The 144,179-nt window shown below is 35.6% G+C and overlaps 2 pseudogenes across 2 annotated transcripts; one reads left to right on the plus strand and one right to left on the minus strand.

Annotated features, from left to right (window-relative positions):
* The first annotated feature begins 316 nt into the window (after positions 1–316).
* LOC309866580 (dCTP pyrophosphatase 1 pseudogene) lies at positions 317–3,319 on the plus strand (annotated as a pseudogene). The gene is made up of 2 exons: positions 317–321; positions 2,625–3,319. The product of its transcript is annotated as a dCTP pyrophosphatase 1 pseudogene (transcript).
* A 1,207-nt stretch (positions 3,320–4,526) lies between these two features.
* On the minus strand, positions 4,527–87,987 carry LOC309866581 (glyceraldehyde-3-phosphate dehydrogenase pseudogene; annotated as a pseudogene). The gene is made up of 3 exons: positions 87,982–87,987; positions 86,586–86,796; positions 4,527–5,459 (listed from the first exon to the last, which is right to left on the minus strand). The product of its transcript is annotated as a glyceraldehyde-3-phosphate dehydrogenase pseudogene (transcript).
* Positions 87,988–144,179: the final 56,192 nt, after the last annotated feature.

Consider the following 144,179-nt stretch of genomic DNA (forward strand, 5'->3'; position numbering starts at 1 on the left):
AGTTAGATATAGCATCCTTTTCTCTCTATACCATTTATTTTCATCCATGATATTCATATTAAGTCCCTGAACAAACTTAAGTCTAATATCTTATTATACTATGCCTAGCAATGTACTCTGGAAGAAATGATTAATGCACTCTGTTTCTTCACATTTTACTTATATTTTGGTGATAACATTAGGAATTTTTACTGGTGTACAAGGGACTCCAAAGGCATGAGGCTGGAGGAATTGCTGTTTCCTGAGAAGGTAAGTTGAGGTTCTGTAGGTAAATTGATTATTTGATGAATAGAGTTTTACCAGCTGGATAAGGAAGATGAGGTAACAAAGGCAGGGCATGATGTATCAGCAACAACCAGAGTATGAACATGCTAAAGCTTGGTGTCCTGTATCCTTCGCCTCTCACATTCCCACAGACCACTGCGCACACATATGCATAATCCTTCCTACAGCCACTTCATCCAGCTTCATTTGTAGTTTTACTACCTTATTTTTCATGGCCCTACCCTCTGTTTAATAAGTACAGGGACTTTCTTTTTAAGAAAAAAATGCCTTCTTTTATTTTAATCAACTCTGTGATTTAATTCTTTTTTTTTTTTTTTTCTCCTCTTAAAAGGGAAAGGGAAAGCTGTTCAGTTATCAAAAAAATTCAAATTCCTTTTCTTGGGTGGACTACCATCAGTGTGCTTTCATGCAGCAAATCTCCCAGGTCCTAGGAACCACTTCCAGACACTGAAGCTCTTTTTGGGTCAAAAGACTTCTCTGCCTCCAGGAACTCCAAATGCTTCTGTCTTCTTCGGAGGACTTCTGGAATAGGTCATAGATCTTTTGCTGCTCTGAATCCCTGTAGAAGTAGTCAGTGGCTTCTGTCATTTCTGAAAAATTGATCTCAGAAAGCCCAGATTCACTTAGAACTTTAATCTCTTGAATCAAGGGGCAAAGGTAGCATCAGTCTTGCCTCTCCCCACAAGGTAAAGGGTGCTCCCAGAGCTCCACTGTCCACAACAGTGTAGTCACTCCTCAGCCTGGGTCAGCTCTCTTGGCTTCCAAAGCAGTTCAGTGAATACCAGAAGGTCAGCTAGGGTAAGAGGAGGCCCACGTTGGTGGCAGTGATGGACAGCACAGCCATAGCGTGCCTCTCAGACAGCTGCAATTGCCAGCACAGATCTGTCAGGCTTCCTGTGGTTGCTTTGTTGTGATTATTTTTTTTTCTATTTGGTTCAGTTTCAGAAACACATTTAAAACTATGCATTACCCTTGGGGTGCCTGGGTGGCTCAGTGGGTTAAAGCCTCTGCCTTCGGCTCAGGTTGCGATCCCAGGGTCCTGGGATCGAGCCCTGCATTGGGCTCTCTGCTCAGCAGGGAGCCTGCTTCACCCCCCCCTCTCTCTCTGCCTGCCTCTCTGCCTACTTGTGATCTCTGTCAAAAAAATAAATAAAATCTTTAAAAAAACAAACAAACAAACAAACTATGCATTGCCCAAGCACATTGAATATAAGGAATTATAATTTAAACTATTTCTTTAAATAAAGCATTGAATCTTAAAAAAATACTTAAGCATCGCTTAAGGAGCCAAATCATAAGCTGGTTATTTTAAATACTATTTATGGTGGTATTTGAGTTCTCACTTTTGTTCAAGAAAGAAATGGGCATTGTACATGGCTACATGGTTTGATTGCAAAGATTAATTAATATTTGTTATCTGTGGTGATTCATAGTTTTCACAGAAGTCTTTTTCAAATCGTGACTCCAGCAAAAATTGTTATCTAATAATAAGGATATTAATTGGCATGCTGTTTAATAAATGAATTAATGCATAACATGTAGATAAATAAGGATAAAGAATTCTCATATTTTATCATCTATTTTTTATCATATACACTGCTGGTTTGTTCATTAAAGCCTCTGAAAAATACCCAAGACTATTGATTTGGTTCAACTCAATAGTTCCTAACCTCATATGATCATGGAAATCTTTTTGACTTTCCAAAGTCCTTTTTGACTTCAAAAAAAATGAAATTAGGAAACACAACTCTACTACTTTTTATTATCCATATTCCACAGTCTGTGGCTTTTAAGAAAAGTTTCTATTTTCTCTTACCTATTAAATGTATTTTTCCTGTTTCTACAATTCTTAAACCTTTAAGTTATTTTTCTTTTTAAAGATTTTATTTATTCATCTGAGAGAGAGAGAGCATGAGGAGGGTAAGGGCAGGGAGAGGGAGAAGCAGGCTCCTTGCTGAGGCTTAATCCCAGGACCCTGGGATCATGACCTGAGCTGAAAGCAGACATTTAACCAACTGGGCCACCCACATGCCCCCAAATTATTTCTTTCCATGCACTATTATTTTGTAAAACACCTGCTTGTTACATATTTATCAAAAGTAACTATAATTTTTGGAATTATATAGAATAAGATATAATTGCTTTCAATTTTTGTGTTTAACAAATTTTAGTGCATTATTTCATTATCCTCTTGCCAATTATAGTTATATAAATAACTTTATTTGCATGAGGCACATAGCAGTTTATTGGCTTAACTCCAGTTTTTGATTTGTTAGTTTTTTTTGTAAATAATCTTATTTAGGCAAGGGAAGCAGTCGTGAACCCGTGTGATTGGCCAGGAGCGTCGGAGGCGGGGCTCGTGCTCGGCGCGGTGGTGCTCGCGGTGCATCCCGAGCGCAGCGTCGTGGGCGCCGCCGCCTCCATGCTGAGTTTGCTGCTGAACGAGCCTGGGGCCAGTTCCACCAGCCTCAGAACCTCCTCCTGGCCTTGGTGGGGGAAGTGGGGGAGCTGGCAGAACTCTTTCAGTGGAAGCCCGATGAAGAGCCTGGCCCCCAAGCCTGGCCCCCCAGGGAACGGGCAGCCCTTCAGGAGGAGCTTAGTGACGTCCTCATCTACCTGGTAGCGTTAGCAGCCCGCTGCCATGTGGATCTGCCCCGAGCGGTGCTCTCCAAGATGGAACTCAACCGCCGGCGCTACCCAGCACATCTGTCCCGCGGCTCTGCCCTCAAGTATACAGACTTGCCCCATGGGGCCACCTCTGAAGACCAAGCTGTGGGGGCTGGAGACCGTGACCGTGAGTCCACAGGCCAGGCCTCAACCTAGAAACATGGGCACAGGACTTTGCAACCCAGCATGGCATCTGAGAAGCAGAGTATGGCCTGGCCATGGAAATTTGTTCTAGTCCTTTCCTAATGGATCGGGGACCTGCGGACTTCCTAAGGCCTGCGGCCCAAACACCTCCAGACAGCCTTCTGTTATTTTTTTCGCTCATTAAAAGTTTTGGTTAGCAAAAATTAAAAAAAAAAAAAATAATAATCTTATTTAGGCAAAAGGTATGTAGTAACATGTTAACAAAGAGAACTAGAAATATCGGAATATAGTATTTGATCAATAACGTTTAGTTAAATAACTACAGATTTTTCTCAATTTAAAATAATGGGTTGTTTTCTGTTTAGCCTTGTGTGGTACTCTTTAAGCAAGTTAGACAGATTAAAGTGATCCCCTTTTCATATTTTTAACCTAAGAAATTTTAATATCAATTCATGAACTCAATGAAATGCCTCAGTGAGCTCCTTGCTTCTCTGTTTCTCGTAATTCTCTAATGGACAATGGAGGCTCGAAGCTGATGGAAAGCAGCAGGTTTGGGACCAATTCCAAATTCCTGCCACTTCCTTTAGTTGTGTCTTTTCTCAGAACTTGGCCTTCTCTCTTAAGAGCTGTTTTCCTTTCAGAGCCAGTTTCATTTTCTCTTAATCCATTACTTTCTTCCCTCTCAGAGGCCTACCTATACTATTCTCTGATGAGTATCCAATTCCAAAGACTAGTGTCTGCTTAATAGGACTTACTCACTCCTATAAGTAAGGAAGACTTACTTACTCCTCAGGTCTTTTCTGTTCCCCTTAACTCCTTCCTAAATCCCTGCTGTCTTTTCTTTCTAAATTTTTACTTTCCTGGAATCTGAGTGGCAAGTTTCACTTACGAAGTGTCACAGAAATACAAACTTGTATTCATCCCTGGGTCACTTCTTTGCAGGTACAGTGGAATGTTCTGACTTCAGAAACAATCTGCCTTTTTAGAGGCCAGACATGATTCAGTCCTGTAATTCTTTAATTGTGTGGCTATTAGAGTTCACTTCTAACAGCTATGTGTACCCTTTCCTCCTTCTCCTCCTCTTCCTTCTTCCTCTTATTCCTCCTCTTCCTCTTCTTCTCCTTCTCATTCTACTTCTCCCTCTCTCTCCCTCTCCTCCTCCTTTTTCTTCTTCTTCTTTTTTTTTTTTTTTTTTTTTTTGGCTGAGTACAGTGTACAGTACTTTGTACATGACAAAGTAGGGCCACCCAAGCCCTTCCTTCTTCAAAAAACTGTGTAGAGGGGAATGATGACTTGGGGCAAGGACTCCCCAGCAGCTCTTCCTCTTCCTCTCCTTCCTCTCTTGCTCTCACTGTTCCTGGTAGTCCAGGGATCTCTCTCCTTGGAGGCATGTGGACCTTACAGTCCACCACCCAGGTGCTATAGCAAAATTAATTGTCATACCACGAAATGAGCCTGACAAAGTAGTTATTGAGGGCAATGCAGTCCCAGCATCAAGGGTGGAAGAGTGGATGTCATTGTTGAAGGTGCATGAAACAACCTGGTCCTCAATTAGCCCAGGATGCCCTTGAGAGGACTCTCTGATGCCTGCTTCACCATTTGGTGAATTTGGAAGCTTTTTCCAGGTGGCAAGTTGATCCAAGACTGACGCCTTGGGGATGGGCATATGGGGGCACTGAAGGCCATGGCGGTGAACTTCTCATTTAGCTCAGGAATGACCTTGCCTGTAGCCTTGGCAGTGTCAGTAGAAGCAGGGATGATGTTCTGGACAGCCCCTCAACCATCGTGGCATGGTTTCAGAGGGGCTGTCCAAAGTTGTATGGGTGACAGTGATGGCATGGACTGTGGTCATGAGTCCCTCCGCAATGCTGGAGTTGTTATGGATAGCCTTGGTCAGAGGGACCAAGCATTTGGTGGTGCAGGAGGCATTGTGACAATCTTGAGGGAGTTGTCATACTTTTCATGGTTCACACCCATTACAAACATGGGGGCATCAGCAGGAGCAGAGATAATGACTCTCTTGGCTCCACCCTTCAACTGAGCCCCAGCCTTCTCCAAAGTGATGGAGACTCCACTGGACTCCTCAACATACTGAGCAACAGCATCACCCCATTTGATATTGGCAAGTTCTCACTCTGTGAAGATATAGATGGATTTTCCATTGATGACCCATTTCCTATTTTCATCCTTGACTATGACATGGAATTTGCTGTGGGTGCAATCACACTGCAATATGTAGAACATGTAGTTGAGGTCAATGAAGGATGGCTGATGACAAAAATTTCCACTTTGTCAGAGCTAAAATCAGCCAGCCCTACTGACCAGGTGTTGAATCTGGCCAAATTTGTTTATTCCAACCTTCACTATTGTGTCTCAGGGATGCAACTTGTATTTCACCAGAAGATATAGCTGTCTGTTGAAGGGGAAGCAGAGAGCCTGGTCCTTTTCCTCTTATGTGAGTGTTTATTTCCTTTCATTTTTCTTTGTAGTTACCAAAATGATGCAGACTTGCCTTCCACAGTTTGCATTTTCATGCTGTTGATTGTTTCTTTTTCTGTGCAGAAATTTGTTAGTTTGCTATAGTTCTATTTCTTTATTTATGTTTTTATTGACTATAGTTTTGAAGTTATATCCCTGAAATCATTATGGAGACCAATGTCATGAAACTTTTACCCAAAGTTTTATTCTAGGAGTTTTAGAGATTTCTATCTTAAATTTAAATTTTCAATCCATGTTGAGTTGACTTTTGTGTATGTGTAATAATGGGTCTAATTTCATTATTTTGGGTGTGGATATCTAGTTTTCTCAACACAATTTGTTGAAGAGATGATATTTTCCTCATTTTGTATTTCTGGCACTGTCAAAAATCAGTTGGCCATATAAATGTGAGTTGAATAAATCATAATGTTGAAAATTGGAAATGCCCCATGGACAGTTCACCATCCTTTGACATAATATGTAAAATAGCACAGATTATCTCTTCCTTATCAATGTTCATTCTATCATCTTCCAGAAGTGTTCATAAATTGTATTTTATTCCTTATTTTATACATTAATAATATGCTTTTGAATGTATGATTTTTTTTATTTAATAGTATATTTTCCTATTTTACTGGACCATTCATCCATGTTTGTGTATCAGTAGGTGTCTAAAAATTTCTTTTCTATAGCCATCACTATATTTAGCAGGAGAAAATAAAAGGAAGTTTCATTCTAACCTTTACCTCTATAAAATTTTTAAATACTAATCTTTGAAAAAATGAATTAAGGCATTAATGAATAGAAATTTCTATTATGCTGAGTGAAATAAGTCAAGCTGAAAGAGTCAATTAGCATATGGTTTCACTTATTTGTGGAGCATAACAAATAACATGGAGGACAAGGGGAGATGGAAAGGAGAAGGGAGTTGAGGGAAATTGGAAGGGGAGGTGAACCATGAGAGACTATGGACTCTGAAAAACAATCTGAGGGTTTTGAAGGGGCAGGGGGTGGAGGTTGGGAGAACCAGGTAGTGGGTATTAGAGAGGGCACGAATTGCATGGAGCACTGGGTGTGGTGCAAAAACAATCAATACTGTTACGCTGAAAAGAAATAAAAAATTAAAAAAAAAAGAAATTTCTATCTGTGCAGACTAACAACTTACTAATAGCATATAAATATTGCTAGGTCACAGAGTTAGATTTCTATATCTTAGTGATTGTTTTTACTGTGCCTCCTCTGCTCCTCAATATTATTGTTGCTTTACTGTAGAAAACTTCAGAGACTTTTTCATGCCTCAGTACTTGATAAGTATGAGGATAGGTTATAAAATGGCCCTTTGAAACCTTAAAGCATTACATTTTAAAACTCATCTGTTGTATAATATATTGAGAGGAGCAAAATTATCCATGAAGGGGAAATGTTAAATTAAAGATATATATCACAAATTATCCATAAATTTGTTATGCTTTACTCAAAATAAAATATACCTCTTTCTTTTGTCCACATTCCAGAATATCCAAGATGTGATTAAAACTGGTGGATGTGTTTGCACCACATTCTGATTTTACCTGAATGAAAGTATATTTTGATGTCTTTTGCTATATAACATTGATTATAACTTAGAACTAAATAAACGTATTTTAAGCAACAACAAAATATCAATAAAGCTTTAAAGCAGAACCTTTTATTAGTTGGCTAAATAAAGTATAGGCAAATGGAAATTTTACTTGTACTTGTGGTAAACATATAATGTGCCATATATACTATGCACATAAACATACGTAGTAAGTCTGAATCACACTGTGAGCCCATTTAATAAGTTAATTACTAAGCCTTATTTTATACTTAGTAGAAACCAAATATATTGGTGGGGGCTGAAGTGTATCTACTGTCCATTTGCTGTCTTCAAGGAGCAGCCATTTTATTTGAGAGGTTAAGAAAGCAATAGAGAGAAGAACCCACTTCAATATTCATAACTGTAGTCCTGCTCCAGAAGATGATTATTCATCCTGACTGTGTTTAACTCAGGTGTGAAAAAATAATGTGTTTTCATGAAATATGAATAGAAGTGATATGTGTCACTTCTTGTCAGAAATTTTAAGAAATAAAAACTGATTTTCTATTATTCCTTTGTCCTCTGCTTAGAAAACTGTATATTCTGCAGCCCCAAATTATTCCATCATCCTGAACAATGTGTAGCAGACATACATTATAGGAAAGAAACGCACTTGGTTTTGAAGAACATAGAGATTTAAAAAAAAAAAATTAAAGATTTATTCATTTGAGAAAGAGAGGGAGAGAGCAAGCAGAGGGAGGGGCAGAGAGAGTGGGAGAGAGAATCTTAAGCAGATTCTACACGGAGGGCAGAGTCCACTTAGGGCTTGATCTCATGACCTTGAGATCTTGACCTGAGATAAAATCCAGAGTGTGATGTTTAACCAACTGAGCCACTCAGGCAGCCCAATAAGTATACCACTGAGATTTTAGAATTCTTAATACAGAATAACCAGGAACACCATAACAAATGAGATCAATGTGAAATACATAATCATTTTGAGTTCTTTATAATATTTTATATCTTTTTTCAAGTATCAAAAGAAACATGTTTATAGCAATAGATTTAAGTAACACATAGGTCTATGTTTTACCCTAAGATAAATATGATTATTTCTTTCCTTTATCCCAAGTTTACTCAAAAGCAAAACACAATGACTTAAAACTTATCTTTTTACTTAGATGCTATATTTATACAACTAGGTGCAAATACATAGGGTGTTTATTTATCCAATATTGCATCATATTCTTTATATTGATCTGCAACTTTTCCCTATTTCTCTCTTTTAAGGGATTTATGTGATTCTCCACATGAGATATTCAGTTACATGTCTTAGCATTGGTTCTTCCTATCAAGTATATAAGCCACTTTCTATAATATATTTTTATAGAAATTTATAATATTTAATAGAAATCTATAAAAATATTTCTCTGGGTAATCATGTATACATAATTCATATTTAAAATTCATATTTAGGGGCGCCTGGGTGGCTTAGTGGGTTAACCGCTGCCTTCGGCTCAGGTCATGATCTCGAGGTCCTGAGATTGAGTCCCACATCGGGCTCTCTGCTCAGCGTGGAGCCTGCTTCCCTCTCTCTCTCTCTCTGCCTGCCTCTCCATCTACTTGTGATTTCTCTCTGTCAAATAAATAAATAAAATCTTAAAAAAAAAATTTTAAATTCATATTTAAATATATAGGAATACATAGAGACTTTCCAATAAAATTGCACATATTTTATGATCTTCAAAGTTTAGAATGTCATCTGGGACGCCTGGGTGGCTCAGTTGGTTAAGCAGCTGCCTTCGGCTCAGGTCATGATCCCAGCATCCTGGGATCGAGTCCCACATCGGGCTCCTTACTCGGCAGGGAGCCTGCTTCTCCCTCTGCCTCTGCCTGCCATTCTGTCTGCCTGTGCTCACTCTCTCTTCCTCTCTCTCTGATGAATAAATTAAAAATCTTAAAAAAAAAAAAGTTTAGAATGTCATCATATAATTATTAAAATGACAGAATAGTTTTCTTATAGAGGCACCTGGGTGGCTCAGTCAGTTGATGATCTGACTCTTGATTTTGGCTCAGGTCATAATCTCAGAGTCATGGAGTTGAACCCCACATTGGGCTCTGCTCTCAGCTCAGACTCTGTCATTCTCCCTCTGCTCCTCCCCCCTGCTTGATCTTTCTTGCTTTCTTTAAAATAAATAAATAAGATATTTTTTAAAAAGAATAGTTTTCTTATCACCTTTGGGTGACATTTTCTTCTTGAATTATAATTTGATTCTTTCTGTAAAATTATGAGCAAGGCCTAAAGAAAATATGAATAACATGCTCTTTCCTACCATTGTTTAGCAAAAGTGTTAAAAAGTCTTGAAATTTGAAATAAGTTGTATTTTAAGAGATGAATAAAGGGTCGAGTGGAAAGCAAAAGGTAATTTTAATACTGTCTACAAATTATATCCTTTTACAGAAAACATTTCAGTTGAAACCATCATGTAGAGAAAAATTCACCAATAATACAAAGAAAAGTAGAAAGATCTGGATTAAAAATAACTTCTATTCATTTATATTAGAGAAGGTAAGAGTATTGAAAGAATGGACTGAGTTATTGAGAGCACCAATTAAGAAGCTAGAGTCAAATCCAGAAACTGGATTACAGAGTGCCTCATAAAGCAAGAGATAGAGGAAGGGCTTTAAAAATAAACAGGAACCATGAAAATAAAGATGAAATTCTAAAATTACATCAATAAAACACTTTAAAAACATGAAATACAGAAGATGGCAGAGGAGTAGCAGGCTGAGATGACATCAGGTAGCAGGAGTTCAGCTAGATAATAATCAAACCATTCCAAACACCTACAAATCCAATAGGAGATTGAAGAGAAGAGCAGCAATTCTACAAACAGAAAACTGACCACTTTCTGAAAGGTAGTATCTGCAGAGAAGTGAATCTGAAGCTACAGAAGATAGAACATGGGTGGCAGCGGGGGGGCGGGGGAGGGAGGACACGTCTGGGTGGCTCAGTGGGCTAAAGCCTCTGCTTTCAGCTCAGGTCATGATCTAGGGTCCTGGGATCAAGCCCCACATCAGGCCCTATGCTCAGAAGAGAGCCTGCTTCCTCCTCTCTCTCTCGGCCTGCCTCTCTGCCTACTTGTGATCTCTATTTGTCAAATAAATAAATAAAATCTTAAAAAAAAAAAAAAAAAAGAACATGAAATGGGGGAGGGGTTGGATCCCGGCAAGCAGCAGAGCAAGGGAGAACAAAATCAGAACTTTTAGAAGTCTGCTCCACTAAGGGCCTTCACTCCAGAGGCTAAGCAGGGGTGGAGCCCTGGGGGGGACAGTGTGGTGTCAGGTCCCACGGGGGCACAGAAGGATAAGGGGTGTCTGAGTATAGCACAGCTTGCAGGTATTAGAGCAGTTAAGCGGGCTACAGAGACAGAGCAGAGGAGTGAGTTCTCAGTTTGGGTTACCATAAACTGTGATCTGTGGCACAATTAGACCACTGCTCCTTGAGCAGGGTCCCCAAAATGGCAGATCCAGGGAGATGCCCCTGGAAGAGTGGCAGGGATCTGTTGGGTTTGGAGACTCCAAATGGGGCTGTGTGCCAGAGACAGAAATGCTCGGTCACAGGGCGGGTGAGATCGGAACATGGCTGGAGACCAGGGAGATGAGAGGATTGAGTACTTTTCTCCAAGGGTGCACTGAGGAGAGGGGCCCCAAGTTCTCAGCAACTCTGAGCCAGAGATTGGGAGGCCACCCTTTCAATTCTGTCCTCCAGAGCTCTATATAAAGTGTTCAGGGAACAAAAGCTCCCAAGAGAGAATCAGGAGCAGATTACTTAACACGGCCCCTGGCAAGGGTGGTGCAATTCCACCCTGGGCAAAGACACTTGAGAATCATTACAACAGACCCCTCCCCCAGAAGATCAGCAAGAAATCCATCTAAAACCAAGCTCATGGATCAAGGAGAACAGTGGAATTCCAGAGGAGGGGAAAGCAAAGCATGGAATTCATGGTTTTTTCCCCATGATTCTTTAGTCTTGCAAAGTTAATTAAATTTCTTTAATTTTATTTTTTATTCTAATTTTTTAAACTTTTACTCTTTCCTCTTTTAATGTTTTTTAACTAGTTAATCTTAATAATACTTTTCTTAAAAAAATATTTTTGAACCTTTATTATTATAGTCATATTTTATCCTTCATTCTATCTAACTTTATCTTTTGTATACACATAGGGTATATTCTTCTAAAAAAAATTGGCAACACCTTTTTTAGAATTTTTTAAAATTTTCATCTTTACAGTCATATTCCATCCCTTCATCATGTTTACCCTTATTTGTGTGTGTATGTATGTATATATATACATGTTTATATGTCCTTATTTGTCCTTATTTCTGTGTGTATGTGTATATACACATACATGTATACATGTATATATACAAATAAGGACATATATATGTGTATATATGTTTGTATATATACATATATGTGTATATATATATTTCATACACACAAAAATAAGGACAAATAAGGACATATATACATGTATATATATATATACATACACACACAAATAAGGACATATACATAGTTTTTCTTTAAAGTTTTGGGAGGTAATTTCTTCTAAGAGATGAAAAATTCCCAAAATCAAGTGGGTGGCTCTGATCTATTCACCAGTCTAATATATATATTTTCTTTTTCTTTCTTTTTTAAAAAAAATTTTTAAACTTCTTTGTACCCCCTTTCTTCTTCCTACAATTTGGGGTCTCTTCTGGTTTGATTAATGCACATTTTTCTGGGGTCTTTGCCACCATTTTAGTATCCTATTCTCTAGTTCGTATATTCTTATCTGGATAAATGACAAGGTGGAAAAACTCACCACAAAAAAAAAAGAACAAGAGGCAGTACCAAAGGCTAGGGACCTAATCAATACAGACGTTGGTAATATGTTCAGAATGATTCTCAAGGTGCTAGCTGGGCTCAAAAAAGGCATGGAAGACATTAGAGAAACCTTGTCTGCAGTATTAAAAGCCCTTTCTGGAGAAATAAAAGAACCAAAATCTAACCAAGCTGAAATTTAAAATAGCTATTAATAAGATGCAATAAAAAGTGGAGGTTCTTACTGCTAGGATAAATGAGACAGAAGAGAGAATTAGTGATAAAGAAGACAAAATGACAGAGAATAAAAAAGCTGAGCAAAAGAGAGACAAACAACTACTGGACCACGAGGGGAGAATTTGAGAGATAAGTGATACCGTAAGAAGAAACAATATTAGAATAATAGGGATTCCAAAAGAAGAAGAAAGAGAGAGGGGTCAGAAAGTATATTGGAGTGAATCATTGTAGAGAATTTTGATAATATGGCAAAGGGAACAAACATCAAAATCCAGGAGGTGCAGAGAATCCCCCTCAAAATCAATAAGAATAGGCCCATACCCCATCATTTAATAGTCAAATTTACAAGCCTTCGTGACAAAGAGAAAATCCTCAAAGCAGCCCAGGACAAGAGGTCTGTAACATACAATCGTCAAAATATTAGCTTGGCAGCTGACTTGTACACAGAGATCTGGCAGGCCAGAGAGAACTGGCATGATATATTCAAAGCACTAAATGAGAAAAACATCCAGCCAAGAATACTATATACAGCTAGGTTATCACTGAAAATAGAAGGAGAAATAAAAAGCCAACAGAACAACAACAACAACAACAACAAAAAACCCTAAAAGAGCTTGTAAACACCAAACTAGCCTTACAGGAAATATTGAAAGCAAAGAGAGAGCCTAAAAGTAGTAGACCAGAAAGGAACAGAGACAATATACAGTAATAGTCACCTTACAGGCAATACAGTGGCACTAAATTCATATCTTTCAATAGTTACCCTGAATATAAGTGAGCTAAATGCCCCAATCAAAAAACACAGGGTATCAGAATGGATTAAAAAAAATCAATATGCTGTCTATAAGAAACTCATTTTAGACACAAACACACCTCCAAATTTAAAGTGAGGAGGTGGAAAACAATTTACCATGGTAATGGACACTAAAAGAAAGCTGGGGTAGCAATCCATATATCAGGTAAATTAGATTTTAAGCCAAAGACTATAACAAGAGATGAGGAAGGACATTATATCATACTCAAAGGATCTGTCCAACAAAAGATTGAACAATTTTAAATATCTACATCCCTAACATGGGAGCAGCCAACTATATAAACCGATTAGTAACAAAATCAAAGAAACACATTGACACTAATACAATAATAATAGGGGACTTTAATATTCCCCTCACTGAAATGGACAGATCATCCAAGCAAAAGACCAAGAAGGAAATAAAGGCCTTAAATGATATACTGGACCAGATGGAAATCATAGATATATTCAGAACATTCCATCCCAAAACAACAGAATACATATTCTTCTCTAGTGGACATGGAACATTCTCCAGAATAGATCAAATCCTGGGTCACAAATCAGATCTCAACTGGTACCAAAAGATTAGGATCATTACCTGCCTATTTTCAGACCACAATACTCTGAAGCTAGAACTCAATCACAAGAGGAAATTTGGAAAGAACCCAAATACATGGAGGCTAAAGATCATCCTACTAAAGAATGAGTTTGTCAAACTAAAGAATGAATTTGTCAAACAGGAAATTAAAGAAGAATTGCAAAAATTCATGGAAACAAATGATATGAAAACACAACTGTTCAAAATCTTTGGGAAAGAGCAAAGGCACTCCTGAGACGAAAAGATATAGTGATAACAAGCCATTCTCAAGAAACAAGAAAGGTCTCAAATATACAACCTAACCCTACACCTGAAGGATTCTGACAAAGAACAACAAAGAAAGCTAAACCGTGTAGAAGAGAAATAAAGATCAGAGCAGAAATCAGTGAAATAGAAACACAAAAAACAATAGAACAAATCAATGAAACTAGGAGCTGGTTCTTTGAAAGAGTTAATAAGATTGATAAACCCCTGGCCAGACTTATCAAAAAGGAAAAAGACCCAAATAAATAAAATCATGATGAAAGAGGAGAGATCACAACCAACACCAAAGAAATGCAAACAATTATAAGAATATATTATGAGCAAGTATACACCAGCAAATTTGAGAATCTGGAAGAAATTGATTCATTCATAGAGACATTTAAACTACCACAACTGAACCAGGAAGAAATAGAAAACCTGAACAGACCCTTAACCAGTAAGGAGATTGAAGCAGTCATCAAAAATCTCCCAAAAAACAAGAGCCCAGAGTCCAACGGCTTCCCAGGGAAATTCTACCAACCATTTAAAGAATTATTCCTATTCTCCTGAAACTGTTCTAAAAAATAGAAATGGAAGGAAAACTTTCAAACTAATTTCATGAGGCCAGTATTACCTTGATCCCAAAACCAGACAAGTACTCCATCAAAAAGGAGAATTAGAGACCAATATCCTTGATGAACACAGACACGAAAATTCTCTTTAAAATACTAGCCAATAGGATCCAACAGTACATTAAAAGGATTATTCACCAAGACCAATTGGATTTATTCTTGGGCTTCAAGGTTGGTTCAACATCTGCAAATCAATCCATGTGATACAATACATTGATAAAAGAAAGAACAAGAACCATATGACACTTTTAATAGATGCTGAAAAAAGCATTTGACAAAGTACAGCATCCTTTCTTGATCAAAACTCTTCAAAGTGTAGGGATAGAGGGTACATACCTCAACATCATCAAAGCCATCTATGAGAAACCCACTGCGAATTTCATTCTCAATGTAGAAAAACTGAGAGCTTTTCCCCAAAGGTCAGAAATACAGCAGGGATGTCCATTATCACCACTGCTATTCAACATGGTACTAGAAGTCCTAGCCTCAGCAATCAGACAACAAAAAGAAATTAAAGGCATCCAAATCAGCAAAGAGGAACTCAAACTATCACTCTTTGCAGATTATATGATACTCTATGTGGAACACCCAAAAGACTCCACTCCAAAACTGCTAGAACGCATATAGGAATTCAATAAAGTGTCAGGATATAAAATCACAGGAATCAGTTGCAATTCTATACACCAACAACAAGACAGAAGAAAGAGAAATTAAGGAGTCAATCCCATTTATAATTGCACCCAAAACCATAAGATACCTAGGAATAAACCTAACCAAAGAGGCAAAGAATCTGTACTCAGAAAAAACTGTAAAGTACTCATGAAGGAAATTGAGGAAGACACAAAGAAATGGAAAAACATTCCATGCTCATGTATTGGAGGAGCAAATATTGAGATTCCCTTTGTGGGATCTTCTAGAATTGCTCTAAATGATAACAATTTTGTTTTAGAAATTTCAAATCACATCAGCAAATTTATGTAAATTGGTTGATAAACTACCTGCCACATAAGTATTACATAGACACTAAATGAGTGGCATTTCTTACAACTAGTTAAATTTTCAGACATTTTAGTATCATGCACAGGTGTAAAGAAGAAAGAATACTGGAAAAGGAAGAGCAAGTAACCCTTAATGGGGTTTTCATTTCAAAAGTTTGGTTTCACTACTTCTATAATAAATTTATTAGTTCAAAACACTGTCCTGTCAAACATTGTAAGTGTCAGTCTTTGTTTGTGAAGTAGTATGGTTTCAAGTACACATAAGGAAATAACACTGTGGATGCAGGCATTTATCCTAAGACAGCCAAGATACCACCACAGCATCATAAAAATGTGGTGACTCCTAAAAAATGAATGTAATAGAGTGTGGAAGTATAGAAGCTGCTGAAGTTGAAGATAATAATGATCAGGCAGGCTTCAGTCATAGGTGGGAAATTCAAAGACTCTGTTGGATCAGAGAAATCAAAGAAGTGTCTCAAAAGCAGAAGCTTCTAGAATCTAATTAGTTCATTCTACAGCAATGGAAAAGATACATTATCTATTCCATTTCACTGTCAAATCCTCAATTCCCTTCTATCCTCGCTGCTCTACAGAATTTTCACAGAACACAAGTCCTTTGGGTCTGCACTGAGATGCTCAAATTTACCCTTATGGGCCAGTGGGCCAGTGCTTTTTTAGAACCATTGGCTTGTCATGATGAGTACTCTTTCTCTAAGTCCAATACAAATTGTGAGATTGAAATGAATCCAAATATACGCTAGATTCCAAATGAGCTCTGTATAAAAATAAACTAAGCTTCTAAAAAAAATTATTGTCTCATTTACTTAAAATATGAGGGGAGTTTCTCAAATTTGGCAAATACATCCTATATTTTTTCTCTGTTGTGCTTCTTTTCTCTGGATGGCCCTTTTCCAAAATGACTATGATTAGATGCCCATTTATCCTTCAATATTGTTTTTATCCTGATTTCACCAATTAGTTGTTCTTTTTAAAATTTTGTACTTTTTGGGTGCCTGGGTGGCTAAGTGGGTTAAGCCTCTGCCTTTGGCTCAGGTCATGATCTCAGGGTCCTGGACTCAAGCCCTACACCGGGCTTTCTGCTCAGCAGGGAGCCTGCTTTCCCCCCTCTCTCTCTGCCTTTTTCTTTGCCTACTTGTGATCTCTTTCTGTCAAATAAATAAATAAAATCTTTTTTAAAAATTTCATACTTTTTTTCCCTAATTCTAATATTGCTTCTATCAAATTTCATTTTGATTATTTTGGGTTCTGTGTATATCAGTCAACTCTGAAATTCTTAATGGAAAGGCTATATCATAACTTTTCTTTTCCCATGTAATTCTTATTAAAGAATAGAAAATCATGTGGTGACTTAGTAGCTATTCAATAAATATCTCTCTGGGTGATTGGGTGGAGGGTGTGGCAACCTTACTTTTCATAAAATAAATGTTTCTGATTAATTTAGTGTCACTTTTCTCTTGGGGAGTTAGCTCTGTAATTCCGTGCCAGGCTTGAATACTGCTCTGGCTACCTTGAAATCTGAATTCTGGTCTTTGTGTCATGATATGAGCCATCTTCTCAGACTCCAGCCTGACCTTGACTAACACCTAAACCAGCTGTCTACACGGCTTGTATCTGGCCTGTCTTTAATCCACCCCCAGCTACTTACATGTCATGCCTCACAATATCTCCTTTCTACACCTGTCATCTTCTCAGGTTGTGCCAAGAATTTGCAGTATGATTTTTCAACCAGTTTCCAAAATGTGTGACGCATTATGACCTGAGATATTAATCCACTTTTCTTTTGATTAAATTGCCTCAGCTCATTTAATGTTCTCCATAGTTCACAATTTCTAATTGTGAACAGAATTTCCAATCATTTCTCTTTGTTCCTAAAAGATCTGATATAGTGATGGCTTTGTATGATCCAACTTGTCAACTTAAATTAAGTAAGATCAGAGATCATCTGGTATTCAGCAACTAGAATGCTTCATTTAACATTCTTATATATTATATTTTCCAAATCATTAATCTGGTCTAAAATTAAGTCCCTGATTCTTCCCACCTGCCTTACACAGCTTTCAGTTTCCAATCACACTCTGCCAAATATACATAGCAATTGCTCTGTTAGGGCTTTCTGAGTTGACTGAATTGACATATATATCTTTTGGAAGAAATATAAAGAGTAATGATAAAGAGTTCATGCTCTGTATGTAAACTATGTAGTTTGACCACTTTCTAGCTATTTATTTTATTATTTTTTTAACTTTTTTTCTTATTTGAGTATAGTTGACACACAGTATTACATTGGTTTCTGGTATACAACATACAACGTAGTGATGCAACATCACTATAAGTTATGCTATATTCACCACAAGTGTAGCTACTATCTGTCACCACAAAATGCTATTACGATATTGTTGACTAATCCTTATGCTGTATCTTTCATCCCTGTGACTCTTTCATTTCATAACTGGAAGCCTGTTTCTCCCACTCCCCTTTACCTATTTCGCTCATCTTCCCGGCCTCCTCTTCCCTTTGGTAGTCATCAGATTGTTCTCTGTATTTTTAAGTCTGCTTCTGCTTTTTGTTTGCTTGTTTATTCTTTTTTTTTTTTTTTTTTTTTTTTTTTGTCTCCACAGATGAATAAAATCATGGAGCATTTGTCTATTTGTCTTCCTAGTCTGATTTATTTAAACTCTGTATTTTCATGTATGACCTGCCACAAGAGGTTCATATATATATATGAACATATATGATTATATATATATATTAGAATGAATTTTTTTCACAGCTACTGGGGAGGGAGGAGGTCAAAGTTACATGTAGAGGGACGAGTTAGAGCAGATTGCTGTAATCTAGACTAGGTAGGTACTGATTGTATGTGTGAAAGTTAATGGTAGGTTAACATGAGAAGCAGGTGAACATAGGTTGTAGTTTGAAGGTAGAGCCAACAGGATTTTCTGAAGGGGCATTTGAGGGGATGTGATTAAAAACAACAACAATAACAAAAACATAAGGATGAGGATGATACAAGGTTTTGGCCTGAACATTTGAAGTATAGAGTTTTCATTTACTGAAGTAAAGAAGACTGTTGAAAGTTTAAGTAAAAGAGGAAGTGGGGATGTGCTGGTGAATAATAGTTTAGTGTTAATATATTAAATTTGAGATACATTTTGGCCAATAATCTAGTTACCTAACAGTATGGTAATGTCTCCAGAACCACAAAAACTTAAATAAATCCTAAAAACGGCATTGCTAAGTTCATACTTTCTGATGTTTAGTGTTTACATATGAGCTTCAGAGAGATATTCCAAGAATAAAGTATAGGATCAAATCCTGAATTTCATTGAAGTCTAGAAATATTAACTTTTTGCCTCTTCTTTAACTATAATGCTAATGTTTAGTAATTTTGCAATTGTGGGTAACATCACATGGTCTTACCCAATCTTCACAAAATATTTTTCTTTAATTTCATGCCCTTGTAGTTCTTATCAAATTGATCCCATGTTTATTATAACCAGTGTATAATTTTCATGATTTCCACTTTCCATTTACATCCATGTTCATGAGAGATACGGTCCGTAGTTCTCTTTTGTTAGTGTAGTCTTTGCCTGTTTAAGTATCAAGATAATGCTGGCCTCATAGAATGAATTTCAGTTTCCCGTCTTTTTATTTTTTTTGGAAGAGTTTGGGAAGAATATGTATTAACTCTTCTTTCAATGTTTGTAGAATTTGCCACCTAGTCCTGGACTTCTTTTTGGGGGGAAGTTTCTTGGTTACTGTTTCAATTTCTTTGCCAGTTATCAGTCTGCTCAAGTTTTCTATTACTCTCTGCTTCACTTTTGGTAGTTTATATGTGTCTAGGAATTAATCCATTTCTTCCAGATTGTCCAACTTTTGGCATAGTTTTGGCATAGTTTTTCATAATATTATCTTATAATTCTATTTCTGTGATCTTGGTTATTATTGCTCCTCTCTTATGTGTGATATTAGTTTTGGGGTTCTTTCTCTCTCTCTCTTTTAATAAATCTGGCTAGAGGATTATCAATTTTATTGTGTTTTTTTTTTTTTAACAAAGAACCAGCTCCTGTTTTCACTGATGCTCCATTTTTTTTAAAAGATTTTATTTATTTATTTGACAGAGAGAGAGAGAGATCACAAGTAGGCAGAGAGGCAGGCAGAGAGAGAAGGGGAAGCAGGCTCCCCGCTGAGCAGAGATCCCGATGCGGGACTCCATCCCAGGACCCTGAGATCATGACCTGAGCCGAAGGCAGAGGCTTTAACCCACTGAGCCACCCAGGTGCCCGTTCCATTTTTTGTTTGTTTGTTTTAGTTTCTATATCATTTAATTCAGCTCTAATCTTTAGTATTTTCTTTCTTTAACTGGCATTAGGCTCTGCTGTTTGTTCTTTTTCTATCTAGCTGCTTTAGGTGTAAAGTTAGTTTGTTCATATGCCTGTGTTTCTACATACTGCCCTCTTAGGACCATTTTTGCTGCATCTGAAAGGTTTTGGACCTTTGCGTTTTCATTTTCATTTGTTTCCATGTATTTTTTAAAATTTCTTCTTGAATTTTCTGGTAGCATATTGTTTAGCCTTTATGTATTCATGGTCTTTCCAAATTTTGGAAATTGTTTTGGAATTGTTTGGTAGCATATTGTTTAGCCTTTATGTATTCATGGTCTTTCCAAATTTTTTCTTAAAGTTAACTTCTAGTTTCATAGCATCATGGTCAGAAAATGTCCATGGTATAATTTCAGTCTTTTTGTATTTGTTGAGGCCTGATTTGTCACCTAATATATGATCTATTTTGAAGAATGTCACATGTGCACTTAAAAAGAAGATGTAGAGATGCCTGGGTGGCTCAATGAGGTAAGCATCTGCTCTTGGCTTAGTTCATGTTCCTAGAGTCCTGGGATCAAGCCCCACATTGGTGTTCTTGCTCAGAGGGGAGTCGGTTTCTCCCTTTCACTGCCTCTCCCTCTGCCTGTGCTTGTTCTGTCTCCCTGACAAATAAATAAACAAAATCTTAAAAAAAGGGGGGGGGGGATTAAAGAAAGTATATTCGCTATTTTAGAATGGGTTGTTCTGAATATATCTGTTAAATCCATCTGGTCCAGTGTGTCATTCAAAGCCATGGTTTCCTTGTTGATGTTCTGTTTATATGATCCAACCATTGCTGTAAGATTTTCAATTAGTTCTTATTAATTGTTTTATATATTTGGGGTCTCCCATTTTGGATGCATAAATATTTAGAATTGTAATATCTTCTTGTTGGATCATTCCCTTTATTATGAGATAGTGTCCTTTTTTGTCTTTTGTTACCAACTTTTAAAGTCTAGTTTGCTGATAAAAGTATTGTTACTCCAGCTTTGTTTTGACAACAATTTGTGTGATAAATATTACTCCATCCCCTCACTTTCAATCTGCAGGTGAGGAGTTATTTCTAGTATATAAATGGGTCTTTTTTTTTTTTTTTTATCCATTCTGACATCCCATGCCTTTTCAAAGGAGCATTTAGTCCATTTACATCAAAGTATTATTGATAGATACACAGTGCCATTTTATTACTTGTTTTATCTTTCTATTTGGAGATTTCTCTGATCCTTTCTTGGCTTTGTCACTTTTGGTCTCTCTTTTGCACTCAAAGGGTTCCCTTAATACTTCTTGCAGGGCTAGTTTAGTGGTCATGAACTTCAGTTTTTGTTTATGTATTAAGCTCTTTAAGTCTCCAATTCTGAATGATAGCCCTGCTGGATAGAGTACTCCTGGCTAGAAAAGAACAGCACTTTGAATATAACATGCTACTCCCTTCTGGCTTGGTTTTGGCCCTACATTACTATCTTATCATTTAATATCAATTTCCACTTTTTAATAAGCAGTTGGTCCCTTCAAGTAATCTTTTTCTCACTCATATATTTTGTGTTTAATTCTTCAGAAGGGAAAACAAAAACTTGTGTTGCTTCCTGACTGAGTTAATTCTATAAAGCCAATAAACTGGGTGTTTAATTATAAATTAATATACAATAAGCAGAACATAACCCATTTTCCATGGATTAAAAACATGAGTAATAAAAATAATAAAAGAGCAAATTTCTTTGTATTGGAAGAAAATTTTTGGCAAAAGCTTTATTTCTTGTGATAGATTTTTAAAAATTGATCTGTCTTGAGAGGAAGTAAAGTTCAAGTTATATAGATAGAAGTGATGGGAAGATTATCTTATTTAGGTTTCATAGACCCTAAGTCTAAGTGGTAAAGAAAAACTTAAGAAAGAAAAAATTGCTAAGGAAGTCATAATTTTAGTAATGAGAAAGCATCAGCATCAAGCTTATAGTGACAATTCCTATCAAAATATTTATTTTGTATTACCTCTGACTCAATTTAGGAGCTCACTCTCTTAGAAAAAACAAGCATATGTACAGTTCTGCAGCCAGCCACAGACACCTCAGGCAAAATAATGCAGAGATACTGGAGCAAATCCACTGAAGAGCAATTTAAATGATTAAAGACAGATGTGTTCTCATGTAGAAAGCAAAAAAAAAAAAAAAAAGAGTCTGCCCTGGCCAATAATTAAAAGAAAAAAGAAAATAGAATCACTAAACCCTAGAACTGGAAAAACTTCCTAGCTTTCTTATTCAGTCCAACCATTTGACAGACACAGAGATATTCTCACCAAAGTTATGTAATCTGCCCAAGGGCAATTAGCCAGTGAAGAGTATAAGTAGATACTTAAAAATTATGTCAGGATCCATAATTAGACATCTTGTGCGATAAACTATGTTAAGATACAGAAATAAAACTAAGGAAGAGGAGGCAGGCTTATGGAAAAAGTCTTCTGAAAAATATATTAAAGCATTACATTTTAGCCAAAAAATAGGCCCAAATTTCTGAAAAATAAAACTTAAGCCACAAAATTGAGGGGCAGAGAAGTAACCCACAGTAATAGATCTAACAATTCACATACTGAATATATATCGTAACAAACTCCTAGCCAGAACTCAGGTTATTTTAAAATAAAGCTTTGACCATTTATCAAGTAGGGTGTAAAGAAATTTACCTTGATAATGTACACTTGGAAAAGTTAAGAATGGTGATTAACTCCATTTTGTACCTATCACAGTCTTTATTTTAAAGTACGGATGGACAACCCACCTCCCTACCTGTTCCTCCCCAGCAGAATTTAAAAATCTAGCAGACTTTGTTTACCTCTATATTCACAATTAATTATGTAGTCTCCACTAATGAGTACAGTTTAATAAACATTTTTTATGGGAAAATATGAGTCTAATGTTTAAATTAGACAGTATGACTCTTATCCACATTGGCAGGAAATAAAGGTCTACATAAACACAGACCTATAACTCCAGACCTAGACCATAGAGATGGGAAATAGACCCAGCATATAGCAATCTGCTGAAGAAAAGTTGAAAAAGTTGCAGAAAAGGATATATCACCAGGGTGCTTGGGTGGCTTATTTGGTTAAGTGTCTGACTCTTCATTTTGGCTCAGGTCATGATGTCTGGGTTGTGAGACTGAGCCCAGACTAGGATTCTCCAGCTGGGTGTGGAGACTGCTTAAGAGTCTCTCCCTCTCCCTTGGTCTCCCATGGAGACCTCTGTCTCCCTCTTTAACAAAATAAATAAATAAATAAATATAAGAAAGTATCACTATTTCTAGAAGTTGCAGCTCAATCACTGGGATACATTTTGTTACTTTATTAAAAGTAAATGATGAATAAAGGTCATAAAGGAAGATAGTTAAAAACCATATGATTACTTAAAATCCAATAGTGACATTAATAAATAGAAAGGTAGGATTTTTATTAGCTCCCATTTTTAAAAATATAGATTTAAGTAAACAGTGTAGGTTTGGCTCTAACCCCTTTTGAAAAATGGCAGTCAAGGAGGTCTTTACACAAATACATGTATACATCAATTGTATGACTGAGAACACATTCAGTTTTTATTTTATTTATTTTTAAAAAGAACTTATTTATTTATTTTAAAGACAGAGAGAACAAGAGACAACATGAGCTAGGGAAGAGACAGATGGAGAGGGAGAGGTAGGGTCCCCACTGAATACCTTATGGGAGATATTTTCTTCATTCTTATCCTTGATAAACTTATAAAATGGACCTACATGGAAGAAACTTATTAATGTGGAATTTTATGGCTGAGTCTAGTTTCTTATTTTATTTTTTCAATTACTTATGGAATTATTGTTGGCAAAACGAATTCACTAAATTTATTTTTTCAAGGGTCATTCTTAGATAAAATGTATCTCCTCTTAGGTCATTCATCACACATAAGAATTGCAATTTAAATTTATAAATTAGCTTTCCATTATTAGTTTTTCTTGGTCAGGTTTTGACTATCCCATGAGGCAGATGGAAAATTCTTTCTATATGTATGTTTCTATATGTCTATGTATACATGTATAAACATGTATATTCACATAAATGGATGATAGATGATGATGATGATGATGATGATGATGATAGATAGATATAGATAGAAAGGTAGATAGATGTTAGAGAGATGATAGATACATAGATGATAGATGATAAACCTTTCTAATTATGTACACTCATAAATTTCTTTATTTCTGTGGTGGTTCATCTGAAGATATATTTGCAGGTATTCTAATGAATCCTTTCTTACACATTGTATGCTGACTTCTGCTGTAAGATGCTATGCTATCTGTCTTTCTAAGTCATGAAGCTTACCTCCATATCCATGCTGACACATTTTTTTACTTACTTCAGGTAGGTCTAATTTAGTTCTACCCATGTATCATATGATCTTGCCTTGAGGTTTGGACTTTCTGGGATATTGACTAAAATCTAGAATAGTTACCAAATTTCTGCCTGGGTCAGAACTCTAGTCACCCCAACACTGTTACTACCAAAACCTCCATCATTCTTAGCTTTCCAGAAGCTGTTCTTGTCCTGTACATGTACAGCTTAGGAATTTTCCAAGTATCCAAGGAATATTTTGATGCAATTTCTGCCCTCCTTTGCAATGTTCCTCTCTAATGTCTGTCCCCTAAATTCTAGTTGCTTGGTAGTCCTCTCTGTTTCCATTGCCCAGCAAAATTGTCATTCTTTCTTTGGGCTTTATTTTCCTGCACTGGTATGTCTGGAAAAATGTCCTAAGTGAGAAATCCAGGGTGAATCTGTTGTCTACACCCCAAAACGGCTATTTTATATATTTTGTTCAGGTCTTATTGTTATTTAACACAGGAAACTATGTATAATATCAGCAATTCTATCAAGGCCAAAACTTCTAGTAGCAAAATAAAATAGTAATAGATATTCTTTAGATATTATTTTATAAGGCATATTTTGAATGATAACTTATTAAAAATAAAAAGGATCAAACTTGGTGCCTTTGTCTGACATCTCATATTGGGTAAGTGATTCTCAACTTTGTCTATACATTAGAAGCACCTCGTCTTAGTCCATTCAAGATGCTACAATAGTACAACATAGACTGGTTAGCTTATAAATAACTCAAACTTATTTCTTACAGTTTTTAAGCTTCTAAGATCAAAGCACTAGCAGATTCAGTGTCTAGTGAGGACCTGCTTCCTGATTCACAGTTAGCTGTCTTTTTGCTGCATCTTCACATGGTGGAAAGGATGAAGGAGCTTTCTAGGGTCCCTTTTAGAAGTATAGGAGTCTCATGTATAAGGGCCCTACCTTCATGATCTAATAAACACCTCCTAAATGAGCCCACCTCCAGATATCATCACACTGAGAATTAGGTTTCAACATATGAATTTGTGTGGGTCAGGGATGGGAGGTGGGTGGGGGTACAAATTATTCCCTCTATAATACACCTGAGTAGTTTTTTTTTTTTTTTAACTGAATACTTCTTTAACATCTTAGACTAATTAAAATATATTTATAGAATAGGATCTAAACATAACTAAATTTCAAATCTCTACAGATAATATTAGTGTTTACCCAATGTTGAAACCACTCATAAATGAAGTGCATGGATTAGTTAATTCACAAAAAAAAACAAAACAAAACAAAACAAAAAAAAACAACAAAAAAAAAACCCTTTGAAATACTACCTTAGAATGTCTGAGTGGAAAAAAAACAAGAACCTGTAAGTGTAAATAATAAGAGTACTGATGAAAATAAAACAAATAACATCTTTTGAGCAGGCCCCCATTTTCAAAACACTCCAACAAAGATCCTTGGTACTAAAGGAGCAACATGAAAGCAAGATCCAACATTTGTCATTTTCTGAAGAGACAAGAAAGAGGGAGGAGTGATAAAACAGCAGCTTAGCAAAGGAGGCAGGGTGTACTGGGAGAGAGATGAATGAAGCGTCAAACAGACACGAAGTTGGGGGTTAATTCTGAGTGCAAGGTGGATGCATATGCATGAAAGAATATGCTTCCTTATTGGTGATGATATTTTAAAATTTAAAAGAATAGTACCTTGTATTTATTTATTTATTTATTTATTTATTTTTTTAAAGATTTTTATTTATTTATTTGACAGAGAGAAATCACAAGTAGATGGAGAGGCAGGCAGAGAGAGAGGGAAGCAGGCTCTCCGCTGAGCAGAGAGCCCGATGCGGGACTCGATCCCAGGACTCTGAGATCATGACCTGAGCCGAAGGCAGCGGCTCAACCCACTGAGCCACCCAGGCGCCCAAGAATAGTACCTTGTATTTAATAATATATCATCTATATAGATAAATTTTTTAAACTTACTCCTGATTTATAAATGAATTCAAATCATCTGTATAAACAGCATCTTAAAGAGGAGATCCTTTTATAGCAATGACAATAAGGTCCTTGTTACACTGCTGGAGTCACTCCAACACAATAGCTAAACTATTCCATGACTAGTATCCAAAACATCTCAAATAAATGCACAAGAGACTTTTCTTCCATATATAATTATTGTGGTCCTTGCTAGAATAAATGGTTTATAAGAGCATATGTTGATATATAGTCAATGGAAAGTAATCGTGTTCAATTTGATTCAACACATCTTCTAGCTGACTCAATAATTCAAATGCAAAATTCCCAACTCAAAAAAGGCTTGGGCATTCACTATACTCCCTGAAGGACTTTACATCTAGACCATTGAATAAAAAACATGGATTCTAGGAATCTATGCACAGTTACTTGCTTTGCTCTAAGAGAAAAAAAAAATTGAGTAATCTTTCTGTGACAAATAATACTAATATGTACACTGCAAATTGTTAGAAAATTTATTTCTGAAACCACTTTAATCAATGTAGAGAAATGGGAAACTGTTAAAAAGGCTAAGGTAATTAAGAAAAGCACAGAGAAAAATATAAAGTTTCTTTGAGTTTTAAGACTTTTTGTGCAAGTCATGCTGAACTATGATTTGAAAAAAAACTACATAAATACCTTCACTGACTTTGACGTACCAAAATTGTAATCTTCGATTTTCACTTATTTTTCAGATTAAACAAATGTTACCAATCAGAATCAACAAAGTATATTTTTTATATATGAAAACACATACTTTGAGGGAAGGACTGTATACTTTACACTTTTCAGACTTTGGAATAAAAGCCAAAACCCCTACTCTTTACTTACTAATCCTCAACTCCATAACCAAAGTAAATGCAACTCTTTGTCATTTGGTTCACTCTAAATATATTCTTGGCACATTTGCTCTGTCGCTACTGCTCTGCTACAGATTTGAATCTCTGTGTGAGCGATTAAATTAATTAGTTTAGATTAATTAATTACATTAATTAGTTAGGAATGTCTCCCCTCAAGATTCTTACTCTCTGACATGAACAAAGAGATTAGTCAATTACAGAAGGACAATGATTGCTGCATTCATTCGCAAAATGCTCTGGGAACAAATTATAGAAAAAAACACCTGAAGATCAAGGAAATTTAGAGGTTCTGAAATATATTATTGGTGTTGAAAGATACATAAAAAGTAGCCAAGTGAAAAGATTGTGGAAGTGATTGAAGAAAAAGAGTGGTATATAATCTAATTATGTAGGCATGAGATAGTATGGACCATTCATGGAATTGTATATTGTACATTAGGGTAGGGTTTAAGTGGCCCTTCATGGGTGAAAAACATTAGTCAGAAAGGTGAACAAGGTTCAAATCTTAAACAGGTACGTACTATATTAAGGACTTTATATGTACACTATACATAATGGGGAGTTTTTGAAGAATTTTAAATAGCTTCATTAAAATTATGTAATTTGTATCTAGGCATATTTGTCACAACCAATTCTGGTTTCAACTCTGACACATAAACACCTTGGAAGTCTTCACCATTATCCTTCGAACAAAAAAAAAGTGGAAATCTCTAAATCAATGACTTTCATGTACTTATCAGAAATTTGAGATTACAGTATGAAGTGGTGCTTTAAAAACGGAGAGAGAGAATACAGAAAATGCAATTGAAATATGCTTATCAGGAGCAAAAGCCATTAGACCATTAACTGCCTAAAAACTTAGATGGTAATTTTGAGAATTTCTGGAGACTTAATTTGCATTAGTGCAAGTGTGAGAAACTCCTCAGTGCCACAATCTTAGGGGACCCCAAAACTTACTTGGGTTTTACCTCCTGGAATTCCACCAGGATTTCACAAAGATGAACCAAGAGAAATTCTCCTTTGGTTCTGGGAAAAGAGAGGGCAAAAATAGTAATTTTGAAATAGACAAGGGACTTCTTAGTGATAAAGCCCTACTCTTCAAAGGAAAAGCTTTACAAGTCTCCTATGTGGAAGAAAAATTCCTCAACCCCAGCTATTTCTGGACATGCTGCCTCACCCAAGAGGGAGAGCAGAGCCTTGAGTTACTTAAGAAGTCAAAGTCCAGGGACATATGACCATTAAGAAGCTATAATTTAATCAGATTAGAGAATGCTCCTTCACCATAGCACACATATTACCACCACATCAATAGGGATCCAGGATAGTAGTTGATTTTAGATTAAAGAGCTGTAAGAATCAGACTCCATTTCAAAAAGAGTTCTTAGGTGGAGAAAAAAAAAAAAAAGAAACATGAGAGACAAAGAGAAGAGGAAATGGAAACTTCTGATACCTACAGCTACTACAAACATTAAACACAGCCAGCTTTGAGCCAAGTCTTAATACAAAAAACTCATGCAAAAGCCCTTTTACTTCAATTTCTTTTACCAAACACATTATGTCTTTGTTTCACCAAAAAAATACAGAGCATGCTAAAAAGGAAAAAAAAAAAAATAGTCTGAAGAGACAAAGCAAGCATCAGAATCAGATTCAGATGACAAATGTTTTAGAACAATAAAAGAATTTAAGATCACTATGATTAATATGTTAAAGTCTCTAACAGAAAAATTCAACAACACTCAAAAACAGGAAAGGGATGTCAAAAGAGAGATAGAAACTAAGAAATAATTAAGAGGAAAGCTAGACATAATGATTTTTTAAAACTATAAAAGAAAAAAATCCTTTAATGAGTCTATTAGTAGACTAGACATAGTGGAGGAAGGAATTAATAAAGACATTCAGGAGATGGATTCCTAGGTGGCTCAGTCACCTGAACCTCTGATTTTGGTATCAGCTTGGGTCATGACTTCATGGGTTCTGGAATCAAGCTCCTGTGGGGCTCTGTGCTCAGCGGGAAGTGCGTTTGAAGATGCTCTCCCTCTGGCCCTCTCACTACCTCCTGTGCACACAGGTGCATCTGTCTGTCTCTCAAATAAATAAATAAACATTTTTTTAAAGACATGTCAATAGAAACTTCCGAAGCTGAAGTGTAAAAGACAGGAGAAAGTAGGGGGGAAAAATTAGGGAATATATTAAAAATAAATTAGGGAATATCTGTTAGACAATTTCAAAGACTGTAATATATTCATAATTGGAATTCCAGAAGGAAACAAAAGAACAAATGGCTCAGATAAAAATATTTGAGGTAATGATAGTGAGAATATTCCAGAATTAGTTTCAGACATGAAACCCTAATTTCAGTAAGCCTAGAGACACCAAACAGGATAAATATTCAAAAATCTACAGCTAGGGACGCCTGGGTGGCTCAGTTGGTTAAGCAGCTGCCTTCGGCTCAGGTCATGATCCCAGCGTCCTGGGATCGAGTCCCACATCGGGCTACTTGCTCCGCAGAGAGCCTGCTTCTCCCTCTGACTCTGCCTTCCACTCTGTCTGCCTGTGCTCGTTCTCACTCTCTCTCTCTCTTACAAATAAATAAATAAAATCTTTAAAAAAAATCTACAGCTAGGCATATCACACTTAAATTGCACTAAGGAAAACACAAAAAGAAAATCTTAAGCAAGTCATAAAACAAAATAAAAAACAAAAAACAAAAACCTTACTTACAGAGGAAAGAGGATAACAATTATAACTCCTTGTCAGAATTACAAATTAAACAAGAGCACCGTGAAATATTTAGTGTTCAGAAACACAAAATTTTTCCCACCTAACTAGAATTCTGTATTTATATCTAGTGAAATTATTCTTTAAAATAGAAAGATAAATAACTTTCTCAAACAAAAACAGAAATTATTGTCAGCAAATCTGCTGTGAAAAAGACAAAAAAAAGCTTAAAGACTTATTTAGGACAAAAGAAAATAATATAGCTCATAAACTTGAATCTATCAAAAAAGAAAAAATGATCAGAGAAGGAATAAATAAATTTAAAGTAAAATATTTTGAGGGGGAGGAGTTGAGATGGTGGAGGAGTAGCAGACTGAGATAACATCAAGTCACAGGAGTTCAGCTAGATAGTTATCAAACCAATTCAAACACCTATAAACCCAACAAGAGATCAGAGAGAAGAAGAGCAGCAATTCTAGAAACAGAAAATTGACCACTTTCTGAAAGGTAGAATGTGCGGAGAAGTGAATCTGAAGTGAAGGGAAGATAGACTGTGGGGGGAGGGGCCAGCTCCCAACAAGCAGTGAAGCAGCAGAGCACAAAATCCGAACTTTTAGAATCTGCTCCACGGAGGGACATCACTCCAGATGCTAAGCTGGGGGTGAAGTCCTCATGGGGACAGTGTGGTTTCAGGTCCCGTAGGGTCACAGAAGGATCAGGGATGTCTGAGTGTAGCAGAGGTCGCAGGTGTCAGAGCAGGGAAGCCAACTACAGAGATGAGCAGAGGAGTGAGTTCTCAGCTCAGGGTTACCTTAAACCATGACCTGCAGCACAGTTAGGCCACTGCTCTTTGAGCAGGGACCCCACAAGTGGCAGATCCCGGGAGACCCACCTTCCTCTGCTGAAGAGCAGAGGGGTAGGATTCTGCTGGGTTTGGAGACTCCAAACTAGGCTGTGTGCCAGAGAGAGAACACTCGGTCACAGGCCAGGTGAGCTTGGAGTGTGGCCAGAGACCAGGGAGACAGGACTGATTGATTGAGCACTTTTCTCTGAGGGCACACTGAGGAGTAGGGCCCCGAGCTCTTGGCTACTCTAGGCCAGAGATTAGGAAGCCGCCATTTTAATTTCTGTCCTCCAGAGCTATATGGAAAACATTCAGGGAACAAAAGCCTCTGAGAGAGGCACCTGGATGGCTCAGTGGGTTGGGCCTCTGCCTTTGGCTCAGGTCGTGGTCTCGGGGTCCTGGGATCAAGCCCCACATTGGGCTCTCTGCTTAGTGGGGAGCTTGTTTCCTCCCTTCTCTGCCTGCCTTTCTGCCTAGGATTCCATAAAAAGAAGAAAGGGGGGGCAAAAGGTGTATTGGAGCAAATTATTATAGAGAATTTCCCTAATATGGCAAAAGGAACAAGCATCAAAATCCAGGAGGCACAGGGAACCCTGCTCAAAATCAATAAAAATAGGTCCACACCCCATCATCTAATAGTAAAACTTATAAGTTTTAGTGACAAAGAGAAAATCCTGAAAGCAGCTCAGGACAAGAAGTCTGTAACATACAATGGTAAAAATATTAGATTGGCAGCAGACTCCTCACAAAGACTTGACAGGCCAGAAAGAACTGGCATGATATATTCAGAGCACTAAATGAGAAAAACATTCAGCCAAGAATATTATATCCAGCTAAGCTATCATTGAAAATAGAAGGAGAGATTAAAAAAAAAGAGAGAGAGAGATAAAAAGCTTCCAGGACAAACAAAAATTAAAGAATTTGTAAAAACCAAGCCATCCCTATAGGAAATATTGAAAGGGGTCTTCTAAGCAAAGAGAGAGCCTAAAAGTAGTAGACCAGAAAGGAACAGAGACAACATACAGTAACAGTCACCTTACAGGCAACACAATGGCACTAAATTCATATCTCTCAATAGTTACCCTGAATGTAAGTGTGTTAAATGCCTGAATCAAAAGACACAGGGTATCAGGATGGATTAAAAAAAAACAAAACCCATCAGTATGCTGTGTACAAGAAACTCATTTTAGACCCAAAGACACCTCCAGATTTAAGCGAGGGGGTGGAAAACAATTTACCATGGTAATGGACATCAAAAGAAAGCTGGGGTGGCAATCCTTATATCAGATAAATTAGATTTTAAGCCAAAGACTACAATAAGAGATGAGGAAGAAAACTATATCATATTCAAAGGGTCTGTCCAACAAAAAGATCTAACAATTTTAAATATATATGTCCCTAACATAGAGCAGCCAACTATATAAACCAATTAATAATAAAATCAAAGAAACTCGTCAACAATAATACAATAAAATAGAAAATAGAGCTACCCTATTACCCAGCAATTGCTCTACCAAGTATTTACCCTAAAGATACAAATGTAGTGATCCGAAGGTCTCGTGCACCTGAATATTTATAGCAGCAATGTCCACAATAACCAAACTATGGAAAGAACTTAGTTGTCCATCAACAGATGAATGGATAAAGAAGATGTGGCATATAGGTATACAATGGAATACTATGCAGCCTTCAAAAGATATGAAATCTTGGGACGCCTGAGTGGCTCAGTTGGTTAAGCACCTGCCTTCGGCTCAGGTCATGATCCCAGCATCCTGGGATCAAGTCCCACATCGGGCTCCTTGCTCCACAGGGAGCCTGCTTCTCCCTCTAACTCTACCTTCCACTCTGTCTGCCTATGCTCGCTCTCACTCGCTCTCTTTCTTACAAATAAATAAATAAAATCTTTAAAAAAAAAAAAAGATATGAAATCTTGCCATTTGTGATAACGTGGATGGCATTAGAGGGTATTGTGCTGAGCGAAAAAAGTCAATCAGAGAAATACAATTATCATATGATCTCCCTAATATGAGGAATTTGAGAACCAAAGTGGGGATTTTAGGGGTAGAGAAGGAAAAAATGAAACAAGATGGGATTGGGAGGGAGACAACCATAAGAGACTCTTAATCTCACAAAGCAAACTGAGGGTTACTGGAGGAAGGGGGGTATGGAGAGGGTGGTAGGGTTATGGACCCTGGGGAGGGTATGTGCTATGGTGAGTGCTGTGAAGTGTGTAAACCTGGCGATTCACAGACCTGTACCCCTGGGGCAAATAATACATTATATGTTAATAAAAAAATTTAAAAAATATTTCATTTTTCTTATTCTTACTTGATCTAACCAGCAACTATTCAAATCAATAATAATAACAATGTATTAGATAATTGTAGGATACAGTTTTGTGAAATGAATGACATCAATGTTATAAGAGACAGGAAGGAGAACTACTGGTCTGTTAAATAGTATCAACATTACATTGGCAGTGGTATAGTGTTAACTGAAAATGCATTTAGATTAATTATATATATTATATATTCTGTAATATATTATATGTATATTATACACATATAAAATCTAAATTAAAGTCTATAGCAAAAGACATAGATACATCATAAATTTATCAAAATCTGTGGCAATTACTAAAAGCTTCTCAAAAAGCATGACTTAGAGGAGAGAAAATCTAACTATATAAAATGTTCAACTAAAATCAAAGAATGTGGAGCACCTGGGTGGCTTAGTGGCTTAAGCCTCTGTGTTCCGCTCAGGTCATGATATCAGGGTCCTGCAATTGAGCCCCATATCATATCTCTGTTCAACAGGGAGCCTGCTTCCCCTTTCTCTCTGCCTGTGGCTTTGCCAACTTGTCATCTCTCGCTTTTTGTCAAATAAACAAATAAAAATCTTTAAAAACAAAAAAAAAGCCAAAGAATGCAAAAAAGGAGGAAAAAAAGTAACAACTGTGAAGATGAGAAAAGCTTTATGAACATGGTAGATGTTGATTCACCTATACCAAAAATTATCTTAAATGTCAGTGATCTATGTATACCAGCTAAAAGATATATATCATTGCAGTAGATAAAAAACAGATATACTTTACCAACAAGAAACTCACTTTAAATATAAAGACAAAAAGAAGTTAATAGTAAAGGGGTGGAAGAAATACAGAGAACAAACTGCGATGATTGCCAGAGGGAAGGGTGGAGGATTGGACAAAATAGATGCCAAGGAATGGGAGAAAGAGGCTTCGAGTTATGGAAGAAATAATTCATGGGAATAAAAGGTACAACATAGGGAATATATTCAATGGCATTGTAATAGTATTGTATGATGACAGATGGTAACTATACTTGTGAACATAGTAGCATAACGTGTAGACTTGCAGAATCACTGGGTTGTACAACTGAAACTAATGTAAGATTGTGTCAACTATACTTTAATTAAAAAAAAACTAAAGAAACAAAATAAAAATATAGAGAATATTGTCCCAAACACTACTCTAACACTACAGAAGAGAATGAGAGTAATTATATTAATTTCAGACCATACAGACTTTAGAACAGGAAAGTTATCAAGAATAAAGAGGAGCATTATGTCATGATAAATTCTCCAAGGATAATAACAATTAGCCTGCATACACTTAAAACAGTGTGTCAAAATTTGTAAAGATAAAATGAATAGAACTAAAACCAGAAATAGCCAGATCTATAATTATAGTTGGAAACTTCAACATCCATCTTTAAGTAACTGATATAGATCACTCAGGCAGAAAATTAAGATACAATTTAATCAAACAGTACCATAACTAAATCTAATTGACATGCATAGAATATTTCATCAAATAACTGCAAAGTGCAAATTTTTCTCACTCTCACTTGGAACATTCACCATTTTGAATAAAATACATAGTTCGATTTTTTTGTTTGTTTGTTTTGTTATGTTTTGCTTTGTTCTGGGGTTGCATGCATAATGTGGATAGACTGAATATCCACTCAGGGCCAATTTTCCTATGGTTCATATTTGTTCTTTAGATGTTGTCCAGGCCCTTCCAGTCATGACTCAATATGGGGAAAGTCTCCTCTTAGATGTCCACACACATACATTTGCTAGACCCTGGGTTTTCATTCCTGTTTCTCTTATCTGGAGAAGCCATAAAAAACAAGGTTGAAATTACCTTTACTAGTAAGCAAAAATTTTAGGGCAAAATCCCTTTCTTGCTTCTCTTACTTTTCTGGGTTCCTACAATCCCTTCAGTTTTGCCCTGGTACTTCCTTAATATCTTGTCAGCTATTCAACACTTTTAATATTTTTTTAAAATAATTTATCCACACTTTTGGTTATTTTCATCAGGAAGATTGGCTCAATGTGTGGAAAGCATTGGAATTTAAAAATAAAAAAAAGAAAGAATCAAAAATGAAAATCAATGAAATAAAAAACTGATACTTTGAAAAATGAATAAAATTGATAAACCTTTAGCCAAGCTAACACAGGAAAAGAGAGAGAGAGTGAGCGAGGGGATATAAATTATCAGCATCAGGATTGAAGGAGTGGTCATCATTACTGATCACATGGATTACAGGGTTACTGAAGGAATACTATGAATGAACTCTATCCTACAAATTTGATAACTTAAATGAAATGGAACAATTCCTTAAAGTATGTATCTCTGTGGAAGAAGTATGGATGATAGATACGAGTTTAGAGACTAAATCAGGAGAAAGAAATGATATTTTGCTCAATCCATGTGAGAAATTAGGAAGACCTAATAAGGCATTTGCTGAAAGAGAAGTACAAATTAAACAAGAGAAAGGGTAGAGGAAGTTTTGAAGAAGGAACCATCTATTCCAATGACTTTGTACTTCAGCCTTTTGCATCTGCTCAATCCCTTGATTATACTATTGGCTCCAAAATCTCAAGTTTAGGGGTGTCTGGGTGTCTGTCTGTTAAGTGTCTGCCTTTGGCTCAGGTCATGGTCCCAAGATCATGGGATTGAGCCCCACATCTGGCTTTCTCTCTCTTCCTCTCTGCTGCTCCCTCTGCTTGTGCGCTTGCTCTCTCTCTCTCTCTCATTCTCTGATAAATGAATACATAAGATCTTAAAAAAAAACAATCTCAATTTTAAATAAATTTCTGACTACCAAATTCTATTTTCCTTTTTAATTTCCTCTGGAACTCGATTTTTACAATTCTTCAATTTTCTTTTTTTTTTTTTTAATTTTCCAAATTTGGCGTTATGTTAGTCACCATACAGTACATCATTGTTTCTGATGTAGTGTTCCATGATTCATTGTTTGCGTGCAATACCCAGTGCTCCATGTAATACGCGTCCTCCTTAATACTTATCATGGGGCTAACCCATCCCTCCATCCCCCACCCCTCTGAGACCCTCAGTTTGTTTCCCATAGTCTATAGTCTTTCATGGTTCCTCTCCCTTCTGATTCCCCCCCTTCATTTTTCCCTTCCTTCTCCTAATGTCCTTCATGCCCTTCCTTATGTTCTGCATATAAGTGAAACCATATGATAATTGTCTTTCTCTGCTTGACTTACTTCACTTAGCATAATCTCCTCCAGCTCCATCCATGTCGATGCAAATGGTGGGTATTCATCCCTTCTGATGGCTGAGTAATATTCTACTATATATATGGGTTTTTTTTTTGGTGGTGGCCTCCAATCTCTCCAAACTTAACCAGGGTGTGCCTTGCCTGGATTGCAGTTGATATTTTCAACTCTACATTCCCCCAACTACCCCTCGACAGAATGACAAGGATGAACTCCCAAAAAAGAAAAGAATCAGAGACAATGACCTCTCTCATAGACTAATGGTTATGGATATAAGCAAGATGTCAGAAACAGACTTCAGGGTAACAATTATGAAGACAATAGCTAGACTTGAGAAAACCATTAACAGCAACATAGATTCTCTAAGAGCAGAAATGAAAGCTAATCAGGCCAAACTTAAAAATGCTATGAATGAGATGTAATTCTTTGATATTCTAAACTAGACTAAAATCTCTAGGGGAAAACTTTTAATAACACTCATTCCAGAGTTTTGATACATTTGTCATTCATACAATTAATATGTTTTTCTTTAATGTCTATCTAAAATTACTGTTGGCATCCATGAGCAGTCCCATTTTTATCAAGGGGCTTCTGTATATTGCTTTCATTTTCTGATAATTCTACATGCAAGTGAGACTATACTACAAACTGCCATTATGTTATATATCTTAGCTTTATATCAGTATACTAATCCCTCATATTTTTGACTAATTAGTAAATAAGTGGCAAATTGAAAATTATTAATCTTATGTATTTCATTGCTTATTTTTCTATAAGCAAAAATTAAGAGAAGCTGTCAACAGTGATAACAATTAATGCTAGTAAGTTTTATCTCCAATTAATAAAAATGGAGGATAAAAATGAATACTTTTTTCCATAAAATTATTTTCAACCCAAACTAGGTATTAACGTTTTAAAAGGTTCCTTTATAAATTAAAAAATACATAATTCAACACTAATTTTAAGCTCATATTCAAATCCCTTGGAGGTAATTATTTCAGAAATAATATTTTAAGTAGGAAATACAATTATATTGTCACATTTAAAATATGATTTGAAAAAAATGACTGAGATGAAGTGGCCCACTAAATTGTAATTTAGTACTAATTATTCAATTTGTACAAATATTTTCCTTACACATCCCTCATGGCATCCTGTTCTATCCTTGACATAAAAGGATTAGAATATACATGTTTTCCTATACTATATGTCCTATATTATCGTCCTAGATTATTATGAACTAGATATTGGATAAATGGAAAGTTATCTACTAAAAATTTGATGACAGCAGATAAAAGGAATTTAAGAACAATTGACCAATTGACCTGCTCTTCATGAATGTTTTGAGGACTCTTTAAAAACACTAATCTTTATATTGGCAATATTTCTGAGGATTACCTTCTGGTGATTTATGCAGAAATAAAAGTATCTAAAAGATTTTCCTCACTTTCCCAAATTTTATGCTAATGGGAAAAATACAATTTAATATATTAAAATGGTAAGTAAGCCTTCAAATCTTTTAAAGCAACATGGTTTTATAAAATAGAAATCTAACTTTCTCTCTCATAAAACATGGCTGGATGTTATATGTTCACAATCATATTTTAATATTAATATTTGGTAGACAAAGTAATATAATTATCTTATTTTTATGTGTATACTTTTATATTAACCATTAAGGAAAAATTTTATCAGTTTCTTTTATTTCTAAATTAATAAACTACTTCTAACCCCTTATATCAAGAACAGATTTGTTAAGGTCTAATTCAAAATATTTTTTAGAGTATGCATTTATCATATTTCACTTCAAGCAGCTTTACATATAAGTTTGTGAACCTACTGATACTTTCATCCACTACAGTAATCCTTTGGCAATTCAAGATTTAATGTGTATAATCTGATTCATTCTCAAGAAATATGATTTGCTCCTACATAGCAGTCTTGCAATTTACAATTTAAATACATTCTAATATTGGAGTGTTGGTTAATATAGTCAAGTAGATGGCATTTGTGTTATCATGGTATTCACAAATACGGGGATTATCATTTTGTGGTGTATCTCTCTCAAATGTCAAAATGTTCTATCTATCCAAATGCCTGCTGGGTGGCTTGCTGTCACCTTAAAATGAAAAAATGCACTCATCTCATTCCAAATCTGTTATCTTTTATGATCTTATTTATTGTTAATAGCAACATAAATTTTGTAAATTGCAGTTTTATTCGTTCTTCTTCTTCACACTGTATTAAATCAGTCACTAAGTCCTATAGAATCCTGCTCCAAAGTATCATAGCAATTGTTTCTTCCTGAGATTTTCTGTGACTCGATTTTCTTATCCCAAGTCTTGTTTATACTGTTAACTAAAAATCTCCTTCTGTATGTATTGTTTCTCCAGCCACAGTGGAATTTACTGTATCCTGAACAGTATTCAATATGGATCGTAAAATGAAAACAGGGGCCATGTACCAAGGCAAGTGATGGATTCTAGAAGCAGAAAAAGACAAGGACACCAGATTTCCTTGAAAAGCTCCAAAATGGCAACACAGCCCTTACAACATCTTAAATTTTGCCCCACGAGACCTCTGTCAGATTCCTGACCTATAGAATTGTAAGATAACAAATTTGTATTGTCAAGGTATCCAATCTCATTAAATGTTCTGTGAAGATATTAAGGGTATAACACAAAAACTCCTCAATTAAGCCAGAAAATGTCTCAGAAACTTAAAAGCATTGTCCTTCAGTTACCTCAGCAAAAAACAAAAATTTGTTAAGGAGCTTCTTATCTAATTAGTGAACACTATTATATACACAAGAGACCCAAAAGACTCTTGAGAATTTTATACCGGCAGAGACATTGCCAGCTTGGATCAAAAGGGAAAGACAAATTTCAGACCCTGAAAATTTTACAGGCGGCAAACAAGCTGATAAAAATATTCAGCAGGAAATATGTGCTACCTTTTAAGGAACGATAACTCTGAGGACAAAGCTGAGAAAGTAGAGCAGAGCTATTAGCTGAAAGGGCAGAACAAGGAACCAAACAGTATGATTCTCAAGCCTTGAAAACTAATGGTGTTTGCCTGTCAGGATTTCAAATTGCTTAGCACTAATGATTCCTTTTTCCTTCTAATGTTCTCCCCTTTTGAACCAGAATATCTGCAAACATTTTATTATGCCTGCCCCATCATTGTATTTCGAGAACACAAAACTTGTTTTTTAGTTTCACATGTTTACAAATGGAAAGGATTTGTGTACGAATGTAGATTACACCCAGGGTCTCACCAATATCTTATTTACATAATGAGAATTGGTACTTTTGTGTTGAAGATATTTAGATGTGATTTTGGACTTTGAGTTGATCTTTTAATGGGCTGAGATTTTTAAAGACTTGGAAATAGGGTGGATATATTTTGCATTTGGGTTAGATACAAATCTTTGGGAAACCAAGGGAGGATTATGTAAGAAGAATAATGCCCCCCAAAAATGTCTGCTTCTAATCTGTGAAACCCATCAGTATGTTACCTGACATGGAAAAAATGAACTGTGCAGATGTGATTAATGATATAAACCTTGAGATGGAAGATTACCCATGTGGGCCTAATCTAATAACACAAGTCTTCAAATTGGAGAAATTTTCCTGACTGAATGAGAGAGAGAAGACAGAAGAAGAAAAAGGAAACATTCTAAGGGTGAAAAGGACTCAACATGCTGTTGTTGGCTTTGAGGGTGCCATAGATAAGGAATGCAGATGGCTTCTGGAAACTGGAATTGGACTTCAAATGACAGGCAGAAAGGAAATGGAATTTCAGTCCTACAATTGCAAAACAACCTTAATTCTGGCAACAATCTGAATGAGCAAGGAAATGGGAAACCTTTAGAGTCTGTAGAAAAAAAAGGAAAAAAAAAATGCAGCCTTGTCAGCACTTTGGTTTTAGCCTGGTAAGACCCATACAAAATTCTGATCTAATACATTCTTGTTTTAAGGCACAAAATTGGTGGCAAAATGTTACAGTAGCAATAGGAAAACTATTACACTGACAATATCAGATAATTCCAATACAACCTTGTACAATTTTTTTACATCTATTTCAGTAGCATGCTGCTAAGATCCTTCATAATATTCCAGGATGATAGATATTATATATTGTGTTGAATTTTTATTGATGCATAATGGGTTACTACAAATTTAGCTGTTTAAAGCAACATCCATTTATTAGGTCACATTCTGTAGGTCAGAAATTTGGGACAGATGAGATTAGCTTCCCTATTCAGGATTTTTGGTGCGGAGGTCAAGGTGTGAGCTGGGCAATGTTAACGAAGAATCTGCTTCTAAGCTTATTCAGATTGTTAGCAGAATCCAGTTCCTTGCAGCTTGTCGAGCTGAGATCCTCATCTTTTTGCTGGCTATGAGCCAGGTGTTGCTCTCAGTTGCTAGAGTTTACCCATCCTTCTCTGCTGTAGGGCTTCCTCCATCTTCAAAACCAGAAATGGAGTTCTTTTTCATTGATTCTCTGTCACTCAGTCTCTTCCACTAGGAAGAGCCCTAATACCTTTTAAAGTCTCAACTGATCAGTATAGGTCCACTGAAGAAATCTCCCTGTTTAAAATCATCTAAATTGGGGCAGGCACCTGGGTGGCTCAGTGAGTTGAAGCCTCTGCCTTCAGCTCAGGTCATGGTCCGAGGGTCTTGGGATCGAGCCCCGAGTCGGGCTTTCTGCTCAGCAGGGAGCCTGCTTCTCCCTCTCTCTGCCTGCTTCTCTGCCTACTTGTGATCTCTGTCAAATAAATAAATAAATTCTTTAAAAAAAATCACCTAAATTGAGAACTTAATTTTTATCTCAAATTCTTTCATAGAAACACCTAGATTAGTGAGTCATTGAAAAACTGAGAGAAGGTATATATGTATTACAGGGGATAGGAATCTTGGATCATTTTAGAATTCTGCGTACGCTGAAAAGTCTAGAAAGGTAAATTTTTAAAAATGTTTTAGTGCCTCTCATAGTAATTGCTCTTCTATTTATGTTTCCGATTTCAAAGATAAGCCTATAGCAAGGGTTCTTTATGTTTGGTGCAAAGGTCTCAAGTATCATCCATCTAAAATTATGTAAAATTTTAATATTTATGATAAGAGTGAGTATGCATTCACTATACTGACCATAAAACTTTGACATGTTATAAGTTCTAAATGTCATTTGCCCTCAACAAATAAGAAACACTTAGGTTCTGCTGATTTAAATGGCAGAAGAATCAGGCAAAAATAGCTCTGATGAATATAAATGGTACATACAGATGCACAATTATTGGTCTCTAAAATCTCATTTCTCCTGAAGACAAGTGACTCTGGACAATTTAATAAAAATTTAGGCTGGTAAAATTTTGTTCTTGGGCTGCCCTCCATGCAGATAAATGTGTGTAACCACAAAAATAAACAACCAGAGAGTCAGCGTGTTTGTCAGAGGCTCTTTGGTTCTCTAACAGATAATGCAGTCTGCGGTAATGATGTCAGCACTTTGACCTGGCACAGGAGACAATTTTCATCCACATGCGTTAGCCTGACACAACCTGGCTATCTGAAAGATTTCCCTCATGAAAGCTGTCTTGAAATGGCTCCACATAATATGCACACCCTGAAAAAATTCCTCTAGGCTAAACAGTGTTTTAATCTGTTGACAGCATTTTAATTTTCTCTTTCTGAAGAACCTCTGAAGGAGGCCCTGTGGAGAGAGAAAGCGGGTCAAGAGGAAATTAAAAGTGAAGATCCTGCTTTCTCACAACTAGGATAAATCTGTTAATTAAGCCAACCCAGTAAAATGCAGGCAATTTTTAATTTACAAACTGCTGAAAGCTTGCTATCAAATAAATTGATTAGCAGTACTCATAATCAAAAGCTCTGGATTAGTAGTTAATTTGTGGAATCAATTAATAGGAGCATTTATCAAATAATATTGCCTCCAGAGAATAACAAATTCATTGCCCTGTGTTCCTAGAGATAAGAAACCCTGGACTCTGGGATGTGCAACGATTCCTGGGGATATGACTCTTCTGTGAATTTGTTCTTTTCTTGATTTCTTTTTTCAAGAAATGTGTTATTAAATATCCAGATTTAAATTTTCCTTACTATAAGCATAATATTAATGGATATGTGAAAAATTATTTACAGTTAGAATATTTCTCATATTAATTTATGTGTTCTGTTGGACTGTTTGTCCTAGATATTTATAATTAATTCACTGATGGGTGGATAAATATTTTTCCAAATTAACAAAATTACAAGTGGCCCAAGGCTCAATTATCTGTGGTTGACTCTCAAATGAAATGGATTCTTCTAATTATAATTTGGGTTTTCTTGAGGCTTGTTTTTTTCTGGATATAAAAGTTTTATCCAAGTAGTTAAACTATGTGATATACTATCCTAGTATTTAGGACTTTCAAAATAAATATTGGGTAGGTTAATGAAGGATCTAATTCCATCTAGTACATATACTTATGAAGGTTTTTTTTAAAACATATTTTATTAATCAGTCATTTCCTTAAATCAAACTATAATGCCAACTAATCCTATATTGTGGCATTTGATTATATGTTAAGAGAGAAGATAGAGCACTATTACTAGATCTATGAGAAAAATTTAATTAAATAAATAAATATTTAACCCTTATTTTTAAATTTTCAGAATAAATTTGTCTATTCTCTCTTTTCTAAAGTGAAAATATACTACATCAGTATATTTTTTATTATTCAGTTCTTTTCTGCAAAGATAATTTCAAGCAGTGCCTGGTAGAAGGATCAGTTATACTTTATCACTCTTGGGCTAACATTTTAAAAAACTTTTTAAATGTGTTATGAAGCAACTTAAGCAATGTGGTATTTCTATTCAAAGCCAAGCTTTCCTTTCACTGGAAATATAATTTCATAGTATCATGTCTGAAAATTCCCATCACAGTTTTGGTTTTCTTTATTGTGTACATAAATATCCCACAGTGTTGCAAAATTGTGATTGTTTCATAAGCCAAAAGAGAAGAGTTTTCCAAAAAATTGACTCGTCATGTTAGAAGTTGGAGGAGGGGAAGGAAAGTAACTTCCCAACTGAGAAATCACTTTGAGACTGAAAAATGAAGTAAGCCTCCTACCTACAATTTATGTAGACATTTATTCAGGGTAATTTACCAGTGGAGGGATTGGTATTCTTGATATTGGTATTACTAGGTAGGGGCATTGTGGTGAGGTCTAAGAGTAGTTATCTAATGTGGCACCATCTGTGCACCAGAGGATCTCTACTAGTTATCTAAAGTGGCACCTTCCGTGTGCCACTGTAGGGAAGATCAGAATAAGCCTTTCTGCATTTTGTTAGTGTTAACATTAACCTCCATGAGACCTGGAACATGTAGCCCCAAGGGAGGTCATTGCATGGACATGAACAAAATGGAGGTTCAAGATGGGAGTTAGTGTTGTCAGTATTTCCATATGTTATATAGGTCATATGAGCTTTTTTAATTTAAATGAAAATATTTATTAAAAATTGAGCATTGATTTTTACTCCCAGCCAAGCTAGAGTAACAGGGACTGACTCACCCTCCCACCTGAAACAAACAAATGAACTCGCAATATAGGAATATAGTTTTTAAGCCTATGCACATCAGGGAATTAAAGATAGTGACACTTTAGAAACAGGAAGGAAGCATGAAGTGAGCTAAGGGGAACCTAAGAAGAGATATAAGTTTAGGAGCTAAAGCTGGAGGGTACTGAGAATCCAAAAAAGCTAGAGTTCACAGGATAGAATAAAAAGAGTGAGCTGCATAGATAGAGGACTCTGGAAATGTGCACAGCAGCCCCCTGGAGTCCTTGGCTGAGTACTAATACATCTATGGATTTGAGGAAACTACCACCCAAGGAAAGAATCACTCACAATCAATAAAGGGAAGAGCCTGTAGAACTAACAGAGAGCTAGAAATAACACCACTTCCCACAAGTCAAACTGGAAAGACTTATAGAGCATCGGGTCAAATACTCAGAAGAGTTGTGCCTTAGTAACAAGGAAAATTGGTAGTCAACTACCTGCTGCTCTTACTTCACCTCACAATGCTTAAAAACAAGACCTGAAATAACCAGACTGTTTCTGAGTAACTTAACTACATGCTAGAATACAGGTTAAGAGCATTTATTAGAGTAAAAATAATCCAGGATCAATAAGTTTTCTATTGCCCTGCATTCAATCAAAAATTTTGGGGAATGTACCCAGTGCTCTATCAAGTGCCCTCCTTAATGGTCACACCCCAATTACCTCATCTCCCACCTACCTCCCCTCCAGAGACCCTATTTGTTCCCTATAGCTAAGAGTCTCTTGTGGTTTGCCCCCCCACCCTCTGTTTTTATGTTGTTTTATTTTTCCTTCTCTTCCCCTATGTTCATCTGTTTTGGTTCTTAAAATCCACATATGAGTTAAATCATATGGTCTTTTCTTTCTTTGACTGACATATTTTGCTTAACATAATACTCTCTACTTCTGCACATGTCATTGCAAATGGAAAGATTGCCTTCATTTTGATGGTCAAGTAGTAATCCATGGTATCCATATACCAAATCTTCTTTACCCATTCATCTGTTGATGGACATCTGGGCTCTTTTCATATTTTAGCTATTGTGAACATTGCTGCTTTAAACACTGGGGCTCATATGTCCCTTTGAATCAGTATTTTTGTACCTTTGGGTAAATACCTAGAGTGAGATTGCTTAATCTCAGCATAGGTTTATTTTTAACTTGTTGAGGAACCTCTATTCTGTTTTCCAGAGTGGTTGCACCAGTTTGCATTCCCACCAACAGTGTAAGAGGGTGTTATATGTAACTAATGAATCACAAAATTCTACTCCTGAAACTAATAATATGCTACATGTTAACTAACTTGAATTTAGGTAAAGTAAAATTAGAAAAAGAAACCATTTTTGGTGTTCTAAAAACAAGATTCTTTAGGCAGGTAACATTATCTCTACTATTTTTTTCATTTACATTTGTTAATTTTTCATTTAAAGAGGCAATGCAGCATAATAGAAAAACATAGGGAAATCCCTCCAAAACACTTGTTCAAATCCCAAAAAATACTTGTTACAATATTTATGATCTTTAAAAAAGATTGGATAAGTTATGTTGCAGTCTCTGCATGCAAATTAGAGCTAAATATTTATCCCGCTGATTTGTTAGGATGAAAAAACACTACACCTGTTACATATCATGCACAAAATAAATTATTTATTATCATCAAAAAAAATTATTGGGAACTCCAATAAGCAAGAAAATGCAATCCATAGGGAGAAGAACCAATCAATTGGAACATACCCAGAAGGATGCAAATGATGGGATTATCAGACAAAGACCTACAAAGAGTTACTATGAATACATGCTATATGCTTAAGAAGCTACAGGAAAAATTTAATACTAAAGAGAAAAAAAGAAGATATTTTAAAAAATGACCCAATTCCAACTTGCACTGATGAAAACTATAATACCTGAGAGAAAACAAATTTTTTCCATGTACTGACAGCAGATAAGATATTTCAGAAAAAAACAAAAAGCTTAGTGAACCTGAACACATATGATTAGTCACTGCCCAAGACAAAACATAGTGAAAAAAAGCAAAAGCAAAATTGGGAAAAAAAAAAAAAGTGAATAGAGTATCAGTGAGCTGTGTGGCAATATCAAGCAGTCTAATATATAGGTAATAGGACTCCCTTAAAAGGCAGCCAAGACAAAAAAAATAAATAAATAAAAAGGAATGATAAAAAATGTGAAAAACTTATGGCAGATGTTTCCCCCAAATTTGAAGAAAAAAAAAAAAAGAAAAAAGAAAAACTATAAAGGCACAGATAAAGAAGCTCAACAAACCCCAAGTACAAGAAACAGGAAGGAAATTACTTAAGTTACATCATAAGCAAAATGCTTAAAATCAGAGAAAAAGATGTCATGTTAATAGAAGTTGAAGAATAAATATGTATTACATTCAGAGAACACAGATGAGGGTGACAACAGTGTTTTGTCAGGAAAACAAAAAGGTAAATAGTAGATACTGGACTACCATCTTTAAAAAACTGAAAGAAATCTGTCAATCTATAATTTTATTACATGAGGAAATACTTTTCAAGATGAAGATAAAATACTTTTCTCACATACAAATGCTGAAGAAATTTAGCACTAGTAGACCTGCATTATTTAAAAAAAATTTTTTTAAGTTCTATCAAAAAGCTTTAGGCTGCAAAAAAATGATACCATGTTGATGGTATAATCAGGGATTTTCAGATTAGGTGGAAAAGCAAAACTCAACTATATGCTGCATGTTAGAATGCCCCATTAAACAGAAAGAAACGAATAGATTAATTTTAAATCAAAAGTTGTGAAGGGACTGAGATGTTACTATATTTGCAAAATTATATACCTGCTAGATGGAAAGTGATAGATGATAGATAGGTAGATGACAGATGATAGGTAGATGATAGATAGATTGATAGATAAGAGATGATAAGTAGATACTGGCAGAAATTTTAAGTATCTGAGTCAGAGAACACATCTTTATTAAACTGACCAAGCCTAGTATCATGAAGGTGATCTGATGAGAGCCAGAGGAATAATCTTACCTGTATTGTAGAATTTAACTATAGGAAATAATAGATAAACAAATAAGACTCTCTGATAGAAGGGCAACTGTTCACACCTCTCCCTCCGGAGGAAACCAAAGGCTTTGCTCCCTAATATAAACAAACCCTCTTCTGGGAGAAAAAGAGGATCCTGGGGTCTTACCTTTTGTAATTTAAATAAATGCCTCTGAGGGGAAGATAAGACAATCATCTTCTAGGTTTACAACACAGGTTTATCACTCTTTCAAAGTAAGCACAGAGTTTAATATGTCCCTACATCCCTATGGAAGTTATTTTCAAAATTTGTCCCTTAACCCAATCACCTGGAATGTAAACTTTTGGTTACAGGGGAGATAACGGAAGGGTTTTTTGGTTTTTTTTTTGTTTGTTTTTGTTTGTTTTTTTGTTTTGTTTTGTTTTGTTTTGTTTTTAGATTTGGAGAGAGAGTGAGCACAGGCAGGCAGAGTGGCAGGCAGAGGCAGAGGGAGAAGCAGGATCCCTGCCAAACAAGGAGCCTGATGTGGGACTCCATCCCAGGACTCTGGGATCCTGACCTGAGCTGAAGGCAGCTGCTTAACCAACTGAGCCACCCAGGTGTCTCACGGAAGGGGTATTTTTGTGGGTGTCTGTGTGTTTTGAGAATGGGTGGGTTTGTTTTTTGATCTTCTGAATGGGAGCAAGTGTTTCCACCATGAAGAAAGCAAATGGCTACAGGTTTAATACACATGCGCTGTGAAGAACAAATATTTCTGGGGAAAGGAAAGGAAACATGCTTTATTATAGCATATAAATTTCCCTGGCTTAGGAATACTGAGAAATGCAGGGAAAATTTGATTTCCCACAACTAATTAAAATAATGGAACGAATACACACACACACACACACACACACACACACACGTATGTATGTATGTAAATAATTTGTGTTAACAGTAATCCGTGATCAAAATAGCTGGAGTAGCTATTTTGATATTATATAACATAATTTCAGAGCAAAAAAATTGTATTAATAATATAGAGAGTCATTTCCTAACTATAAAGGGATCATTTCATCTAGAAGACATCATAATATTAAACATTTAAAGATATAACAGATTATCCTCAAAATGCACAAAGCAACAACTGTTAGAACTGGAGGGAGGAAATAGATGAAACTCTGATTATAGTCAGATTTCAACACTATCTCAATAACTGACAGAAATAATAAACAGAAAATTAAGATACGGAAGATTTGAACCACGCTTTCAATGAACCTAATTTAATCGGGCTTTGTGCAGACATTCCCTGAAATAGAATACACAATCTTTTTAAGTGGGCAAAGGACATTTATCAGGACAGACCATATGTTAGGCCACTAGCAAAGACTCAGTAATTTCAAAGCATTCAAATCATACAAATTAATTCTCTAAGCAAAACCAGGACTAGTAATAAAATTGATAATGGAAAGATCTCTGGAACTACTCAAATATTTGGAAACAACACATTTCTAAATAGACATGGGTCAAAAAGAAATTAAAATTAAAAGGAACTTTGTACTGAATGAAAATGAAAACAATGTAGCAAAATGTGTAAGATTATCAGCTGCAGCTGAATAGCACCACATGTCCGTATTGGCAGAAAATTCCTTAAAAGAGACAAACCAGCAAAGCTCACTCAAGAAGAGATAGGTAGCTTGAGTAACCTTAAATTTGTTAAAATTTATTTTATAGTTAAAATCTTGCTCAAAATGACAAATCAAGACACAGATTGGAATTTCCTCCCATTTTTAAGGGTGAATTATCTGTGCTCCTAGCTAAGAACAAAAATCTCTGCTAATGCACTAGAGACCCCCTTTTTAATACATCAAGGGAAACTTGTCACTAAAATTCTGTGTTTTATGCATCATAAATTCTCCTATTTTACTAGTTCATTCTTCACAGCACACAGATATACTATTTTTATCTCTACTTTATTTTTTTTTTAAGATTTATTTATTTATTTTAGGGGGCAAGGGTAGACAGAGGAGAGGGAGAATCCCAAGCAGACACCCTGCTGAAGCCAGAGCCTGATGGTGGCTCCATCCAGGACCCTGAGATCAGGATCTCAGCTGAAATAGTGTCAGATGCTTAACCTTAAGCCACTTAGGTGCCCCTGTTTGTTTCTACTTTAAAGAAAAATCTTCACATCTTTTTCTCTTGGCGGCCCACTGCTTTCCTTTCCTTCACAGAAAACCTTGAAAACGTCTGTACCAGTGCTGTACAGTAGAACTTTATGTGATGATGGAAATTAAGGAATTAGATTCCATTTCATTTCTACAGACTGAACAGAAAAAAAAGGTTGATCATATCAAACATCAGTCATAACATGGCATAACCTGAATATTTTTAACATGTTGGTAGCTATGTAAATCCATACAATGCTTTGGAGAAAGTGAAGAGTAACATATAGCAGATGTGCTGCTTTCCTTGGCTTCACCATTAGAGTGTAAGTAAGCCTGGCTCTCAGCTGCCGACATTTCCATGTTTTTATTTGAGAGTCTTTTCTCTGCTCACACTTACCCCCAGGCATGCATAGCGTGCCACCAAAAGTGCTAGAGAATTCAGGGCTCTAGGAGAAGCCCTCAACAAGCTCCCTCACACTTACTGGATCGCTCTGAGATCCAACCACATTCTATACCAGTTATCATAGCTTCTCAGCAGAATTAAGCACCAGTTGCCTACGATGGTCAGCTTGCTTAAAAATTCATCTTTTACTGGCTGCTTTCTGATTTCCATTCTTTCTGAGTCATTTCCCAGATAAACTACTTGCAATGGATTCCTTGTCTCACAGTCTGCTTTTTAGGAAAACCAATTATGATAGACTTTTTCAAGTAAATATGATGATGTGGATAGCCACGAAATCAGCAAATATACCCCTAGGAATTTGCCTTAGAAGAGCTACTGCTATGTGAAACATCCTCAAAAAATGTCCATAGTACCCCTCTTTGTATTAGCAAACAACTACAGACAAAGGATAAAGAATTAGTACCTTCACACAATGTAATACCAGCTACCAGTAAAAATTAACAACTATAAATATAAACACAAGGAAGTAAAAATCTCAAAATGTTCAGAGGGAAAAAAAGCATTTTAAAGATTAAATGCATTATGATTCTTTCTATAAGGTGAAAAACATGCAGATATAAAAAGTGTATAGGAATACTAACATGTGATAATATTAAATATTACTATATATAGTAATACAATAAGGAAAAATAAAGAATAAAATATGTGAAATTTAGGATAATGGCTACTTTTGAGGAAGGAGGGAAGTGGATTGGAATAAGGCATAAAGTATCTTCAAAGATGAAGATAATAATCTTTAAAATTAAACTGGACTTTATCATCAGAAAGGTAGTTTCTCCACACAAAATCTGTTCCATATATACTGAAAAGTTATATATTTAGTCCTATATTATGTAGGATCAATGAAAAATGAGTTTTCTATGAATGTTGGCAAATGTTTTGATGTCAGTTCTACATAACAGGAAGATTTTCTCATTTAATAAATGAAAGGTAAATAATTGCATCTGAGTTTGGGCCTGACATCTGGAATTACAGTTGACTCTTGAACAACATGGGTTGGAGCTGCATGGGTCCACTTATAAGCAGCTTTTTTTTTTTATAAATACAGTACAGTACAATACCATAAATGTATTTTCTCTTCTTTATGATTTTCTTAATAACAGTCTCTTTTGTTAGCTTATTTTATTGTAAGAATACAGCATATGATACAGATAACATTCAAAATATGTTAATTGGCTCTGTTATCAGTAAGGCTTCCAGGCAAAAGTGCACTATTAGTAGTTAATTTAAGCCTTTTGGGAGTCAAAAGTTATATGTGAATTTTCAACTGTGCAAGGGTTGATACCTCTAACCCCCAAACTGTTCAAGAGTCAACTATATTTACATTTTCACAACAGCATGATGAGTATTGACTCAGGCGTTCACACATGGAAAATATTCCCCAGAAACATACTTTAACTGAATATTATACAAAATGTAAAGTTGCTGAAAGACTACACAATTTATCAAGCACAGAAGAGACTTAATTAAATGAACCCTGGCCAAGAACTTCACGGACTAAGAAAAAGGATCACAGTGCCATGTAGCTAAGAGACTGCTATGCTACTTTTTCCCTACTGCTGTGGAAAGGAGATGGTGTTTTTCCTGCTTCTTAGTTTGCCCTTACCATACTTCATGTGTTTTGCTGATTTTCAAGTCATCTTCAACTATAAAATTAAACAAAACAAAACAAAATTCCTTTACTCCTAAATTTTTGGTTGCTATGAAACTTGAACAATAGATCCTAAATGTTTTGTAAATAGTAAAACATTCTACATACAAAGCATTCCTCAAAGCATTTTGAGGAATATTTTACTGATCCTTGTTGGGAGTAATGTGAAAGGATGTTTGTCTTCTCTAAGCTTAATGCTCTACCAATGGAGAAATTAATAGAAAAAGATTTCTCACTCTTACAAGTAAAAAGTGTTTTTTCTTAAGTGTTTCAATCTGACATTTTAAACTCAACACCTCAAAAACAGAATATTGGGGGGTAGGGAGAGGGTGTAGGGTTATGGACATTGGGGAGGATATGTGCTATGGTGAGTGCTGTGAAGTGTGTAGGCCTGGCAATTCACAGACCTGTACCCCTGGGGCTAATAATACATTATATGTTTATTTTAAAAATTTTAAAAAACCAGAATATTGTTTTTGCTGATGGGTGCTGCAATTGAAAATTTTGTCATACAGCATTCTCGCAAGATGCCTTACATCACCCATCACACCTCTTTTCTAATTTCATTTTGTCAAAATATGGTAAACTTCATATTTGAGTTACCTTTCCATCCTAAGCCCAGGGAGAGGCACATGACATGAACTAGTGAAATGGACTATTTTTCCTAATATTCCTTATATAGAGCCAAATAATTCAAGAATTGGAGGAAGTAGTTGGGAAATTAATAGTCATCTAAATTCCTCAAGATACCGGTGTTCTTCTGCCAAATCTGCTCCAGTTGGTCTTACACTTTTCATCCATTCTCTGAAGTTCCACACTGACAACTTAAGTTTTAAAAGAATAGTTTTTTTTTTAAATGAACATATCGAAAATTACTTTAGATGGTAACTTTATTTATTTTATAATTGAAATTTTTTTCTTTTCACTATATTTAGATAAAATTGACATATAATATCATTATGTAAGGTCTTCAAGTTGACAATTTGATATATGCATCAATTGTGAAATTGTACCACAATATGATTCTACCTTCATCACCTAACATAAGGTGATAATACCTTCATCACCTAACATAATTAAAATTAGGTATGGTATATGTGTACATTTAAAATTTACCCTCTTAGCAGCTTTCAGGTATTTGAAAGTAGTTAACTGTATTACAGTAACCAGGCCATATATTGGATCCCTATAATTTATCCATCTTATAAATGGAAATGTGCACATTTTGACCAACATCACCCCATTTCTGCCAACACCAGCCTCTGGGAACCACCATTTTACTCAGTTTCTGTTAGAAAAACAAACAAAAACAAAAACAAAAAGAAACCCCATATAAGTGAGATGATCCAATACTTCTCTGTTTTCTGTCTTATTTCACTTAGCAAAATGCCTTTAATTTCCATTGATAGTGATGCAAATGGCAGGACTTCTTTCTTTTTAATGGCTGAATAATATTCTTTTGTATATGTATACCACATCTTCTTTATCCATTCATCCATAGAAGACACTTAGGTTGTTTCTGTGCCTTGACTACTATGATTATTCTGCAATTAACATGAGGGCAAATATCTCTTCAAAATTCAGCTGTCATTTCCTTGGATATATAACCAGAAGTGGAATTGATGGATCAGGTAATAGTTCTACTTTTATTTTTTGAGGAACCTCTCTATTGTTTCCCATAGTGGCTGAACAATTCGTATCCCCACTAACAGTGCACAAGTTTCACTTTTCTTCACATCCTCATCTAAATTATCTTGTGTCTTTTTGATGATAGCTCTTCTAACAAGTGTGAGGTGATAGTTCATTGTGGCTTTGATTTGCATCTCCCTGATAATTGGTGATATTGAGTATCTTTTCATGTACCTATAGAACATTTATATATCTTCTCTGGAAAAAAAATTCTATTCAAGTAATCTTCCCATTTTTAATTGGATTGCTTTATTTTCTGCTATTGAGTTATATGAATTCCTTATATATTTTGACTACATGGTTTGGAAATATTTTCTCCCATTACATAAGTTGCCATTTCATTTTGCTGTGTAGAAGATTTTTATTAGATATATCATTATTTTCCTCATCTTCAACTTTTTAGAAGAATTTATGAAGAAATATGTTAATTCTTTACAATTTTGGCACAATTCACCAATGAAAAACCATCTGGTCTTGGACTTTACTTAGTTTGAAGGTTTTTTATTCTAATTTAATCTCCTTAATCATTTTGGCCTGTGCACATTTTCAATTTCTTCATGAGTCTGTCTTGGTAAGTTGTAGCTTTCTATAAACTTACTCATTTCTTGTAGGTTTTCCAACTTATTGGTATTTATTTGTTCAGAGTAGTCTCTTATGATCCTTTGTATTTCTGTTACTTGTAATATTTCTTTTATTTCTGATTTTTTGTTCTGACTCTTCACTTTTTCTTTGTTAGCTACAGGTTGGTCAATTTTATTTATCTTTAAAAAAAAAAAAACAGCTCTAAGCTTCATCTGTCTGTTCTATTTTTTTCTTTCTGGTCTCTATTTTATTTATTTTTCTTCCAATCTTTGTTATTTCCTTTCTTCTGCTAAATTTCAGATTAGTTTGTCCTTTTCTCTAGTTCCTTGATATTTTTTTTCTTAATGTAGGTGTTTATTGCTGTGAACTTTCCTATTAGAATACTTTTGTAAATTCCACAGATTTTGGTATGTTGTGTTTCTACTCATTTGTTTCAAGATATGTTCTGATTTCCCTTTTGCTTTCTTTTTAGACCCCTTCGTTGGTCAGGAGTGTATTTAATTTTCACATATTTATGATTTTTTCATGTTTCCTCCTGTTATTTGATTTCTACTTAATGTCATTATGGTCAGAAAAGATACTTGGTATGATTTCAATTTTCTTAAATTTGCTAAGACGTGATTTGTGACCTAACATATGATGTATCTTGGAGAAGTTCCATGTGTGCTTGAGAAAAATATTTGTTTTGTTTCTTTGGGATGTAATATTTTATATATGCCTGTTAGGTCCCTTTTGGTCTAAAGTATAGTTCATAGCAGTGTCTGGCTGGCTCAGTCAGTAGAGATGTGACCCTTGGTCTCAGGGTTGTGAGTGCAAGTCCCATATTGGGCACACTGCTTATTAAAAAAAAATAATAAAATATAATCCAAGTCCTTATCTCCTTATTGGTTTTCTGCTCAGATGATTTATCCATTGTTGAAAGTGGAGTATTGAAACACCCTACTATTATTGTATTTTCTATTTTTCCCTTCAGATCTCTGAGTATTTCTGTAATATAGTTAGGTGTTCAAATGTTGGGTGCATATATATGTTTATGGTTGTCATGTCATCTTGGCAAATTGACCCTTTTATTTTTATAATGCCTTATCTCTTGTGACAGCTTTTGAGTTAGAGGCTATTTTGTCTGATATAAATACAGCTATCCCGTTCTCTTTTGATTTTCACTTGCAATGGAATGTCTTTTTCCATTCATGTTGAGCCGACATGTGTCCTTAGTTGAAGGGAGTTTTCTGCAGGTTGCCCATAGTTGGGTCTTTTTTTTTTTTTAAATCCATTCACCCATTCTATGTCTTTGATTGGGTAATTTAATCATTCATATGTAGAGCAACTAATTGATGGGTAAGGACTTACTAGTGCCGTCTTATTGTTTTTCAGCTGTTTTGTAGTTCCCTTGTTCCTTTCTTCCTCTCTTTTCCTTTGTGAACTGATGATTTTCCATAGCAGTATGATTTTCATTCCCTTCTCTTTGTCATCTGTGTATCTACTGCAAGTTTTTGCTTTGTGGTTACCATCAAGTGTAAAGAGTAATTTTAAGTGATTAATAACATAACAATGAACACAAATTGGAGCAATGAAAGAAAAGATTGTCTAAAAATGATGAAAACAACTTGAAACATAACTGAAGATACAGAAAAACAAGTAAACCACTTGTGTTGATTATGATTTTGAATGTTGCAGTATCCTCATTTTTGGAGTTTGTTTAAAAGGTCATAGAGAGCAATGTAAGAGCCTCAATTTTGGATTTTAAATAGATACTCTATACATGCAATTTTCAAAGTGTTTGCTACATATTTCTCCCCCCTGGAGAAATTTATCTAAAAAAATTCTTTTCATCTGGAATACTTAAGAAACATTAAAGTTCACACTGACATAACTAATAAGCCACTCACTACTAATACAAATCTATTGCTTGGACAGTCGGGATATCAGATAGTATGAAATTGTTTTATGGGGAATTTCTCTTACTAAAGATGAAAGTATATGCAGCATTTCTAAAATTATTTATGAAAAATGAATTTATGCATCACTTTGTGTCTGCCAACATTTCTTTCTAGCTTTAACAACCAAAGTGCAGTCAAAATGACCCCAAAACACCCAGAAAATGTTCATTAAAATTGATTTTTCCATCCAGTTACATTGCTAGTGAAAATGTATGAAATACATATATTTTTATTTAGAGGGCCAGTTTTCTTTTCTTATAATAGAGTGTCCTTAATAATGTATTTTTTAACAAGACAATGTCTCTAAAATTGGACAAGGCAAGAAGTCCTGATTTTTCACAGAAATTGAGCAAAAATATTTTGCTCAGATAAAGAGAAATGTAGGAAGTTTCTGCTTGTGAGTTCTAATCTTTCAAAAGATGTGGAGTATCTTTCTATATTGAATAATTGCCTGCTTCTCTTTACTTTAAAGAGAGCCAAAAGTAAAGGTAGTTAGATGGTAAACAATGGTAGTAGAAGGAAAGAGGGAGACTGAATGACCCTCCATTTGCCATCACATGGAAGATGAAATACTATGGAGAAGGAAGGGCAAGAAAGGAAATAGCAATGGAAATTAACTCAACCTATGTAATTCACATATAGGAATAATAATTTCATATTCTTTTTTTTTTTTTTTTTTTTTTTTTTAGTTTTTACTTATTTATTTGAGAATGAGAGAGAGTGAGAGAGAGAGAGAGAACATGAGCAGGGTGAGGGGCAGAAGGAGAAGCAGATTCCCTGTTGAGCAGGGAGCCCAATGTGGGCCTTAATCCTGGGGCTCCAGGATCATGGATCATGACTTGAGCTAAAGGCAGACATTGAACTGACTGAGCCACCCAGGCACCCCAGTAATTTCATATTCTTAAAACTATGTGAACTCAGAAAGAGGCAGGTTTTATAATTCACATTTTATTTGTGATACCCTCAGTCAGAAACATAAGGATATCATAAAATCACTAACTGCAATCTCAACTTAGCAATTTATTTATATATTCAGTGTGTGAATTCTTAGAAGTTATCCTGCTTGGAGAGACTGAGGTTCCTTCTGATTTCCAGTGCTATTTATCCACCCTGAACCAAACATAAACATTTCATAGTAACTGTACTATATAGTGTTTTGTTATATATTAAGAAATATGCACAAAAACTTGGTCCTGTTACTGGACTGAACTATTTCTGCGTTTCATATAAATTGGTTCTCATGGAGGAGATATGGAGAAGCTGCCTGACTAAAATGGACTATAAGTGAGGGCTGCATTCCAGTAAGAAGGGAAGCTGAGAAAGCACTAAGAATAGGAAGTCTTCATTTAGCAACAGAATTTGATGTACATAATAATAGTTTTCAAGAAAACAAATTGCTAAAGCAGCTGTCCCCAGCATTATAAAAGAGTAACTTCCAACTGATCTATCAGTTACAGAAGACAACATTATGCCAGGATTGTTGTTTTTGTTTTTGTTTTGTTTAGTTTCCAGTTTTAATTTTATTATTTTACTTACACCCACTACTGTATTTGCCCCAGGACAGTCTGTTGCAAAACTGAAAATAGTGAGGTGATGCTATAGTTCACCAGCATCTTCAGCTTCATTCTATAGAATGCTTCTTTAGAGTTTTATCCCCTGGCCATTTGTTTTGGCAAAAGACTTCAAGATTGTGTATCAGCTGCAGATCACAATAGGAAAAGCCAACATGGTGGTTTATAGAATTAACAAGAATAGCTATCTTCCTTGACAGATTGCTCTGTTTAATTATAGCTGTTGAGGATTGAATCAGCTGCTTGAACAGGGAAAATCAGAGGGTCATTAGGATGGCCTATTAATTTTCTGTCATGAGTAGCAGCTTACCTATGATCTGCACATGCAGTATAGCAGAACGCTTGCCAAGTCACTGGCCCTGGAAACCCCTATGGCAATTTTTAAAATCCCTGTGGTAACAAAAGGGATAAGAAAACTGGTGATTTAGGATGCAAACGGATGGTAAAATTTATCAGATAGATAATTTTGTGTTTCAAAATTGATTTGAAATATTTTTTAGAAAATCAATTCAATATGTCACCTTCTTCTGGCAAAAACCATTACTTATTCCTGCATGTAACAAATAAAGAACACATTATATTCATTCCTTTGCTCTTTTTTTTTTTTTCCATTGGAAGAAGAGACTTCTTTTATAATATTAAAATAAGCGTTCTCTGAAAACAAACAAACAAAAATCCCTCTACTCTCTGCCATTCAGGTGGGACCAGAAAAATAAAAAACAAAAACTTGAAGTATTTATTGCATGTGAGGAAAATCACTGGAACTGGAGCTGATATGATATTTATTTGGTGGCAATGTAGACTATTAAGGAATGGCCTATGAAAACAAAGCAACAACCAATTCATACAATCTTTAAAAGCATCCTCCAATTCATCCGTAAGTACCGTAGTAATCTATAAGAATATACCTCAGGACCACTCAGCACCCTCAGAATACTATAAATATTTCCAAGTCCTACATACCAATATGAGAAAGGAACTGGAACAGAACCTGACAATTTATGACTAACACACGTTGTCCTGGAAGTTCTGAGATCTTGAAACTCCCAGGACACACAATTCTTAGTAGCAGCAAAGATCAGTTTTATGCAGATTGCTTTCAGGACATACATCTCTCTTCACAGTAGTCAAGATTGGATAATTAGCTTTACTAGAATCTGGAATTGAGACAGGAGGTGTATATCAACTTAAGAGGACTTTCTAATCTATGTGTCTGACTATAGAAAAGAGAATGCAATCCCTATAATTAATCCCTGTGTGTCTCAGGAATACAAGAGCATTTAAATACCAACCTAGTAGAGTAAAAGAAGAAATCAAAAACAATGGCACCACTGTAGTGGTTTCATTATAGCCAGTGCATGAACAAAAGGCAGAGCTAAAAAGTGATCTAGGTTCCCAGAATTTAATCTGTGAATTAAGCACTACCACATTCTCTAATAAAATAATACCAAATATAGTTAAGGCTTTTTAAAGTATAATACATATTTTTATTATAACTGAACTGATCATGCATAAAACAATCTCAAGGAAACTTTCCACGCCTTTCTTTTAAAAATGGATTTAACTTATTATTTATATCCCAAATATAAATGATGAATTCCTCCTTATTCAAAATATCTCTATAGTGAATTTTAATTATATTGCTTCCTTTTTTCTTTTTATAGAGTCACACTGAAAATTATTTATCTTCAAAAGTGGGTTAACCCTCTATGAACTGAAAGTAACAAAAAACCAAACACATCAATTTTAAACACATCTGCTTGAAGAAGTATAGATGTTGAACATAGATATTTATACATGTGCTTATTTACTTATGCAACTCCATGCTGGGAAGCTACAGGCATACCTCATTTTATTGTGCTTTGCAGATACTGAATTTTTTACGAGTTGAAGTTTTATAGCAACCCTGATCTGAATAAGTCTATCAGTGCCATTTTTCCAAGCATCATTTGCACACTTTGTGTCTCTGAATCACATTTTGGTAATACTTGCAACATTTCAACTTCTTTCCATTGTTATTATATTTACTATGGTGATCTGTAATTAGTGATCTTTGATGTTACTATTGTAATTGCATCACAAACCTCACCTATATAAGACAGGACATTTAGTTGATAAATGCTTTGTGTTTTGAGTGTTCCACTGACCAGCTGTTCCCCATTTCTCTCCCTCTCCTCACGCCTTCCTATTCCATGAGACATATTGACCTAATGTTGAAATAAGGCCAATTAATAACCCCACTACGGACCCTAAGTAAAAAGAGAGGTCACACATCTCTCACATTAAATAAAAAACCAGAGATAATTAAGCTTAGTGAGGAAGGAATTTCAAAAGCTAAGATAGCTGAAGCTGAGACTCTGGTGCCAAACAGTTAATCAAGATGTAAATGCAAAAGAAAAGTTCTTATAATTATGCTTAATTAGATGTGTTGGATGACAGAAATCAGATATGATTAGAAAAAATGATCTTCCAAAACATTAATGCTCATTGACAACGTCACCCAAAAGCTCTGATGCCAATATACACTGAGATTAGTTTTGTTTTTTTTGACTAACATAACATTCATTCTGCAGCCTATGGATCAAGAAGTAATTTCAACTTTCAAATCATATTATTTAAGAAATACATTTGTAAGGTGTAGCTGCCATTGATAGTGATTCTTCTGATGATCTGGACAGAGGGATCAGAAACTTTCTGGAAAGACTTCATCATTCTACATGCCATTAAGAACATTTGTGATTATGGGAAGAGGTCAAATATCAATATTAAAAAAAATTGAAAAAAGTTGATGATAGCCTTCACAGTTGACTTTCAGAGGTTCAAGACTTCAGTGGAGGAAGTCACTGCAGATGTGGTAGAAATAGCAAGAGAAATAGAATTAGAAGAGGGGCCTGAAGACATAACTGAATTGTGGCAGTCTCTTGATAAAAATTGAGCTGATGAGGAGTTGCTTCTTATAACCGAGCAAAGAAAGGGGTTTCTTGAGATGGAATCTACTCCTAGTGAAGGTCCTATGAAGATTATTGAGATGACAACAAGTGATTTAGAATATAACATAAAGCTAGTGATAAAACAGTGTCAGGGTTTCAAAGGATTGACTCCAGTTTTGAAAAAAGTTTTACTGTGGGTAAAATGCTATCAAACAGCTTTGCGTGCTACAGAAAAATCACTCATGAAGAGTCAATGGATGCAGCAAACTTTGCTCCTGCCTTTTTTGAAGAAATTGCCACAATCATCTCAACCTTCAGCAACCACCACACTGATCGGTCAGCAGCCATCAACATTGAAGCAAAACGCTCCTCAGCAAAAAGATTACAACTGGCTGAAATCTCCAAAAATAGTTATCATTTTTTCAGCAAAAAATCATTTTTAAAGTATGGATATCACTTTTTTTTTTTAGATTTTATTGATTTATTTGAGAGACAGAGATCACAAGTAGGCAGAGAGCAGGCAGAGAGAGAGGAAGGGAAGCAGGCTCCCTGTTGAGCATAGAGTCCAACACAGGGCTCGATCCCAGGCCCTGGGATCATGACCTAAACCAAAGGCAGAGGCTTGAACACACTGAGCCACCTAAGTGCCGCTGGACATTGCTTTTTAAGACATAAGGGCTATTGCACACTTAATAGAAGCTGAGACAGTATAGTATATTCACTGGAAACCAAAAGAATTGATTTAATTTGTTCTATTAAGATACTCACTTATTTTGCAGTGGCCTGTAACTGAACCCTCAGTATCTCTGAGGTATGCCTGTACAATATTTGTCTAAGACATTAATGAGGAGAATGCTCTCTGAGAGATACTAATGAGGATGTACATCATTCAAGCCATAAATCAAATCTTAAATGGCATCTGGAACACAATGAAAAACAATCAGAAGTATTTAGCTAAAAGTTCTCCATGACTCCATGAAGCAAATTGTCATGTCAGAGGAAATAAGACCTGATATTATGGGTGACTGGAATTCACCTCTGCAATTAGCTTCTATGCCTTTCCTAAAACTGTGCAAACAAACAATGCCATAAAAGTGCACTGATAATGGAGCAGAAAGGAAAAAAAAAATAAGTTACCCGATGAATATATACATTTAAAGCAGCTCAAATCTTAGATAACTTTATTAGACTACTGGTGCTTTTTGAATAGCATTTCTTTTATATTTTTAATTTAATAATTAAATGAAACACTTGTACACTTACATATTTGCAAAGTAGATAGTTGGAAATGAGAAAACAAGTGTTCCAATGGTACAGTTAATGTTCCTTTCTCCATATCTGAAAGAGAATAGGACGGTTTAAATACTGTTTCTCCCAATTAGATTTTTAAATAGGTAAAAAAATGGATTTCTTAGGCTTTTTTTTTAACCATGACCCTTGAAAACCCCTTCAGCTAATTCCCTATGAGCTTTTTTATGAACAGCCCATTTGTTTGAGGGGTGTTTTGTATAAAATAGTTTAAATTACTCCATATAATTTGTGTTTTTAAATCTTTATCAGAGGATTATCTTTATTGATTGATTTTTTTTTTAAAATGGACTTTAATTTTTATTTCACAGCAAAATGGAGTGGATAATACAGAAAATTCCCAAACACTTCCTTTTCTCACACAGACACAGCTTCCCCAATTGTCAACATCCCACACCAGAGTGGTGCATTTGTTACAGTTGATGAACTCACAGTGACAAATTGTTATCACTCAAAGTCCTTAATTTACATCAGGATTCACTCTTAGCATTGTACATTCTATGGGTTCAGGCAAGTGTATAATGATATGTCTTCCCCACTACAGTGGCATACCCATTAGTTTCCCTGCTCTAAACTTCCCTGTGCTCCGCCCATTTATCCTTCCCTTCTCCCAAACCAGGGCAACTATTGATCTTTTTAGTAGTTTCCATAGTCTTCATAATTTTGCCTTTTCCAGGATATCATGTCATGTCATCAGAATTTTGCAGTATGAAGCATTTACAGATTGGCTTCATTCACTTAATTAATGTGCATTTAAGCTTCCTCCATGTCTTTTCACATCATGATAGCTCATTGCTTTTTAGTGCTCAATGATGTTCCACTGATGTATCATAGTTTATTTATCCATTTCACCCACAGAAGGACATTTTAGCTGCTTCCAGTATTTGACAATTTTTACTTTTTAAGATTTTAATTATTTATTTGAGAGAGAGTCAGAGCAAGCATGAGTGGCAAGAGGGGAACAGAGGGAAAGGGAAGAGCAGACTCCCTGCTGAACTAGGAGCCTGATGCAGGGCTCCATCCCAGGACCCTGAGACCATAACCTGAGCTGAAGGCAGATGCTTAGTCAACTGAGCCACCCAGGTGTCCCAAGATTTGACAATAATTAATAACATTACTATAAACATACATGTATAGCTTCTTGTGTGGACATAAATTTTCAAATCTTTTGTGTAAATACCAAGGAAAACAATTGTTACATCATATGTTAAGTATGCTTAGTTTTGTAAGAAACCATCACACTATATTCTTAAGTGGCTGCACAATTTTGCATCCCTACAACCAATGAATGAAATTCCTGTTGCTCCTGGCCAGCATTTATTGTTGTTGATATTCTGGATTTTACTCATTCTAAGTATGTAGTACTATTTATTTATTGTTTTAACTTCCAATTCCCTACTGGATGATGTTAAACACCCTCTCATATGCTTATATACCATGTGTATATCTTTGGGTGACATGCCTCTTCAATCATTTGTCCATTTTTTAATCAGACTATTTGTTGAGGGTTTTTGTCTTTTTATTTTTTTTAAGTAGACTCTACACCCAATATAAGGCTCAATCTCACAATCTCCTAGGTCAAGAGTTGTATGTTTTACTAAATGAGCCAGTCAGGCACCCCCTTATTGTTGAGTTTTAAGAGTTCTTTGTGTATTTTGGCAAATGGTCCTTTATCAAATAGGACTTTTGCAAATATTTATCTGGCAATTTGTTTTGTTTCATGAAGTAGATTTTGTCATATCTGTTTCATTTGTGACCATCAAGACTCTTTCCAATCTATACTTTCAAAGAGATCTTTTTTACATGAAAAAATCACATAAAAATATACCTTTGAGAATGTATTATATATTAAGTTTGTGTTTGCTTTAATTTCTATGACATTTTAATATGAAATGTGTTTTTACCATAACAAGTGTTTTAAACTAGTATTCTAATACATAATTTAGCAAATAGTACTGTAGGCATCATTTGGCTTTCAAGGCAGATTTTACATCCACAACTATTAAAGGTCATTGTGGCAAATTTAGTTGAGGTTTTGAGGATAAAACAAAAATTTCACTACCTCACTACTTCTTAAAAGCTGTATTTAAATATGTAGTATAAGGGATAAAAGTGAAAATGAGGGATTAAATATGATCAAAAGTATAAGCATAACATGCCATGCAAATTGTACCCAATATTAAAATTCAATGACATCATGCTCTCCCAGATTTTTCACTACTGAACTTTGAGTACTTTCGTGAATTCATATTATTCTCAACTTCAAATTGAAGTGCTCTACAGTTTAGTCCTTGGTGCTAATCTATCCTAAAGCTCCATTCACTTTCTCAATGAACTAATTCATTATCATATCATGAAATGCCATCTGTAGGCCAAAGACTACATCCATTTTTTTCCAGCTCCTACTTTACTCCCTATACTTCACTTGATACTTCATATGACAATGCCTTTATTTCTCCAGCTTATACCACCCCCATCAATTTTCTGATTCATTGTTTTCCTCTCATACCTCATATCCAATCCATTAGGAAACTCCTGGCTCTGTCTTTAAAATACTCCATGTAGAGTGTAACAATTCCTTATCCTAGTACTACCTATCCTTCTCCAAGCCATTATCCTTACTTGTCTGGGTTACTGAAATAATCTTACTGCTCCTCCTATGTTTGCCCTTCCTTTCATACTTTCTATGAAACAAAGCAGTTGAACTGATCATTTTTGAGGGGAATTCAATTTATCTCACTCTTCCGCTCAAAATACTGTATTCCTTTCACTCTGCAAAAACATTAAATCTCTAATAATGGCCTGTGATGGCCCCAATTACTCTCTAAATTCGCATTTTAGTACTTTTCCTCTTTATCACTCTACTTCATATAACATGGCATTGTTGTTGTCCCTCCATTTAACACATCAGAAATACTCCAGCCTTAGAGGAGTCTGCACTGATTATTTCCTTTGACTGGATCTTTCTTTACTCATTCACTGTGGTGTCTACTTTTCTAACTTTAAGTCTTAGTTCAAATGCTGTATTTCTGATAAAGCTTCTCCTTATCACTCTTTTGAAAGTTGCAGTCTATTCCCTCTCTAGTGTTCTCAAATGCTCTCTATCCTACTCTACTTTTTCTGCTTTCTACAGCATTTATTGATGTAATACGTTTACCTAAGTAATTCCTATTTTTTTTAATTTTTTATTTTTTATAAACATATATTTTTATCCCCAGGGGTACAGGTCTGTGAATCACCAGGTTTACACACTTCACAGCACTCACCAAAGCACATACCTTCCCCAATGTCCATAATCCCACCCCCTTCTCCCCAAACCCCCTCCCCCCCAGCAACCCTCAGTTTGTTTTGTGAGATTAAGAGTCACTTATGGTTTGTCTCCCTCCCAATCCCATCTGGTTCAGTAATTCCTATTTTGTGTTATTCTTGCATTTTTACTGTCTGCCTTTTTCCATTGAAATGTAAATTCTACATAGACAGTGATATTTTTGTTTTGTTCACTATTCTATCTTAGGGACTGAGTTGAGTACCTGGATGTATTTTCTGCTTAACAATTATTTGCTGAATAAATGAAATACAGAAAATTTTCAAAATAATTATATTCTACACCCTGGATCAGAATTGCAGATACAAATATAAATTTTTTTAAATTATATTTTGTTACTACATCCCCATGCAAACACACTGAAATTATTCTGAGTGTGTAATGAACTAGTTACCTGTAATAAATCACTCAGTAACTATTCAATTAAGTCAAATGGTCCTGTGTAGAGCAGAGTCTGTGCTGACTGAATAAAGTAACAAATATGCATGACATGAAAAATAGTCAAATGTAACAAACTTAACGGTTAGTAAGGCATTAATCTCTATAATTATAAAAGTATTACAAATAAAATATGGTAAGGAAGGGCAATATAATTCATTGCAGAAATACACACACACTTTTCCATTCAAATACATATATTAATACATTTTTAAACAACCTTCCAAGAAGGATTGTTGAGATAGAGACAGAAGGGATCATGTAAAGAGGGTGTTATTTTATAAAAGAGAATAGTAAAGGGTGAGTGCTCATAAATCAGATCATCTCTCCAAAATATATCTTATGATCTCTGTCTCCAGAGTACAGCTAAAAGTGTCTTATTATAAAATTGTCCATGAAAGGATAAAGAACTTTTTATAATTTGATATATGAAAACCCATTACAATAATTTTTCCTTGTTAACAGAACTTTAATATTGTTTTTGTGTCATCTAGCTATATTTCACAGGGAATGAATTTTGATTAGCACAAGCTAATCTGATAAATCCATTCCCTTGACAGAGCTAGTAATGCTCATGAAAAACCATGTTGGCCAATTATAGAGGACAGTAATTCTATTAGAATTTTCTGATAAATTTCTCTCACTCTAAAAGTAGCTCTGGAGTAGTTGCTGTAATAATTCATTTTAATTTAAATAAAAATTGAATTAATATATACATACAAAATGTTCACAACTCATAAGAGCATAGTAGATTGAATTATCATAAAGAGAACATGTGCAGGTATTACCATCCATATCAAAAATTAGAACATTACAAGTATTCTAGAAGTCATTTCTTTGCCTCAATCCATTTGCCACCACATAGAAAGTAAACTTTTAACACTATACATTAGTCTTGATTATGCTTGAACTTTATATAAGTATATTTATACAATAAATTTCTTTTATATTTGTCTTCTTTTGATTAACATTATGAGATTTATCCATGTGTTGAACATAACAATAGTTTTGGGTTTTGGTGTGTTTTTGTTTTCATTCTCATAGTTGTATTTTATTCTGTTGACATACCACAATTAATTTACTTAGTCCATTGTTGATGAGTTTATGGTTATTATGAATAACCATATTATGAATGGTTATTATGAATAAAGTAGCTAACAATTCTGTTTAAACATGTTCTATGAAACATACATGAAGAAGTTTTCTATTGTCACTTTCCTTATCATTCTCAATGAATTACCAAAATTTGGTACCTTCAAATAGTTCTAATTTTGGTCATTTTGGTAGTTGTACAGAATACTTAATTTGATTTTTTTCCCAAAAAGGTTAATGTTGAACACCATTTATTTTTTCTTTTTCTTTTTCAGCCATTGGCATATCCCCTCTTGTGTAGTAACTAGTAGTTCTTTATATATTCCAGTTAAAATTAATTTATTGGAGATAAATATCAATTTCTATATGTATATGTGATATATAAATATGTATAAGCAACATATATGCAAATATATGCATTTTGCAAATACTCTTCTGACACTGTTGTTTAGCTTCATTTAGATTAAGAATTTTGGGGCACCTGGGTGGCTCAGTGGGTTAAGCCTCTGCCTTCGGCTCAGGTCATGATCCCGGGGTCCAGGGATCAAGCCCTGCATCGGGCTCTCTGCTCAGCGGGAAGCCTGCTTCCCCTCGTTCTCTGCCTGCTACTCTGCCTGCTTGTGATCTCTGTCTGTCAAACAAACAAACAAACAAATAAATAAGAATTTTAAAAGTCATGAAGTTGGCTTGTAATGCCTTTTCCTATTTTCTATTGTTACTGCTCTGTCTTTCATATTTGGGTCCATAAGTTATGTGCAATTGATTTTGCATATGGTGTGAGATAATGGCCCAAGTAAATATACAAGTTATTCAGAAAATTTTCTGAAAAATTATGTATTTCCTACTGTATTACATTGTTCTCTTTGTTATAAGTTTTATATCATATGACTTCTTTCTGTTTCTGAATTGATTATTCTATATAATTTGTTATCTATCCTTTATTCATAATATAATCTTCATTATTTTAGCCCTTTAATATATTTTATTCTGAAGTTTTATTTTTTTTATTCAAGATTATCTTGGATATTCTAGACCAGTTTGAATTTCTATATAAATTTTGGAATTTTTAAAAATTATACTGGGGAGCCAGGGTGGCTCAGTGGGTTAAAGTCTTTGCCTTTGGCTCAGGTCATCATCCCAGCGCCCTGGGATTGAGCCCAGCAATGGGCTTTCTCCTCAGCAGGGACCTCCTTCCTCCTCTCTCTCTGCCTTCCTCTCTGCCTGCCTCTGGGCCTACTTGTGATCTCTGTCTGTCAAATAAATGAATAAAATCTTTTAAAAAAAAATTTACCACTAAAAAACCACTGTATGTTTTCAAATAGAAATGCATACATTTTTAGATTAATATAATTAGGCAATTATATTTTAATATTGATTGTGTCAACATAAATATAACACATCACTCCAGTACTCTCCAGGGGAAAATTTACAATAATTCATTAAGTGTAATGCTTGCTATAGATGTTTGTAGATATTTGCAAGGGGGTTAAAAAAGTTTCTGTTTCTAGTCTGCTGATTTTTTTATCATGAATGGGGATTCTGCATTTATTGTGGCTATCATTCAATTTTTCTTATATTCTGTTAACATAATGAACACAAACCATATATTTCTAAAATAATTTTACTATATTTCTTGTCAAGTTTTGATACCAAGTTTATTCAATCCACATAAAATTCATCACAAGGATTTTTTTCTTTTTCACTTTCTGGGAAAAAAATGGCTTGAAATTGACATGTTTTCTTATATTTTGGGGATCAAGCTGTGAAGATGTGAGGACTTGAAATTAAATTTATGGGAAAGTTTTTAAGCATGAATTCAGTTTATGTAGGAGATTTTTTTCAATGAATTTATCAACTTAACTTAAATTTTAAAGTTTTTTGACATGTTGTCCATGACATTATCTTTGGAATCTATGACACTTTTTTTGTCTAATCATGTTATTGGAAATTGGCCCCTTTGTTAGATTCATCCTCTGACAAGCAGACACCAAGACAGAATTAATAAATTCTACATTGAAATATGATTTCTTAATCATATTAATAATATTTGTACTGTAGACTTTTAACAGTAAAGTGCTAACAAACTTATTTTAATTATTTTAATATCTAAGGCTAATATTCTTTTTTTCCAATTTAATTTAATTCTCTTCAGTGTTCCAAAATTCGTTGTTTATGCACCTCAACCAGTGCTCCATGCAATACATGCCGTCCATAATACTCACCACCAGGCTCACCCAACTCCCCACTCCCCTCATCTCTGAGACACTCAGTTTGGTTCTCAGAGTGCATAGTCTTTCATGGTTTGTCTTACCCCCCCCCCACCGCGATTAACCCTATCTCACTTCTTCTCTCCATCTCCCAAAGTCCTCCGTGTTATTCTAAGGCTGATATTCTTTTTATTTTTTTTTAAGATTTTATTTATTTATTTGACAGAGAGAGATCACAAGCAGGCAGAGAGGCAGGCAGAGAGAGAGGAGGAAGCAGGCTCCCCGCTGAGCAGAGAGCCCGATGCGGGTCTCGATCCCAGGACCCTGAGATCATGACCTGAGCAGGAGGCAGCAGCTTAACCCACTGAGCCACCCAGGCGCCCCTCTAAGGCTGATATTCTTTAAAACATTTCATTTCCTCCAGGGACCAACGAAACACATATTCTCCCAGCCACTCACAGTTACTGGCAGATGCCAACTCATGCAGAAGAAAATTATACCTTGCTCTATAATAAACAACAGGACTTTCTCCTTAGAATGCAGACAATTTATCACAAATCAAACCCTCTGAGACATCATCAAGAAGAAATCAACCACAATTCTAATGTATCTATTGTGACTCAATGACTAATGCAGTAACACCCCTTTCTATTTTTTTTATATCCTGGTCTACTGTAATCCTTAGTCCTTGCCTTATATCCAATTTCTGTATCCTGTTCATTCTAGCTAAATCTTCTCTTGTGTCTTGCAGATTTTCTGCTACAAAAGCCTTTAAAAACTTCTCTTTCTGCTGTACCTTTGAATTTTATTTCTATCACTGAGCTTCAAATGTCAGCTTGCCTTCACTACCACCGTTTACTTTACACTCTTTCAAGTGTAAGCACTGTATTCTTTCACATCTCATATACATCAAGGTCTTAACTCTAATGCCATTCCAATTACATTAATGTCTCTCCATTGAGACTCATGGTTATACAAATACATTCTCCTTCTTATTTCTGTCACTTAGTCTCCGTCATTTTTCCTCATTATTTAAAGACTTCCATTCTGAACTCACATTCTCTTTCTTCCCTTTTTTTTTTTTTTTTTTTTTTGCTATCTTCCTAGGTCTGTTCAAATTTCACACTGATAATCTATTCAATTCAAATATCTTAATCTTTTGACCACTTTGTCCTCAGTGAAGTTACCCTTTCTTACTCAGTATTCAAAACTTATGACCCATAAAATCACTAATCAAAACAGCTGGCTCTGGAAAATATGTTATGTTCCTTAAATTTTAAAGGCATTGCTTAAACATTTTAAAATTTTAAAACATATTTAAAAACACTTTTAAATTTTAAAGGCATTTCTTTCAAGGCTTTTTTCTCGCTTAAATTAATTAATTAAAAAAATAAAACTTAAGTCGCGAAGAAATCTTGTTCTCTGAGAAATCATACTTGAACACCTTTTACTATAGTCCCTTCTCTACAATAGAAGTCTTTTCTCTGGGCCTCAGTTCTCATAACAGGAAATCCTTGTTGGGCTTCAGGCTTATTTGTTTCAAGGATTCAGTGATGGGTTATCAAATACTGGTTCTTTCCAACTCTTGCTCTGCCATTCATGGTATAGCTTCCTCCTCAGGCTGGTTGCAACATAGTAGCTATTTCAGGCATTACATCCTGACACAACAGGGGAAAAAGAAAGACCACATTTACCTAATTTCCTTACCTCTAAGGAATCCATCATCATTTTTTTTATTTGGAGTATTTCAATAACCTACTAACTAGTGTCTACCTAGACAATGCTGTCTTCTCCATAGAAAAACTAGGTTAAATTGCTCACAAGCAGATAGTTCCATCTCACTCACTTGGTTGCAGTCCTTAAATGCCTTCCCATCACACGTTTCAATTTCTTAGAAAGTCTAAACATATTTTTAAAATATGCTTCCTGCCAAAGACCCTGGTTTCATCATGAAATAATCTTCCTCTTGCTTACTATCCTCATCAGACTTTTCTGTGTAAGTTATTTGTAGACAAATTCCTTTCTATTTCATTGCCTTCTTACATGTTAGCCTTTATTGCTGAAATATTATTTTCTCTGACTCTATATTTTATTTTTAGTAACTGGCAACCTTTTCTCTTCAGTTTTCAGGAAATGTCTCCAGGATATGCCGGGTATCTATATTTCATGATTTCATTATACATTCTGCCTTTATTTTGAGATATTTATCACAACTATAAGTTAATAATTATTTGTATAATTCCTATCCTTACAATATCTGTCTCTCCCCATAAATTCTAAGCTTCTTGAGGGTAAACGCCATCTGTCTCTCTTTTTCTGCTGTGTTCTCAGAAAATGGCATATATGGTACATATTAAAATGTGCATGCGCAGACAAACATACATGTATGTTGAAATAGAGACAAAAATAGTCAAAGATAATTTCTATTTTCTATAAAAATAAAAAGATAAATTTTATTTCTCCCATATTCATTTCCTGTTATGACATCTCTCACACTCTCCACTTTTGCAGCAGATAATTTGTCTCCTATTTCATAGAATTGAGTGGGCAACTGAGATCACCAACATGGTTTCCTGTTTCCAGAAGCAAGATTATTTGTTTTGGGAGCACCTGCCTTCGGCTCTGGTCATGATCCCAGGGTCCTGGGATCAAGCCCCGCATCAGGCTTTCTGCTTAGTGGCGAGCCTGCTTCGTCCTCTCTCTCTCTGCCTGCCTCTCTGCCTACTTGTCTGTCAAATAAACAAATAAAATCTTTATGTGTACATAAAATGGGACAGTTAGAGCATGAAAAAATGCCAATCCTTAAAATAAAATTTTAGACTGACCAATTTGACTATTTGGGGGCATTAGAACTTTATATTTTAGTTAGGACAATGTTTTCTTCTATAATTGCCAAAATTTTCATTGTATATTATAAAACAAAAAGGTATCATTTTGGGGTTTTGGAACTTGCAATTGAGAATCCTACTTTTAAGTTGAAATGCTCTTCCTCTAGGGTGACATATTTTTCTAGGACTCATCACGAGTGAGTTGGTATGTCTGAATGGAAGAGTATTACCCTATAACTAATTGTCATTGTATTGATCCTATTGTGTTATGATGTGAGCTATCACCATAGCAGAAGAGAAAACTGGAAGAATATTTTGTGTATAATGACATCAGTATGAAAAAGTATGAGTTACATTTTATGAGTAAATTAATGCTGTGTAGTTGGAAATATTTGCCTCATAACAAAGAGATTTTATTTAATTATCATATAGTCACATTCATCAAACACCTGAAATTCTCCTTTGTGGAAGCACTTCTCAACTATAATGTCAAAATACCATATGATTTGTAAATAGCAACAGGATAAATAGAAGACACATCTTCCACCACAAGGTTCTAAGGTGCATAAGATGTGGGAAAATCCATCCTCCACTTCAGAGGGCTGCAGTGAAAAGTAGACCCAGCATACAGTCAGGGTTCAACTGACCCAACAGTGAAGGAAACTTTCAGAAAAGAAATTGGGGACATATGGTACCTTCAATGATGAGAGACCATTCACTTCAGAGATTAGAGTGTAAAGACTTAGGATATTGGAAAATGAAATTTAGGAAACCAGATTAGGCAATATATAAAACAATATGGTAATAAGTGTCCTTGTGATATAAATGATCTGGGAAACTTGGGCTTCTGATTATAACAAAAGTGAACAGAATATAAGGAACCAGACTTTTAGATCTCTAAGGTAAAAGTTGTTATTCAGTAAGAATGAGAGAAGTTCCCAGAACTCATAAAAGCTCAGGTTCCAGATCACCTTTTGAGGACTGCTGTCCTTAAAATCCTGTTCTTTAAATACTCAGGCATAACCAATGAGCTCTAATTAAATACATTCCTCACTTTTAAACAGGTACTTGGAATGATTTTGACAAATAGACCCAGATTTTAAGTCAAATCATGGATCTCTCTCGCGTTCTCTCTCCTTCTCTCTTTCTCACACACACACACACACACACACACACACACACAAATCGGCACACACATACTCTTATATATTTACTTTCGCTCCTGCATATTCACATATGTTTCCTTCAGTGGAATAGAAAGACTTATATAAATTAGTATCACTAGTACTCTATTGTGCTTATGGAAAGAGGTCTAATTATGGTAAAAGACTCTATAGGATCTGGAGAACTAGATTAACTTGGTTCAAATTTTGTCTCCACTACTTGACAGCTACATAATCAGTGATTGTACACAACCTTTCAGTGACTGAGTTTTCTCTTTTATAAAGTAGCGATGGTATTTTCAACATGTTGTATTGTTGCTGGACTAAATGAGATAAAATATATCAAAGAGATAAATAAGATAAAAGCATCTCAAGCAGTGTCTTGCATATGGTGATATTCAATAAATATTAACTCTTATTTTTGTTGTTCTTATACTGGAAAGGATTTAAATCTACTCTTATTGATATTTTCACCTATGTGGAGAGAAGCTATATAAAAATTAGACTAAAGACTCGGGAAAGTTATTTAGTCTATTTTCAGCTTGCTTTCTTTAGCCATATAAAGAATTGAGATAGATGATTTCTTTCAGTTCTCAGATTCTGTTATTCCATCACTAAGATTTTATACACTGGTAAAATAAAATGATATTAGACATATTACTAATTTATTAGTTAGGATTTTAATATAATTGTTTAAAAAATTCAAACAAACTATATACACATTCTCACATACATATCTTTTCCAGAATCATGTGGATAATTATTTCAACAACCAATTCTCTTTTTTTTAATCAGACTAATAAATGCCATAGCATTGTAGTAAGTTGTAAAATGGAGGAAATACAGAGTTTATTAATGCATTCATCAGACATAAGAATATCTTACTTTTATAACTTGCATGTTAAGCAAATCCTGAAGCATGCCTTATGCTGGCCCAAATCTTTCATAATCAATTGAGGTGAAGTAGGTTAATATTTTCCTAGTATTATTTAGGATTCCTTCTCTCCAGGCTATGTACTAGCAACCATTGATAAATTAGTTTTCATTTATTCTTTACATATAATAATTAAGCATTCATTTCCAGTTGTCAGTAAGTTGAGTGCTATTGCTCTTAAGCTACGCCTCTGGTTGGTTTTTTAATGTTTTTTTTTTAATTTTTTATTTTTTATAAACATATATTTTTATCCCCAGGGGTACAGGTCTGTGAATCACCAGGTTTACACACTTCACAGCACTCACCAAAGCACATACCCTCCCAATGTCCATAATCCCACCCCCTTTCCCCAAAACCCTCCCCCCAGCAACCCTCAGTTTGTTTTGTGAGATTAAGAGTCACTTTTGGTTTGTCTCCCTCCCAATTCCATCTTGTTTCATTTATTCTTCTCCTACCCACTTAAGCCTCCATGTTGCATCACCACTTCCTCATATCAGGGAGATCATATGATAGTTGTCTTTCTCTGCTTGACTTATTTCGCTAAGCATGATACGCTCTAGTTCCATCCATGTTGTTGCAAATGGCAAGATTTCATTTCTTTTGATGGCTGCATAGTATTCCATTGTGTATATATACCACTTCTTGATCCATTCATCTGTTGATGGACATCTAGGTTCTTTCCATAGTTTGGCTATTGTGGACATTGCTGCTATAAACATTCGGGTGCATGTGCCCCTTTGGATCACTACATTTGTATCTTTAGGGTAAATACCCAATAGTGCAATTGCTGGGTCATAGGGCAGTTCTATTTTCAACATTTTGAGGAACCTCCATGCTGTTTTCCAGAGTGGCTGCACCAGCTTGCATTCCCACCAACAGTGTAGGAGGGTTCCCTTTTCTCCGCATCCTCGCCAGCATCTGTCATTTCCTGACTTGTTGATTTTAGCCATTCTGACTGGTGTGAGGTGATATCTCATTGTGGTTTTGATTTGTATTTCCCTGATGCCGAGTGATATGGAGCACTTTTTCATGTGTCTGTTGGCCATCTGGATGTCTTCTTTGCAGAAATGTCTGTTCATGTCCTCTGCCCATTTCTTGATTGGATTATTTGTTCTTTGGGTGTTGAGTTTGCTAAGTTCTTTATAGATTCTGGACACTAGTCCTTTATCTGATATGTCGTTTGCAAATATCTTCTCCCATTCTGTCAGTTGTCTTTTGATTTTGTTAACTGTTTCCTTTGCTGTGCAAAAGCTTTTGATCTTGATGAAATCCCAATAGTTCATTTTTTTCCTTGCTTCCCTTGCCTTTTGCGTTGTTCCTAGGAAGATGTTGCTGCGGCAGAGGTCGAAGAGGTTGCTGCCCGTGTTCTCCTCAAGGATTTTGATGGATTCCTTTCGCACATTGAGGTCCTTCATCCATTTTGAGACGGCTTCCTGGGGGAATTCTACCAAACATTTAAAGAAGAACTAATTCCTATTCTCCTGAAACTGTTCCAAAAAATAGAAATGGAAGGAAAACTTCCAAACTCATTTTATGAGGCCAGCATCACCTTGATCCCAAAACCAGACAAGGATCCCACCAAAAAAGAGAGCTATAGACCGATATCCTTGATGAACACAGATGCGAAAATACTCAACAAAATACTAGCCAATAGGATTCAACAGTACATTAAAAAGATTATTCACCACGACCAAGTGGGATTTATTCCAGGGCTGCAAGGTTGGTTCAACATCCGCAAATCAGTCAATGTGATACAACACATCAATAAAAGAAAGAACAAGAACCATATGATACTCTCAATAGATGCTGAAAAAGCATTTGACAAAGTACAGCATCCCTTCCTGATAGTATATGCATTTTTACAAGAATTTATTTGAGCCACCATATAGTAAGAACAAATTGTAAATAGTACGAAGCAAATAAAATAAATTGCCCCAAGGGAGTTTTGATTAGATAGTGAATGAACATTTTTAGGGTAAAAGAGATCAACAGCTTCTATTTATGTGTATATAGTACATACAGCAGATGACACAATTGGGAAAGAACCAAAATTATTTTGAAGGAAGGAACAGTGACAAAGGCAATCTTTTCTTTAACTTACTATTTATTGTATTACATTACATCTTCATTCTATTCAGTGTTATAAGTATTGATGGGAATGTTTCATTCTGGACTAGTATGAGCCTGCTGAGATTTTTGAATAAAGAAATAAGTAAAATGCTTATAACTAAAATATATCAAATATTCTCTTCAATTATTTAGAGGAGATGCAGTTGTAGCAAGGAAGTCCATTATATTCTTATCTGCCTTTCCTAGCATGGTATGAGCAAATAGTCAAATTCTTCCTCTGTCTCCTTACCCTTTTATTGCAGCTGTTTTAAGCCTTAGATATGCTGAGGAAATTATAGATTACACCAAATATACCATCTCAACAGAAAAAATGTCATGCTCTTTGGAGAGAGAAGCTGACAATCACTTAATGATTCCTATAATTTCAGAATTCTAAAGGCAAATATAAGCCCATTTTATAAAATATATTTTGGATTTTTAAAATTCTAAAATATCAGGCTATATGACATTCTCTGGTTTGATTTAAAATCATTAACAAAACATATATCTTTTATTTTATTATTCTCTTTTCATACTTGTAATCTGATGCTGGCCTATTAGGAATAATAAGTCTGTGATGCCTCAAAATTTTTGAGGTAAATATGTAATAATAACAAGAAGGATTGACAGCCATAATAATGATAAACACAAACACTGTAACAGATTGTATTTGGGAATAATAAAGACAGGCATATGTCTTACAAATTGTGGGGAAAATACATAAAAATACCATAGCTTATTCTTTTTCATCAATTAAGGTAAATAGCACAACTTTGATAGAAAGCATGTTTTCAAATATTACAAGGCAAAAACCAAAATATTATTTGTAACAGCAGAGAACACCTCCAAGGTTATGCAGGAGGAAGAATTAAAAATATAAAAGGTGCTTTGTTGGTATTTTTCAGGTGGGAAATAGCTGTTTAGGTATGTCAAATTTAGGCTGTGAGACAAAAGTAGTTTATGAGGCTTTTGATTTAATGTGGTCAACTTTTGAATTCTTTCATCTTCTTCCAATGTTTTTGGAGTCTTGTCTGTTTAAAATGTACATTTTAAATATTGACGGATTTTCAGTCTGTTCTGTTTTTCTTGCCTAATTTTGTCATATAGGTAGATAAATAAATGGATATCTAATTTAATATTCTTTCACTGTGTATGTACTAGCAAATTAGCCATATATAAATAAAAGTTAGACCCATAACAGATATTTTGAGAAAAATGAAAATGATTAAAACTGAAGAAATACTTTTCTCTAAGAATAGATTTTTTTTCCCAGTATATGTGCTGACTTAATGGGATTTGGGTGGGAGAGGAGCTTCTTCTTCTTCTTTTCTTTTTTTTTTTTTTAAGATTTTACTTATTTATTTGACAGAGATCACAAGTAGGCAGAGAGGCAGAGAGAGAGAGGAAGGGAAGCAGGCTCCCTGCCGAGCAGAGAGCTCAATGTGGGCCTCGATCCCGGGACCCTGAGATTATGACCTAAGCCAAAGGCAGAGACTTAACCCACTGAGCCACCCAGGTGCTCCCCTTTTGTTGTATTTCTTTCTCTTTTTTTAAAGATCTTATTTATTTATATAACAGAGAGAGCTATCACAGGTAGGCAGAGAGACAGCCAGAAAGGGAGGGAGAAGCAGGCCTGCTAAGCAGAGAGTCCGATGTGGGGCTCAATCCCAGGACCCTGAGACCATGACCTGAGCCGAAAGCAGCAGCTTAACCCCCTGAGCTACCCAGGTGCCCCTGATGTATTTCTTAACATTAACATTTTTCCTACTATTTTTATGTATATATATATATACATATATACTATAAATGTATATACATACACATATATATTTCTTATATAAATACATATATATGTATAGTACATACAGTTGACCCTCTAACAACATAAGTTTAAACTGCACAGGTCCACTTCTATGTGGATTATTTTCTGATAAATATAATATGGTACAATAAACATTGTATTTTATGATTCTCTTAATAACATTTTCTTTTTTCTAATATATCATAAGAATATAGCATATAATACATATAACATATGAAATATGTGTTAATTGACTGTTTATGTTATAGGTAAGCCCTTTAGTCAACAGTAGGCTATTCGTCACTCAGTTTGGGGGAAGTCAAAAGTTATTCACAGATTTTTTATCAGAAGGCAAAAGAAATAACACTTCCTCTAGTTAAAGCTCAATCAAAGGGCAATGGGATCAAAAGAAAATATTTCAGACTCCCTTGCTTCAGACAGAAACCTCTGAGATGGATGCTGAATACCCCTCAGAGAAGTGTGGTGAGTTAGGCCCCCACTGCAAATGGAATTATCTCAAAAACACACTTAGGCTTTAACTACTTCTCTAATTATTCTTCCTACTCCCTCCCTCTAACTTTCTGAATCACTTCCCAAATAATTTAAACTGCACTTAAGTGCTTATCTTGATTCTGTTTTAAGTAAAACTCAAAGTAAGAGAGTTGGTACAAGAAATTATTCTAGAATGCATCTGTGATGAGGTTCTAGAAATGTATCACTCATCAGTTATGACAATAAGTACAGCCTTGTTCGTGGTGCTAACTTCTAGTGTATTATTAAATGTGAAAAGAGGTGAAAGACCTATACTCTGAAAACTATAAAGCATTGATAAAAGATATTGAAGATGACACAAATGAAAATACATTCCATGTTCATGGACTGGAAGAACCAATATTGTTAAAACATCTACCCTACTCAAAGCAATCTACAGATTTAATGCAATCCTTACCAAAATACCAGCAGCATTTGTCTTTATCACAGAACTAGAATGAATAATACTAAAAAATGCTTGGACAAAAGAAGCCAAGGCAATCTTGAAAATGAGACCAAAACTAGAGGTATAATAATCCCATATTTCAAGACATACTACAAAGCTGTAGTAATCAAAATAGTCTAGTACTGTCACAAAAATAGACACATAGATCAATGGAATAGAATAGAAAATCCACAAATGAACCCACACTTATATGATTAATTAACTTATGACAGAGGAGTCAAGAATATGCAACGAAGCCATATCTAAATGGTGTTGGGAAAACTGGACCATTTTCTTACACCATACCCCAAAATAAACTCAAAATGGATTAAATGTGAGACCTGAAACCATAAAAATCCTAGAATAGAGCACAGACAGTAATTTCTCTGACATCTGAAGTAGCATTTTTTAAAGATGTCTTCTAAATATCTAAAGCAAAAGCAATAATAAACTATTGAGATTACATCAAAATAAAGAACTTTTGCACACGGAAGGACACTGTCAACAAAACAAAAAGGCAACCTACATCCACTAAGGGGTTAATATCCAAAATACATGAATAACTTACACAACTCAACACCAGAAAAGCCCAAATAATCCAATTTAAAATTGGGCAGGACATAAATAGATATTTTTCTAAAGAAGACCTATAGATGGCTAACAGACACATGAAAAGATGCTCAGCATCAGTAATCATCAGGAAAATGCAAATCAAATTCATGCAGCTACTGTGGAAACCAATTTGGAAGTTTCTCAAAAAATTAAAAACAAAATTACCACATGGTCCAGTAATTTGGCTACTGTGTATTTACCCAAAGAAAACTAAAACAATAATTTGAAAAGATATATGCACCCCCATGTTAATTGCAGTGTTATTTACAATAGCCAAAATATGGCAGCAACCATATTCATCTGTCCACAGATGAATGGAAAAGAAGTGATATATCTTTAAAAAGTGGAATATTGCTCAACCATGAAAATGAATGAAATCCTGCCATTTGCAACAATATGGATGGACCTATAAGCTATAATGCTAAGTAAAATAAGTCAGACAGAGGAAGACAAATACCATATGATTTCCCTCATATGTGGAATTTAAGAAATTAAACAAACTGACATACAAACAAAAAAGACAAAGGAAAAAACAGCCTCTTAAATACAGAACTAACTGGTGGCTGCCAGTGGAGAGGTCGGTGGGAGATGGATGAAATAGCTGTAGGGATTAAGAGTATACTTGTTGGGATGAGCTCTAAGTAATGTACAGAATTGTTAAATCATTATATTGTACACCTGAAATTAATTAACACATATGTTAGTTACATTTCATTAAAAAGTGTGGGGGGACCTAAAGCCTCACAGTAGTGAATATGTTAGAATTGCTTTTTACTTGAGACCAAAGAATCCACCAGATACTGGAAGGTCTCAGAGAACATTTCCTTTATTAAATCAATAATAAACAAATTAATATGGCATAGTTGAGAAGCTTTGTGGTGGTTGCGTCCTGTAATCCAGAATGAGATGGTACCTTGTAATAGATTTCGTTAGTTCAATGTGAGTCATAGAATTGTGACGAGATGAAGACACTTAAGTTGCTTAATATGACAGGTGAATATAATTGCTATCATTGGACCAACGGGGAAATGATAACTAAAATTTCATTAATAAGCATGTTGCAAGATGAATGGCTAGTCAATAAGAGTAAGCTTAATTGTAGAACCAAGAAAAAAACAAAACAAAAACTAGTGAATGGAAGTTCCATCTATTTCCAACTTTTGGTCAGTTCTGAGTCAGAGCACATGAATTAAAATGGAGTTTGACTTCTCTTAAAAAAGAACCTTATAACACCATCACAAGTTAGTATTCTCCCAATCCTTCTATAAATGTACTTGCTGTTATTTATCAGACTAACTATATATACTGGGGCAGAGAGAGTATACACATCTTTTGAAAGTCTTAGCACACAATGTACAAAATGACTCCACTCCACCATATGAAACACTATGGTGACCACCAAATTAGACTGGTGATGTGTGAATAATAAAAGTATCTTGCCAAAGTATTTTTCTGATAGAGAAACCAGTCAGTCTATAGCTCCATTCTCTATTTTTAAAGATTTTATTTATTTATTTGAGAGAAAAAGTGTGTGAGAGAGAGATCATGAGCAGGAAACAGGGGTAGAGGGAGAAGCAGACTCCACACTGAGCAGGGAGCCCAATACAATACGTGATCTCAGGACCCTGGGATCACGACTTGAGCTGAAGGTAGACGCTTAACCAACTGAGCCACCAAGGCACGCCGTAGCTTCATTCTGTGGTTATTTATCTGTGTTCTGAATATAGAATTGGAATAGATATTTGTTGCAGCTAACAGAACCCTCACTTTGGTTCCCTGACCTATAGAAAAAGAAACGTTAAAAACATTAGGTGGAAATGCCTGAAACTGGTTTCTCTTCGGCCAAGAAAACTACACTACATGTGGGGTGGCATTGAAGAGATTAGAGCCAAATTCAATAGCTTGAATACAGAATGGTGGTTCCCAGAATATTGTCGTTAATTTTACCTGCATGGCCTCTGCAAAAATAGATCATGATAGGCTAAGAAGGACTAGTATGATATTAATTAAGTGGTGGCCTTGTGATGAATATTGCACTAGCTGTGATTTCTTTATGGAAACAGATAAACAAAACCTCTGGCTCTTTTCATGTGATTATTGATTGGAGAAAATACCCCCCATATGACCCAAGAGAAGAAACATCCATCCAATAGCCCAGAGAACTTTCTAAGTCCTTGGAATGAAGATGTGGGGGGAGACATCAAGAGGAGGTGACAGATGGTTGATCCACGAACCTGACTAGGCAACTAGAGGCAACTCCCTCCCCTCTCCTTGGAATGTGTCCCACTTGCCTTCTCAGCTCCCAGAAGCTGCCCAAAGGGCATAGCCTTTGGATGATGGTGTGAGGTTGAGGCCCTCTAGAAAGTATATGTAACTGAATCCAGTTAAGACTTGTATACAAATTTTTAATATTTGGCTGGCATGCCCAAGATGTTTTTATTTTGTGCCTGCCCCAGACAAGCCTAGTATTTAAGTTCCCTTGTTTATGAAAACTACCATCTACCAATCTGGAGTGATCTGCCTCTTTCTTCAGTCTCTCTGCATAAAGCTGGTTTTGATTACACACAGGAGGCATGCACCATTGCAAAGCAAAAATAGAGGGGGGTCCTCATCTACCTAGGACACTAACGGAAGCAAAAAGAGAAGTTCCCATATATGACACATTTTGACTAGATGAAAACAACTTTGGATATCTCACCAAGATAGAAGAATAATGGAACACATTTATATATTGACATCACCTATCTGGTTCATTGCCAAGTATCCAGTTTGGATTCTGAATGAATAAATGAAAGAATAAGTAATATCAAAAATATGAAATGAAGTTATGAAAAGGGAGGCAGCATTGTAAATATATAAAAGAAAAATAAAACTAACCAACAATTTTTACTGGATTTGTAGCAGTCTGCTTTTCAGCATCTATTAAAATTTTATACTATAATGAAAGCAAGTAGAGCCCAAAGGAAGCTGTAACACACAGTATAAATTAAGAAATTTGTCTCCATGTTCAACATGGAACTGTCAGCCAAGAGCTATCATTCATTAATAGTGAAGTGCATCACACTGAATGGGAAAGGTAGTGTTATTCATGAAGGATTCCCAAACCAAGTGAACTGTCATTTTACACATTACCTTGTTAGTAAGGAAGTCCATTTATATTATCTGCTTGACTAAATAGGCCAGATGCTTAGAGAGTGAGTTTGGTACATATCCAGAATCATAAGATAATCTTCTGAGCCCCAAACAAAAAAAATAACAACTGTTTGCCAGAAAGTAACATCTGGGGTGTCTCACAGCACAATCCCCATAACAGTGAAAATGGGTACAACATCCAATTTTCATCTGTTATATGTGCTAATTCTGCAAATACATGTGGCCTCATTTGCTACTTGAAATAAAAGTACCAGAGCATCTGTTCAGGTAAACACCATATCCAAGGATGTTAACTGTGCTCCTTGGAGCCAGATTTTCTGCTTTTTAAATAAATACTATTTCTGCTATAGAGAGTCTATTATCAACAGAATTTGAAGATTTTGCTTGGCTAAGAAATTCTTCCTAGGAATTATGTCCTATAGGATCATCTGATTCTGACAACGGAAGGACTTTCAAAGTAATATTCTGATTATCTTCAAATAAATAACATTTTATAACACTTTTTCTCTATGAATAAAGACAGTTTGGATAACTTTAACTCTTTTCCATCTTTCCTAGTTGCTTGTTCCTTTTATTCCTTTCTTGGGCTTCACGAACTCTCTGGCTCCTCCTTTCACTCAACCATACCAGCCCTTGACCCCTCTTTCTCAGCAGAGGTCAAAAAGTAAGTCCCAAGACTAACAAGATATATTGAAGCTATTCAATTAATATTTACACATGTTTTTACATTTGGTTATTTTTTTGGCCATAAAATCATGTCACAGTACTGTGATTAAAGCCATCCCTCCAATGGCTCAGCCTCTCAATTACTGGGCCTCCTCCCTCCCAATGATCTCATCACTACTCCATCTTAACTACCATTCAATAGACTGTACCCCAACTGTATCACCTCCAGCTCATTTAAGGAGCTTCCTAGGATTCTTCAAAAATAATTTTGGGTACAACTTATCTCATAGTATATTTTGTTGTACCCCGCTCCAAATACCCTTCAAATCAGGGAAGATTTAGAGCCATTTTTATGAAACACCAAATCAAAAAAGCATAAACAGAGAAAATAAGTGATCATTTAGTGAGTAGTTAAGCCAAGATTTGTATATAACATCATAAAGATGCCCCTACAACACAATGTTTGAGACAGTATTTTTGTTTTTACTATTTCTTATAGTGTACAGTCAAAATACTGTTTTCTAAAGTTACTTAGATCACCTACTTTCCTCCTCAGACGCTTCAGTGTTATTATGTGATTCATTTGTGATGCAGTTAGATACATTTGTCACAGCCTGGTTTATTTTTATTGTGTTTGTTGCTGTTTGCATGTACTAAAAATTACTCTGTGGTGTATAGTTCTATGGGCTTTGACAAATGAATGGAATCCTTTATCACCACCATATTATATTCACTTAGACATGATCTCATCATAAAGGCTGTGTCTTTATGAACAACTTTATTCCCCATTCCTAAACTTTTTGAGTGTTTTAAAGACATTTCATCTGTCATTTAGCTCGTATTATTTCTCATGAGAAATGTTTCTTCATCTGCATCTTCATTTCTCTGTATACTGCATCTTTTTTTCTGTATGCTTTAAGATTTTTTTTCAAGATGCCTGGGTGGCTCCGTGGGTTAGAGCCTTTGCCTTCAGCTCACGTCATGATCCCAGGGTCCTGGCATGGAGCCCCACATCGGGCTCTCTGCTCAGCAGGGAGCCTTCCCCGTCCCCCCTGCCGCCTGCCTCTTTGCCTACTTGTGATCTCTCTCTCTCTCTGTCAAATAAATAAATAAAAATCTTAAAAAAAATATATTTTCTATTCATTGTTGCTTTTGATTATGACATGGGTTGCTATAGTTTTCTTCATATTTCTTGTGCTTGGAGTTTATTGAGGTTCTTGTATATATGCATTTATAATTTCCATCATGTTTGTGAATTCACTGGCCATTATTTATTCAATTTTTATCTGTCCTTCCTACCCTTCCCCCTGAAATTCTATAGTTTCATATATAGGAATCTGTTTGAAGTTATTTTACAAGTAACTTTACATTTTTTTCCCATTTGCACTTTGTTTTGAATAGTTTCTATTGATATATCCTCACAATTGTTGATATGTTCACTTGTAATATCTAATATGGCATTTATTCTATTCAGACTTTTTTATTCTCAGATATTATAGTTTTCATATTTTAGTAGTTTGATTTTGATCTTTCAAAAATATCTTCTATATCTCTACTTTTTAATCTAATTTTGAAAACTATTTTTAATGACTTTTTCTGATAATTCAGATATCTGTTTTATTTCTGAGTCTTGATTAATTGATTTTTCTCTTCATATTGGGTTGTCTTTTCCCCCTTCTTTGCATTCCTCATAATCTTTGAAGGATTCCTGACATTGTGAATTTTATTTTGTGATATGCTGGATAATTTTTTTCCTAAAATTCTTCTTAAGCTCTGTTCTGAGGTGTAGTTAACTTACTTGGAAATATTTTGTACTTTTGTGTCTTGGCTGTATGACCTGTTATGTGAGTCTGGAGCAGTGGTCAGCCTAGGGCTTATTACATGTGAATCAAGACCTTCCCTCCTATTCTGTTCAATATTCCATTATATAATGATTTGTTTTTTCCAGTTTAGCTGGTACAAAAGGACACTGTTCATAGCGTTGTTTGAACATCAGACACTGTTCTATTTTATTATTAGAAAGTTATTTTCCTGTAGGGATTTTCCTCATGTTCATGTGTGACTAAATGCTTGCTTAGTATCTTAGGAGAACTCCCGGCAAGTCTCTTGGATTCCCAGGGTACCTGGGTGGCTCAGTTGTTAGGTGTCTGCCTTCAGCTCAGGTCATGATCCCAGGGTCCTGGGATCTAACCCCGGGATTTGACCTCCTGCTGGGCAGGAAGCCTGCTTCTTCCTCTCCAACTCCCCCTACTTCTTCCCTCTCTCACTGTGTCTCTCTCTGTCAAATAAATAAGTAAAATCTTAAAAAAAAAAAAAAGTCTCTTGGATTCTCCTCCCATGATTATCTCCCCTCTCTCTTACTTTGTCTTCTGAATTCTGGTATCCTTGATCTCTCCAGATCCTCAGCTCTGTCTCTTCAACTTTAGGAATATGCTGGACTCCACCTCAGTTTCCACTCCCTGCACTGTGATCAGGAAACTCAGTACAGTGAGTTGGGCAATGACAGGGTTTATCTTACTTGTTTCCCATTTCCCTTTTCTTAATTGTTTAATGTTTAGTGTTTTTAAAATAATTATTTCATTTTTTTCTATTCTTTTACTGTTCTGTTGCTGTTGCTTTTATTGCTTTAGGCAAGGTAAATCCAGTTCTTCTTACTCCATATTAATCAAAAGAAAAGTTTCTTGTCATACTGAGACAGAAAACAAAAGAAGGGATCCATTTTTGCCTATGGGCAGAGTATTCTTGAATTTAATTTAATCTCTTACTACTTGGGTCATTTGTCATCTCCTGAGGTAAAATTCTAAGCCTTCTGCTATTTTTCTTACAAATACATACAAGAGGCTATGGCCTTTTGAAGGAAGGAATATTTTAGGAGGTATAAACCATATCCCTAGTTAATCACAGACTTAATGGCTAACCCTAAATGATTAAAAATAGGAATGAGGAATATTATTTCTACTTTCATCATATTTGTAATATGGAGGGCCCTCCATCAGGATAGAACTCCTTGCCATTCTATCCAGCTGTATTTTCCTCAATGCTTGAGGAGTCATTATTTCATTGATAAGTTTAGGTGCTAGGACTCAAAGTTCTTTTCTCCTACTCTTTTCCTAATAGCTTGTTTTTGGAGCATACCCATACTCTTAAATCTCCCATGATGTAAGCTTTAAAAGAACATCTCTCTATCTTATATTTTTCCTGAGTTTTCATTGCATGATGTATTATGCAAATCCCAGGAGCAAATCTCCTTAAGGGAAAACCAACCAACCAACAAACCAAATTCTCTACATAATTTTCTACCTGTCCATAGTCTTATTTCATTGATCTTTTTCCTCAAATACTTTAAATTTTGCATAAATAGAGAAGCAATGTTCTAGACAGGCAGGAAGTTCTGTGAATAGGAAAGTTGTGTGAAAAAGTAGGGAAAGGGAGTTAACTGAGTCTTTTTCTAACCATTCATTTCCTCTAGTGTCTAGTGGTAGAGGATTTCAAAATCTTCTGAGCCTTTGGGGCATAGAGACAAGAGGCAGTAGTTGGTAATAGGGAGTTGACCAAATTTTAGAATGGAGTCACATTTTTTAAATTGTTTTAATGCCTATTCTGAGACTTTTCCTCATTTCAAAGAGCCTGGGGACACTCAATGAGTATAACCATTTTGTAAAAACAGGCAATAAGGAATTCTGCATCTATTCATAGTTATCAAGAGAGCATTCAAAACTTTGAGTTAGAGAATACAGAGGCAGACAATGTTTGGAAATCCAAACAGGGATGGAGAGAAATGAAAGAGATGCTTTCAAGACACGGCACTCATATCGAGAGACAAAAAATTCACTTGCCAGCAAGAGTAAGGAACAGCACTGTGACAGTGGTGTTCACCAAACTTATCATTTCCTCCCTCACTTCTCTCAGCCTCTCTGGCAATTAAATTGGGGTCCTGTTGCTAGTTCTGGCCAATGACACATGAGGAAAAGTGATTTGACACTTCTAGCTAAGTAAAGCATTGAGAACCCTGTGCATGGTTCTCCAAGTTTCTTTTTCCAAGTCTACATGCCAGAGAAAGCTGCTTATTCCATACTCACCTGCCTTTAAGGTGGTGGTGTTGCTCGCTTCCTGGGGATCTGAGTGTTCTATGGACCTAAGCACCAACCTCACCCATGTGGAAACTGTAGCATGGTACAATGTCGGTGCCCCAGCGGCTTGTAGCGCATGTGCGGTGATGCTTCTGGGCTCCGCCGTGCCCGCTCATTGCCTTGGCCGCTGCTACCTCAAGCCGATGCCGCCCCCGGGTGGCGACGGTGCGGAGCTGCTCTGGCGGGGCCCGCGGGGGGGGGGGGGGGCGGGCGCCGCACGACTTTTTTGGTGCCTGAAAGTAAACACGCCATTAAGATGGCGGCTGGATGTGAGCCAGTAGGCGGAACTTAGGATTTTGTATCTATGTGGCTGCGAGTGATTGGTTGTGCAACCTTGATATATATAGACATGCACAGGCGGGGGAGAGAGAGATCCCAACAGCTACGCAGAAATAAAGCTTGCTTCGCTGAGGTCTCCTGGTCGTTCTTGCTGGCGAGAGCGACAAGTGGTGCCAAAACCCGGGAAACCCGAAACCTACACCGAGGAGTTCTCAGTGAACGCAGCGATCCGGTAACTGTGCACAAAATTTCAGATAAGAAAGTTCCTAAGTATAGGACGAGAAGTGAGAAAGTTCCTAAGTATAGGACGAGAAGTAAAAGGGTTCCTAGGCATAGGACAAGAAATAATGGGATCAAAGTTTACTAAGATGGGAGGACTACTGACGGAGGTGCTTAAGGCTAATGGCACTCCGCTAGACTCTAACCATAAAACTGTTAAAAATGTTATCGAGAAGCAGGTCAGAGAAGCCTCTAAGGCAGGATCTAGCAGAGGGGGAGAAAATTCAGAGGAGAGCTCCTCTGAAGATGAGCTTGGGGAAGCCATGACACACTTAAAATTAAAAGAGGAAGACCCTAACGAACCTTTAAAGGGAAAGACATACAAAGAAGCCAGGAAAAAATATGACTCCCTAGCGCCCTCTGTCAGAGAGCTACTACTAGTGCTCCTAGTGCTCCAAAGATTTTCAGACACTCCCCTAAATATTATTTCTGATAGTCAATACATGGTAAATGCAACAAAAAATATTGAAACAGCCATCCTCTCCTTAAGTGATTCACCTATTCCATGGATCTTAAGGCAACTACAAGAGGTTGTGCAACTGCGCACTGCACCATTTTTTATAGATCACATCAGAGCCCATATGAGCCTACCAGGACCATTATCCAAGGGCAATGCTCTAGCAGACCACAATAGTCGTTTCCAGCTTATTTGCCCTACCTTAGAACAGGCGAAGCTGTTCCATAGCAAATGGCATGTGAATTCTAATACCTTAAGATATAGATTCCATATCACCAAAGAACAGGCAAGAGATATAGTAAGGACCTGTGGGAATTGTGCCACATTACTCCCTCAGCCTTAGGGGTAAATCCCAAAGGCCTTCAAGCTAATCACCTATGGCAAATGGATGTCACACATATACCTGCATTCAGGCAACAAAAGTACGTACATATATCAGTGGACACTTATTCGGGTATCATAATGGCTACTCCCCTCACGGGGGAGAATTCAAAACAAGTCATCACACAGTGCCTACGATTCTTCGCAGATTGGGGTATCTCCATACAAATAAAGACAGATAATGGACCTGCATATACATCAAAATCTATCCATCAATTCCTAAGTCAATTTGGTATAGTCCATACTACAGGTATACCTTACAATCCACAAGGTCAAGGAATAATTGAATGCGCCAATGGCACCTTCAAACGATGCTTACAAAAAATAAAAAAAGGGGGAATAGAGGATGACTACAAGTCACCCCGTGATCTTACATCTCTCACCCTTTACATTTTAAATTTTTTGTCCTTGGACCATAATGGTACATCTGCAGTGGACAGGCATGCGGCGGTTACCGAACGCACTCTAGCCCAGGCAAAGTGGAAGGATATACTCACGGGCCAATGGAGAGGCCCTGACCTGGTCCTAAGATGGCACCGAGGTTCTGTTTGTCTTTTTCCACAGTATGCCCAAGTGCCTATCTGGGTCCCGGAGCGACTGATTAGAAGAATCGATCAACATGGCCTGCCCCGTCCTGATGCTCGGCCTGATAGTGATCCTGGCGACACCAGCATCCCTTCAACAGATGCACCAATGGGCAATAGTGAAAGCCTGGCCGTTCCCCATGCCACTGACCAATGAGTCCGCCATCCTCCCTCCTGTATACCTACTTTCATTCCCATGCCCATTTCTGTAAATCCTAACAATTCGCCTGTATTGCTCTCAAGACATAAAAGAGACTTTGGGATCACTGCAGCCATTATTGTGGCTGTAGCAGCCTCCACAGCTGCAGCAACTACAGCGGCTGTAGCTCTCACCACATCTGTAACAAGTGGACATTCTCCAGAAACTATTGATGACTGGATGCATCCGATCACTTTCTGGACTTTGCATAACCTCTGTGGCCTATAATGACCTTTCTATTGCTGCTAATCTGTCGAAAGAGTTAAGCAGATAAGATTGACATAGCTCCATTACGGGATTGGGTATCTGTTGTAAATCCTTATGTTCCTCCGTTTTGCATCATTACGTAAACAACAATGTAGGCAACAGTTGGCTCTAGTACAAGCTTGCATGGCACTGGAAGCTGGTACATTTCCCCAAATCTGGCTGGCAGCGCTAGATCGGTAGTCAATGACGGGTAAGATTGGCTGCATGCACATAGCAACCTAAGCCAGGAGTTCTCCAACCAGGGGGAATTATCCAATGATGGGTAAGCATATTCATGGCAGCTGACAACCTAAGACAGGCACGATCTCCTGCCTTGCATGCCTAATATAAAAGAAAAGGGGGAGATGTCGGTGCCCGAGCGGCTTGTAGCGCATGCGCGGTGATGCTTCTGGGCTCCGCTGTGCCCGGTCGTTGCCTCGGCCGACGCTGCCTCAAGCCGTCGCTGCCGCCAGGTGGCGATGGTGCGGAGCTGCTCCAGCGGGGCCCGCGGAGGGGCCCCGGGCACCGCACGACTTTTTCGGTGCCCAAAAGTAAACACGCCATTAAGATGGCGGCTGGATGCGAGCCAGTAGGCGGAACTTAGGATTTTGTATCTATGTGGCTGCGAGTGATTGGTTGTGCAACCTTGGTATATATAGACATGCACGGGCGGGGGAGAGAGAGATCCCAACAGCTACGCAGAAATAAAGCTTGCTTTGCTGAGGTCTCCTGGTTGTTCTTGCTGGCGAGAGCGACAGTACAATGAAGTTTCATAGTGGGGAGCCACTGATTTTTTTTATTTGTTTTCTTTCCAGAGCATATATTAGTCTATACAGACTAACAGAGGCTCTATAGAGAGGGGGGGAGGCCAAACAGATGACTAGCGAGAAATGTACCTTGGCTCTGACTCTTGCTTCACTTCATCTTCCCTTATGCCTGATTTTCGATTTTCCCCACGTTCACTCAGGTTCTGTGTGCATGGCAGTCTCTATTAAACATTTAGAGTAACTGGATTTTATTATCCTAACATATTGAAAATAAACTATAATAAAAAACTAGTCACTTTTGTCCATAAAAGCTCTTGGCCAGCAAGAGAAGCAAGAATGTGAGGTAAAAACTATTAAGGAAGACCTAAACCGACAGGAATGTACAGAAAATTAGAAAGACATTAGACATGACATAGAATTTGTGAGTCCAGGTCATTTTTTTAAATTAAATTTTAAACAATTGCAATATATCAACTGATATTTCAATTAAATAATAATAATAGCTACCATTTTTTGAATGCCCACTATGTGCCATACATGCCTACAGATATGCCCACTATGAATAAAATGGAAATAAATATATTATTAAATTTCATGATACCAAAAAAAAAGAAACGTACATTGGAGAAAAGATAACAATAAAGTCAACAAAACTTTAGTGTAAAGTCAGGGCTGAACTTAATATTGCACTCAGAATTTAAGATGCAAGTTTTGTGTATATTTCCTGTTTATATTCTATACCATTTTAATCAAAATATTAAAATAAGATCCAAGAGACCTAAATGTGAGGGTAGGAATATATTGTATCAATTGACTTTTCAGAAAAGCTGATCAAGAAGAATACTGCACTACAATATCAATAATATATTAATAACCAGAACATATGTACAATAGAGGGAATATAGTCAATAAGATTGTAATAATGTTGTAAATTCAGTGAAATGTAGTACTATAGCAGTTGATACAAAGTGTATTTGAATCAAGCTGGAATAATTCAAAATGTGCTCTGGAAATGAATGCAGGTAGCTGAATCTGCATGTCAGGAACTGAATATATGTATAACTATGAATTCTCCAAATTACCTTTCACATAAGATGCAATGTTTCTTAGCAGGTAACATGTGACATTAAATATAAAAAATAAAATAAATGAAATATAAAACAATAATAAATAAATTGATAATAAATCAAGTTTTAAGAATTAACAAACTACTCTGATATTGTATATATACCACTTAAATTCAATAGTAACTATAGCAATTGTCATTATAATTTGAAGATTGTTTTTTTTAGGGAACAGTATTTTCTCAGGGGTACTATTTAGAAAGTCCCGTTCCAAAAAAGGAAGAAAGAAATATTCCAGTTCATGGTCATCATAAAAAGCAAAGTGATTTATAGATGATTTGACTATTCTCAAATTCTCCACAGTAAAGGGACCATCCCTTTGGCCCAAGATATGCTACTTTGTTGTTGATGCAAAACTGACTTTAAAGTAGGAAAAAAATGCAATGTTGCTATTGGTTCTACAACAATGAAACTTTTTTTTTTTTACGATTTTATTTATTTATTTGACAGAGAGAGATCACAAGTAGGCAGAGAGGCAGGAAGAGAGAGAGAGAGGAGGAAGCAGACTCCCCGCCAAGCAGAGAGCCCAATGCGGGACTCAATCCCAGGACCCTGATATCATGACCTGAGCCGAAGGCAGCGGCTTAACCCACTGAGCCACCCAGGCACCCAACAATGAAACTTTTAAAAACAGCAGAAAGGCCAATAAAATTCTAAATGTTTTTATATCAAAACTCAACTATGGCAAATGTAAGTACCAACAATTTGAATTCTGAGGCTCCATATACTGCATTTTTCCTGCAATTTTCAGTAATATAACTATGATTATTGGACAATTGAATCATCCATGCAGGAATGCCTCATATGGTTTTGCTGACTGTATATTTTAGGAGGGTGTCCAGCTGCTGACCCATGAGGGATAAAATTTAGCCGACATTTTGCTTGGCAGGCTATGAGCTCATGCATATGACTGCATCTGCCCAGAAAATATAGCACTTTAAAAAAAAAAAATTTATTTATTTTAGAGAAAGAGAGAGAGTACAGGGGCTGGAGTGGCAGAGGGAGAGGAAGAGAGAGAATCTCCACCAGATTCCCCATTGAGTTTGGAGCCAGATATAGGGCTGAATCCCAGAACCTGAGCTGAAACCAAGTGAAGGATGCTCTGCCTCTCAATGGACTGAGCTCCCCAGGTGCCCTAAAAGTAGCACATTTTATGAATCAGCATAAAGATATCTGTTTTCTTAAGGTGTATCCCATAGTGCTGCATTTACACGGATGGAGTACCATTTTCTGCTTTGTACAAATATTCCCTTAATTGAATATTTGTAAATAAGAGAATTTAACTTCCAGTTTTCTCCAAATCAATTTTCTTAAAAATTCACACAGGACTTTATTAGGATTTTTTCTCAACTTTTTCTTTCCTATCTAAATCATATACATATATAGATAAGGAATCAAATAATATAGAAGTTCTCTTCCCTATCCCTACAACTCTGGAGAATTTAAATCACTGTGTTTTTGTTTTGTTTTGTTTTGTTTTGATACTTCTAATAAGTAACATCATAGCAACAATATTTTTTTCACATTGGCCACTACTCATTTTATAATAAATGAAAATGAAAATGACTTTCTAACATTACTATTTGGATATATTTGTAATTTTTTTTCCTGCCTCTTTAGTATCTAACCTTCTCCCTGTTAAGTGAGAGACATCTATCCAAAATAGAGAAGATAAGGATTTTTTGCAGAAAAGATAGTAAAGAGAAAGAATAAGGTAAAAATCAGCTCTTTATCTGCCAAATAGGATTATTTTAAAAGACTCTTATCTTGAGATCCAAGCAATTATATTTATTTATTTATTTATTTATTTGAGAGAGAGACAGTGAGAGAGAGCATGAGTAAGGAGAAGGGCAGAGAGAGAAGCAGACTCCCCATGGAGCTGAGAGCCCGAGGCGGGACTCAATCCCAGGACTCCAGGATCATGATCTGAGCCGAAGGCAGTTGTCCAACCAACTGAGCCACTCAGGAGTCCCTCTTATTTTTTTTTTTAGCAATTATATTAAAAAACATTCCAAATTTATTTAACATCTTTCTTGTTACCTTTTCATTCTTTCTTTAACATGACAATATAGAGTTCTCCAAATGCATAAAGAAAATATGCCTATTTATCATAATGACTCAACAGTAATGGTGAAGACAGGAAGATGGAACAAATGACAGCTGGGAAATCTCCCTTTTAGATTCTAGGAATCAAAGGAGGGGGACATTGAGGAGGTGGCTGGAAAGCAATCCTCTCAGAGAACTATGCTTCCTGGGAAGGAGTTAACAATAGAAATGTAGAGACAATTAGTACAGAATGGACTTTTAGCCTTGGCTCCTTAGCAGGGAAAATAGTCTCCCAGAGATGTCCATATTCTAATCCCTTGAATCTGTAAAGATGTTTCCTTACATGGTAAAAGGGATGTGTAGATGTGGCACAAATTTGAGATGGAGAGATTATCCTGGATCATCTTTGTGAATCCAGTGTAATGACATGGATCCTTAAAAGTGGAAATGGAGAGAAGAAAGCAAGAGATGTGAAATGTTATTCTGTCTGTTTTGAAGATGGAGGAAGGATCCAAGAGCTAAACAATCCAGAAAATGCAGAAAAGGTAACAAAATAGATTCCCTTGAGAGCCTCCAGAACAAATGTATACCTACTGACACCCTGATTTTAATAAAGTGAAACATATTTCAGGCATCTGAATTTGAGAATTTTAAGATAATAACTATGTTGTTTCAAACCACTAAGTATGTGGCAATTGGTTATAGCAGCTATAGGATACCAACACAAATCTCTCTAGAACCCTCCCAAAGTTTCTAGAGACTGCAGGCCACCTCCCCACCATATTACCTTAATATTGCACCATCTTATTTAGGCAGATGGGAGTTTGAAGTTGGGCTTTCCAAGCCCCCTACTAAATAGAGATAGAATGGACCTGCTGCCCTAAGGACTCCAAAATTAGCTAATCTACATCAGAGTGGTGATGCAGATGATGATGACAAAAAACAGGACTTAAACTCTCTCTCTCTGTCTACCTCCCCTAATAGTTATACAGGTATCCCTAGTCCCTCTTCTAATTACCTCTAACACTTCAAGTAACTTCAAACATTTCTTGTTCTATAAACCACAAACACTATCTTTTGACTCAACATTATTAAAGGAGAACATAAGCACCTTCCTTTTTTCCTATACTTCGCATATTTTTTCAATCTCCTAAATGGTCACCAAATCCCTTTACTTTCATATCCTCTTTTTATAAACATAGTTTTCTGAGATTGATTCTAAAAGCTTCAAAGTAATAACATTATATAGGTAATTTTGACCACATAAATAAGATTTTTTAAGGTAGTTCCAAAGTAAGTTCCAAGGTAGTTCCCAAGTATAGTTGTATTTTGTTCTACTGTCACCCTAATTCTGAACAACCATATTATTCAACAAAGACTATGCGCTGCATCAAGTTCAAGTAAATTTCCATTTTCATCATCTGTCAATTCTCATTATCCTAAGTTCAGGTTTTTCTAAATTCTCATCATACCATTCCTTTTCAAAAGCTGCTATTTACATATGGTTTTAGAGCTGCCCTTTATTTTTTTTAGGTTGGATCCAAAGTTTGTTCTCATATCTTCTTTTTTTAGTTTAGTACCTTATTTTGTTGTGAATAAATCTTCCAATCAAATCCTAAGTAAAGGTTTAGGCATGGTGAGCTTAGTGAATATTATATGACTAAACATGCCTTTATTCTTCCTTTACAATTAATTGTTTCATTTTGGACAGAATTCTCAGTAGAAAATTGTTTTCTTGCTGAAAATTAGAAGCCTCAATCCATTGTTTTCTAATATCCAGTGCTACTGATGAAATGACTGATGTTATTCTTATTCTAGTTCATTTGTATTTAACTTTTTTATTTTATTTATGTTTTAGTTTACTTACTTTTAGTACTTTAAATTTCATTTATAGACCCTCTTGCATGTCCTCTTTAACTTTTTAAATTTCAACTTCACAAAATGCACATTCATTACACAAGGCTCTGGGTTGACTCTTAAATGTTCCCTCTCTTGCTATTTCTCTCGGTCAAATAAATAAGTAAAATTTTTTTAAAAAGAAAAAAGAGAAAAGAAATTTCACACAATTCACAGTATAATGGCATTTAAGTAAATTAAACTATTGTATTCTTCATGGACCCATTTATATAAAGTAAAATTTATAGAAAGGACTGAAAAATATATAGCAAATATATGGTACTAGTTTTTTGTATAGAAAAAGGGAAGTGAATGACTTGGGGAGCGAGGCAGGTAAAAATTAGGTCTTTGATTTTGTCTGTGGTGTTTTATTTCTATCACATAAAAAAAAATCAAAGAAAGAATTTTAAGGAAAACTGTAAAATTGTTACTGTTTGTTTATTATGTTTGGATACATAGATATTTATTTCACACTGATCTATTTTTTTATAGTTTATTATCCAAAATTCTAGAGCTTAAAATTTAAAAAAGAAAAAAAATTAATGTTAAAAAATGTCCTTTTGATTTCTATTATCTATTTTATTATTTTTTATTAATATATAATGTGTTATTTGCTTCAGAGGTACAGGTCTGTGAATCATCAGTCTTAAACAATTCACAGCACTCACCATAGCACATACCCTCCCCAATGTCCATAACCCAGCCAATCTCAACCTTATAGAACCAATTAGGATGTAGTTTTTTTGAATTATGGAGTAGTCCTGCAAAGATAAATAACTTTTAAATGATGTTGCAAAGAATCACTTAATAAACTGAGAGTTTATAGCCGGTCACCCCTCCGAAGCTTAATTAGCAGCCAGGGCATGGAGAACTTTTATCTACTCTTGTTCACACTGTCAACACCTAATCTGGAAGAGATGTGCAGTAAGTAGGCAATGGAAGGTAGGTGATGGAGGACTGAATAAAAAAATAAAAAATAAAAAGTTATATAGTGATTTCTGCATATTGGAAATGTTAGAAACCTACATCAACAGGATTTAATGTAACATCTACTTTGAAGTTTTCTGCATTGAATCACATCACATTAGTTTGTAATGACTGTGTCCCTTCTCACTACCTGAAGAGGTTGTACTTTTGTGTTTTCTAAAGCTCTTGATGAACTTTCCAGTTCTACCGTGACAGATAATTAAAGAAGTGAGCTTAAAAGGAAGAGATGAGCCCCCTGAGGAGGGACCAGGATAAAGGGGTATCCAGTTGAGAACTATTCTAACATATCGTTCCATCGTGAAGATAGAAGAAAAGCTTGTGTATGGACTGAGAAATTTCAAGATTAGTGGGAAATATTATGAGTTGCCACCCAACAAGCTTTAAGGTCCTCTGTCTGTAGCCTCCAGGCTCTAGAATAATGTATGAGAGCAGATAATACACATGTAAATGTAGTTTGACCCTGTCTGTGATTTAAGACTTAGACTGCTGACTATATGGTCATTCATTCCATGGGTTGCTTCAACTTCTGGAGGAAAGATCAACTAGTTAAACCTCAGAATACTTGTAAATTTGGGAAACTCCTGTGTACCTCTTCATAAATTATTTTGGGGGAAGAACAATTGCCTTCTGCAAAGCAAGTCCCTGATTTTAGAGATACATCTTTATACTCACTTGAAAAATTCTGGAACTAAATAAAATTAGGATTTTTTAGTCCTATTTTTCACATTCTAAAAATGTGCAATTATGAATTTTATATTTTAAGAATTATTTTCTCTCCTATTACTCTGATGATCAAATCAAATTCAGTATCTTAAGAGAACTGTGGTTCTGCTACTACTAATGTGATGCAATTCAATGCAGAAACTTCAAAGTAGATGTTTCATTGAATCCTATGGATGCAGGTTTCTAAAATACCATTAACATAAGTGGTAAGACATATTTTAACAAAATATAATTGTGAGCCCAATAGACTTTTTTTTTTAATTTTTTATTTTTTTATAAACATATATTTTTATCCCCAGGGGTACAGGTCTGTGAATCACCAGGTTTACACACTTCACAGCACTCACCAAAGCACATACCCTCCCCAATGTCCATAATCCCACCCCCTTCTCCCAAACCCCCTCCCCCCAGCAACCCTCAGTTTGTTTTGTGAGATTAAGAGTCACTTATGGTTTGTCTCCCTCCCAATCCCATCTTGTTTCATTGATTCTTCTCCTACCCACTTAAGCCTCCATGTTGCATCACCACTTCCTCATATCAGGGAGATCATATGATAGTTGTCTTTCTCTGCTTGACTTATTTCGCTAAGCATGATACGCTCTAGTTCCATCCATGTTGTTGCAAATGGCAAGATTTCATTTCTTTTGATGGCTGCATAGTATTCCATTGTGTATATATACCACATCTTCTTGATCCATTCATCTGTTGATGGACATCTAGGTTCTTTCCATAGTTTGGCTATTGTGGACATTGCTGCTATAAACATTCGGGTGCATGTGCCCCGTTGGATCACTACGTTTGTATCTTTAGGGTAAATACCCAATAGTGCAATTGCTGGGTCATAGGGCAGTTCTATTTTCAACATTTTGAGGAACCTCCATGCTGTTTTCCAGAGTGGCTGCACCAGCTTGCATTCCCACCAACAGTGTAGGAGGGTTCCCCTTTCTCCGCATCCTCGCCAGCATCTGTCATTTCCTGACTTGTTGATTTTAGCCATTCTGATTGGTGTGAGGTGATATCTCATTGTGGTTTTGATTTGTATTTCCCTGATGCCGAGTGATATGGAGCACTTTTTCATGTGTCTGTTGGCCATCTGGATGTCTTCTTTGCAGAAATGTCTGTTCATGTCCTCTGCCCATTTCTTGATTGGATTATTTGTTCTTTGGGTGTTGAGTTTGCTAAGTTCTTTATAGATTCTGGACACTAGTCCTTTATCTGATATGTCGTTTGCAAATATCTTCTCCCATTCTGTCAGTTGTCTTTTGATTTTGTTCACTGTTTTTTTTTGCTGTGCAAAAGCTTTTGATCTTGATGAAATCCCAATAGTTCATTTTTTCCCTTGCTTCCCTTGCCTTTTGCGTTGTTCCTAGGAAGATGTTGCTGCGGCAGAGGTCGAAGAGGTTGCTGCCTGTGTTCTCCTCAAGGATTTTGATGGATTCCTTTCGCACATTGAGGTCCTTCATCCATTTTGAGTCTATTTTTGTGTGTGGTGTAAGGAAATGGTCCAATTTCATTTTTCTGCATGTGGCTGTCCAATTTTCCCAGCACCATTTATTGAAGAGGCTGTCTTTTTTCCATTGGACATTCTTTCCTGCTTTGTCGAAGATGAGTTGACCATAGATTTGAGGGTATATTTCTGGGCTCTCTATTCTGTTCCATTGATCTATGTGTCTGTTTTTGTGCCAGTACCATGCTGTCTTGATGATGACAGCTTTGTAATAGAGCTTGAAGTCCGGAATTGTGATGCCACCAACGTTGGCTTTCTTTTTCAATATCCCTTTGGCTATTCGAGGTCTTTTCTGGTTCCATATAAATTTTAGCATTATTTGTTCCATTTCTTTGAAAAAGATGGATGGTACTTTGATAGGAATTGCATTAAATGTGTAGATTGCTTTAGGTAGCATAGACATTTTCACAATATTTATTCTTCCAATCCAGGAGCATGGAACATTTTTCCATTTCTTTGTGTCTTCCTCAATTTCTTTCATGAGTACTTTATAGTTTTCTGAGTATAGATTCTGTGGCTCTTTGGTTAGGTTTATTCCTAGGTATCTTATGGTTTTGGATGCAATTGTAAATGGGATTGACTCCTTACCAATAGACTTTTAATAAATAAAGAATTCCATGAAAAAGATAACATTGAACTAAATTAGAAAGAATGTCAGAGCATACCAGCTACAGGCAATACCTTTTCAAAGACCAGAAAGGAAAGCATGTTTGTAAAATCAATAGTTCCAATTTTTCTAACTGCAAGAAAGAAGACTAAGTTTCTATTTCCTTCTTAGTATAACTACAAGATTTTAAATTATTTTTAATAGTTCTAAGATCTTTATAATAGGAAATTTAATGCACACCTCTTAGGTATACAATCTGTCTAAATACACATGTTGATCTAATTGGAAATCACTTTGCTTTTTTGTAATCAAGTGCTCTATGATTTTGTAAAAGTGTCATAAATCATTGTATTTGTAAAACAATAATTTTATAGACAAAAACTACATTAAAATATTGTTAGAGATTTGCACATGTTATCATACCTATCTCTAATTTAGTGACTTCTATTGTTGTGTAGAACTGAAGAACTATGCATACGAGTAGTATCCAATGTGGGTCAATCACAATTAGCACTGTTATTCATACTTGTATTTGTATCCTGTTGTACAATACCACCTAAGAATGAAATCAGTGGGTCTTAGGGTATTCATATTTTTAACTTGATGCAAAATATCACAATTAAAAATGTTTAAAAGGAAATTTAAGAACAATAGTCTTTTATATTTTCAAAATTGAGCCAGAAATTTATGTCAGTGTGTCAGTATGTTGGAAATTTTAATAATGATTTAGAAAGTGTCTTTCTAAGCCACATGACGGGCAACTGTCAAAGATAGGGCTTGGAACTTTTTTTAAAATTTATTTATTTATTTATTTGTTTGTTTTCAGCATAACAGTAATCATTGTTTTTCCAGCATACCCAGTGCTCCATGCAATCCGTGCCCTCTCTAATACCCACTACCTGGTTCCCCCAACCTCCCACCCCTCGTGGCTTCAAACCCCTCAGATTGTTTTTCAGAGTCCATAGTCTCTTGTGGTTCACCTCCCCTTCCAATTTCCCCCAACTCCCTTCTCCTCTCTAACTCCCCTTGTCCTTCATGCTATATGTTATGCTCCACAAATAAGTGAAACCATATGATAATTGACTCTCTCTGCTTGACTTATTTCACTCAGCATAATCTCTTCCAGTCCCGTCCATGTTGCTACAAAAGTTGGGTATTCATCCTTTCTGATGGAGGCATAATACTCCATAGTGTATATGGACCACATCTTCCTTATCCATTCATCCGTTGAAGGGCATCTTGGTTCTTTCCACAGTTTGGCGACCATGGCCATTGCTGCTATAAACATTGGGGTACAGATGGCCCTTCTTTTCACTATGTCTGTATCTTTGGGGTAAATACCCAGTAATGCAATTGCAGCATCATAGGGAAGCTCTATTTTAATTTCTTGAGGAATCTCCACACTGTTCTCCAAAGATGCTGCACCAACTTGCATTCCCACCAACAGTATAAATTTTTTTCTCCACATCCCCTCCAACACATGTTGTTTCCTGTCTTACTAATTTTGGCCATTCTAACTGGTGTAAGGTAATATCTCAACGTGGTTTTAATTTGAATCTCCCCGAGGGCTAGTGATAATGAACATTTTTTCATGTGTCTGATAGCCATTTGTATGTCTTCATTGGAGAAGTGTCTCTTCATATCTTCTGCCCATTTTTTGGTATGATTGTCTGTTTTGTGTGTGTTGAGTTTCAGGAGTTCATTATAGATCGTGGATATTAACCTTTTGTCTGTACTATCATTTGCAAATATCTTCTCCCAATCCGTGGGTTGCCTCTTTATTTTCTTGACTGTTTCCTTTGCTGTGCAGAAGTTTTTGATTTTGATGAAGTCCCAAAAGTTTATTTTTGCTTTTGTTTCCTTTGCCTTTGGAGACATATCTTGAAAGAAGTTGCTGTGGCTAATATCGAAGAGATTACTGCCTATGTTCTCCTCTAGGATTCTGATGGATTCCTGTCTCACGTTGAGGTCTTTTATCCATTTTGAGTTTATCTTTGTGTACCGTGTAAGAGCATGTTTGAGTTTTATTCTTCTACATATAGCTGTCCAGTTTTCCCAGCACCATTTATTGAAGAAACTGTCTTTTCTCTACTGTATATTCTTTCCTGCTTTGTCGAAGATTATTTGACCATAGAGTTGAGGGTCCATATCTGGGCTCTCTACCATGTTCCACTGGTCTATGTGTCTGTTTTTATGCCAGTACCATGCTGTCTTGGTAATCACAGCTTTGTAGCAAATCTTGAAATCAGGTAACGTGATAACACCAGTTTATTTTTGTTTTTCAACATTTCCTTAGCGATTTGGGGTCTCTTCTGATTCCATACAAATTTTTGGGTTATTTGCTCCAGCTCTTTAAAAAATATCCATGGAATTTTGATCAGAATGGCCTTAAAAGTATAGATTGCTCTAGGCAGTATAGACATTTTAACAATGTTTATTCTTCCAATTCAAGCATGGAATAGTTTTCCATCTTTTTCTGTCTTCTTCAATTCCTTTCATGAGTGTTCTGTAGTTCCTCAAGTACAGATCCTTTACCTCTTTGTTTAGATTTATTCCCAGGTATCTTATGGTTCTTGGTGCTATAGTACATGGAATCTATTCTCTAATTTCCCTTTCTGTATTTTCATTGTTAGTCTATAAGAAAGCCACTGACTTCTGTACATTGACTTTGTATCCTGCCACGTTCCTGAATTGCTGAATGAGTTCTAGTAGTTTGGGGGTGGAGTCTTTTAGGTTTTCCGTATAAAGAATCATGTCATCTGCGAAGAGAGAGTTTGACTTCTCCCTTGCCAATTTGGATACCTTTTATTTCTCTTTGTTGTCTGATTGCTGTTGCTAGGACTTCTAATACTATGTTGAACAAGAGTGGTGAGAGTGGGCATCCTTGTCATGTTCCTGATCTCAACGGGAAGGCTGCAAGCTTTTTCTCATTGAGGATGATATTTGCTGTGGGTCTTGAACTTTTAAGAAAATTTAAATAGTAAAATTGAGCTCAATTCCTCTTCAATCAAAAATTATTCAAATGAATGAAAACATCATCAGGATACAAGAAATATTAAAATTTATCTATAAAATCAGAGTGAATATTGAGCCAGTTATAATTCATTTAAATCAAATTTTTACCTAAATATGGATATATATTGTTTCAGAAAATTAACATTCAACCAACAATTTAGTTCCTTTAGCTTTATAATCATATATCGTGTTGGTAGCCTATTAGTACAACAAAATAATGCATTTTATATTGTAGAAAACAATTTCTATCACTTATTTAGCACTAAAGAAAAATAAGGCTAGTAGAGAATTATAATAGCTGGTTCATTTTTAACATTTTCTACTGAAAGCCACAAAGCTTATAAAATTACAGGAAAAATAAGACTATTTCACTTGTGACTGATTTGATAAATAATAAAATGCATAGAGAAATAGAATCACACTTTAGATATGTGAATCAATAAAATACAGATCTTTTTTTATCAGAGTATAGTATTTCACCAAAACAATTTTTAGTTTTTTAAGGAAGAGTGAATTTAAGAATCTAAGAAAAATAAGTAAAAGACATATTTTAGTCCTTACTCATTGCCTCATTTTTTCTGGTGAGCTGGAAAGCTAATATCAAATATTCCTCTGGAAGGACTAAGGCCTGAGAGTGCTTTCCCCTATCTTATGGATATGTGAGAGCCCAGTGTTTATAAACATTTCTTTAAAAGTTAAAGCAAGAAATTTTAATTCTTTTTATAGGTTTGGATAAGAATGTATTAGAAATGTAATCTAATCTTACCAAAGATAGGTACCTATGGTCAATTCTCATCAAATGCTTACTCATTCAAGATGCTTTTTTGTGCTCTAAACTTTCAAGTGTCTAATATTAAATTCTTAACTTTCTCCATAAGAAATGCATACTATAAATGCTTGTGAGATATTCACAAAGCTTATTATTAGGGAAAAGATCTACATATGAATTTTAGTAGACTTAGGCATTTGACTCACATTCTATGTTTTCCAGCAATGTTCCAAATATTTCCAAATTCTCATTAATTGTTTTTCTTCAGTTCTTGCTCCCAATTAACCTTTATAGTTTCTTTAATACAAAAACATTGCACTTTCTACCATTTGCATTTTTATCTTACTAATAACATTTTTCATCTCCATCTTTTGATTTCAAATCTAATTATTTTGAGATTACTATCACTTAAGTGTTGTAAAATCCTTGTTATCAATTACTGTTTTTCATTACAAAATTAAAATTTACCTTATCATTGTTCAGTGCAAAACATCGTATTGTAAGCATTGACCCTGATTAGCTTTGTAAACATGGCTGCTATTTCAGAAGCCTTAGCCTACTATTCTTTTAAAACATCTTAATGGTACTGAGTCTTTGGTTTAATCAAAGTGAAGAGTTTTACTCCTACTATATGCAAGCCAAATTTAAGTTTTTTCCATTTAAATGTGTCTACAAATATACATGTCAAAACAAGGCAGCAACATTTCTGTTTTATTTTGAATTTTCTTTAAGATTTAATTTTATTTATTTGAGATGGATAGAGAAAGCACAAAAACAGAGGAAGGGATAAGCAGACTCCTTGCTGACCATATTCCCTGTGGGGCTAGATCTCAAGACACTGGGATCATTACCTGAGCTGAAGACAGAAGCTTAACTGAGTCAGCTCCCCCAGATGCCCCAGCATTTCTATGTTTATAAATACACACACTCATACCTGCACACATACATATGGTAAATATTTTGGAATAATAATAGTAATACCTAGTTATTTGCCAGGAAATATGATAAACTCTTTGAGCTATAGAGGATTACTCCATTTAATCTTCACAGAACTGCATGCTATAGGTGTTATAATTTATACTATATTACAAATAAAGGAACTAACTCTTTACATTAATTGTTCTCCTCAAGGACATTTGAAAAAACAAGGTGGGTTAATTGATAGTTATTTAGAAACAGTTTCGTGAATGGGTATTAGGAGCACATTTGTGTTTAGCACTGGGTATTACATATGTGATGAATCACTAAACTCTACTCTTGAAACCAATGTTACATTATATGTTAACTAACTAGAATTTAAATAAAATTTTGAAAAAAAATGTCAAAAAAGAGAGAGAAAGAAACAGTTTCATGGATTTCTGTTGATTTCTTTTTTTATTTTGTGAATTTCTCCCATGATAGTACAAGCAATAGAGTTTAATTTATTGACCATTGTAATGACTGGCATAGAACAAGAACATGTTTTTCCTTCTTGGGATTTTATAATGATAAAGAATAAGAGTTCACCTGCTGTTAAAATCCTTGAAAATCTTACTTCCCTTAAAACTCTGTTTATCTGATCCTGTGTGAAGTTACTTATTTTATTATCAAAACATCTCATATCTGTTTCTAATGATGGCTAAATAATTTAAAATTATAAATTGCCATTTTGACAAAAAAATAAATCAGATGTTTCCATCTCAATCAGGTGTATATTTAAAATATATTAAGAATATTTATATATGGATATTTTTAATAAAGTAACCATATCATTTCTATGACACTATTTTTTCTTTGTAATAAGTAAAAAGTTTAAATATTATAATTTCTCTTTTAATAATAATATCAAAATATGTCCATCCAACTGAGAGCTGAGAATTACTCAAAAACGTAGAAATCCTATATTCAAACAATTTTGCCAAATTTTAAAACATTCAGAAATGTGCTTTTGGAATTATCACCAAAGCTCTCAAATTAATTAATTTTAGTTAAACAAAAAAGAGTCTTCTACTTTAAAATAAGAATATAATTTTCAATATTCTTTTCATTTACTCCTTTTCTATCAGCAACTAGTTTAGCTTGATTCCACCCGTCCCATTTTCTTAGGTCTTTGCAAACTCAGGCCCAAAAGAAGTTATATTGTAGGGTTATATGAACCACATGCCTGAAGAAAATTAATAAATATATGTGTTAGGGCCTGCTTAGCCAGAGCGAGCCATTTTGTTCTTTATGCAGTAAATTTAGACTGACCCTGTCCCTGCCCAGAAGAACTTACTTAGAAACAAGTCTGGGAAACCAGAAAAAATATGACTGACCAGCCCCTGATAACAGAGCCCATATACCAGGACGTGTCAGGTCAGGGGGAGGTAACAGAGCCCAGAATACAAGGATGAGCCAAGCCAGGTGGAGACATCCAATCAGGAAAGCACATCCCTAACCACCCAAGAATATGGTCCCTGCCTCTTGGGCACCAATTCTGACCATAGTGATAGGCTAGTTCAAATAACTACTATAGGGTGAATTGTAATTCAATTGGCCACCTGTGTGTGTCCAGGCTTGACCACATGGCCTTTGCTCTATAAAAGTTAGTCTGTGAGACTGGGAGGAGTCACCTCTGCAAGAGACAGCCCTGGCCAGTCAGTTTGATTCTAGATGCTTGGCACAAAATAAAGTTTTGTTTGACCTTCACTTTTTATCAGTCTCGCTCCTTTGACCATGGACCCAACAATATGATAGTTATGTGATAAGTGTTGATAAGTGATAAGATTAGTTGATAACATGGTTGTAAATAATAAGTAATATATTTAAATTTCCAGAGGTGAAAAGTTCCTTGTATCATCTACATAAGAGGTAGTATAATGTAGTCAATGAATCACTACATTTATTTGAAATTGTTCTAATAATTTCTGAATATGTTTTAGGGGTAAAGTTAGAAAACATAAGTCAAAGTACGAGGCAAATTATGAAAGACAGTAATTATCAAAGGTAACAATAATAAAAAGCCAGAACTTAAGCATAGAACAAACTGGGAGCTGTCATATCAGTACATGAAATATTTTACAGGACATCAACAAACCTGCTACCTTTAAAGTTGAGCAGACTTGGGGCACCTGGGTGGCTCAGTCAGCTAAATGGCTGAATCTTCTTTTGGTCAGGTCATGATCTCAGGATCATGGAATCAAGATCTGCCTCCAGCTCCCCCTGGAACTCCAGGTCAGGTTCTGAGCTTGTCTGGGAATCTGTTTGTGGTTGTCTCCCTTCTCCTCTGTCCCTCTCTGCACTTGTGCACACACACTTTCTCTTTCACTCTCTCTCCAAAATAGATCATTGTTTTTTTTTTTAATTTTTAAATAAAGTTGAGCAGACTTTAGGAAAACAGATGCACAATAACATTTAGATGAATAATATTGCTGCATATAGGAACTGACCTCAAAAGACAACTTTTCTGCGTCAAGTATGCAATAGTTAATAAGAGTAGGGAAACAAAGTTGGTATGCAGTGTATGTAACATATGAACAATCTTTGTAGCAATTTAGATTTTTTATTTCTTGAACCAATGGGATTTTAAGAGTTACTTATTTTATATTTATGGGCCTCTTCTTCAGCTTTGTCTTCCTTTTAGGGGTACTTTCCTCCTCAAAGGAAATATTCTTCTGTTGGGGTCCATTCCACATTAAAACATGTTAACCCCCTGGGCCTGCCTGGGCCTACTTAGCCTTAGTGACTCCATGTTGCCTAGGTAGACATTTTGTTGTCTAGAAAAGTTACTGCTCTCAGTTCCAGGTAACTGTTACTAAAACACAACACCTAAAACAAGGTAACTGTTACTAAAACACACACCTAAAACAAGGCCAATTCCAGGTAACTATTACTAAAACACATACCTAAAACAAGGCCATTGGTAATCGTTACTAAAACACACAGGTAGGAGACATCCAATCAGCCAAAGCCACATATGCAGATGTCTGCAATTGTGCCCTATAAAAACTAGCCTGTAAGACCAAGGGGCGTCACTCTCTTCGGAGGCGGCCCTGGCCGGTCAGTCTGACTTCTAAAGCTTTACATAACTTTCACTTTGTCTCAGCCTCATTTCCCTGGCCAGTCAGTCTAATTTCTTTTTTTTTTTTTTTTTTTTTACATATTTTTTTTTAATTTATTTTTTATTTTCAGCATAACAGTATTCATTATTTTTCACCCCACCCAGTGCTCCATGCAATTCGTGCCCTTTATAATACCCACCACCTAGTACCCCAAACTCCCACCCCCCACCCCTTCAAAATCCTCAGATTGTTTTTCAGAGTCCATAGTCTCTCATGGTTCACCTCCCCTTCCAATTTCCCCCAACTCCCTTCTCCTCTCTAACTCCCCATGTCCTCCATGTTATTTGTTATGCTCCACAAATAAGTGAAACCATATGATAATTGACTCTCTCTGCTTGACTTATTTCACTCAGCATAATAATCTCTTCCAGTCCCGTCCATGCTGCTACAAAAGTTGGGTATTTGTCCTTTCTTTTTTTTTTTTTTTTTTTTTTTTTTTTTTTTTTTTATGCTTGGCATAGAATAAGGCTTTGCGTAACTTTGTCTCAGTCTCGATCCTTTGATAACGGACCCAACACTTCCACTCTAAAATTCTTTTTTTACAATACTTTGGTTTATTCACCTTGAATTTGTAAACTTTCATGTCCTTTCTGTTTCTGGCTGATTCTAACACTTCATATATAGTTATTAATCTGTCTAACTTCTTATCTAAATATAAAACAAATTTGAGAATGAGGAAATAATTTTGCTTCTGAGTTCTTGCACAAAATGTAAATCTATTAACCCATCTCCTGCTCTGTAGTCTAATTGTGACAAGATTTCACCAGCATACTTTATACTGCTTTTCCTGCAGAATAGCCATGTGTCTCAAAATCTGTTTAGTTTTTGTTTGTTTGTTTGTTTAGTTTAATAATTGAATATTAATCATTAAAAAAAATTAAGTTTCAAATTAGGTATTATCATTGGGAAAGCTTTCCTAACTCCCCCAGAATTGTACAAAGATTTCTCTGTGTTTCAGAAAGGTTTTCCACATCATTAGAGGTTTGCAATGGCTCTACTCTATGAGATTATCTCACTATTTTTATTTGCATTAGTAGATTTTGATTTCCTTTAATATGGAGACTGTTTTATTAATCTTTTATCTCCAGTGCTTGACATGGTACTTGCTATATAGGATATTTTATGCTAATGCTTAATAAGTATTGAGTAAATTGTTTTATGATAAATTTCTTATAGTTTACATATCTGTTATAAATTAAATAAATGATAAGAATTAAACTAAAGGAAATTTATGAGATAATATTAATTTATTTTATAATAACAAAATTAAACATGATGACTTATAAATTCTGTAACAATGTATATGCTTAATTAATTCTGCCTCACAGAATACACAGGTATCAACATGCCATTAAGTATAACCTATTTCTAATTGAATCCTATAAACCGTAGCCTTAGACAAGTAGATCACCACTTTTCACAGTAGACAGAAAACAGAATGAATATTTCTTCACAAATATAATTTTAGTGAAGTACCTATGTTATTACAAATTAGTTTAACATTACATGTAAATTTTATTTATTCATGCATTCATTCATTCATTCATTCATGTATTTATTTGAGAGAGCGGGGGTTGGGCAGAGAAAGAGGGAGAAAGAGAATCTTTTTTTTGCAGGAGGAGAGATCTTATGCAGGCTCCACACCTGGCACAGAGCCTGACTTGGGGCTCCATCTCATGACCTTGAGATCATGACCTAGGCTGAAATCAAGATTTGGACGCTTAACTAACTGAGCTACCCAGGCACTCCACATCACATGGAAATTTTAAAAAATCATATCTTTTTTTTTAATTTCATCATGAGAAAATGACTTCAATTTCAAAGAAAACACAACTCTCTTTTAAGGATTTTATATGAACGATATAGAATCTCATAAACACCAAATATTTTAGAAGTATAGAAACATTATATTTCCAATGTTAGCAAGACATTTGAAAGTAACAAAGCACATCAGGGCAAGGTTTATAGAATGAAAGACACTATATACACCTATTATTTACAGAAATGAATATAAGTAGGTCACTTACCTATAGAACAATGTTTAGGAAAATCATATGGAAAAATGTGTCCATAAATAAGCAGATTTCAAAGCAAAAAATTAAGAAACTATGATTATGACCAAAAAAAGCCAGGAGGTCTATTTCCCAAATATTAAAAAAAATAATAATAAAATGAGAAGTAGTAAATTGTGCATTTCATTTAGCAAATGTTCATGAAATAGCTATTTTTAAAACACTTTAAGACCTAAAAAGATACTAACAGCTAAAAAATGGTTCCTACTTTTATAAAGCTTTGTTTCCACTGGAAGAGAAGATAGGCATACACACAAAGATACCTTGAATATAAGATAGTGAATAACGTTTAGGGAAGCACCCAACATTCAACATCCCAACGTAATCTGTGTTTCTCCCTTTTTCTGGCAATAGTAGAGTTTGATGTGGGTCTTGATTAGTGTAAATTACTAGCAATCCCAAATTCACTGCTAGTCCAGTAATCTCCAGGGCTGGTCCAGTACACAAAATCAGTGCAAAGATTCCCCTGAGTGCTGGTTATTGGTTTGGTAGGGCATGTGAGCTGGTTGGCATAATTAGACTAAAGGAAAGGAATGGGAATGAGGAGTTCTCAATTTCTCTTCTGTCAGATGTGAACTAGGCAACCTGTAATCTCTGGAAAATGATAGCCTTTCTATAACCAGATATAGAAATAAGCTGAGGAAATGTACAATATGGACAATAGACAGAGAGGCTGACAGAATCTGGGGCCTTAATACTATTTTTGAGTCACTGAATCAATAAATCAAGAAGCCTGCTCTACATTTTATATGAAACACTACATTTTATTACAATTTAAGCCATTTTGGCTTTTCTTTTATTCACAGTCAGAAACTCCTAATGGATAAAAATAATTGGTTATATTTTTTGGCATAATATTATATGACTATTTCTGTCCCTCTTGAGTACTATATAGTGACCACAATAATTCATTTCCTACAAATTTACTTATTGAGAAATAGTATGAACACATAAAACATTTAAAATAAAATATGCTTATTGTTATTACTTTACCCAAATAAAAATATAATTTGATAATGGGAAAATTAATTCCAGAAGAAAACAATAATCAAAATTATTCTGTGAGAGTACTCAAGTCCCATTGGAAAAAGTCTATTTGTATATTCAGAATAACATTAGTCTTTTTCCATAACCTGAGGGAATTTTAACTAATTCCAAATTTTTACTAATTTCAAATCCCATAATGGAAGAAAAAATAGAATTTTAGATCCCTTATGTGTTATAAAACAGAAAAAAAGCTTGAAAATGAACAAAAAGAAAAATTCTTCTTACCTTCTGCAGTGTCTGTTAGATTAGATATTGAAGGTCTATATCCCAGACTATGGATGATTGGTCCTCTACCCTGGGTCCACCTTTGTGTGAGTCAGAATCTAGAAACAAAGTAAGACTTGTCAATGATCTTCTGTAATTCCTTAGGAACTCAATCCATCAAGAAAGTAAGTTATAGAGTTAATATAACACCATTTTAGATGAATGTCATAAAAATGATTGGCACAAAGATGGAAAATATATTCATTAAAAAAATCATTTTTTTATAAAAACCAAAATAATAAAATATTCAATAATAAAAGAAGAAAGATGCTTTTTGAAAATAGTACACCTTAACTAATATAACCAGTATTAATAGGGAATACAAACTATTTCATTCAGCATAAGATTAATATTATAACAAGAAAACATATCCATTATAATGTGGTAAGATACAATAATAAATGAATAGCTAACGAGACAAAGTCATATTACAGAGAAATGAAACAAATTTTAGTTAGCTGGCCAATCACTAAATATAGTTGGAAAGACCAATTGCTTTCAAATTGAAACCAGAATAAAACAGCTAGAAAATATAATAAATACTATATAAAAGTATAAAACAATTAGTTATTATAACAATAAATAATACATTCTATATATACAAACTTATGTAAAAATCAAGGAACTGAATGAACAAAGAAAACTACAGAGATAGTTTAGAGATACTACAGAACTATAGAAAGATATTACAGATTAAGTAGATGTAAAAACACTATGGATGGTAAGAGTTAAATTACAAAGATATAAATTATATTTCCAACTCATTTGCACACAACATGCTAAATGTTTATTTTTTAACTTAACAACTAAAAATTATACATGAAAAATGTTTAATAAAAGCAACAACTTATAATATTTATATAATATTGTTAATAAAAATCGTCTTGTTATAGCAGAAGTTTCACACTAGATGGGCTCCAAATATGTAAACAATGCTTTAGTTCTTATGTTAAGTCATGACTAGTTTAATTACTAATTATATTAAACATTATGCCTATTAGTTATACTGTACTATACATTATTTTTCATGTATGTATTTAAAGCATTGAGCAAAACTGCATTCTCAGCAAATGGATAAGTTACATGGGTAGATAAAATTTGAGAGGAGGCAGACATCTGATAGACATACACACAGAGGATCAAGCTTGCTAATAATTAAACTCATGTGAATTAAAACATCCGGACAATTCATTTTTCTCACTCATGGAATCATCAAAAGAATAATAATGAAATGTTGGGGCTAGGATTTACTAATAGGTACACTTCTGAGCATGGTTAGGGAATTATAAATTGGTTCAACTTTCTGAAAAATTACTTTCCAATTTATCTTATGAGTTTTAAAGTACCCATTGACATCTAAGGCAGTGACACTTTCTGAGTCTATCCTCAAGGGGAGAGATAAAACAAATGCAACAACACTAACAATTAGAGGTGTAATCAAGTATTTATGGAACAGGATGTCAGAAGTGGATGATGCAGAGAACTTAACATAATAGATACACTGCAAAGAAGGATATCAGATCCATATATATATATATATATATATATATATATATATATATTTGAAAAGAAGATAGTAAACAAAAAGGTGGTTAATCTTTAGATGACCTCCCACTTCCACCCAAAAACTGATTCAGAAGGGATGCAAACTGAGTGCTTGGAATTGGAAGACAACAGGTAAACCTAAAATGTCATCTTTAAGCATCTGCTAAGTTCAGAGGGAACTAACGCCAGCTCACCTTGACGTTCATCAGGAAAGAATGATTCTTTTCCCATATATCCTCCCCACAATCCTTCAAGTAACATAAGCCTAAACATGTGATAAGCAAAATTCAACCATGTCCTGCTTTCAGCTACAGTTTTTAGACCTGAAAAATTCTACACTGAGGGATAAGAGAGGCCTCCATCTTAAATCAAGAAGGAATTTGGGGGGTTTATTTGTTTTGTTTTGATTCTTTCTTCCTAAAGATTTATTTATTTAGTTTACAGATCCAGAGAGAGAGAGTGAGCACACATGCACACATGTGGGGGCAGGAGTAGAGGGAGAGAATCTTCAAGCATACTCCCAACTGAGCACAGAGCCAATGAGCAAGTTCATCTCATCACCCTGAGATCACAACCTGAGCCAAAACCAAGAGTTAGAGACTTAACCAACTAAGCCCCCCAAGAAAGTTGAACCAATTCATAATACATATGAGTAGACATTTTAATCATTGAACTGAATTTAGGTTTTCTAATTCAAAATGAAGTGCAACTCTTGGGCAACTGGATGGCTCAGTCAGTTGAGCATCTGTCTTTGACTTGGGTCATGATCCCAGGGTCCTGGGATAGAGTCCCTTGTCAGGCTCCCTGCCCAACAAGGAGTCTGCTTCTCCCTTTGACCCTCAACCTACTCATGTTCTCTCTCTCTCTCTCAAATAAATAAAATCTTAAGTAAGTGAATAAATAAATAAATATTTTTAAAATACATAAACAAGTTCTTAAAAATCAGTAATTAAAAAAAAATAAAGTGTAATTCCTTATTACTGAACAATGATTTTTATTTTCATATTTTTATTTACTTGCACAAATTTTCAAGCAGCTGACTGGTTATAATCCAACTGTACACAATTTATAAAGTCAAAATATTTTATAAGGAAAACACATATAATAACCAGTGCTGTGAAATGCAGAAAAAAAGTTTTGTATTTGGTTGTGGCAGGGCTTTTTTGTTGTTGTTTTCTCGGATTTTTAAAGGAAAAACCCTACCTAAAATTTTAATCTTATAAAAAAATGAGTATCCAGGATTTTCTTTGCTTCAACATAGAATATTATAAAGTCAAAATACATTAAAATTGTTCTCAGATTTGGAGTTTAAGATAGACCTGCAGACATGGCTTTGATTCTTTTAGATGTCTCATAAAATGGGACATTTTATATGTTTTTTAAAATATTTTAAATTTCTTTTCAGTGTTCCAGAATTCACTGTTTATGCACCACACCCAGTGCTCCATGCAATACATGCCCTCCATAATAACCACCACCAGGCTCAACCAAACCCCCACCCCCCAACCCTCCAAAACCCTCAGATTGTTTTTCAGAGTTCACAGTCCCTCGTGGTTCATCTCCCCCTCCAATTTCCCCCAACTCCCTTCTCCTCTCCATCTCCCCATGTCCTCTGTGTTATTTCCTATGCTCCACAAATAAATGAAACCATATGATAATTGGCTCTCCCTGCTTGACTTTTTTCACTCAGCATAATCTCTTCCAGTCCCATACATGTTGATACAAAAGTTGGGTATTCATCCTTACTGATGGAGGCAAAATACTCCATAGTATATATGGACCACATCTTCCATATCCATTCATCCGTTGAAGGTCATCTTGGTTCTTCCCACAGTTTGGTGACTGTGGCCATTGCTGCTATGAACATTGGGGTACAGATGGCCCTTCTTTTCACTACATCTGCATCTTTAGGGTAAATACCCAGGAGTGCAATTGCAGGGTCATAGGGAAGCTCTATTTTTAATTTCTTAAGGAATCTCCACACTGTTTTCCAAAGTGGCTGCACCAACTTGCATTCCCACCAACAGTATAGGAGGGTTCCCCTTTCTCCACATCCTCTCCAACAAAAATTGTTTCCTGTCTTGCTAATTTTGGCGAATCTAACTGGTGTAAGGTGGTATCCCAATGTGTTGGGTTTTTTTTTTTTTTAAGATTTTGTTTATTATTTATTTGACAGACAGAGATCACAAGTAGGGAGAGAGGGGGAAGCAGGCTCCCCGCCGAGCAGAGAGCCCAATGCAGGGCTCGATCCCAGAACCCTGGGATCATGACCTGAGCCTAAAGCAGAGGCTTTAACCCACTGAGCCACCCAGGTGCCCCTCCCAATGTGGTTTTGATTTGAATCTCCCTGATGGCTAGTGCTGATGAACATTTTTTCTGTTAGCAATTTGTATGTCTTCACTGGAGAAGTGTCTGTTCATGTCTTCTGCCCATTTTTTGACATGATTATCTGTTTTGTGTCTGTTGATTTTGAGAAGTTCTTTATAGATCCTGGATATAAGCCCTTTGTCTGTATTGTCGTTTGCAAATATCTTCTCCCATTCCGTGGGTTGCCTCTTTGTTTTGTTGACTGTTTTCTTTTGCTGGGCAGAAGCTTTTTGATCTTGATGAAGTCCCAAAAATTTATTTTTGCTTTTGTTTCCTCTGCCTTGGAGACCTATCTTGAAAGAAGTTGCTGTGGCCGATGTCAAAGAGGTTACTGCCTATGTTCTCTGCTAGGATTCTGATGGATTCCCGCCTCACATTCAGGTCTTTTATCCATTGCGAATTTATCTTTGCATGTAAGAGAATGGCCAAGTTTCATTCTTCTACACATAGCTGTCCAATTTTCCCAGCACCATTTATTGAAGAGACTGTCTTTTTACCACTGTATATTTTTTCCTGCTTTGTCGAAGATTAGAACATATGTGTTAAGAAATTATGTCGAACATAGAGTTGCACATCCACATCTGGGCTCTCTACCATGTTCCACTGGTCTACATGTCTGTTTTTGTGCCAGTACCATGCTGTCTTGGTGATTACAGCTTTGTAGTAAAGCTTGAAATCAGGCAAAGTGATGTCACCAGTTTTGCTTTTCTTTTTCAACATTTCCTTAGCAATTCGGGATCTCTTCTGATTCCATACAAATTTTAGGATTGTTTGCTCCAGCTCTTTGAAAAATGCCAGTGGAATTTTGATCAGAATTGCATTGAATGTATAGATTGCTCTAGGCAGTATAGACATTTTAACAATGTTTATTCTTCCAATCCATGAGCATGGAATGGTCTTCCATCTTTTTGTGTCTTCTTCAATTGCTTTCATGAGTGTTCTGTAGTTCTTTGAGTACAAATCCTTTACCTCTTTGGTTAGGTTTATTCCTAGGTATCTTATGGGTTCTAGGTGCTATAGTAAATGGAATTAGTTCTCTAATTCCCCTTTCTGTACTTTCATTGTTAGTGTATAAGAAAGCAACTGATTTCTGGTACATTGATTTTGTATCCTGCTACATTACTGAATTGCTGAATGAGTTCTAGTAGTTTGGGGGTGGAGTCTTTTGCATTTTTCATATAAAGTATCATGTTATCTGCAAAGAGAGTTTGACTTCCTCATTGACAATTTGAACACCTTTTATTTTTCTTTGTTGTCTCATTGCTCTTGCTAGGACCTCTAATACTACGCTGAACAAGAGTGGTGAGAGTGGGCATCCTTGTCATGTTCCTGATCTCAAAGGGAAGGCTGTCAGCTTTTTCCCATTGAGGATGATATTCACTGTGGGTTTTTCATAGATAGATTTTATGAAGTTGAGGAATGTTCCCTCTATCCCTATACTTTGAAGCATTTTTATCAGAAATGGATGCTGGATTTTGTCAAATGCTTTTTCTGCATCAATTGAGAGAGGACCACGTGGTTCTTCTCTCTTCCCTTATTGACTTGTTCTATCACATTGATTGATTTGTGAATGTTGAACCACCCTCACAACCCAGGGATAAATCCCACCTGGTCATGGTGGATAATCTTTTTAATGTACTGTTGGATTCTATTAGCTAGGATCTTGTTGAGAATCTTAGCATCCATATTCATCAGGGATATTGGTCTGAATTTCTCCTTTTTGGTGGGGTATTTGCCTGATTTGGGGATCAGGGTAATACTGGCTTCATAAAAAGGGTCTGGAAGTTTTCCTTCTGCTTCAAATTTTTGAAACTGCTTCAGGATAATAGGTATTATTTCTCTTTTGAAAGTTTGGTAGAATTCCCCAGGGAATCCATCAGGTCCTGGGCTCTTGTTTTTTGAGAGGTTTTTGATCATTGCTTCAATCTCGTTGCTAGCTATTGGTCTATTCAGGCTGTCAGTTTCTTCCTGATTCAGTTTTGGAAGTTTATAGTTTTCCAGGAATGCATCCATTTCATCTAGGTTGCTTAACTTTTTGACATATAACTGTTGATAATAATTTCTGATAATTGTTTCTAATTCCTTGGTGTTAGTTGTGATACCTCCCTTTTCATTCATAATTTTATTAATTTGGTTCTTCTCTCTTTTCCTTTAGATGAGTTTGGCCATGGTTTATTAATCTTATTCTTTCAAAAAACCAGCTTCTAGTTTCATTGATGCGTTCTACTGTATCTATAGTTTCTACCTCATTGATCTCTACTCTTATCTTGATTATTTCCCTTCTTGTGTGTGGAGTTGGCTTAATTTGTTGTTGATTCTCCAGTTCTTTAAGGTGTAAAGACAGGGGGTGTATTCTGGATTTTTAAAAGGTTTTGAGTGAGGCTTGGATGGCTATGTATTTCCCCCTTTGGGCCACCTTTTCTGGATCTCATAGGTTTTGGACTGAATTGCGTTCATTCTCATTGGTTTCCCTAATTTTTTAAGCTCTTCTTTGATTTCCTGGTTGATCCAAGCATTCTTAAGCAAAGTGGTCTTTAGCTTCCAGGTGTTTGAATTCCTTCCAAACTTTTCCTTGTGGTTGAGCTCCAGTTTCAAAGCACTGTGACCTGAGAATATGCAGGGGGAAATATCAGTCTTTTGTTATTGGTTGAGTCCTGATTTGTGACCCAGTATGTGGTTTATTCCAGTGAAGGTTCCATGTGCACTCAAGAAGAATGAGTATTCTGTTGTTTTGGGGTGGAATGTTCTATATATATCTATGAGGTCCATCTGGTCCAATGTGCCCTTCAATGCTCTTGTTTCTTTATTGATTTTCTGCTTGAATGATCTGTATATTACTGAAAGCAGCATATTAAGATCCCCTACTATCAATGTATTCATATCAATATGACTCTTTATCTTGATTAACAGTTGTCTTATGTAGTTGGCTGCTCCCATATTGGTGGCATAAATATGTACAATTGTTTGATCTTCTTGGTGGATAGACCTTTTAAGAATGATGTAGTGTCCTTCGGTATCTTTTTTTTTTTTTTAAGATTTTATTTATTTATTTGACAGAGAGAAATCACAAGTAGATACAGAGGCAGGCAGAGAGAGAGAGAGAGAGAGAAGCAGGCTCCCCGCCGAGCAGAGAGCCCGATGCGGGACTCGATCCCAGGACCCTGAGATCATGACCTGAGCCGAAGGCAGCAGCTTAACCCACTGAGCCACCCAGGCACCCCATCCTTCGGTATCTTTAACTACAGTCTTTAGTTGAAAATCTAATTTATCTGATATAAGAATTGGTACCCCAGCCTTCTTTTGAGGCCCATTGGCATGAAAGATGCTTCTCCATCCCTTTACTTTCAGTCTGGATGTATCCTTAGGTTCAAATGGGTCTCTTGTAGACAAATGGATGAGTCTTGTTGTTTTATCCAATCTGCAACTCCATGCCATTTTATGGGCTCATTTAGGCCATTCACATTGAAAGTGATTATTGAGAGATATGTTTTTATGGACATCGTGTTACCTGTGAAGTCTTTGTTTCTATACATTGTCTCCATAAATTTCTGTTCAATGATATTCTTGGGTTTTTTTCTTCTTTTCTAGAACCCCCCCATAATATTTCTTGTAGTGCTTGCTTGGGGGTCACATACTCCTTTAAACATTGCTGGTCTTGGAAACGCTTTATCTCTCCATCCATTTTGAATGTCAGTCTTGCTGGATAAAGTATTCTTGGCTGCATGTTCTTCTCATTTAGTTCCATGAATACATTTTGCCAGCCCTTTCTGGCTTGCCAGTTTCTATGGACATGTCTGACATTATTCTGATGGGCTTTCCTCCATATGTAAGGAATCTCTTCCCCCTAGCTGCTTTCAAGAGCTCCTGTCTAAAATTATGATTCATCATTTTCACAATCAGGTGTATCAAGGTCTTTCTAGATTCTATGATCTTGGGGTGGGATCTTTCTGTCTCTAGGACACAAATGCTGGTTCCATTCACCAGATTGGGAAAATTTTAATGGAGAATTGGTTCAACTATATCCTCTAGTCTTCTTTCTTTCTCCTCCCCTGCAGGGATTCCAATAATTCTGACGTTGGAACATTTCATGGCATCATTTATTTCCCTAATTCTGTTTTCATGGCTTCTAAGCTGTTTGTTCCAGACTTCCTCCTGATCCATTTTCTCTATCAGCTTGTCCTCTAGATCATTAATTCTATCTTCTGCCTCAGTTACCCTAGCTGTAAGAGAATTTAAATTAGATTGGAACTCATTTTGAGCATTATTAACATCATCCCTGGTGACTTTCACCTCTTTATCTTTATTTATTTATATAGTATCAGTACAAAAACAAATATACAGAAACACAGAAGAAAAAGATGGGAGGGTGGTTATAAATTCTCAGTGTGGAAGAGGAAGGTTACTTTTATTCTTTCTGGATGTATCTTGATATCTTTGTTAAAGGACTCAACTTTCCTGAGATAAAGAGAGATTAAAACTGGTTTATATATATAGGTGAAAGGGTATTATCTTGAAGCTTATCTCTATATTAATATTTAAAAAATAAAATTAAATTAAAAAATTAAAAAAGTTTATAAAAAATTAAAAATTTTAAAAAATTTAAAAACAATAAATAAATAAATAGAAAAGCAAAAGAAAAACACAGTTATATGTGTCAAAAAGTTCAAGTTAAAAGATTATTATGGAATTTGTTGTACTGAACATCTCAATGTGATGGTAAATAGGTTAAAAATTATTTAAAAATTTTTAAAAGAACGAGAGTAGCAATGAATTAAAAATAGAAGTTGTATCTATGAAGTAGTGGTGGTTGTCCTCTTGGTTTTTGTTTTGTTTTGTTTTGCTTTGTTTTGGCTGGCTTTCTGGGGGAGGGGCTAGCCACGTGGTTTTTCAGACTGTCTTGCTAGAGTTGAGTCCTCCTGCCCTCTATCAAGGGCCTGGGCTCTGAGGAAACTGGTTTTTCAGGCTTTTGTTCTCTGGAGGTCACCCCCCCTTGGTGGCTTTTGGTGGTTCTTTGGAGGTTTAGAGGAAAGTAAACTGCACCCAGACCTCCATCTCAGAGAGAAACCTCAGTCTGTTCCCCTGTGGGTGCTCCAGAGCACATAGTTTCCCCCTCTGCTACCGGCAAAACATCCCTGGTCACAATCTCAGGGGTCACAGGAACTTCTACTTGTACCCAAAACCATGAGAAGTACAAGTCCAGGGAGCTGGCTTCCAGTGCTGCCTCCACCATGGCTGTCTGGGCAGCTCCAGACCTGGGAGAGGTCCTAACCAAAGACAGCACACCCAAATTTTCATGCTGGCCAGAGCTGGGAGTGTTCAGACTCTCTGGGTCCTGGAGAGCACTGGCTAGAGCCTGCATGGACCTCTCTCAAGGGAGGGTGTGGAGTGTGACTCAGACCCTGCATGAGTGTGACTCATGCAGCATGCACGCAGAGCGCAAAAGGCTGTCATTCTAGAGAGCACTGGCTGGCATCCACACCAGCCTCTCTCATGTGCAGCACCACCCAAATGCTCTCACACATGCCAGCAGCTCAGGGACCAAGGCCTGGCTCCTTTGCTGCACTCTCTCTGGCTCAGCACCAGTGGTGGCTGTCCTGGGTCCGTAGGCTTAAGCCCCTTTCCCTAACCACTTGATTCCACCAATTTCCCCTTAAAATCTTCTGCTCTTTTTGAGTGCTTTCATTCAGACTCCAAGTTAATGCTAGTCCCCAATCACAGGGTACTCTCATATTGGTGTATTAGTTTAAAATGGGTCACTTCTGGTGGCTCCCTCCCCCTTTTATTTATCTTCTGATATCAATCCCATGATCCCACTCTGCTTTACCTGTTCACTGGTGTCTTCTGCCCCCATAGAGATCCAGAAGTGTATAATTCTAATCTCAGGCTTATTTCATGGGTGATCAAAGTTCTTTGGTAGATAATCAGCTCACTTTAGGGACCAGTTAAAACAGTGCCTCCTAATTCTCCACCATCCTGTCTCCCTCAACAATGATTATTAAGGTATCATGGACTTTCGGCAAAGAAAGAACTGTTTTCTCAAAATAAAATAAAAAGGAACTCAGAGACAAAAAATAAATGATTGGCACAAAAATAAAAAATATATCCATTAAAAATAAATTCCCTGGGGCACCTGAGTGGCTCAATATTTAAGCAGCTGCCTTGGGCTCAGGTCATTATCCCTAGACTCTGGGACCAAGCCTCAAATCAAGTTCCTTCCCTGCTTGGGGGGAGGCCTACCTTTCCCTCTGCCCCTGCTTGTAACCCCTCTCTCGCTGTGTCTGTCTCTGTCAAATAAAAAACTAAAATATTAAATAAATAAATAAATAATGAACTCCCTCTGCCCCCCCCCCACTGGAGTTCGCGCTCTCTCTCTCTCTCTCTCTCCCCCTCTCAAGTAAATACAAAAATCTTTTTTAAAAGTAGAAGTGATTGAGATGAATATTAGATCACATAAAATTATTCTCTATAAAATAATTATTCTCTATGAAAATTAGGATTGGCAATTTACCAAAGCAAATTAATAGAAACAAATGAACTTACCTGCTTTCTATGGGACTCAATCATTAATCTGGTCTGATAAAAAAAAATCATCATTCAAGTGCCTCCCAATGCCAAAGAATTATATATTGAAGGGAAAAAAAGATGTGTTCATGGCTAATAATAAAGAACCACTTTCTGGGATGCTGATGCTTATGTCTAAAAATGTGAACAGGAGAACAAAATTAAATAAGTGATACTAGCAGTAACTCAAATAGATTGAAATACATTTAAATATTTGTATGTTTTAATTTACAACTTACTCGAAAAACATCAGAGCATTAGGAATAAATATAGAAACTATTAAGTAATTTAAGCCAAAACTTAATTTATTCAGAAACACACAAATGAAAAAAACATATATTTGAACCCTTTAATTATCCCAACATATAGCCCTTCTATACAATGCTTCTTTCTAGAAACAGCAAAGTTTTAATCTAAAGTGAATTTTTGATTACTGTAAAATGCCGCTCATTAAAATATGTGCAGGATTTATAGCCAAGGGAAAAGCAATGCTCTAAGCCAGGACCATTTCCCCATGCCACAGACATTCCATGGACAGGCTCAGACATTAGGTCCACATGTCAGAAAGCCATCAATGGCATAATTAAGGGAAGATCAGCATTTTTAGCTTTATACCACAAAGCCAAATTCAGCTATATAACCAAGCTACATAAACTTTAATGAGGAGAATGTTTCATTCTTATCCAATCTGTGGCACTTTACAAACTCAGTCATATATGTTAGTACATACCATAAAAAACAAATGGCTCCAAAAGTGAGTAAAAGAGAGATAGGGAAGTGTTATTTTATATTAGAAGACTATAGGCGAGAAAACACAGTGATAGAATTTTTAGAATTTCATCATGTGCTTGGTTGGTATTTCTTAGTACTGAATTGACTGCTCCATTTCTTTCTATGAATAAATGGAGTCACATAATTATTTATATGTTGGTGAAAGAACTCCCTTTGTGTGCAAATTCTATTTGTTAGAGCAACAACCTTCAGAGTCATCTATTTTAAGGATGGCTAAGTAAGCAGAATCACATTTCTGAACTTAATGACAATGTCAGTGTAGCTTATGAAACCATAACAATGTAAGAAGAGACATCTGGTGTGCACCATGCATGTAATATATGGTTAGCTTCAGTGATTCTTCCGACTTCTCCTTGTGTTGTAATATACATGTGGCAAAGTGCCACTCAAACTAAGTAGAATCATTCAACTGTCTTGAATATAAAGTAAAGAATACAATGCTTGACTGGGCAGACTAGTTGCACAAGAATTCTGATGCAGATGCCTAGTAAAAATGTTTTTGATAACTTGCAGTAGAAAACATCTGAAAGATCAATAAAAATATATTTCTAGAGAATATACAACTGTCTTTATGATGCAATGACTTCAAACACAAGTACATGTTTTTTTGTTACGTTCCATAGTACACTGGGACTGAAGGCTATAAGAGGCGTGGTAACCAATACAAACAAAATAAGATGTGCACCAGTGTGTGTGTGTATGTGTGTGTGTGTATACAGACACACTAGTATATAAATATGAATTATATGGATTATGTCTATGATACATATGCATACTTTCAAATAATGCCCCCTTATTTATGCAGTCCTGAAAAAGGAAAAAGTCACATTTTCCAAATTTAGGTAAAATGCTATTATTTTTTTAAATATTATGTGATTATAATGCATAGATTTTCTTGTCTCATATTTTTTCTTCCTAATCAGTGGAATCATGGGTGAGAATCCTTGAGACAAAGGCAAGCTCGAGTTTCTCTTATTCCCGTCCCTCCTTAATCTGTATGCCTTTCCAGAGCAAAGAACTATTGGGCCTGACTGCTGTTCAATAATGAAGTCTAGGACTCTACAGAAACCCCAGAAGGAAAAAATATTGTAAGACTTTCTTCCCTCTGGGTTAACAAATAACTGCTTTGAAAACATTCCACTGGGGCTAGAAAAGGAGGGTGGAGGTAATACAGTGAAGAAGTAGCAGAATGAAATGACATCAGATCCCAGGAATTCAGCTAGATAGGTATCAAACCATTCCAAACATCTACAAACTCAACAGGAGATAGAAGAGAAGAAAAGAAACAATTCTAGGAACAGAAAATCAACCACTTTCTGAAAGGTAGGAGGTGTGGAAAAGTGAATCTGAACCAATGGGAAGATAGACTTCAGGGGGAGGGGCAGGCTCCTGGCAAACACCAGAGAAGTGGAGCACAAAATCAGAACTTTTAGAAGTCGACTCCACTGAAGGACATCACTCCAGAGGCTAAGCGAGGGTGGAACCCTCATGGGGACAGTGTGGTCTCAGATCCCGTGGAGTCACAGAAAGATTGGGGGTATCTGAGTATGGCAGAGCTGCTAGGGTTTGGAATGGGGAAGCCAACTACAGAGACAGAGCTGAACAGTGAATTTTTAGATTGGGATTACCTTAAACCATGATCCAAGGCAGTTGGGCCACTGTTCTTTGAGCAAGGACACCCCAAGTGGCAGATCTGGGGAGACTCACCTTCCTCCTCCATAAGGAGCAGTACAACAGGAATCTGCTGGGTTTGGAGACTCCAAATGGGGCTGTGTACCAGAGACAGAAACACTTGGTCACAGGCTGGGTGAGTACAGAGCATGGCCAGAGACCAGGGAAGACAAGAGTGATGGACGGCTTTTCTCTGAGGGTACACTGAGGAGTGGGGCCCTGAGCTCTCAGCTCCTCCGTACCAGAGATTGGGAGGGCCCATTTTTATTCCCATCCTCCAAAGTGGTACAGGAAGCATACATGGAACAAAATCTCCAGGAACAAACCCTAACAGATTACTTAGCCTGGCCCCTGGCAAGGGTGGTGCAATTCTGCCTTGGGCAAAGACACCACACACAAAAATAGACTCAAAATGGATGAAAGACCTCAATGTAAGACAGGAATCCATCAAAATACTTGAGGTGAACACAGGCAGCAATCTCTTTGACCTCAGCCACAGAAACTTCTTCCTAGAAACATCGTCAAAGGCAAAGGAAACAAGGGCAAAAATGAATTACTGGAAATTCACCAAGATCAAAAGCTTTTGAACAGCAAAGGAAACAGTCAACAAAATCAAAAGACAACTGACAAAATGGGAGAAGATATTCACAAATGACATATCAGATAAAAGGACTAGTATCCAAAATCTATAAAGATCTTATCAAACTCAACAGCCAAAGAACAAATAATCCAATGAAGAAATGGGCAGAGGACATGAACAGATATTTCTGCAAAGAAGACATCCAGATGGCCATAAGACACAAGAAAAAGTGCTCCACATCACTCAGCATCAGGGAAATACAAATCAAAACCACAATGAATTAGCACTTTACACCAGTCAGAATGGCTAAAATTAACAAGTACAGAAATGTCAGATGTTGGCAAAGATGCAGAGAAAGGGGAACCCTCCTATGCTGTTGGAGGGAATGCAAGTTGGTGTGGCCACTCTGGAAAAGAGCATGGAGGTTCCTCAAATAGCTGAAAATAGAGCTACTCTATGACCCAGCAATCACACCACTGGGTATTTACCCTAAAGATACAAATACAGTCATCTGAAGTGGCACGTGCACCCAAATGTTTCTAGCAGCAATGTCCACAATAGCCAAACTATAGAAATACCCTAGATGTCCATCAACAGATGAATGTACAAAGATGTGATATATAGGTATACACTGGAATACTATGCAGCCATCAAAAGAAATGAAATCTTGCCTTTTGCAATGATGTGTATGGAACTATTGGGTATTATGCTGAGCGAAATAAGTCAATCAGAGAAAGGCTATTAACCATATTATCACCCATGAGGAATTTGAGAGGCTGAGTTCGGGATTTGGGGAGTAGTGAAGGAAAAAAATGAAACAAGATGGGATTGGGAGGGAGACAAACCCTGAGAGGCTCTTAATCTCACAAAACAAACTGAGGGTTGATGTGGGTAAGGGGTAGGGATAAGGTGGTTGTGTTATGGACATTGGGGAGTGTATGTGCTATGGTGAATGCTATGAAGTGTGTAAGCATGACAATTTACAGACCTGTGTCCATGGGGCAAATAATACATTATATGTTAATAAAAATAATTAATGATAAAAAAAAAGAAAACTTTCCATGGGGGCAACTGGGAGGCTCAGTGGGTTAAGTGTCTGCTTTCAACTCAGGTCATGATCCCAGGGTGCTGGGATCAAGTCCTGCTTTGGGCTCCTTGCTCTGCCAGGTGACGCTGCTTTTCTCTCTGTCTACCACTCCCCCTGATTGTGTTCTTTCTCTCTGAGACATAAATAAAATCTTAAAAAAAGAAAAGAAAAGAAAAGAAAACATTCCATTATTAATGAAGCCTTACATAAAGATCAGAATGCTGGGGATTTTGAAAGAGTTTGGCCTATAAAACCATCCCCCTTTGTAGGTAAAGTTGACTCTGCTAATATTAATAAATCTAGTCTCATGGGCCACCAAGAACCCCAGGAAGGCTGGGAAACTCCTAGAAGACTGAGGGGCAGTAGGGCCATGAGGGCCTCCATCAAGGTAATGCCAACATGCCCATGGGTTCCTTTCATTTCAAGTCATCAGCCAGACCCAACTCAATAAGTAGTGTTGGTATAATTAATTACTTATCTTGGGGAAAAGTTGGATCCATCATTACCATGATATACAAAAATAACAGCAACATTAATAAACACTCCTTGGAAGGCAGTGAAAAATAATTGAGTTTTATAAGGCTTTGATATGTTCTGAGTAAGAGAAACAAAATGTAGAACACTCATATAATTAATTCATTCTTGTCAAGTACTGACCCCCAAATCCACTGCATTTATAAAATGTTTAATAGGATTACAAGAACAAGTAGAAAAATACATACATTAGGGTACATACTAGATGATTAATATGGGTTACTTGATGTAGGTGAAGGGAAAATAGGAAAGGAGAGAGAATGGAAAAAGGAAAAAAGACTATTTTAACAAAATTACCTTATATTTGTCATAGGCCTTCACATATTCAAATATTTTAATTGTGTATATATTAATATTAAACAAATTATATAAAATAGTAATACTAAATGAGGTATTATAGTCCATCTGTGTTTTGTAATTACTAAAGAAAACTAACATGGATAACTAAGGTTTACCAAAAAATATATTAATCAAATCACATCACTAGAAAAAACTGGAATACATAAGGTAATTTTTAAATTAATGAATATGCAAGTTAGTATTTACATTTTTTCAAGGTGTATTATATGTATTAATTTCAAAGCAGAAAATCTTTAAACAATAACTCCAACATAAGTATTAAGAAGAAAATATCACAAGGGCAAAAGAGCTATAAAGATAAAAGCATGAAAGCAATCAGAGATCTTAAAGATATATTTTATTGCCACATTTATACCTTTTAATTTGAATAGTATATTCTAGTGTTTTGAAAATGTACTATACCTTCTCCAACTGCTTTCAATGGAGCCTACACTGGCAGATATGAAAAGAAATCTGCCTTCCCACCCTGTCTTCTACTCCCACAGTTTAAAATAATTACTTCAAAAATGTTCAGTTAAGATTCATTAGCTGAGTCTTCCCTGGGCAATCACCTGTATAGCTGATAACTTTAGATGCAATTAAAATAAACTTTCAATAATGTGTTTGTTTGTTTTTCCCTATGAAAATGCTAGGTTCTTTGTCCCACTTAAGTTATCAAAACAACAGAATAATATCCAGTACTGTTTTTGAAAGAGTTTGGCTTCCTGTCTTATTTTTGCAGAAGTTTGAAATTATTTTAAATAAAGGTAAGCATGGTTCTAGTGGTTTCTCAGTCTAAACAAGAGTATGTTTTTCATACTAAATTCTAGAGTGATCAAAATAGATATGCCTTTGGCCTCAGAGCATTTAGTGAGTTATTCATGGTTAAAAAATAATTAGTGGTTACAATAGTGATAATTCTGTAAAAGATGAACAGACAAGCAAAAAACAGGTGCTGTGCTGAAACATAATGGGAGTTATGTCAGATGATTTCATTTAGCTGGGGTAGTTTAGAAAAGATGATTGCCCCCAGAAGTAGAGAATATCAAGCCTAATAAAATTACTTAGTAATATGATGAAGATAAAACTGTTGTGCCAAGATTAACTAGAGCAAGCACCAGACTGCAGTTCAATCAAGCCCCTTAATCTCTTTCCTTAGAAAATTAAAGGGTTTGAAACCAGAAATATGAAATATAAAATTACTAATTTTCATATTAAATGGGATATTTTCTATGAATCTCAAATGAATGTAGTACTACAAACAATATGATTAATAACAATGTCAGTTTGTTATCTAAAAGCTAATTTTCGGGTGCCTGGGTGGCTCAGTGGGTTAAGCTGCTGCCTTCGGCTCAGGTCATGATCTCAGAGTCCTGGGATCGAGTCCCACATCGGGCTCTCTGCTCAGCAGGGAGCCTGCTTCTCCCTCTCTCTCTCCCTGCCTGCCTCTCTGACTACTTGTGATGTCTCTCTGTCAAACAAATAAATAAAACCTTAAAAAAAATAAAAAAAAATAAAAGCTAATTTTATAGTGATCTTTAAGTTTGAACTCTAATAACATATATTAATAAGGGAAAATATTTTAAAATTTTGATGCAATTCTAAAGTTTACTCCATCTTATTATAATATTCCTAGAAAAAAACAGACTTTTTCTTAAATTAAATGAAATATTATTTGATTTGCCTTAATTCAAATCCTGAAAAATAAGAAGCATTTTCAATCCTCTTGCTTACAATATATTTATTTTAACCATCATTCAGTAAAATTTGATTTATTCATTGAAGGGAAACCAATAATTCTTACATTCATAAAAATAAAACATAAATTACTTATCAAAAAAATCAAAGAACTATTTCATAGATTTATTAGAGAAAAAACCTACTTGTGAATCAAAAATATGTAAAACATATGTCAGAGGAAAAAGTATATTTTAGAGGAATGATAATACTTTTCTGTCATCTATGACTAATAATTTTTTCAATTGCAATAAAAAGATATTTTATTCAGTAACAAAAACCTCTATTCAAATAGGTAATTGTGCAATAATAAAAAAATCTATTTATCCATCTATTTAATGTAATTCTTAAGAGTTTCAATTTCAAGAAAAAAAAATCAGTGTTGGTGAGAGTACAGAGAAATAGTTTTCTTAAACTGCTTTGAAAGGGTTATTTAGTCCAACCTTAGCAATTTTTTAAAAATCCTTAACAGTATTCATTCTATTCACTCCAGTTAATACCATTTCTGAAAATGAATCCTCCCAGAATAATATAGGATCATAACAGGAATCATGTGATGATAAAAAAAAAAAAAAACAACAGAAATGCCCAAATTAAATAAATCACCTGACTGGGATACTTTATACCTAACAAAAATTATTTTGGTTATTAATATTCATTGACATGGAAAGACACGACGTGTCTCTCCACAGACATATAAGGATAATCTGTAACTATATATACCAACTGTGGTTATCTCTTTCTGTCCTGGGAATTAAAAAATGTTTTTCACAGTTTCAAATTATCTATGAGTATCTTTTAGTATTTTATAAAATGAACATGTATTACTTTTATAATAAGAAAGCTATTCTTAACTATACCAAAAATAATTTTTAATTTCTTTGGGTAGTAAAAACACTATCCTCCCCTTACATGTATGCATAATTTTATATAGCTTCATTGTTTTATGTCGAAGAAAATATTTATCAATAAATTGATCATTGAATGCATAGGTAATTATTTACATGCCTGGAGAGTAGGCTTAACATAAAGAAATTTCTATGTTATCCTTCCTTTGGGTGGAGAGAAATAGTGTATGTGCTTTGCTTTCCAAAGTTAACAAATAGATTTCCTATTTTCTTCTTATTTTTTTGCTAATTGCTTTTTCTAATTTCAAAATAAAATATTTTATTGCATTATTATTTGTGTTTGGTTTTGCACTTCAATTTCCTTTTTTAAATTAAACAAACGCTCAGAATGTTCAAGAATTTCTGCAAAAATTTAACTTTGCTAAAGAGTCATAGGCTTTAACCATTCTCTCTGAGAATAATCCTCTCTCCGTCTCTCTTCTTATTTCTTGAGCCACATAGTTATGAGAGACGATCTTATCTCTCAGTTTATGGTAATTTATCAGTTTGGGTGAAGTACCATTCCCACTTTATTTTTTTTTGTTTGTTTAGTTCAATGTTTTTCACTGTTAATTTCTACTCTTCCCATTTACATCTACTCTAAGGGTTAAAGTCTTTGAATATCATATATTTTTCAAAAATACATCACATTGAATCATATTTCTCTAAATTTAGTATAATAGCATACATACAAAATGATTAAGAAGCATGATTAATTAGGTCAAAACAACTATAAAATTGAATTCATGAAAAAAATGGCCTAAGCAATTTCATTTATTGAGCATTTATAAAGCCCTGCATTCAAAAATTAGATGCTATAACTTTGTCCAAAAGCACATGAAACAGGTGGGTGAGGGATGGGCTAAATCGGTAATGGGTATTAAGGAGGGCACTTTTGATGAGCGCTGACTGCTGTATGTAAGTGATTAATCATTAAATCTACTCCTGAAATTAATATTACGCTGTATTTTAACTAACTGGAATTTAAATAAAAACTTGAATCCTTTAAAAAACAACAACAACAACAACAACACGCATACACAAAACAAAACAGAAGAACCATAAGAAAAGTCTCAAAAAAAATTTTAAATTCAAGTCACAGATTGTTCAGTGAATAAAATGACATCAAATTTAATATCAATTATTGAAAGGTAAAAAATATTAACCATAGTTTTGGAAGCTTAAACAGTTGCCGGAAACGGCCAACCCCTGTACCAATAGATGAAAGATTACTCCAAACTCCACTGTGAAAGAGAGAAGGTAAGGGGTTCAATGCTCAAAGATAAAGACCCTTTGCTCTTCCTCCATTTCACTTTTATTGGTCATTCCAGATAATCACAAATCCTTATCACTGTGTCTCAAGCAAGGGGTCTAACAGAAACTGGGAGCATCTGTTTACAGAAAAGATAAGATATGCTAATCTGCATGTTCTTCTATGCTAAGCCCAAGGGAAAATGCTTGCATCCCTTAGGTGTTTGGCTAAGAAAGCTTGGGGGAAGGCAACCCCCTGTGCCATTCCAACAGCAGAATGCCTGGCCAGGCAGGCCTCCACATTCCAAAGGCCTAGCCTTTCTCCAAAACCTTGCTTCGCACCCAATGGCCTCTGTATTACATTTTAGCAAGCCAGGTATTATGGCTGATTTCATGCTCCACATTAACCCCAACAAATAATAATTATTAAATAGCTAATAGGCTAAATATTTTGAGCTGAATAAAAATTAAAATATTAGACATTAGAAGTACAAATTCTGAGTAAGAGATATTTTGAGAAGAAATTATATCCTTATATTAGAAGAGGAAAATCCTAATAATCAAATAGCTGAGTTTACAAAGAAATAAGGGAACAATTGAACCATTATGTGCCTAAAGAAATGTTAAGTATGACTTCGAGTAGAAAAAAATAATAGATTGGAAAGTAATGAACAAAAGATAATGTACAATAGAGATGATCAAAATATATACAGGTTGTTTTTTGAAAGACTAATCCTGCATCTGGTTTTATTGCTGCATGATTGAAGGAATAGATAAACCAAGCTGGGACAATAGTACAAAAATCTTTGTGCTGGTACATTTTAAAACATAAGAATAAATTTCTAGAAGGAAATACAACTTAAAATACAAAAAATTAGAAATCATAAGTAATTACAGAGTTGTTAATGAATTGGAGAAAATCATTAAAAGCATAAACTCAGGTGGGTTTGAAGGTGAATTCTGGCACTGTATAAAAGGAGAGATAATTCTAGTCTGATACAAACTTTTTCTGATCAGAAGGAAAAACAGGAACTCCATCTCAACTGTTTCTAAACTATAATAATCTTGATTACAAAAGCAAGCAAAAGTATAAACTATTCTCACTAATGAAGATAAAAGGAAAACTTTTAACAAATATTAGCTAACCCAGTCCATGATTACTTTCAAAAACAATAAAACCATTAAAAAGATTTGTAACTAATTGTATGACAAGTTTAAATGGAAAAAAAATTATTTTGATAGATTTAGAACAGGTATTTGATAAATTTTACAATTCATTCTTGGAAATCAGCAAGCAAATGAAAATTTTAAAATATAGTATTAGAAGATGACATTCTTAATTTGCTAAAAAGTAGCTACTAAATCCTACAACATTACCCTTAATGAATAATATTGGAAATTTTCCTTTAAAATCAGGAATAAGTCCATATCAGACATAGCTTCTACTGAACATATATTGGTGGGCCTAGCCAAATTAAATGAAAACAATAAAGGTTGTAACAGAAGTAACAAAACTGTCACTACTCACAGATTATGTCATTTCCCGAGGAGAAAAATTCAAAGGAATCATAGATTTTGTTAGAAATTATAGTAACATATGTTATTAAAAACAGTATTAATATATATATTTAAAGTTTATAAACATTAACAAAGACATTTTAAAAAATAATTCAGAAGGGGCACCTGAGTGGTTCAGTGGGTTAAAGCCTCTGCCTTCAGCTCAGGTCATGATCTCAGGGTCCTGAGATTGAGCCCCACATGGGGCTCTCTGCTCAGTGGGGAGCCTGCTTCTTCCTCTCTCTGCCTGCCTCTCTGCCTACTTGTGATCTCTGTCTGTCAAATAAATGAATAAAATTTTAAAAAAAATTTCAGAATATAATATTTAAAATATAAATGTAACTTTTGTAGTATAAGATCTTGTATTCATGGACATTTTTATCAACTAATAGTCCTGTGCAAGAACCCCTAAAAATTGTTTTGAATTTTTTTTTCTTTCAAATCAAAATCTAGATAGAAGATGCTATTAAGATTTTGAGCAAGGTCCTTAAGTTATATGTCTTCTCCCAACAAGATAACCATGTAAACCTTTCCCCAAGACCAAGTCTGTCTGTGAAAGTTCCCTCATAAATTGAAAATCACCTCTATGGAAATTATGATCCCAACAGTCTTAATATGTTCAATGATGGTAAAACTTTCTGACAACCAGCAACTCTAGGTTTATAAAACTCTAACAGTCCCTTTCCAGGGAGCCAAACCCACTACCAGAACTATTTGTGAAATAATCATTTGCTAAGGTGCCAATTCCAGTATTAGACCATGCCACTTAGGTCCATTTCAAGTATCTTATACTGTCAATTCCAATTTCAGAGCTCTTAGTTACCTTCAAGCACATTCATTTTTATCTCTTCTGAACCCAGATTTTCTAATTCTCTGTTTTGACAATCTTGTCTTGATAAACAAGATAAAAAGAAAGAAATAGGTGTTTTTTGCCTGATGTTACCACAGTTGTCATCATCATTGAGAGCTCAGATTGCATTCTTAAAGGATTTTTTTAAAAGATTTTATTTATTTGACAGATAGAGCTCACAAGTAGGCAGAGAGGTAGGCATAGAGAGAGGAGGAAGCAGGTTCCCTGATGATCAGAGAGCCTGATGTGGGGCTTGATCCCAGAACCCCGAGATGATGACCTGAGCGGAGGGCAGAGGCTTAAACCACTGAGCAACCAAGGTGCCCCTTCTTAAAGGATTTTTAAATGTGCTACAGCCTTCCATGGCTCACTCTAATTCAGTGTTTAAATAGTTATACTGACCTGTCTATACTGAAATCCAGTGCATAAACACCATATAAAAAGCTATCTTATGATATGATTCTATTAGATGAATGACTCAAATTGCTTCATAGGATTCATACCTTGTCCTTGTTCTTATGTTCTTATATTTCCAAAGCACTGAACTCACTGCTTATTCTGCTGTTTGCCCTCCTTCCAACCACTGTACTTAACTGACTCCTGATTCTGAACACAGATCTCTTGAATATAGCCTTATACCTTTGTTTCAGAAATGTACTCTTGATTATATTTGGGGATGATACCTCATATCTGACTTTATCCACTGTGAACTTCCAGGTCACAAATGAAGGTGAAATCCATTCAACTGATCTTTCTGTCTCAGACACCAATCTTTGATGGGGAAGAACATTTTAGCCAGCGTGAACAAATGTAATAAATGGCTATGAAGTAGAGTAGGGGGGAAAGGAATCCAACTTTGTTGAATATTTCTTGCCTTGAGAAATAACTTAATTCTGATAACAATGAAATATTGAGAGTTTTGAAAGATAGAGAATTCCTTAATGATACATCTAATAAACCAAGTCAATATAGAGGTGAAATGGAAAATGAATTAGAAGAGAGGGTTGGCAGGGTCACTCCTGGGTATTTACCCCAAAAATACAGATGTAGTGAAAAGAAGAGCCACCTGTACCCTAATGTTTATAGCAACAATGGCCATGGTCACCAAACTGTGGAAAGAACCAAGATACCCTTCAACGGATGAATGGATAAGGAAGATGTGGTTCATATACACTATGGAGTATTATTCCTCCATCAGAAAGGACAAATACCCAACTTTTGTAGCAACATGGACGGGACTGGAAGAGATTATGCTGAGTGAAATAAGTCAAGCAGAGAGAGTCAATTATCATATGGTTTCACTTATTTGTGGAGCATAACAAAAAGCATGGAGGACATGGGGAGTTAGAGAGAAGGGGGTTGGGGTAAATTGGAAGGGGAGGTGAATCATGAGAGACTATGGACTCTGAAAAACAATCTGAGGGGTTTGAAGTGGCGGGGGGGTGGGAGGTCGGGGTACCAGGTGGTGGGTATTAGAGAGGGCACGGATTGCATGGAGCACTGGGTGTGGTGAAAAAATAATAATACTGTTATGCTGAAAATAAATAAATAAATAAATAATAAATAAATAATAAATAAAAGAAGAGAGGGTTGGGGGAAAATGGAATCAGAAAGACTAATGCCTACAAAATAAATGCTTCTACTTATTAAGGAACTGTTTGATATAACAACTCACTAAATGAAAAACAAAGAATTAAGAAAATTATAGCTTTTCCAAATCATATTAGATGAATTTTAGAGAAATGTTAGGTAAACAATGTGTTTTGTTGGCTATCCTAGACCACTGCCTTGAAAACAAACATTGTGCCTGATATTTTCTACTAATTTAAAAAAAATGGAAATAAGGAGGGAGAAGTCAAGATGGTGGAGAAGTAGCAGGCTGAGACTACATCAGATAGCAGGAGATCAGCTAGATAGTTTATCTAAACATTGCAAACACCTACAAATCCAATGGGAGATCAAAGAAAAGAAGAACAGCAATTCTAGAAACAGAAGATCAACCACTTTCTGAATGGTAGGACTGGTGGAGAAGTGAATCCAAAGCGACGGAAAGATAGACCGCAGGGGGATGGGCCTGCTCCCGGCAAGTGGTGAAGCAATGGAGCACTAAATCAGGACCTTTAAAAGTCTATTCCGCTGAGGGACATTGCTCCAGAGGCAAAACTGTAGTGAAGCCCACGCAGGTTCAGCGTGGTCCCAGGTCCCACAGGGTCACAGAAAGACCAAGGGTGTCTGAGTATCACAGAGCTTGCAGGTATTAGAACAGGGAAGTGGACTACAGAGACAGAGCCGAGGAGTGAGCTCTCAGCTTGGGGTTACCTTGAACTGGTCGCAGGCTGGGTGAGCTCAGAGCACAGCCAGAGGCCAAGGAGACGGGAGTAATTGGGTGGGTTCTCTGAGGGTGCACTGAAGAGTGGGGCCCAGAGCTCTCAGCTCCTCCGGGCTGGAGATTGGGAGGCCGCCATCTTCATTCCAATCCTCCAGAACTCTAGGGAAAGCACTCAGGGAACAAAAGCTCCCGAAAGCAAACTTGAACGGATTACTCAGCTGCGCCCAAGGCAAAGGCAGTGCAATTCTGCCTGGGGCAAAGACACTTGAGAATCACTACAACAGGCCCCTCCCTCAGAAGATCAACAAGAAATCCAGCCAGGACCAATTTCACCTACCAAGGAGTGCAGGTTCAATACCAAGGAGAGCAGCGGAATTCCAGAGGACGAGAAAGCAAAGCACAGAACTCATGGCTTTCTACCCATGATTCTTTAGTCTTGCAGTTAATTTAATATTTTTTAATTTTTTCTTCTTCTGCTAAATTTTTTTTAACTTTTATTTTACCCTTTCCCTTTTTTAACGATTTTTAACTAGTTTATCTAATGTATATATGTTATTTTTTCTTTTTATTTGTTTCCTTTTTTTAATTGTCTCTTTTTTTTTTTTTCTAAACCTCTTTTTATCCCCTTTCTCCCCACCCCCCACGATTTGAGGTCTCTTCTGATTTGGTTAAAGCATATTTTCCTGGGGTCTTTGCCACACTTTTAATATTTTACTTGTTCCTTCATATACTATCTGGACAAAATGACAAGGCAAAAAAATTCACCACAAAAAAAAAAGGAACAAGAGACAGTACTGAAGGCTAGGGACCGAATCAATACAGACATTAGTAATATGTCAGATCTACAGTTCAGAATGACAATTCTCAAGATTCAAGCTGGGCTCGAAAAAGGCATGGAAGATATTAGAGAAACCCTCTTGGGAGATATAAAAGCCCTTTCTGGAGAAATAAAAGAACTAAAATCTAACCAAGTTGAAATCAAAAAAGCTATTAATGAGGTGCAACCAAAAATGGAAGCTCTTACTGCTAGGATAAATGAGGCAGAATAAAGAATTAGTGATATAGAAGACTAAATGACAGAGAATAAAGAAGCTGAGCAAAAGAGGGACAAACAGCCATTGGACCACGAGAGGAGAATTTAAAAGGTAAGTAACACCATAAGATGAAACAACATTAGAATAATTGGGATTCCAGAAGAAGAAGAAAGAAGAAAAAAGAAGAAGAAGAAGAAAGAGAAGGTATATTGGAGAGAATTATAGTAGAGAATTTCCCTAATATGGCAAAGGGAACAAAAATCAAAACCCAGGAGGTCCAGAGACCCCCCTTCAAAATCAACAAGAATAGGTCCACACCCCGTCACCTAAGAGTAAAATTTACAAGTCTTAGTGACAAAGAGATAATCCTAAAAGCAGCCCGGGACAAGAAGTCTGTAACATACAATGGTAAAAACATTAGATTGGCAGCAGACTTATCCACAGATACCAGGCAGGCCAGAAAGAACCAACATGATATATTCAGAGCACTAAAGGAGAAAAACTTGCCTCCATGAATACTATATCCAGCTAGGCTATCATTGAAAATAGAAGGAGAGATGAAAAGCTTTTAGGACAAACAAAAACTGAAAGAATTTGAAAACACCAAACCAGCTCTACAGGAAATATTGAAAGGGATCCTCTAAGCAAAGAGAGAGCCTAAAAGTAGTAGATCAGAAAGGAACAGAGACAATATACAGTAATAGTCACCTTACAGGCAATACAATGGCACTAAATTCATATCTCTCAATAGCTACCCTGAATGTTAATGGGATAAATGGACCAATAAAAAGACACAGGGTATCAGAATGGATTTAAAAAAAAAACAAAACCCATCTATATGTAGCCTACAAGAAACTCATTTCAGACCCAAAGACACCTCCAGATTTAAAGTGGGGGGTGGGGGGAGAAACAATTTACCATGCTAATGGACATCAGAAGAAAGCTGAAGTGGCAATCCTTATATCAGATCAATTAGATTTTAACACAAAGACTATAATAACAGATGAGGAAGGACACTATATCATACTCAAAGGATCTGTCCAACAAGAAGATCTAACAATTTTAAATATATATGCCCCTAATGTGGGAGCAGCCAACTATATAAACCAATTAATAACAAAATCAAAGAAACACATCAACAATAATACAATAATAGTAGGGGACTTTAACACTCCCCCTCACTGAAATGGACAGATCATCCAAGCAAAAGATCAACAAGGAAATAAAGGCCTTAAATGACACACTGGACCAGATGGACACAACAGATATATTCAGAACATTCCATCCCAAAGCAACAGAATACACATTCTTCTCTGGTGCACATGGTACATTCTACAGAATAGATCACATCCTGGGTCCTAAATCAGGTATATCAACCGGTATATCAGACTATTGGGATCATTCCCTGCATATTTTAAGACCACAATGCTCTGAAGCTAGAACTCAATCACAAGAGGAAATTTGGAAAGATCCCAAATATACGGAGAATAAACAGCATCCTTCTAATGAATGAATAGGTCAACCAGGAAATTAAAGAAGAATTGAAAAAATTTATGGAAACAAATGATAAGAAAACACAACAGTTCAAAATCTGTGGGACACAGAAAAGTTATTCCTGAGAGGAAAATATATAGCAGTACAAACCTTTCTCAAGAAACAAGAGAGGTCTCAACTAAACAACCTAACCCTACACCTAAAGGAGCTGGAGAAAGAAAAAGAAAGAAACCCTAAACCCAGCAGGAGAAGAGAAACCATAAAGATCAGAGCAGAAATCAATGAAATAGAAATGAAAAAAAAAATAGAACAAATCAATAAAACTAGGAGCTGGTTCTTTGAAAGAATTAATAAGATTGATAAACCCAAGGCCAGACTTATCAAAAAGAAAAGAGAAAGGACCCAAATTAATAAAATCATGAATGAAAGAGGAGAGATCACAACTAACACCAAAGAAATATAAACAATTATAAGAACATACTATGAGCAACTCTATGCAAACAAATTTGACAATCTGGAAGAAATGGATGCATTCCTAGAGACATAAAAACTACCACAACTGAACCAGGAAGAAATAGAAAACCTGAACAGACCCATACCAGTAAGGAGATTGAAACAGTCATCAAAAATCTCCAAACAAACAAAAGCCCAGGGCTAGACGGCTTCCCAGGGGAATTCTACCAAACATTTAAAGAAGAACTAATTCCTATTCTCCTGAAACTGCTCCAAAAAATAAAAATGGAGGGCAAACTTCCAAACTCATTTTATGAGGCCAACATCACCTTGATCCCAAAACCAGACAAGGATCCCATCAAAAAAGAGAACTACAGACAAATATCCTTGATGAACAGAGATGCAAAAATCCTCACCAAAATATTAGTCAATAGGATTCAACAGTACATTCAAAGGATTATTCACCACGACCAAGTGGGATTTATTCCAGAGCTGCAAGGTTGGTTCAACATCCGCAAATCAATCACTGTGATACAACACATTAATAAAAGAAAGAACGAGAACCATATGATACTCTCAATAGATGCTGAAAAAGCATTTGACAAAGTACAGCATCCCTTCCTGATCAAAACTCTGCAAAGTGTAGGGGTAGAGGGCACATACCTCACTATTATCAAAGTCATCTATGAAAAACTCACTGAAAATATCATTCTCAATGAAGAAAAACTGAAAGCTTTTCTGCTAAGGTCAGGAACATGGCATGGATGTCCATTATCACCACTGATATTCAACATAGTAATATAAGTCCTAGCCTCAAAAATCAGACAACAAAAGGAAATTAAAGGCATCCAAATCAGCAAAGAAGAAGTCAAATTATCACTCTTTGCAGATGCTATGATACTATGTGTGGAAAACCCAAATGAGTCCACTCCAAAACTTCTAGAACTTCTACAGGTATTCAGTAAAGTGTCAGGATATAAAACCAATGCACAGAAATCAGTTGCATTTCTCTACACCAACAAGACAGAAGAAAGAGAAATTAAGGAGTCAATCCCATTTACAGTTGCAGCCCAAGCTATAAATACCTAGGAATAAACCTAACAAAAGAGGCACAGAATCTATACTCAGAAAACTATAAGGTACTCATAAAAGAAATTGAGGAAGACACAAAGAAATGGAAAAATGTTCCATGATCATGGATTGGAAGAACAAATATTGTGAAAATGTCTACGCTACCTAAAGCAATCTACACATTTAATGCAACTCCTATCAAAATACCATCCATTTTTTTTCAAAGAAATGGAACAAATAATCCTAAAATTTATATGGAACCAGAAAAGACCTCGACTAGCCAAAGAAATATCGAAAAAGAAAGCCAAAGTTGGTGGCATCACAATTCCGGACTTCAAGCTCTATTACAAAGCTGTCATCATCAAGACAGTATGGTACTGGCACAAAAACAGACCCATAGATCAATGGAACAGAATAGAGAGCCCAGAAATAGACCCTCAACTCTATGGTCAACTCATCTTCGACAAAGCAGGAAAGAATGTCCAATGGGGAAAAAAAAAAAAAAAAAAACAGCCTCTTTAATAAATGGTGCTGAGAAAATTGGACAGCCACATGCAGAAAAATGAAATTGGACCATTTCCTTACACCACACACGAAAATAGCCTCAAAATGGATGAAGGACTGCAATATGAGAAAGGAATCCATCAAAATCCTTGAGGAGAACACAGGCAGCAACCTCTTTGACCTCAGCAGCAGCAACTTCTTCCTAGGAACATCACCAAAGGCAAGGGAAGCAAGGGCAAATAGGAACTACTGGGATTTCATCAAGATCAAAAGATTTTGCAAAGCAAAGGAAACAGTTGATAAAACCAAAAGACAACTGACAAAATGGGAGAAGATATTTGCAAACAACATATCAGATAAAGGGCTAGTGTCCAAAGTCTATAAAGATCTTATCAAACTCAACACCCAAAGAACAAATAATCCAATCAAGAAATGGGCAGAAGACATGAACAGAAATTTCTGCAAAGAAGACATCCAGATGGCCAAAGGACACATGAAAAAGTGCTCCACATCACTCAGGATCAGGGAAATACAAATCAAAACCACAATGAGATATCACCTCACATGTCAAAATGGCTAAAATTAACAAGTCAGGAAATGACAAATGCTGGTGAGGATGCGAAGAAAAGGGAACCCTCCTACACTGTTGGTGGGAATGCAAGCTGGTGCAGCCACTCTGGAAAACAGCATGGAGGTTCCTCAAAATGTTGAAAATAGAACTGCCCTATGACCCAGCAATTGCACTACTGAGTATTTACCCTAAAGATACAAACGTAGTGATCCAAAGGGGCACGTGCACCCGAATGTTTATAGCAGCAATGTCTACAATAGCCAAACTATGGAAAGAAGCTAGATGTCCATCAACAGATGAATGGATAAAGAAGATGTATATATATACACAATGGAATACTATGCAGCCATCAAAAGAAATGAAATCTTGCCATTTGTGATGACGTGGATGGAACTAGAGGGTATCATGCTTAGCGAAATAAGTCAATCAGAGAAAGACAACTATCATATGACCTCCCTGATATGAGGAGGTGGAGATGCAACATGGGAGGTTAAGGGGGTAGGAGAAGAATCAATGAAACAAGATGGGATTGGGAGGGAGACAAACCATAAGTGACTCTTAATCTCACAAAACAAGAGGGTTGCTGGGGGGAGGGGGGTTGGGAAAGGGATGTGGGGTTATGGACAGTGGGGATGGTATGTGCTATGATGAGTGCTGTGAAGTGTGTAAACCTGGTGATTCACAGACCTGTACCCCTGGGGATAAAAATACATTATATGTTTATGAAAAATTTTTTAAAAAGAGTCTCTAAAAACATGGAAATAAAATGGAAATTAATTTTAAGGTTTGTAATATTTTTCAGTATTTAAAAATAATGCATGGAGTGCTAATTAGTATACAATCTCCCCCTGTACTGTGTAATTTTTCATTGCCAAAACAATGATATGATTACATGAATGTTAACTAACTCTCCCTTAGAATCTAAAATAGGAAAATTGGACAGCATCATTGAAGGAAAAATGAAAAACAAATACTGTCATGCCAGCTAATGGATGAAAGAGATTCCTGTCACAAAGAAGGTGATGAGTCAGCAATTACTGCCCTCACTCATTCACCAAAGTGCACTCAGGCTCAAATTGTATCCTAAAGCAGAGTTTTTCCTTTCACCAAGGAAACATGAGTACTTTGAAAAAAGTAGACAGTATAATTTAGCTTTTTGATTATTGCAACACTGTGCAAAATGCCTCTAAGCAAATATATTTTCATCTGTGTGTGTGTGTGTGTGTATATACACACATACACATACATATATATATACACACACATACACATACATACATACATATGTGTATCTACATACATGAATATTTGTGTAGGTGCATACATTTTCACATGTGGGATTCTCAGAGTCTTCTAATCATGTCTTAATCCGTCTAATCAACACATTTGTATGAGGATATGATGAACAAATGTGTCCTAACAAGTCAATGTTTACAAAACAGAGAGTGAATTATCAATGTGAACTATGAACTTTGAGTGATTATGACATGTCTGTGTAAATTCATCAACATAACAAATGTGCTCTGATGGGTACAGTGATAATGAGAAAGGCTATGCATCTGTGGGGTCGGAAGGTATATGGGAAATCTCTGTACCTTCTTTTCAACTTTGCTATAAACTGCTCTAAGAAGTCTCCATTTTAAAAATTAAATAGAAAAAAATGTTAGTGTTTCTCAGGAAACATACATCATCATATATATCATCATACATATCAGCTACTCACCAATCAATAGAACATTGGTTTAATCATTTAACCTCTTAAGCATATTGAATGTCTACTCTTATTTTAAGCACTGTGTTAGGTCTCCAGACTAGGAAAATCAAAAAGAATTATCCCTTTATTTGATATCTTACATTCTATTCTGTAAAGCAGTTCCCCGTGACACCAAAGTTCAGTGAACAATTCTTGTGTTTTGACTCTGAATGAATGTATTTGATGAGAAAATACAGCAGATTATTTAAATTCACGGGTTTTAAAGCCAAACTACTGGATCTGAATCCCACCAGCATGATCACCTAACTTTAGCTGAATGTTGGGAGAGATTAATTCATATCTTTACATGTATTTTCTCTATTAGTAAAATATGGGTATAACATTAATATTTCTTCTGCTTGTCTGAAGTATTTAATTACATACTAGGTAAAACACTTAGAATAATACCTGTGTATTCTAATAAATAATGTTTACCATATAACTATTAATAAGAATTATTGTGTTCTGTTTTAGATATATTTTTGTCTAAATGTCTAACTATTAATAAAAAAGTAAAGATATAATCCTTCTAATGATGAATATCCATATGATTAAAAATTCATCTAAATAATTCTGATAGCACACTTCTGATGCTATTAGATGTTATTCTGATGACCCAAGTGGTCATCAGATACGCTCAAATTCATGGCTCCATAACCCATATATCTTGGTGTTTATTACTTAATACTAAGTAAAACGTGCCCAAGATCAAAGTCAGAACATTACACATCTCTGTCTGCTTGTTTACACACACAATTGCAAAATATGTTCAATTGGCAGCATATGTTAGAGTGAACACCAATCTGTTATGGCAATAATTTCATTGTTGGCTGTATTGCAGAGGCCTGGTCTATAATGTATTTTATTAAGATGGATGTGCTTTAGTTTGTTCAACCAGTCATGGTAAAGTATTTGGCTAATGTTTTTATTGCATGCCATCTGTGTGGGCAGTAAGGTTGTCCAATAACACATGAAATGTCACTGTTTTGAATAGACATCTAATTGAGATTTAATCAAATGGATATTTTACATTAATTAAATGCCAACTGATTAATGAAAACATATTTTTCTATTTAATAACTATATAAAAATGGAACATGATTAGCTCGAAATTCCATGCATTATGCACAAAATGTAGACTTTCTCATGAATACATGCATGCAGAACAGTGTAATAGAATCTAGATGCATTTAAATAGCATTAAAATAAATGTCACCCTGCTATTTAAGAAATAGCGAGCACTATGTGTTTGGAAATGATTCTCTCTAATATCTGGATCTCTTTGACCCCTCTTTGTACTGTCATAAAGCAGCACATTTTTTTCTCTACAGCCAGGGAAAAATTTAAATATACCCACTCCTACTGTGACAAATAATCAGTTTCATATACGCAAACCCAGAAGCATTGCTAACTACCAAAATGATTGTAAGAATCACAGGAGAACAAAATCAGGCAGATGTTTTGAAAACAAAGCAACTTGTTGAAATTTAGCTTCTCTCAAAAAAATATCAGGCAAATGAATCTACTTCACTCCATTTTCTTTCTTTCCCACTTTCCATCATATCTCCTGGCAAAGCCATTTTTTTCTCCAGTCTGGCTACATTTCCCTACACATACCCATCTCAGGTTTATCCAAAATTCATTGTGTATATGAATTCTCCCATTTCTCTGAAATATGTTTCCTTACTTGATTCCATGAGAAAATTCTGTTCAGAAGAGAGGACAGCTCTTACATGCCATTCTTTTATCATTTATATCAGCAAAATGCATTTATAACTTCCTTGCTTGTGTTTTCCCTTAAGGTTGAAGATAAATCAAAGTATGGGATCAAGAACTGGATGAACCTTAGATAAAATCTGGCCCCAAATTGTCCTTTCAGTTGATCCAGATGGCTAGTAACTTAGAGTATTCTTCCCTTTCAGGTGATACTAGGTAAAAGGTAATATGGGGTTTTCATTCACATTTTAGTTTCTGTAGACTCTAGTTATTAGTGAAGCATGAATAAAAGAAAAGAAGTAATATATACTTGCACATCTGCCCCCATTTAATGTCTGAATATATGACCCCTGAGGACTGGCTGTTTCTTTTTTATCTTCACTAACACACTAGTTAGTTAGTTATTTAGTGTGACTAGCTAAATTATTAAGCACACTACTACTTAAATACTCAATATCATGGCAAACCTTAAGATTGATTTCCCTTTCCACAATACAGGGATACCCTGTTTTATTGGACTTCACAGATACTGCATTTGTTACAAATTGAAGGTTTGTGGCAACACTTAGGTAGTGTTGGCACCATTTGAGCAAGTCTTAAGCAAGTCTGTTGGCACCATTTTTCCAACAGAATTTTCTCACTTTGTATTTCTATGGCACATTTTGGTAATTCTCAGAATACTTCAAACTTTTTCATTATTATTATATTTGTTTGGCTGATCTGTTATCACTGATCTCTGATGTTGCTATTGTAATTGCTTTGGGATGCCACAAATTGTACCCATACAGGTTGGCATATCAACTGATAGATATGTGTGTACTGACTGTTCCACTAACCAACCCTTCCCCCATCTCTCTTCTTTTCCTTGGACCTCCCTATTCCATGAGACACAATATTGAAAGTATGCCAATTAATAACCTTGCTATAGCCCCTAAGTGTTCAGGTGATAGGAAGAGTCACATATCTCACTTTAAATCAAAAGCTAGAACTGATTAAGATTAATGAGGAAGACATGCCAAAATCCAACATAGGCCAAATCTGGGCCTCCCTGTCAAACACTTAGCCAAGTCGTAAATGTAAAGGAAAAGTTCCTGAAGGAAATTTAAAATGCCACTAAGGTAAACATGCAAATGATGAGAAAGTGTAACAGACTTATTTATGACATGGAAAAACTTTCAGTGGTCTGGACAGAAGATCAAATCAACCACAATACTGTCTTAAGCCAAAACTTAATCCAGAGCAAAACCCTAACTCTCTTGAATTCTGTGGAGGTTAAGAGTGGTGAGGAAGCTGCAAAAAAATATTTGAAGCTAGCAGAGGATGGTTCATGAGGTTTAAGCAAAGAAGCTTTCTCTGTAACATACAAGTGCACGGTAACACAGCAAGTGTTGATGTAGAAGCTGCTTCAAGAGTTCCAGGAGATCTAGCTCAGCTCATTAACAAGCATGGCCATGCTGAGGTTTTCCATGTAGACAAACAGCATTCTGTTTAAAAAAAAAAAAAAATCCCATCTAGGACTTTCATAGGTAGAGAGGAGAAGTCAATGGCTGGCTTCAAACTTCAAAGGACGGGCTGACCCTTTTGTTAGAAATTAATGCAGCTGGT

This window comes from Mustela nivalis (assembly GCF_964662115.1).
Source record: "Mustela nivalis genome assembly, chromosome: 6".
In the NCBI taxonomy this organism is placed as follows: domain Eukaryota; kingdom Metazoa; phylum Chordata; class Mammalia; order Carnivora; family Mustelidae; genus Mustela; species Mustela nivalis.